The following is a 144,179-nucleotide window of genomic DNA, read 5'->3' on the forward strand; positions in this document are numbered from 1 at the left end:
TGGCCCAAGTATGTGGGGTTTCCAGATACAATACAGGATTCCCACTTAAATTTGAATTTTAGATGACCAGTGAATAGGATATCTAAGTTATGGTACTTTTTCACCTCTGTAGAAATCTTGCCAAATATTGAATGGGATGTATTTATACTGATGTAAATACTTATAGTAAAGTAATACTTATTGTTTATCTGAAATTCAGTTTTAGCCTGGATGTCCTGTATTTTGGTTTGCTAAATCTGGCAACTCTAGAAGGAGAACCAGAGCCTCTCTTGCTTGTTTTTTACTTTTTTTTTTTTTTTTTTTTAATGAACGCTAACAGAATTTCTTCCGTTGGTATGAGGGAGGATTAAATACAAACCCATCTAATAGACACTTTCCCTGATAAATAAGATGAAGGAGTCTTTGGAGGAAAGTAAGCCAAGCAGAGAGAAAGAGATATTTGAGCAGAAGAGATAATGACCTGAGTTCCAGCTCCCATGCGTTGGCCCTGGTTCTTCACCTCTTCCTTTTGTACTATACACTGTCCCCAGCATCCTGTACTATACACTGTCCCTCACATCCAGGTATGTGAGCCAATAAATTGCTTGTTCTTGCATGAGCAGTTATGAGTTGGGTGTTGTCACTTGTCATATCTGTGTCTCTTACACTCTTTTGGAGTGTGTGGCGCTGCTGTGCTGCCCCTGGCCTCCTCAGCTTCCCTGGTAATGTGCACTTGGAGCTGCTCTCATGTGTGCCGGTGGGCGGTTGCTCTTTGTTAACACCACAGAGCCCTTCTCGGACAGTTTGCATGGATAAGAGGAGAAACTGGAACACACTTTCTTTTACCTACTGCATGGAGAAACAATGGTGCCGGTAAGGAAAATGTTCTTTATTCTGGAAAACACTGCAGTCCAAATTTACCAAAGTCTGAACACCAGAAGACAAAAGCTTCCAGAGATATAAGAAACAGAAAAGTAGGTACTTTGCTTCATGAATACATCAAGTAATTTTAAAAATCAAAGATAAACTAAACTTGTCAGTAGGAGTTCTCCAGGCAAGAAAGAAGTCTTCTTAAAAGAAGCCTTTAAAAAAGGAAAGTAAAACATGAACATGAATGAGAAAACTGCAAGCAAATAATGAAGCACATTTTGATTCTTCTAGGTTTTGAGCACATTTTGATTAACTGTTAAGCTGAGTTCCCCATGAGTAAGTGGGTATCCATTGTAAGGGTCTGTCTAACGTATGGGCTTTCCCACTTGTATGGATGTCATGTCAGTTAGTTTCAGCTTCATGGGACATTAGTCAGAAACATGTGAAAGCTGTGTTCTAATATGGCTATAGGTTCCCCGTAAGACTTACGTTAAAATCTTTATCATCCCCTTCTGGAGAAAATTGGAGGCACAACAGGATGAATTACCAGGCTAGGTTAAGGCCAAATATTAAGAATCGTAACATTTAACACAGTTAACCTATTAGGCAGTTTCAGAGTCTGTGTCAAAAGCACAGATCAGTAGCTGAGTCTCAGATAAGACTGGACAGATTCAAGAAATCAACCCCCTGGACCAGAGACTTCGATAGTGTAAAATAAATAACTGCCCTCGAGAGCTAATAAAGAGAGCAGGACCCACTGTTGGGGTTCTGACAAAAGAATAAGAATAAGGTAATTGGGGTGCTTAGATGGCTTAGTGGATAGAGCATGTGACTCTTGATCTTGGAGTTGTGAGTTTGAGCTCCACGTTTGGTGTAGAGATTACTTAAAAAGATAAAATCTTAAAAAAAAAAAAAGAATAAGGTGATTAAAACCAGATTGATCTCTACAGTTTTCCCTGAGCAGAATCTAGCATGAACCTACTTATTTTGTTTGTCTTTTCTATTCCCTGTTATGTATAAGAATATTGTAGTCAAGACGGAGGCAGTGAGAGTGAATGTGGGGTAAAGTAGAGATTGGAGAAGGAAACATGGAGGTGAGGGTAAATAGTATCTGCTGAATGCATTCCAGGAGGGTTCAAGAGCACTATAAATAGTAATTCATAGGATGCATTATTTTTCCTTTAGAAATAATCTGAAGACTTACGAAACATTCTGTATCCAAAATATTCATAAGACTTTTCACAAGAATATGAGAAATAAGGTACATATGATGAAATTGGTCCACAAAAGATTGGTGGCATGTTCAGAGTTACTTGACTAACAAATAGCACAGCCTGGACTCCAGCCCACAGTATCCTGAGTGATCTTTTATAGGAGTCTTCTCATTTTTGTGCCTGCTTAATTTTGATATCCCTTTCATTTAGAAACATGTGATGGGGACTTCTGCTTACTGCCATATATCTGGTCTCTTTAAAATAAAGAGCAGTATAGAGATAGGAACTGGGAGTGTCCAGAATGCCAGACTCAAACTAGGCATCAACAGAGGCAATTGTACAGGTGGTTGAAGAACACACCAGGACTTCAGAAATGACATTTTATTTATTTATTTATTTATTTATTTATTTATTTATTTATTATTTTTTAGAGAGAGACTGGGGGAGGGGCAGAGGAAGAGACAGAGAGAGAATCTTACGCTGCGCATGGAGCCTGATGCAGGGCTCAGTGATCTCACGATCGTGAGATTATGTCCTGACCCAAAATCAAGAGTTGGATGCTAACTGACTGAGCCAGCCAGGTGCCCTAGAAGTGGCATTTTAGATGTCACTTAAAGTAAGACTCCAGAGAGTACCAGAACTAAGAAAGCAGATAGAAGGCCATGAAAATATGGACACTGTTAGTAACAGTTAAGGTAAAGGGGATTGTTCTTGGTAATGACTGTGAACTCTATCTGGTGGGAGTGAAAAATAAGAGGTGGGGTTCTCTGTGAGTTCCACAGATGCATCTGTTAACATGGAAGGCAATCAAAAATAAGGTGACCCTCCTTGATTTCCATCATTTTAGCTCTGTAACATAATATGTGTTCACATATGCAAAGACACAATTAATGGCTAAAATTTTGAAAATGTGAAGATTGTAGCTCATAAAAGTGATCACTCACATTGGGATGTATGTACTTTTGGCAACAAAACAAGAACACATTTGTTAGAAATTAGATTCAGGGGCGCCTGGGTGGCCCAGTCGTTAAACGTCTGCCTTCGGCTCAGGGCGTGATCCCAGGGTCCTGGGATCGAGCCCCACATCAGGCTCCTCCGCTGGGAGCCTGCTTCTTCCTCTCCCACTCCTCCTGCTTGTGTTCCCTCTCTTGCTGGCTGTCTCTCTCTGTCAAATAAATAAATAAAATCTTAAAAAAAAAAAGAAATTATATTCAATTGGGATTGTTTAAAGGAACTCTTTAGGGTGGCACTGTCTTACATAAAAGGAGACTACTGCTTTAGCTTATGGCTTTTATGATATGTTTTCCTACGGACAGGTTGCCACTGATTCTGGCCCATGAGATGTTTGTAGAAGTCTCTTGGCACTCTTCTTCCTACTCTCTTTTTCCAGCTTTGAAGCTAAAAACAGTTGTATTGGAATTACGAGGGAAAGGCCAAAAGAATTTTTGACTGAATCTTGACATGGCTGAGCTACTGAGCTAATAAACAATGTCTTACTTTCAGGTTTTTTTTTTTTTTTTAAATTTGTTGTTTAAATTACTCCTACTTAGGTATCTTATTACTTGCAGCTTACAGCATTTCTAACTGAATCCTGAATTCCTTTCTTGTTTTCTCTCTCTTAGCTTTCTATTGGTCTCTCTGTTTTGGAGATTTCTTAGGTTTTTTTGTCTGCCTGGCATTTGAATCCTCTTCCTGTGTGAGATGAGTCTTCGTGGGAGACAGAGACAACTTTAAACTACAGAAATTAAAAATGCCAGATACCCACCTTCCAAACCTCATTTGAAGCTAGGGCTTAGGCAAATAAGGCTCTCTCCGCTGGATATACCTATACTAGGTTTTTGAGTGGGGACCTAGTGACACAGAGAAACATGAAAAGGGGATTATCTTCTGATAAAGGATGTGTTTAAACAAAGTTGTACTCCTGGTGAATCAGTGACTACGGTAGCTGGGACATTCAGTATTCTCACCCTTATGCAGGCAGGCCAGAGTTTCCTTGTGAGCCCAGTTCTGCAGCCTGGTTTGTAGCACTGTTTCAAGATGCATGGTTCTGAGAGGATGGTCCAGCTTTCCTGGGGATTCTGAGAGCTATCCAATAGGGGTTTGGCTGGTTTTTCTCACTTGCAACTAAAATCCCTGCTTGGTACATTTTCTTCTGTCTCCTCAGCCAAAGGGTAGAGGTCAGAGAAGAGACAGCCTAGCTAGTAGAAACAGCTCACCTTTTCTGCTTGAGTACAACAGTCACCTTCTACAAATGAATTAGCATGTTAAATTAGCTGACAGGAGAAAGGGAAGAGGAGGGCAAGAAGCCCACACACATATTTTTTTAACTAAAAATCAGGAAATTTGTGGCTTTAAGAGTTTGTATTGAATCTATTGATAATGTTTCCAGGATAGCTTTTAAGATGTTAATTTATATGTTTTTTCTATTTCTCTGGTTGTGTTCTCTTTCAAATAGGTAAGCAGGCTCTGTGCGTCTTTGTCTCAAGGAAAAATTGGGTATGAAAAAATGGAAGTTTCACTTCCACCCAGATATTCATTTTCTAACAATCCAGGCCTTTTGATGAAATTATGCTAGATGCCCTTAATGACTCATGAGAGAGATGAAAGAGAAGAGATGAATGTTCGTGCTGAAGAGTTTCCTCTTGAGAAGAGTCAAAGGAGGGGAATTATTGTAAGATACCTCAGAGATCAGAGTAGGGACCCTGCTCGCTGTCAGTGCTGGGGTGGGAAAGTAAGACCTCAGGGAGGAATGTTCTGTAGATCCCAGACTTGTGAGGATTTCTACATCTCCAGTGTGGCACACACAAACTGTAAGCAGGAAGAAGGCTGGACCCAGAGGGACCATGTGGAATATGTCTAGGTGGTAACCACTGGGTAGATGGACAATGAACAGAGAGGTCACCCTCTGTCATTGTGCTACCTAACACCCTCATATATCTTCATTACCTTAATAATGGTGGGGGGGATCATCAGCAATTACTGAAATTGTATTTAGACTATCTTGGCAAAGGTGTGAGCAAGAAATCATTTAGTACATTTATATAAAATAAAGAAATGCACTGTTGTGTTAGTTTGCTGAACTGCCATACAAAGGACCATGGCCTGCCTGGGTGGCTTAGACAACAGAAATTTATTTCTTCACAGTTCTGGAGGCTGGAAGTCTGAGATCAATGTGTCAGCACAGTTGGTTTTTTTCTGCGGCTTCTCTCTCATGTTTTAGATGACTGTCTTCTCCCTGTGTCTTCACGTGGTATTCCTTCTGTGTGTGTCTGTGTCTTAATCTCCTTTTGTTACAAGAACACTAGTCATGGGTTAGGGCTCACCCATATGACTTCATTTTGTCAAATTACCTTTTTAAAGACCCTATCTCTAAATATAATCACATTTTGAGGTACCGGGGGGTTAGGACTTCAACATAAGAATTTTGGGAAGACACAGTTCAGTCTATAACAACTATCTTTTGCCTAACTGAGAGAACTTATGGGAAATAGATTTCCTTATATGATAACGTTACTAACGGTGATGTTACTAACAGTGATATTGTTACTAGTACTAAATAATAATAGCAAATATTTCCCAGTTCGTATAAGGGATTAGGTACTTTCTAAACACTTTATGTGATAACTCAGTTAATCCCTATAGTAGACTAATGTAAGAGATATTATCATTATTCTCATTTTATTAATGAGAAAGCTGAAACATGAAACATTTCTGTAGCATTTATAAGCATTATGTTATGCTGCTTCTCAATAATAAAAATAATATAGTAATTATTAAGCATGGAAATAATGCCATAATTGATCCTCCAGTTGGGCCAAGGCAAGGATTTTTGCTTACAGTGTTCATCCGCATTTTGTCCTTGGTTCATGAAGGCTCTATTCTATCATTTAACATGGGTAACAGTCAGAAATTCCAGAGTTGACTGGCAAGGAACCAGAGGTGAGGTATAACCCTTGGAATTACCTGCATTTTTATTCTGGAAATAGATATGTGTCTCTCTGCTATCAAGGTTATAGACAGAATAGCAATGAAATGCCATCAATCTGTTGCATTAATTTTTATTTAATAGATCTAGAATTGGTTTTGTAATAAAAACATCTCCTGACTTAGATCGTAAGGGTATGATCTTTCTTTTGAAGTCTTATTCCTTGGCTTTAGGATCCATCCTCCTTGCTCAGTTGGTTTGGTTTGTTCTTGTACTCTGCAGGTGTTGGGCTACTTGGCTGAGATCATGTCAATCAGAGTCTATAAGAGATTGATTTAGGATTCATTTTCTCTGTCTAGTCACTACAGGAAAAAGCTCCATCCTACTTTTTGGCCCCTGCGGAGGAAGGACTGGACTGTGTCAGTTTATTTTAGAGCGTGGGACAAACCAAAGAACTGAGCGTAATGGTAAGTCATTTTGATCAGAGACCTAGCCAAGGATGAGCACTCATCAAAGTGCAAAGTGGAAAAGCAATCAAACCTTTCTCAATAGCATTTATTGTTATGTGAAAACATTGTAAGGTATAAATAATAGGCAAATAGTGTTTATTGTTTCTATTATTATTATTTTATTCTACTTCTTTGGTATAATCTGAAGGTGGCAGATTAAGAGTCACTGAAACCAAATATAAAGCTAAGACCAAAAAGGAGAATTATATCTTTGGAATAATCATACAAAAACCTTTAACAAAAAAGGTTAGACCAATTCAGCTTAATCTTGGCTACATGGTAGCTTCGCTAGGAGGCTTCTAAGTAATAATGTCTGGCTCTACCAAGATCAATTAAATCAGTAGTTCTGGAGGTGAGACCAAAGTATTAGTAGTTTTTGAAAGCTTTTCAGGTGATTCTAACACAAATTTAGGATTGAGATCCAATGAGCTATAGGAAGAGATATCAGGATTAGTCAACAACCAGATGATACAAGTAAAATGCCTGAATAATAGTGGATTAAATAAGATAGAAGTTTATTTCTCTCACCCAGGTGCCCCGTAGCACGATTTTAAAAATAAGTAATTTGAAATAGAGATCGTAAGCATGAATTTAAGACAAGAACCTTCATTATGATTTTGTATCTTTTCTGTACTCCAGTTTAGTTGTGTGGATGTAGGTACAGAGCCAGTGAAGCTACGAGTTTCTCAAGGTTATAAGACAATAAGGTGACGTGAGAAAGGAGTCAAAGAGTTGGGAGTACACGAAGGACGATTTGAATGACTGATTGTGGAATAAAAGCTGGTGGCTAAAACTCTAGCCATTAGGGTCAGGCTGGTAATAGAAGGGAATAGGAGACAACAAAATAGCCCCTTCCCTTTAGGCAGGCTTCCTGGAAGTCCCAGACAGTTACGATTTATTGACCAGACATAGTCATGTGCTATACACAGCTATTAAGGGGTTCTAGAAAACCTGTTCTTTAATTCTGAGGGGCAATGTGCCATGCTTAAAAAAACATGCTATTTACTAGGGAAGAAGGGGAGAATGCATGTAGAAAGCAACCACCTTTATCTATCACTGTACGAAATAATGTCCTGTGTAGTGAGTCTTTTTGGGAAAGGACTACAGAGGAAGTTGTTTTAGCCTGGGGAAAGGCAATAGTCTCCTTTACTCAAACCTAGGCACAAGGCCATTTTGGCAAAAATATGAGTGAGACAGCAGCATTTTTTTTCCCTCATCCATTCATCATCTTCTTTCTCAGGCATGCTTATCTTTCAGGTCATAAGAATCTTCATGTATTTCTCATCCCTTTACTTACAGAAGCCTTTTTCAGGAAAAGATCTGATAAGCCGATTTCATTATGGTTTAAATGATTGATAAAGTTTAGAGTCACTCATCTGAGCAGTGTAAACATTTTTAAAGGGGATGAAACCTTAAGCGAAAAGATATGACATCTCATTGGAGTGGGTTCCTAGCTGAGGAAGCAGAAATAATTTAAGGGCTTTGGGGAGCTTCCTGTAGCCTCTGTTAATAACACCATCTTGGCCATTCCTATCTGAATGTTCCTAAGGATATCACTAGCCAGAGCTACATTGTTCAATCTTTCGGACTGTCAGTCTGGCAACAGTTATTAAATTCTGTTTGAGACCAAATAAAAAGGAGCATTTTGCAATTGGATTGAATAAAGGTTAATAGCATAAAAGATGCAGAAATCACGATCAGATAACCGTGGGATTCAGACTTCTCACAACTCAATCAGTGAATGCTAGGAAGTTGAGTTAACCTCATGGCATCCAGCAGAATTGGCCCAGGACGTGATTTTGCTTGTGAAGAAGTACATTTCCGTTTATGCTCATTGAATAGCCAAATAGAATTGACTGATGGTTTGCCACATGCCACCAAGAGATATCTTAGCACATCTGATAGACTACAGAATAGGGATGCTGCTTAACATGAATTTTATTGCATCTCAGCACCTGCTCCAGCCAACAGTCATTACTATCTAGGGGAGGCTGTGCTCAGATTATCATTATTCCTGTATCTTTGCATTTGTATTCTGCCGACTACTGTGCAAGGTAAAATTGATAAATGGAGGGACTGATTGTGAGTGGCAGAAACCTGTGGCTGCATGTCCTTTGCAAGCCTGGAATATTAAGAAAGATTGGGGAGGGGGTTGTTGATGTAATTGGAATCATTGTCTAGGTATACTGGCCTTTCTGTCTCTCTCTCATTCAGCCTCTTTCCTTCCCACCCTCCCTACCCCATCTCTCTCTGTCTCTCTTGTCCATTAATTTTTGTGAGGATTTTTTTTTACTTTAATAAGAGAGGGGAAATACCATATATAACCAGGATGAAAATTATCAGGCAAAAAATCCAAAAATCTGACCAATCAGATAAGTGCCAAAATTGTAGAATCCCATGTATTAGAGTTAGCGATAATATTCACTCAGGATAGCCAGATCAGTCATTGAGATATTAAGATACAACCTTACCAAATGTTGAATATATCCTGGCCACAAAGTCTCTTGGTGGGTTCTTAAGGGTCCTAAGACCCTTAAAATTGCCTCAATATCTAGAAACTAAAGAGTTAGACCTTGGAATGGCAGGGGGCAGGAGGAAGCAGCTCCTTGTCTAATTCTATTGTTCTAAACCTGTGTCCCATCAGTTGTTAACTGCTAGAATTTCTAACTGCTAGGATGCCCTTCAAAGACTCACAGAGAAAAGGTTGCTGTAGGTAGGAAAAATAAAATGAGCTGCTCCTATGTAATACACTTGCTGTTTGTTCTTAGGTACAAAACTGGGCACTTAGCTCTCTTGGGCGTTTGGTGAAAAAGCGAATCAATATTCTTTCGCTTATCAGACTGTCTTTTTTAAGGCAGGGAATAGTGACTCTATCGGAGTGGATAAGAAAAAGCAAAAGGACATGCTCAATCCACCGGTCAAGAACCCCTACAGATCTAAGTGACAGTTCAGCTTATTATATGTGACCTGTTGTAACTCTTGTAGTTTGCTCATTAACCTGTAAAATGGATTTACTACTGCATATCATTATTTGTAGGTGTCCTTTTATTGAGAAGGTCCCTGGAACTCCCAGAGGGATTCAAGCTTTACCTTTTGGATATTTCTTCCCTCCAGAATTCAATAGGTATAAAAACGTTTCATATCTTTAGCAGGATTCATGTCTTTTCAATCATAGTTAACAATAGTATTCTTGACAGAAACTGCATCCTCTGCCACTTTATTATGTGCATTTCTTTGAACCATTTGTACGCTGTGTGTGATTGGGTCTGTACAGATTAAAATAGCACCGAGAGAGCCAATTTAGGGCTTGGGATGAGTGAGCCTGAGCAGTAGAGACATTCTGGCACACACACGTCGTAAATCCTGTTAAGTTTGCAGTGGGTGTGATGAAATGTGCAGCTCAGGCACTTTACCCTCGTTAGTGCAAAAGTAAATTGTTAGGGCTCTCACAGAGCTCCGAGGGCCATAAAGGAGGAGAGGGAATGGAAAAGATTTTCTGAAGTCTGATAGCTGTCCCCCTGGGTATCCCAAGATGCAATACACCAGTCAGAAAGGCTAACATCTTTGCTGATTTTAGCCTTGTATGCTAATTGAATACATGGTATTGTGAAGTAAAAGAAAATCTGAATGGCTTTCAGCACATTCAAAATGAAATAGGAACTAGAAACAAGCCTTCTATAAACAGTTCATTGATGAGATACGGTAAATGATGGAAAATTGCTGTAAAAATTAGGCTCACGATGGCATGTTTAGGAATTAAATATCTATTTTCTCCTAAAATTCATATTGTTAAATAACAAACATACTGACCTTATATGGTCATCTGTTAGAGCAGTGTTTCTCAACTTCACAGGGACATTAGAATCTCCTGGGGAGATTGAAAAAATACTGATACCTTGGTCCTACCCAAAGAGATTCTAATTTTTTGGTCTGAGCATCAGAGTTTTGTAAGTCTCTCTGGTGAATTAAAAAAAATTTTTCCCCATCTTTATTGAGGTGTATTTGGCAAATAAAATTGTAATGTATTTAAAGTATATGACGTGATGATTTGATATATGTATACATTGTGAAGGGATTCACACAGTCAACATTAATTAATACATCCATTGCCTCATGTAGTTACTTTTCGTTGGAATGGGGAAAACCCAACTCTCTCAGCAAATTCCAGTTCTACAGCACATGTCACCATGCTATACATTAGAGCCTTAGAACTAACTCATCTCATGACTGACAGTTTATACCATTTACCAGAGATTTCACCCAACCCCCAGTCCCTGGCAAGTACCATCCTACTCTCTGTTTCTGTGAGTTCAACTTTTATCCACGTATAAGTGATACCATGCAATGTGTCTTTGTCTGGCTCATTTCACTTAGCATAGTGTCCTCCAGGTTCATCCATGTTGTGAAGTCCAGGTTGAGAACCATCAGGTGAGAACCACTTTGGACCATTTATCAGGTACCTTAATGACACAAATGCTTTAAGTAAGACATCATTCATTTATAGCCTGTATATTTTTAATACACATACATTCAAATTATAAGTGATTCAGGAAATCATTGTTTAAAACTTTGATGGCTTAGAAACATTTAAATTAATGGATTGAATTTTTAATGCAATGTGTCTAGAAATATTGTTTCATAGCTTAGTTTAAAATTATAGTGCATAAAGTTTAGAGAAATTCAGAATTGTTTTTGGATTTTATACTGTCCTTAAGAAAACAAAACTTCTGAGTACATACAGTTAATAGCTTTAATGGGAAATGTTTTCCTTCAGGTACTTTTCTTCAGGTACTTGGCAAGATTAAAGGTATTTCTATGTAACAAAGTGGTATTTGTTTCTCATTGGGAGAGAGAGACAATAATCTCTAGATAGAAGATAATAGCAGTTGAATGCTGATGAAGGTTTGACTGATTTGATTGCAGTTAATTAAGAACCTGGGAGTTTCTGAGAATCAAACCTGCTTTATATCAGAGGTGATGGGGATCATTTTGACACTTCAAACAGTCTCTGAGTTGAGTGAAGTCTGTTGGATTTTTGAGGTCAGAGAAAGGCTTTGATGCAATTATTTATCATTGCTTGGCTACTAGCATGAAGAATAAATTCAGTTCATTAGTAACTTAAAGCACTATTAGTGGGGCCTATTTAGGGTGTCCATTAAAAGCATTATGGGACATTTTTTCTTCTTCCAGAAACAAATCACCTTTCTCGCCTGTCTTTGTTAAATCTGACTAGGAAAAAAAAATGTAAATATTTAAATGGATTTTTCATTCTTTAATAAGACAATAAGTTTCCAAGGCTAGACATTCTGAGGTGGCCCTCATCTCCTAGGGATCTACTTCCATTGTAGCATTTATGAGGAAAAAGGTTATTTGGAGAAAACTATGTACCAGTTTACATTGGGGAATAGCCTGATGGTTGATGGACAGCACTGTTTCCATGTTCCCAGCATTGTTTTTTCGAATTAAAAATAGAGCGTTTTTGTGTTTGTTTTTGTTTTGTTATTTTTTTTTTTCGTGAGTTTTCCCTATTTTATTCTCTTCAAAAGTTGAATTAAAATTGACATACAGGGGCGCCTGGGTGGCACAGCGGTTAAGCATCTGCCTTCGGCTCAGGGCGTGATCCCAGCGTTATGGGATCGAGCCCCACATCAGGCTCCTCCGCTATGAGCCTGCTTCTTCCTCTCCCACTCCCCCTGCTTGTGTTCCCTCTCTCGCTGGCTGTCTCTATCTGTGTTAAATAAATAAATAAAATCTTTAAAAAAAAATTGACATACAGTTATCATATTGATTTCAGGCATACAAGATAGTGATTTGATATTTTTACACATTTGGAAATGATCACCATGATAGGTCTAGTTATCATATGTTAAATGTAAAGTTGTTGCACTGTTATTGATTAAATTGCCTGTGAAATACATTATATCTCTATGACTTATTTATTTTATAATTGCAAGTTTGTACTTCCTAATCTTCTTTACCTATTTCGCCTGTCCCCTTACTCCCTGGCAACCACTAGTTTGTTCTCCATGTCTAGGAGTCTGTTTTATTTGTTCATTTATTTTGTGTTTTTAGATTCCTCATGTTAAGTGAAGTCATACAGTATTTATCTTCCTGACTTATTTCACTTAGAATAATACACTTTAGGTCCATCCATGTTGTTGCAAATGATGAGATTTCATTCTTTTTTATGGGCTGAGTAATATTCCATGGTATGTATGTAGGCATGTATGTATACACACACACACACACACACACACATCTTCTTTATCCTTTCATCTATTGGTGGACACTTAGGTTTCTTCCATATCTTCGCTGTTGTAAGTAGTGCTGCAGTGAACATAGGGGTACATATATCTTTTTGAATTGTGTTGCCTTTTCGTTTTGTTGATTGTTTCCTTCACTGTGTAAAAGCTTTTTAATTTGATGTAGTCCTATTTGTCTGCTTTTGTTGATCTTGCTTGAGGAGACATCTCCAAAAAAATTATTGCCAAACCCATGTCAAAGAGCTTATTGCCTGTGTTTTCTCCTAGGAGTTCTATCCTTTCAGGTCTTACATTCTAATATTTTAATGCACTTTGAGTTTTTTTTTTTGTATATAGTGTAAGAAAATGGTCCAGTTTCATACTTTTGCATGCAGCAGTCTAGTTTTCCCAACACCATTTGTTGAAGAGACTGTCTTTTCCCCATTGTACATTCTTGCCTCCTTTGTGGAAAATTAATTGACCATGAAAGTGTGGGTCTATTTTTGGGCTCTCTGTTTCTGTTCCATTGATCTATGTGTCTGTTTCTGTGTTAGTGCCATACTGTTTTGATTATTGTAGCTTAAACCAGTGAGTGAAACCAGTGAGTGAAAAATAGCACAGCTCTTGAGAATGCAGTTCCCTAATACAAGAGGTTTTCGATTTATGAATAGTTATGAAACAAACTCTATTCACTTTACAAGAGACTCAGTAAAAGCTATTGCAAGGCATCTTTTGAGGAGCTGATGTTATTGTCCTCAAATCAATCTCTAAAGGCAAAGTGAATCCCTAAGGATTTTTCCTTCTTTCTCGTAATAAATTCTGTATTTAATTTACTCAACTTCTGTGATGCTTAATTTTATGTGTCAACCAGACTGGGCTAAGAAATGCACAGATAGCTGGTAAAACATTGTTTTTGGTGTGTCTCTCAGGGTGTTTTTGGAAGAGATTAACATTTGGATTAGTAGACTAAATAAAGAAGATTGCCTGTACCATGGCAAGTAGGAATCATCTAATCCATTGAGGGCCAGAATAGAGGGGGAAAAAAAAGATGGAAGAAGGACAAATTTGCCCTATTTTTTTGAAGTGGAATATCCATCTTCTGCCCACAGACATCAGTGCCCTTGATTCTCAGACCTTTGGACTAGAATTGGGACTTAACACTGTCGGCTTCTCTGATTCTCAAGTCTTCAAACTCAGCTGATTACACCACTGGTTTCCTGGTTCTCCAGCTTGTTGACTGTGTAACTTCTTGGTCTCCATAATTTGATTCCTATAATGAGTTTCCTTTTGTATATATCTATATATATCCTATTTGTTCTCTTTCTCTGGAGAACCCTGACTAATATATTAGCTTATACATCAAAGAAATCAGGGACCTTGAAAATCATCCTGGATTTTCTCCTGTTTCTAATCTAATGGGATATAAGGCTTGAATGCTGGAGGTGCTCAACAGAGAACTTTTTGAGTGAAGAGAAGGAGGAATAAGCCAGGGCTTACAGAAATAAAAAGGGGAAAATGGTGATTATCAAGAAGGGGCCTTCACCAATCTACTACCATTTCTTTTTCTTCTAGTGAGATCTAGTCTTCATCGTTCATAACCAGACCATTCCTGAGACCTAACAAGTGGTACTTCTCTGTTTCCCTGTACTTGTAAGCACTGTTCAACATTGATTTCTTTTATTCCTTCTTGTATTCTGATATGAGGATTTTGAATTGCCTTTTCTCCTTAGCAACACAGAATTTTAAAAGCTGGGCTTAGGAAGTCATGAGATATGGATTTAAAGAATGTAGCACAGCACATAGCACCTGGGAAATATTCAGTAAACAGCTGTTATTATCACTTACAGTATCATAGTGCCCACATCTTATCCATTTCTTGTTTTTTTTTTTTTAATATTTTTTTTATTTGTCAGAGAGAGAGAGCGCGCACAAGCAGGGAGAGTGGCAGGCAGAGGGAGAAGCAGGCTTCCCCCTCAGCAAGGAGCCCGATGTGGGTCTCGATCCCAGAACTCTGGGATCATGACCTGAGCCGAAGGCAGACGCTTAATCAGTTGAGCCACCCAGGCGTCCCATCCATTTCTTGTTTTACATCCAAGTAAACTGCAGTCCTGTGAGTTAAGAGATTTGCGTAAAATAAAATTAAGAACTATACCAGAAGTGGGTCAGACACAGGTTCTTCTGAAACTTGATCTAATGCATTTTAAAGCATATTTTGTGAACTTCTTGCTCACATGGTAGCCTACGACAGAGGCAGTATTATGATTCTTACCAAATCTTGTTTCATTTTCCTCTTCCTGGGGACACAATATTGTATTTTCTGGTCTTCTTATGTTGGGAACGTAGGGATTAATTTCTGGACAGTGGGTGTGGGTAGAATTGATTTAAGCTGGTTTCAGGACTTGCACTTAAAAATACCCTACATGATCCTATCCCCCAGCTTCCCTTTCCCTGCTGTGGTGACCTCGTGTTCCAGATGTATAGCTGCATAATGGCAGGAGCACAGATCCTTAAAGTCATAGCTTGCAGCAGAGCCATTGAGGAGAACAATGTAGCTTTCACAGGTAATAAGAGAAAAATAGCGTTTGTTGTGTTAAACCACTAAGATTTCAGTATTTGTTTGTTACTGCAGTGTAGTGTATTCTATCTGCATAGCCTGTGACAGGTTGTGGGCTTCTATCCAAATGTATTTTTATCTACTGTGCAAACCTCATTTGTCCCTTCTGTTTTCAGTGGTTAAACAACCCATGACTACTTTTAATTGTAAGGAACACTGATTAATTTGCCCTGTGTTTTTTATTTCTGTCTTCATTTAACTTACTTGTAGATCAGCTCTGACCATTAGCAAATTTCTGATTCTCTTTCTGATGGATTCCTCAGTTTCCTCAATATGAAATAGAAATAATGTTTCCCTGTTTATTACTCAAGGCTGTCAAAAAGATGAATGAGTTGATAATTATTAGAAAAGTAGTATGTAAGCATTAGAGCATTATATTATTATTGTGTTATTCTCATAAGAGCAGTAAAAAGTGTTCCTTTGCTATAGATCTGGGAAATGTTATGAAGGAAAGATTTATGATTTGTTCAGTGATTTTTTTTTTGGTAGAATTGGAATAATTCCTTTAGGTTATGTAGATAATCTACTAATCTTAAAACTCGTAGGCATCTTAACATGTCTACATGAATATTTAAAATGCTTCAGGCACTGATATTAAGAATGTTATATGAGATGAAGTGATTGATACAAAGAAAAACATGGGTAGTTTTTTGTGCAGTTTCATATTGCAGTACAAGTATGCAGTTGATTCTAGCGTAGCCATGAATAAAAAATAGTTATATACCTAGAGGCTTAGTGAACCTTGTAAAAAAAAATAATAATATGAATAATGGTTGATCCTACAAGGAGACCAGACTTTAAAATTTTAATTCTTAATAAGAAATATGTCATATTTTAAAGGAGTGTTAATATTTAGCCATAATTAGTCTTTAAACTTAGGTGATTTTGTAAAATACTCTTTGTGCTCTTCTTGAACCATAAATTAATTATGCAAGCCATATTTATTTTTAACTTTGAGACAATTGTAAAGTGTCCTCAAATAGATTTAATCTGTAATATATTTAATCATATTAGTCAGGGGTTAAAAATAGAGTAATAGAATTAATCACAAAATAATAGTGTTCTTGCTTCATACATCTACCTGATTTGTAGATGAGCTAACTTCCCTAAAATTCCTTTCAAATGATTTTGTTAATCCTTAGAAGGTGGTCAATATATGCTGCATTGACCCCTGCACTTGGCAATCCGTGACATTGGACTTTTCTCCCCTTCACCATTGGCTCACTGGGTGATATGTCCTATCTTGAAGGTATCTAAAACAGGAGCCAGGCTACCAGTGAGCCTCCAAGTGTCACCTGTTTTGGCACTGATGCCTGCAGACATGCTCTGAGGTTGCTAATGTCTGATGCTTTAGGCTGCTGATGTTTGCACAATGCTCTTTGTGTCCAGGAAGGCTTGGCATGAAGAGGCTTCTGCAGCCAGCATTGCTGAAACTACCATGATGGCAAGAGTTCAGTTACTGTTGGTGACAGCCAGGATCTCCACTTAGGCTGATAATGGCTAATATTGAGGGTGACGCTTTCATGACAGAGATGTGGTGAAACAGCTTGTTCGGGTTTTCCCCTCTTTTGCTGTAGTTTCTTTTACTGGTAATTCAGGTATGAGTCCTTAGAACAGAGCCTGGGCAAAGAACAAACCTCATCAGTAGTGACCATGCTAACTTCAGAATCCCCCCTGCAGTCTGACTCTTGCCTTTGGTCCTGTGACAGACAGCCTCAATTCTGTCTTCCTTTTGGGAATTCGTAATTTACCATTCAACTTCTTTATCTTTGGAAACCTGAAAATGATGTGGACATGTAATGATGACTGGACAGTTGGGAAACTGAATAATCGCTAAACCATTCTGACTTTCTGGAAAACTATGTTGAAGAAATATAAATTGACCGGGTGATGGGTGTTAAGGAGGGCATGTGTTGGGAAGAGCACTGGGTGTTAAATGCAACTAATGAATCGTTGAGCACTACAACAAAAACTTATGAGGTACTATATGCTGGCTAACTGAACATAATAAAAAAAAAAAACAAAATAAAAGGAAAAATAAATAAACTTAATCCCAATCAAAAAAAAAAAAAGAAAGAAAAAGTATAAATTAACTAGAATCTCAAGTGGGGCATTCTGCCTTCTACCCTGTACATGTCTCTTGGATACACTTTCTTGTATAACTAGATTGGGGGCTATTAGAGGAATGGAGGAGTCAGGGAACATTTATTTGTGTGTGTGTTTTAAGGATGGGTGATACTAGACCATATTTAATTGGAATTACTCAGTAGAGTAGTCAAGGCTGAAGGGATAGGAACAGCCTTGGAGTGTTATTGGAAGAAATTCCCAGATATAGGGGAGGCCTCCGCAAGAGCACTGGGCATAACCAGGCTTCAATAGCAGGACGGACTCTTGTACTCTCTTATATTAGGTGATCGCACAGCAAGAGCTTTGTATGTAATTTTTCTACTGCATACTTGCCAAGCTCATTTCCACTCCTTCTAGATGCTATGCAGTAACACCTTTCCTTACATCTCTCCCTCTCCCTTTGGTTCAGGTGCTCCTCATATGTGTTCAGCCCCATACAAAGGCTAGTTCTGTCATAGAGCTTTTCACACTTTATGATAATCAGTAATAATTTGTATCCTTCCCAGTTGCCCCTACTAGGTTGTAAACTCCTTGAGGACTTTTTCTAATTTGTTTTATTTATTTTTTTATTGTGGTGAAATATATGTAACATAAATTTACTGTTTTAACCATTTTTAGGTGTTCACTTATGTGGTAAGTGCATTCATGTTGCTGTGCAGCCATCACCACCATCCATCCCCAGAGCTTTCTGGCTTCCCCAGCTGAAAATCTGTGTCTCTTAAACATTAACGCTCCATTCTCCCATTCTCCCACCCCTTAGCCCGTGGCCAACACCATTTAATTTGTTTTTATAGTCTCAGGGATGAACATAGGGCCTGTCATATAATAGGTGGGCAGTAAGTGTTTGTTCAGTAAATGAGTAAACGTACCCATTAATTTTTGTTAATTTTTCAGCGGAAATATGGGCCAGTGCCTTTAAATTTGGAGTGATTATCTTATCTGTACTTTAGTCAAATGAAATTTAGTATATCAAAATTTATTCTAATCACATTGTGCCCTTTTTTGATGAAAGAACATCATGATTAAAGAAAGGACTGAATAGAAGTGGATGACAATCAACCTCAAAAGATGGATACGTGCAAAACAGAGCATTCAGATCATTAAAAAACGTAAACACAAAGGAATTCAATTATCGGTAACCTTTACAAAGTAAGTACAAGAACAAAAATAATCACCAGTTTCAGAAAAATGCCAAATAAATGACAGTGTCAGCTATCATAATTATGGAATTAGGGCAAAAGAAAAAGATCACACAAGTTGAGCTTTTTTTGTTGTTGCAGTGACATTGTTATTCCGTGATTAGGCTGTAGTCATTGCCTAGAAATGGCAGTAAAAAATAAGGAGGTTGAACCCAATCAAGTTATTTGGTTTTAATGAATAATTAGATTGTTGTTTGGAAAAGTAAGCAGTATTATTTCACAACTCTATAGTACTTTCTTTAATTCATTGTTTGAAAAACATACAGAGCTTGAAAGCAGCTAGCTCTAAAATATTTTTGAACTTAGTGGTGCTTTTGATAGCATCATATTTACTGGAATTAAAAAAATAACTAAAAAGTATGAGCTTTCTGAGTGTCATAGGTGTAGTTGCAATAATAAGTGAATGACAACAGGAAGATCCTTCCAGAACAACAAATTCATGTTGGCATTGGTAGAGGCAGGGTTCCTGTGTTCCTCTGTGCTTGAGATTAATAGGTGCAGATTGACATTAAGGATGCAGTGTCAACTCAGCTTCCTTCAAAATCTAGGTTAATCTCTGGAGTCACAGAGAGAAAAAAAAAATCTAAAGCAAAGTGTCAGTTTCCAGGGGTACAAGTCAATTACGTGAAATTGATACATGTTCCCAACAATGAAAGGAGAAAATCTGGTCAAAGGTTGGAGTGTTGGGGTGCCTGGGTGGCTCAGTCGTTAAGGGTCTGCCTTCGGCTCAGGGCGTGGTCCCGGCGTTATGGGATCGAGTCCCACATCAGGCTCCTCCGCTGTGAGCCTGCTTCTTCCTCTCCCATTCCCCCTGCTTGTGTTCCCTCTCTCGCTGGCTGTCTATCTCTGTCAAATAAATAAATAAAAAATCTTTAAAAAAAAAAAGGTTGGAGTGTTAGGGGGAAAGAGAACATTTACAACAAAGTTATGCAAATGTATGAGTTCAACCAGATTCCTTCCAGTTTCATAGAAGTGGTTTTTTTTAATGTGAAATAATGCCTTAAAATTTAGAAAGCTATGTAACCTTTAATTTGAGAAATGATTTAGACCATTTAATAGATTTAAATAATAGCTTAGAAGTAGCAGGTACTGTAGAGATGCTGGGTTTTAAATGGATGGGTAGATTTTAGTTTGGTTGCTTACCGGCTGTGAGACTTACACTAAGATCTTCAATTTTTCTGAGTTTTAGTATTTTTTTCTGTAAAATGAGAAGATTCAGCTAGATAATCAAAGAAACCCTAAAGCTCTGTGATATTTATAAACAGAACAGACATTACATTGTTATTTCTTTCTTACATCAACTTCATCAAGGTTTGGAAGTAGCATCAGATGTATGAGATTGAATCTACTTAATTGTCTCAGAACTTCCATGTTGCATACGTTACAAATGATTTCAGCTCTGTACATCTGGCCTATAAAGTATTGAGTTATCAACTTTGATTGACATGCTTAAGTTTATTTGAGAGCTCACATCCTAAGACACACAGTAGAATTGGATTCTATTTTTCTCAATTCTGAAGGACAATTTATAGTGCAAAGATTAAACACTTTTCTTCCTGAAGATAATGAGAATTGATTTCTTTACCCCCTATCAAGCTTTCAAGTTCCAGGAGAGGAACTTTTTAAAAAAATCGTAGTCTTTCTGAGCCTCCAAGGTATTGGAGGTATTATGCCATTTAAATGATGGAAAACCGTGTATACCTCATTTTACTCTTTTGTACAAGTAAATACTACTTTAGGGACCTTAAACTTTAAAGTAAAAGCTTCCTCTCAATCTTTACCTTAGTAAAATTTATAAAGATTGAATGTAGGGCTGACTTTGTATCTGAGAACCTTGAACAGTTTGTACACGGGAGGCCAAAGTTTTTTTTTTTTTTAATTAAAGTGAACATTTTCTGTTTTTTGAAATTATATTTTTAAATTGTCTTCATTGTGCACTCAAAATTCCTTATTTTTTAGATCTCTGAGTTAAATGATAGGGAAAAAGTCTGGAGATGAATATGTATGCATTTTGTTTTTAGAAAGTCCTAAAAGACTTCTCTTTTGCCATCCCACTATTGAAACATGTAAAACCAAATTTAGTGTCCACTTGAGTTGATTTGCTCATTTCTGATGATTACTAACTTTTTTTTTTTTTTAAATACCAGTTCTTTAGAAGTATCCTCTTCTCAAAGTTAAGCAATGCCTTTCAGTTTTGGTGACCTTTGAAATTGTTGCCTAGACACCAGTTTCCTGGATGCCCTAAAAATACCATATACCTTTAATGACCTTCCTCATATAAATTTTTTTTTTTTGGTATAAAAGTATAATGAAGGTGTCTAGCTTTACTAAACATGAGAACATAATAGCGAGTATGTGTAACCCTTGGTGCCTGGACCTATGCCTTAGGGGCCTTCTGATTCTAGGAAGATCTGACTTACCCTCATTTATAAGAAACATTTAGTGCCACAAATACGTTTGCCAGTTTTTGGATCATTTCAGTATCAACTACAAAGACCAGCTACTGGCTCTGAGGTCCTCTACCATTTCCTACACATCCATAGTGCTACCTCCCTTTCTTCCCCCTCTCAAACTAATTTTACCAAAAGGGAAAATTAAGGAGATACTTTGGGTGTCTCAGGCAGACGTTCACTGAAAATAGCCCTTGATGACATCTATTGACAAGGTTTAAGTAGTTTGTATTTATTTCCCTTTCTTTCTAAAGACTTATGGCTTAGCTTTTCTAACAACATATGTGGATTTTTTGCTATAGCAAACATCAGATTTTCTTGCCTTACTTTTGTTTCAAAAATTTAAGAAACTGGGTTCTGCTGCTTGAGATTTGCCAACTTGTCATGGCCCAAATGTTTATATTTTCCTCAAATTCGTATGTTGAAACCCTTACCCCCCCCCCCCCCCCAATTTGATGGTATTGGAGGTGGGGACTTTGGGAAATAATTAGGATTAACTGAGATCCTGAGGGTGGAACCCTCTGGAATGTGATTAGTGTACTTATAAGAGTTACCAGAGAGCTTGCTGCTTCTGGTCAGCTCTCTGCTAAGTGATTGGCAGTCTACTGCCTGGGAGAGGGTTGACACCAGAACCCAATCATGCTGGCACCCTGATCTCAGCCTTAGAACTGTGAGAAACAGAGTTTCCATTGTTATAAGCCACCCAATCTATGATACTCTGTTATAGCAGCCTGAACTAAGACAGCACTCAAACTGTCTGGAGTCCATCTCTTTTCATCCCTTTCTCATTTGCCTTCTCCCTCTTGGACTTGCCTATGAACAGACACAGATGATTGGTGCAGGCAAATCCCTACTGCAGTATGTCCTGCTCCCTCCAAGTTCTCATCTGAAAAGGCATAGATGAGTCAAGCCACTCACCTCTGCATCTCTGTCTTCAGTTCAGAAAGGAAAGTATAGCTAGCTCTCTTTCAGCCCTGGGTGTGAGCTGTGCTTTCCAAATCTGCTTTATTGTTAATAAAGGCTGTACTTCGACCTGCGCTAGGCTTTTGGGCTCTGATTTTACAGTTGGCAGGATCCTCACAAGGGAGATCAGGCAATTGATTAGCATGCCACAACTTTGGAATAGTACATATTATTCTATATCAATAAATACTCAGTTTTTGTCTTGGTTTATCCAGAGATGTTCTGGAATTGATCACTGATTCAGTATGTTTTGGGGTTTGTGTCTTGATCTTGGTTTAAGCTCAAAAGATAGAGGAAATATCAACCTGCTTGCTTTATTCTATTCTACAGCAGTGTGGGTGGTCAAGACATGATGGTCAGGGTTTATCTTGTCTGCTTATCAATCTGTCCTTTATCTTTAGCAAAGAGGAAGCTTCCAATTAACATAAAGCCTGCAGGAAAGAAGTTGAAAGCAGCAGGCTATGTTAGTAAGTGAGAGGATGGTCATAATCAGCAGATGAGTGTTGTCCTAACTTTGAGGGGGTCATCTCATCCTTGCCTTTCACTTGACCCACAGCACTAGAGACACATACATAAAGAATCACAGACAAAAATACAGAAAAATGCACACAGAGACATACACATAAACCTTCATTGATAAACACAGTCACTCACAGACACACATACAGGGTTGATTTTCAGCTTAAAACCATTGCTTATACCTATCTCCAAATCACATCACTCATTACCCACACCCACCACCAGATGAACTGTCTAGGTAAAGCCAACCTTTGAATTCAGGAAATTCTGCTAACTCTGAGGTCTTTAATGCCTTAAGCATTGATCTCTTCTTCATCTGTACCATAAAATTCTCACTTAATGATTAAAAAAAAATTGCTTCCAGAGTAATAATTTTCTCTTCACAGCTAAATTGTTTGCTGCATGGAAGAAGGAGACTCTTTTATAGCTAGTTTTATATTGACCATTGGGCCCCAAAAGGCTAAGAATAAAAGATGTGATAGAGTTGAGGTGGTTGTGGGGGTATGGGGAATGACCCAGGAATACCACAGGCATGCAACAGATACTCATTCACCTCTAAGTACATCAGCACCTTCTGTGCCTTAGGCTCTGTGCGAAGTTCCAGGATTATCCTCTGTAACAGGTTAAGACATATGGTGTTTATCCTGTCAGAACTTAGTCTAGTGGGGAATGAGGTAGTTATAAAGCATTAAAAAAAATTAAGCAGAAACTAGTGAAACTAGTACTATGAGGTTTCTGCAATTACTATACACCTTTTCTAACTATTTTCCCTTTTATCCATTTTTTTAAAAAAATTGAGTATAGTTGACATGCTGTGTTACATTAGTTTTCAGGTGTGCAACTCTACTAATCTATTCTTATTACACAAAAAGTAAAACAACATTAGCATCTCCCTAAATATAACCCTTTTTAAACTGCAAAATAACTGGGTCATATGTAACATCACATAGAGCAAAATGTCATTTGTATTGAACCAAACTTTCACAAACAAATAAGATAATATGGCTGCACTATAAACTAATCAGGGTACAATCTATTGCTTGTTTTTCTAAATCGAGTGATATTTACATTTAGCACAAATTAGCATATTAGCACACAAAACAGTTCTCCAAATGAAAGAAGATTTGCTGCCCAGTTTAATCTGCTAAGTGGTTGTAAAACAAATGTTACCTTTAATGTTATAAATAAAAAAGTATAATCACTTGCATTAATCTACCTTATGTTTATGCAAACTGGAGATAATTGACATCTATTTAAGGGATCATAAGGATTACAAAAGATTATACTGACACTTGTAAACTGTAATTATCACCTTCCGTTAATGGCAACATGAGTTTACTGCAAGTGTATTTCTCTGCTAATTGCTTATAATTGAGATAATAATCCATGGGATAAATGGATTTTTTCCTTAAATTTTACCTAACTCCTTAGTACATACATTTTAATTGTATAGTATAAACTCAATCCCTGGTTTATGTACTAACTACAGCAAGAACAGATTTTTTAAAAAACCGGCCACTGCTTCTGGGGGCAGGCAAACAGGAAGCAGAGCTGAGGATCCCAGGGCCTGGGGAGGTCCATCTGTTGAGTCAAAGAGGTGAGATGGCCAGTGGCTCTTCAGGAAAAGCCTGTGGATGCGTTCACAAGCTGGAGAGCTAACTAACCTAATGATGGGTGAGCTCATTAGGGTCAGCATTTCCTTTATGACCAGCAGTTTGATTATAGGCATTTATTTGTCCTTCAGTACTTAAGTCACCAGTGTCTGCAATGTTGCCCACCGGAAGGAATCCATTTTTATGTCATTTCCCCAGCAGCTGGGGTCTTATTTTTTAAAAGCTTGTTTTCCTCAGAAGAATCTAACCATTCAGTAGCGAAGATTAATGAATGAAGGAACGAATGAACTAAATATTTATAATGTGAAGGTGATAAGAATTAATGATGGAGAAATTCTCAGTTCTTTCAGGCAATTATTGTTGAAACGATGAATTCATATGGTCTCTCAGTAAGGGGAAAATCTGGGATGATCATAATGAATAATGATGAATTTCTCAGAATTGGTCGAGAAGAGAAAATTGGCTGAATTAAGGCCAGTTTGCAGTATTGCAGTATTTTCAAAAATTTGGAGAAGCATGCCAGGTTTTCGTGGCTAGAGAATACAGTGTCATCAGGATATTAGTGTAGAGGGGTTAATGTCACAGGATGTAGATGTAGCCCTGAGAGCAGATGATGGCAGAGAGGCTCTTGTTATCTGTGTGGATTGCTATCATTTTCTGAGTCTCTGTTGTGTGCGAGGTTGGTTATTGTTAATGCTCAGAACAGCCCTTTTGTTGAAAGTGTTGTAGATGAAGAAACAGGCTCAGAGAGTTTAAGTTCCTTGTACAAAGTCTCATGTTTAGGATATGGAGAAGGTAAGATTTGGCTCAGCCAGTTTGCTGTAAATTGGTGAGTGCTCTTCTACTATAATACATAGTATCTTTTGATCAGGTCCGCCTAAGGCTCAGCCAACTTTTGTCCTTACTTATGTACTGGGCATTGTTAGGTTTTTGACTGTAGAGTAAATATTCAATCACATATTCTTAATAGCATACTTATCTTACTTCGGGGTCCATTTTTCTTTGTATATAATCTTAGAGGGAGATACAATTCTTTTCATTCCTTGTCCTTGCATGGATGGAGGAAGGGGTCATATTGGGTACATACGTGGGCTTAGCAAATTGAATGCTTCTTTGTAGGACTTTGAATCTTGAGAGGGTGCTGTTAGCAATAGTTGAGGGTGCATTGCCCACAGTGGGGTTCAGATCATACTGCTCCTGCTCATTTGCCTTTGCTGCTCTAGCCTCCAGGGACCCCTTGATTACTGACAGTCGTCCAAGACTAGTTTCTTAGCCTCCCTTTGATTCTTTTGAGATCCTAGCCTTTCAGTAGGATTTCTATGTGAGCCTAGTCAGAGGCAGTCTGATGTAATGACACAGGGACAACTTCTGTTTTCAAAGCAAAAGGCAATAGTAAAATAGAAAAAAAAGATAAAATCTGAAAAATCTAGGGACCATTTCTTTAAGCGAAAGTCATATGTGAATTGCTTTGTCTAAAATTCCTCGGTAATGATAAATGACAGCAAGAAAATAACTGAATTCAGAGACTATAAGTATTAGTGTTACTGAGTTCATCTCTAAGAGTCAGAGCCAAAAGCCACCCAAAGGGAACTTTATACATGAACAATATCATTTATTTTTTTGAGTTTCAAAATCTACAAAGTTTTTTTCTAAAACTCAATTGATATTTGATATTTCATATTTAATCTTCCTATCCTTCCTCTCTTTTCCTAGCTTTCTCTTAGGTTTTCTCCCACTCATTTAAATAGCATTATTGCTTTCTTGATAATACATTTTTTTTCACAGATAACTTGTTTTTAGTAAATAAAAATCTAGACTGTTGAAATAAGTCATATGACTGGAAATATTTTTAATGTACATATGATTTTCTGATTAAACAGTGGATCAGGGTGATGATTTTGGTTTGAGATGAATATATTTTAATAAGGGTTCCAAGATGCTGTCCAGGAAAAACCTGGAGACACAGCTTCTTTCATGACTTTTTCATATATTACTTTTGACCTCAATTTTTTTGTGGAAAGTGATTTCGGTACATGACTTCATTTGGGAACGGTTTCACAACCGGCAGAGGAAAGAGTTGTTGAGAATCTTCTAAAATCTCTGGGAGAAAAATTAAAATGCCTTCTGCCAGAATACAACTTTGAAATGGGGTTAAAGCGTATGTCTTCAGGGCGTGAGTGGATGGTTGAATTAACTGTTTTGCTAATGGGTTTAAAATTTAACTGTCTTCTTGGTGAAATCGTTGTACAGTTGTGGTGTACATTATTCCAGCTTCTTAGGGAGACTGTCCGCCTAAGAGTACCCTTTTCAACATTCAGCTCCAGAAATGTGTTTCTGGAAACTGTGATTTAATGATAGCTGTAGTAGATCTTCAAGGACTGGAAGGCCGTAATGAGATCTCACTCTTCTAGGACTAATTCTCCTTTTACATCCTTTACAGCCTGTTCTAAAGAGAATGACAGTAGAGAGGAGGGCTTGAGTGTACAAGCCCTTGGAGTCAAATTGGCTGTGTTAAAAATCAGTTTTATTATTTAATAGCCATTTGGTCTTGGCCATGTTAGTTGATTTCTCTGTGTTTCAGTTATCTTACCTGCAAATTGGGGATCACAGTACTTCTAACTCATAAGATCATTCATTCACTAGATATTTATTGAGCACATATTAACGAACTGTTCCATACTTGGTACTGGGGATACAGAAATGAAAAAATAAGGTAAAAATCTCTTTTGTCATGGAGCTCACTCCTCCTGAATAATAGCTAAGGCTTATTCAATCCTTACAGAGTTCCAGGACTGTTGTAAATATTATATATATGTGTGTGTGTGTGTGTGTATGTATGTAAATATATAGTTATAAATATAATATTATATATATAATACCATATATATATATAATATCATATATATATATATATATAAAATATTATGTATACATGTTATAGGTAGGCCGGCACAGAGCATAACGTACAGGACCACGCCCATGCTCCAGACGTCCCCCTTCTTGCTGTCGTGGGGAATACCCTGCAGCACCTCGGGGGCGTAGGCTGTGCTGCCGCAGAAGGTCTGGCTCAGCTCTTGGCATGACTTAGGCAGCACCTTAGCGAAGCCATAGTCCGTCAGCTTCAGGTTGAAGCCCTGCAACAAGGAGTTCTCACATTTGAGGTCCCGGTGGGCCACACCACAGCCATGGCAATATGGACCATCTGACCGAAGAGGGCTTTGGCCCGGCTCTTGGGCAGTGGCCCCCCATTCAGCACATATATAACATATATACATACATATATGTATACACACACACACACACACTTAATGTTGACAACCAATTTATGGGACAGATAAAATTGGTGTTTTTACGACTTTACTCATAGGATTATTAAGTAAGGTGCTCAGATCATGCAGGATTAAAAGAACAATATAAAGAGATCAGAGAAGTCCTTATCATAAAGGAAGCACAAGATAAATAGATTAGATAGAGCTGGTAGGTAGATAAGTAGATTAGATAGATCCTAGTTCTTATTTACTATTTTATATATATATATTTATTTTTATATAGTATTTTATATAAAATGTATATATGTGTGTATATATGTTTATTCATCACAAGTGTAGTAGTATTCATATAATACAGAAATATGTGAAGTAAAAATAAGAGTCCCTGTAATATCTTCCCATACTGTTAAGAGTTTGGTTTATAATTTATTTGATGGACTTCTCTTCCTAGGGAATATGTGAAATTAAGTCTCAGAATGTAATAGACCAAAAATTCTGGTTACAATCAGTATACATCTCAGAAACATCAAGTGATTTCTAATATCAAAGAAAATCACCAGTAGGTAAAAAATAGATTGCAGAATGGACAGTATAAGGAATGTCTAAACAATTCCATATTTGCATTTTCTCATTCACTTCATAAGGACAATAATGTAAAATATCTCTTTTCTCTGTAGTGTAAAAAAGAAAGCTCTATTTTAGCCTAATTGGATTGACTGCCAACTAATTATGAACTTTAAATGTAAGTAGTTATTTAGTGTAGCAACATAACTTCAGGGCATACGCTCATTTTTATGTATGAGGAGCCACAACCATAACTCTCCTGGAACCAAGAGAATTATTTTCTGCATCTTTTTACACATTTTAAACCAAAATTGCTTGAAAACCTAGTTCCAGTCTGTGTTTCTTTCTTTCATTCTGTTTCAGTCAACTGAAAGGCTGTAAATCTCATTTTATAGAAACTAGTGTTTTGCTATTGTAATTACCAAGAAAATGCTCTTGGTAATGTGATTAATAAAATTTTCCTTAGTCTTCCAAGTACTGATGGTATATCACTATGTTTTAAGTAAATAGAAACTTATTAAGGAACCATAAATGAAATGAAAATGTGGTCTTTGAAGGTGAGATAATACTTAAGAGGTGTCATATAGACCTACACAGACCTATACACTATACAAATGTGAACTGTTACATTGTCAAAGAGATGGTATGATCTTGGACAAAATAGTGTGTGTCTGTGTGTGTGTCTGTGTGTGTGTGTGTGTGTGTGAAATATACAAAGCAATTGAGGCAAAGAGAAAATTGAAGAACTTCTTTTAGCATTTTTTAGTCTAAAAATTAGAAGACATAAGTCTTTGCTAACGTTTATTATATTAATAAAATTAAGAAGTAGATAAAAAGATTTCTTTGTGCAGATTTGCATGAATATATAAGCATAAACAAAGATAAAATGGAGAAAATGGTGCCTCTTCTATTCCAATGTCCTCTTCATCAGCCACTTTAAGAGGTAGAACAATGATTACCTAATCATATCTGTCATGAAGCTCTTTAAAAAATGAAATTATGTGGAAGATTATTTGAAGTGTGGATTCATACCCACATCACTAAAGATGGACCTCATTCTAAATGCATTGCCTTGAGATATTAACAATATATATGGTATATATTTTGTGTATAACATTCATATATGCATGCACTAAGAGTACTTCTTCACATTTTTTTTCTAAACAAAAAAAAAAGTTTGAAGAACACTGAACCTGTGAAGACAATAGCCCTTCTGTCTCTTTATCGAAGGATGAATTTATCAGAGGGAAGGTACCATATACACTGGAGATTGCAAACACATTTTCTTTGAGCCAATTCTGGTTTGCAGAAATGTTTTATGCTGCTTTCAGAGTTTTTATTTTCTTATTTGATTACTTTTATTTTAACTTTGCATTAATTTTTTGAGTATATTTGACAGACAATATTACATTAGTTTTAGGTGTACAGCATAGCAATATAAGTCTATACATTATTCTCTGCTCACCACAAGTATAGCTACCATCCATCACCAAAAATGCTGTTACAGTAGGATTGACTATATTCCCTATGCTGTGCCTTTTATTTCCATGTCTTATCATTCCATAATTGCATTCCTGTTACTCCCACTCCTGTTCACCTATTTTGCCCATCAGTCCACCCCCTCCCCTTATTATCTTTTAAAACTCATGAGATTACACATTTTAAAAATACAGATTTTTTTTCTCATATAAGAAGCTCTGCTGATGATGTGCATGCTTTTCTGCATAGGAACCATCATCCCTTTTGAGTCAGAGAATATTCTTTCAGATTCCCTATAGTTTCCTACGTTTCTATAGTTCCTAAGTTCCCATAGTTTTATATCTAAACCACTTCATTACTGCTTCTGTTTGCATTCGAGTGTGTGAACTTTGGTATAAATGCTAGCAGTGGAAAAGACAGCCAACTGTCCCATAAAGATTTGAACTCCCCCCATACTAAGGAATATACAAAGTGCTGGGAAGCAGCTGCTGAACNNGGACTGTTCCTTCATTCCTCTCCCATTTTGTGGGGCATTGTATCTAGTTCTCTTAATGAATATGAGTGAAGTGACATATGTCCCAAAGAGCTTCCTTTTTTCCACCTCTGGGTGAGTGAAGAGCAGACCCTGGAAGAGGTAAGGAACATTAGATGGTGGAAGTTGGGTACCTGAATTAACATGTGGAAGGCTTCTTGCAGATCAGTAACATACTTCTACAGTGTTAAGCCAGTAAAATGTGTGGGCTTATTTGTTGCAGCAGTAAGCAACACAATGACTGATACACACTAATATTCATGAAATACTTAATGTATTCTGATTAATTTAGAAAAACTGGCATGTTTACTGATAAATGTCTTGGAAAAATAACTAAATTGAAATTAAGTTTGCAGATAAAGTTTGCATTTTAAAAAATATTTGGAGGGGCGTCTGGGTGGCGCAGTCATTAAGCGTCTGCCTTCAGCTCAGGGCATGATCCCAGCGTTCTGGGATCGAGGCCCACATCAGGCTCCTCCGCTAGGAGCCTGCTTCTTCCTCTCCCACTCCCCCTGCTTGTGTTCCCTCCCTCGCTGGCTGTCTCTGTCAAATAAATAAAATCTTAAAAAAAATAAAAATAAAAAATATTTGGAAAAATATTTGCTGTTAAATCAGTTACTTTTTAATTATTATTTTTTTTTACAAATACTAAATGAAGTCAATGGGGGTGCCTATAAATAATTAGCAAAATGACATTAAATTGGGTCCCTACTTCTCAGTTAGAGTGAAGCATTAAAAAAGAAAACAAAACAAGCTTAAGACAGGTGTTAAATTATGAAATTCATAAAACTATAATTGAGGGGCGCCTGGGTGGCACAGCGGTTAGGCGTCTGCCTTCCGCTAGGGGTGTGATCCCGGCGTTGTGGGATCGAGCCCCACATCAGGCTCCTCCTCTATGAGCCTGCTTCTTCCTCTCTCACTCTCACTGCTTGTGTTCCCTCTCTCGCTGGCTGTCTCTATCTCTGTCAAATAAATAAGTAAAATCTTTAAAAAAAAAAAAACTATAATTGAGGTATTAAAATCATTTAATCTCCTTCTATGCTCAGATTTTTACCCTTATTTTTAGCATCCATGTATGTTGCATATTAGCATACATGGAAGATAAAATAATAGTTCTTTCTAGATTCAGTTGAAAACATATTTGCTAGATGTGGGGCTTAAGAGAAACCCTAAAGCAGCAGATTATTGTCAAATACACTTCATTCCAAAATAAACAGGTGAAATAAAACAAATATCAGTCCCCTAAGGATCCACCTGAAAGGGGAATGCATAGGTTAGAATGGAGCTGTCCCAACACATATCCTCTGTCTTGAGTGGGAGAGATAGCCTGGATTTTATGGAGGGGAGATTTGCCTATGGATGGTTTTTAATCTAGTATGACATGTGTATACTTCTTTGTGCATATGTGTCTGTGTACCCTGAGTGCGAGCAAAGGGGTGTCTATGTCAGTTGGTGACTCCAGAGGCCAGAACAGAGTTGGTCAGTCTTGTAAACTAGATAGACCAAAGAGAAAAGTCAGTTGAGCCAGAGAGAAGGATTGGAATGGGCCCTTAAGGCAGGAATTCTGGAAGGGATTTGCTGCAGATCCGCTCATCTAGTCTTACAGTTGCTTTTAGGGAAGTCATTCAGAGCCTGAGGGGGCACTGCATCTGCAGGTGGAAGTTAGAGGGCTTTCATCTCCAAGATTGGATGCATAGAGTGACAATAGCTAAAGGAAGGCTGTGCTAAATTGGCATTGATATACCTTGAACTTTGCTCACTGTCTCTCTGAACCCCTGATTTTAGTTGTTTCTTCGAAAACACCAAGAATTTCCCAACCCCAACAAGAACAGGGTGATTGCCTGATCTAATAGAAAACCATAGATTGACACAGAAATAGTATTTAACCCAATAACATATAACTTTTTCTTTTTTGTCTTTCTGAGTATAAAATAAGAATTAAAAAATATTGCAAAATCTGTGGTGCTTGGTTCCACAAACTGGAGTCGGTTTCCTACTGGTTGAGCTGTACTTTGGCTAATTTCTGATACTCCTTTGTACTCAGAAAATTCTATTTTTCTACATACAAATTTATTTGGTTGCAGAGGATGGTCTAAATGACTTCAGTATTTTCTTTGTAGCATGCAAATTTAATAAGTCTTTAAAGTCTTAATTTTTTTTCAAATTTTAAAGTTTCCAAAACTTCACCACTTTTTATTTAGTCCTTTCTTTATTTCTTCATTTGTTCATTATTTAGCGGATATTACTGTAGGTATTTGCAGTTCCAAAATGAGAAGATATAGTATTTACCCTGCAAGGACCTACAGGATTAAATCACCTGAAACCTGTGAGTCAGGGTGTACGATGAAACAAATAATAAGAATTGACTTAATCAGGATTTTACTTGGGTTTTAACCTGGATAATATTTCTTAAAATGTTTACTTTTTTTTTTTTTTGTAAGATTTTATTTATTTGACGGAGAGAGAGACAGCCGGCGGGAGAGGGAACGCAGACAGGGGGAGTGGGAGAGGAAGAAGCAGGCTCCCAGCGGAGGAGCCTGATGTGGGGCTTGATGCGGGGCTCGATCCCAGGACCCCGGGATCACGCCCTGAGCCGAAGGCAGGCGCTCAATGACTGAGCCACCCAGGCGCCCCTTAAAATGTTTACTTTTAAACCAGCATCCTGAATTTATTGCTCTTTTCTCTTGTTGGTAAAATAGTCGTTTAAATAGATAGAATCTTGAATTCATATAGGTTGACTTCATTTGCCAGCATTCCAAACATTTAAAAATATTTTCACCTATTATTAATATTAGGCAAGTGATACTCTGTGTCAAGGGTTGTCAGGAACATTGGAGTGGGAAGGATTGTCAAAATATCTCCAAAATATGGTTTAAAAATGTTTGTTCCAACTGGTGATTCCTTGCTAATAAGTGATGAATCATTGATAAAGTTAACATCTCACACTGTATCTTGTAATTACAAAAATCATTAACTCTTCAGTCTTACAATTCCAGAATAGTCTTTAAATAATGCGAGTAACCCTGTTATATGATCACACAGGAATTTCATGTAAATAATTCAGTCATGCTTTCAACATTGCTTAAAAAAAGATTCTACCCCAGATCTCTTTGCTTGCTTGGAAATTTGAATATAATCTAGGAAAGGGTAATAAATGATAATCATGCCTACTAATATACATTAGGAGTAAGGGCAAAAAAGGAGAGGTTTATATTTAACATCCGTCAAAGTAATAAGTGTAGGTAGTTTGAAGGAGAATGTATTTGTATACATCTTAATAAATAGATGATTATAAATGACACTTTAAAAACAGACTACATTTGCATTAAAATAAAATTAGATTTATGTGTGCATCTGAAAGTGTATCTCATAGTAATTTATATTAAAAGAAACAACATATTGTTAAAGATACTAATCATTTCAAACCAAAATTTTACAGATTTTTTTTGTCCTCTAATTGGATTTTATTTTTATAATGTTATACAATGAAGATAAGGAGAAATAAGTGATTGGTTTTACATATTTATTCTAGTAATGCAAATTTTCCTTACGAGAAACTTTACAACATTCTTGTTTCAAAGTGGGCGGAGAAATAACTTAGATCAGCGGACTTAGTAGAAGGAAGGAGGGGAGTAATAAAGCATAGTAGTTAAGACATAGGCTCTGGAGTCACACTGCCTGGGTTCAAATCCCAGCTCTGCCACTTCCTCACTGTGGACCTTCAGGCAAGAAACTTACCCTCTCTGTGCCTCAGTTTTGTTATCTGTACTCTAGAGGAACCCATAGCTCTATTGCAAAATAGAATGAGTTTACTACTTTCACTACTACTACCACCACCACCACCACCACCTTTGCCATTGCTGCTCCTGCCACTACCATAGAATAAGCAAGAATGAGTTGAAATTTGTAGAAGTCAGCTAAGGCAGAAATTGGCACACGGATGCCATATTTTTTAAGGCAATAGTGTACAGAGCCTAATGCAGTTAAAGATTCAGGCATAGTAAAGGTGAGTTAGAGGGCCGAGATATACCGTACACTTACTTGGATGTACTAGATTACATTGTGTCAGACTACTCTAGACTCGGTGGTATTTTAGTTGTGGTTGGAGGGTAAGTGGTTAACTTTGACTGGGGCAGAGTGGAAGTATTGATGTCACCAGGTGGCCTGCATCCAATCCTAATCAAATGATATTCTTTATTCTAAGAAACTAGTTTCTTCATCTTTAAGATTCGGGTGTTGTGGAGGACTTCAAAATCTGTTTGAGTTTTGATATTCAGAGTTCTTAGGAAGTATATGGCCTTGCTCAAGTCTACTTCGTTTGTGAGTGGTAGAGTTAGAACTCAAACCCAGTGCAGGAAAAAACAGTGTTATAATTATATTGAAAAATATCGACCTTATTTCAGTTTAATGTGAAGATGCCTAAAAACTCAAATAAAAACATGAAGTTAAAGTCACAAGCATGTGATAGTCATGAGATGGTCAAGAGTCCACAGTTTAGAATCAATCCTTAGACTGAATTGTGGTGCAAAGTTGGGGCCCTGGATCCGGAAGATTTCTTTGACTTAAAAAAAAAGCAAGAAAAAAAACCTGGAGTATTGTTTTTGCTGGGTTTATTAAATAGCTTTACATAAGTAAACAAAACACCATTTCTTGAGGTTTCCACTTCTGTGTGCCCAGCCTTCTAGGGTAAAAGAGCCCAGAGAAGGTTTTAGCAGAACCTCACCATTAAGAAAACGTATTCATGTGGATGGAAAATTAGCTTGACAAATCACGAGAGAACTTAGGGTTAACAGAGGTAAGTTTGGAGTCTAGCAGAACTGAAGGAGGCTTCATATCAAGCATGCCAAGTCTAACTCAGACCTCAACAGCTGAGAAATGATTAGGCGAAAAATACCGTTTAGGTAGATTTTATCATTGTTCCCATTGGTTGCTGCCTTTCCTTGTGAAATTATTTTTTCCCCAGTTTGTTGACATGAGACTTGACTATTTGTCTTGCTTTGGCTAATGCAATGTGAGTTAATTGATGCTGTGTCCCTTTAGAGCAGAAAGTTTAAAAGCCCTTACATCATTTCACTCCTGTCTTTTTCCCCTTTTCCAAGAGAATAGCATGTCCTTGATAGAGATTTCTCCTATAGTATGGGACTGCAAATGGAGAAAAGCTAAAGCTGACCAGTACTGTAAATAAACAGGAACAAGGTATAAACCTTTTTTGTTTCAAAGTCATTGAGATTTGGGGATTATCTGTTGTTATAGTGTAAGCTAGTAAAGACTAGTTAATGTACTCCTTCCTGCAGCGAAGATACTTTTACCTGCTTTCATTTGGTTATATCGCTCTTGGTGAACGTCTTTCAGTGGGAAATGTCTGTGCCAATTTGAATTCACTATTAAATTTTGCGTAAAATATCACTGTGTAGTCTTAATAAAATCATTTGTCTAACGGAATCAGAAATGAACATTTTTTTCACTATAGCCAAAAGGTTAATTATGAATAGAAGTAATAGTTTCTTTGGCATATTATGGTCTTAGAAATGGAAAAGCATTTTCCTTTTTATTTCCTGAGGAAAAATGAAGTCCTTGTTTTAAAATTAAAATATTTTAAATGCATTGGAACTCATAATGATGCTTACAATGAATTGGCGTGTTATTTTTTTCTATCCACAATGGCTATTCCATCACTTTTTGAGGGGTCAGACTGCTGTTCTTCATGACCTTTGAACACAAAGGGAAAACATTTTCAGTATGTTGAATGACAGCTGGAAATAGAGTGCTTCAGTGAAGGTATATCTAATTTACTTTCTTTTTTCTTTTTAAAGTTAATTTACTTCCTTTGGAAGTACAAATAGTACAAATAACCACAAATTCCACAATTATGGCTGACTAATCTATGATTTTGAGTTATGCTTGCCCACATAACATCTTCATTGAGCCTAGGGCATTATTCCAGGGAAACAATTCCAAAGAATGGATTTGTTCTAAGCAAGATAAGTAACCAAAGACTTCAGAAAAAAAAAACAAGAAAAATTCAGGACTGAAAAACACAAGTGGACAAAGAATTTGCTGTCACAGGTGCTTTTGAAGGTAATTATATACCTTCCTAGGATCCATGTATACTATTTTGTGAGGAAGATAAAAAGAAGCACTCGGCTGTTGTGTCCACAGATTCAACCTTAGAGTTTAGCCTCTTGGGCCTTTCAGGTCTTTTCATGAAGGCAGATTAAAAACTGTTTACTGAGGAAAAAGAGTAGTAAAGCTGTGAGCAATCTGGTTTACCACTGACACTGCCTCTGATCCCAAGACAACAAGGTTATGTCAGTCAGGTTAGGTTAGGCTTATGTTATAGTAAACAATTCCCCAATCTCGATTTCTTACTCCTGCTACTATCCTGTACAGAAGGGGACTTCTGTTTCACATAGTCACTCAGACTGAGATTATTGAGGGTTCTACCATCTATTATATAGCTACATTATCTAGAACACATGATTCCATAGTTTCTCAGCAGAGCAAGAGAAAAAAAATGCTGAAAAGTTTTTCACCAGTAGTTAAAATGCTTTAGTCTGGGTCAGATGCATACTACAAACTAATGGCCAGAACTAGTGACTTGGCTCTCCGTTTCAGGGAGACAAGGAAGTAAAATCACCCTCTCATTTACCTAGCAGGGCAAGAGAATTAGTTATGAATGAACTCAACCACAAAAGTGCTTGACCACAAAAGTGAACAGAGACCAATCTTAAAAAAAAAAAAACCAAAAACAAACAAAAAAACCGCTGGGGACCTTGGAATGAAAAGACACAATTACCAGACAAATATAAAGAAGGGTTTTACTATCATAAGTAGAATTTGGGAAAATCTGTGAGCCAGAATAGAACTTTTCCTTGGCAGAATTGCATTTACACCTGTGTCTTATAAACTTGTCACCCATCCTTTGTTTTGAAACTGTTTTGGTCATAAAATATTTTAAATGATGTTATTAAACTGGGAAACAATTATGATCTTTCAAAAATTAAGGTCTATAACTGTAGTCAAGCTTTTCAAACCAGAAGGGATTGTAATCATAATATTAAAAACGAATAGTTTCCCAATATATGGATTTTGGTCATGGCAGGGAAAGAATAAGGAAAAAGTTGGTGCCAGAAGAGTGTTTACTGAATAAAAGACAGTCATGGAGGTTGAGAGAAACCAGTTACATCATTTCTTTTTCCATTTCTGTTGCAAAACCAGACAGCAACAGAGAGAGGACCATCTCCCCAAATCTCAAGATCTTCTAGTTGATTAAGAATTCTAGTTATATATGCTACTTAGAATAAGAAAATAGTAGCAGAATGGGTTAGTTTAATGGGTAAAAATTAAATCATGGATTTGGGCATCAGTAAATTTTAAAACCTCCTTCAGGAAAGCTAAGGTAGACCCTTAGTAGTGGAACTATTGCTGTAAGTGAAGCAGAGATCATGTCAAGTTTTTTGCACCATTGTACCTCCAGAGTCTAGCATAATCCCTAACATATAGTAGGCACTCAGTAAATATTTGCTGAATAAATGAAGTTGATAGAATGAGTATATGTGAAAAAAAACTTTATAAAATGTAAAGCACTATGTAGACAGAAGCTGGCAAAGACTTGAAATGAGAAGTGTAGTTTTAAAAATGAAAATGAATTAAAGTAAATGGAAGTTTCTTTGACATTGATTGGATACACAGGGTCATGAGAGATATATAGATTAATTTCCTTAGGTAAACACAATTAGGTAATTAAATAGAGGGCTGTTCTCCCTGTCTTTCTGAGAGCCATGATAAAGCAGGCATTAGCACTCATGTAAGGATGAACCACTGTTCATTTAGATGCCTGGATTTCCACAGAACACAGTTACATCTGTCTTGAGAGAGCTATAATTAAATGACATTTTATAAGAGTGATTAAATATAATGACCACCATGACAACATACTCAGTACTCCTTTGGTTTAACTCTCATAATTTCTTGCCACTTGTCAATTTTCTTTCTTTTCAAACACTTCTGACTAACATTTCTGCTGCCTTTGTAAGAGAAAAATAGAAAGAAAAAACGGTGCTATTTTGGATAGATTCTCTCTTCATTCAAGACTATTTTAGAAAAAATCATTTATTCCTACTTCTACTTGATTCAAAATTTCTCTCTATACTTTAAAAGATTTCCTTTTTCTTGTCTTGACTTCCTTTCTCACATTATGTCACTTCTGTTATTTCTTAAATCAGCCTCAGATCTGTGTCTCAGAGGCTTCTTTAAATGCATTGTTTTAGAGTCCATGATTCTATAGACAGTGAGAGAGAGAATTTCTTAACATAGAGAAGGCCCTTCAGGGTTTAGCTTTAACCTGTATTTCTTTTCTTTCACCATTCGTCCTTCCAACTTCTCTCCCTCCAAAATAGGTCCTTGGCTGCACATGACATTTTGACTGTTCTCCAAATACATCATGTGTTTTTATGCTGCATCAATTAGGATGTTTTCAGAAAATATATAAGTGGCTTGGATAAAAGAATATTTATTATTTCACATAAAAAAAAAAACCAAAAAACAACCCAGAGAGAGAAAGAGAGAGAGGGAGAGATTCTACTGTTAGTTGATTCAGTGGCATAATGAAGGCATCAGAAATCTAGGTTCATCCCTTTTTCTTTGTGCCATGTTCAACATGTTGCTTCTTTTCTCTTCATGGTCATAAGTTGGCTGAACCAGCTCCACAAATAGCATTTTCAAACAATAGGGTCTGCAGGCATAGCAAGGAGTTTTTATGTCTTACATCACTTTTTAGAGTGAGAGGAGTTTCCTGAAGTTTTCAGGCATCAACTCTTGTCCCATTGGCCAGAATTGTATCTCTTGCCTTTGCCAATCTCTTGCTGAGAGGAAAATGGGCTTAAACCAGTTGCAGTTCACTCACAGTCATTGGAGGGAAACCTTATCTTCTTGAAAGGACTCATTGGAGAAGGTCGGATGAAACTGGGGTCTTCTTTGTAAGTAAGAATTTGGGAAATAGCTGTTGAATGGGAAACTAACTTTTATAAACACAACTTTACTACTTGCAATATTCTCTACCTATCCTCCTCCCCTTCAAGTAAAATTATATGTCAACCACCAAGATTCTCTTCAAATGCCATGTCATCTGTGAAACTCTATTTGAACTCCCTCCTTTACTTCCCAAACTAGTTGTTTATATTTCTAATAAAATACTTAGCAAACTGTTTTGCATTTATCTAGATACATATCTATCTCTTAAATTAGGTGGGGAAGATCCTTTAAATTAAGGACTTATTTGACACTGAAATCTTAGTACTTGACACTTTACCTGACTCAGAGTAGATGTTGAGTAAATGTTTGAAAGGTTGAATGGTCATAATTAAACTATCAGAATATCTCAGTTAATATGTCTTTGTTATCATTTATATAATTTAACCCATAAGAAGTACTGTTATTCTAAGGATGACTATTGTAATATATAGCTGGACTGGAAATAATGGTAATACATAGCTGGATTAGAAATAATGATTTTCCTATCTTCTTGAAAACTTCTTTGGAATTAGACCTTTAGATGCCAAGCTTACCTTCAAAATTTATGTGTCTGATGCTGTCCTAGGCTCTTGGTATACAAAACAACATAGGAATAGACCCTGCGGTCACAAAGCTCAGAGTCTGGTGGATGAGATAGACTTTTTAGATAAATAACTAAAATCTAGTATGTCCTCAAAGAAATATATCCAAACCCAAAGCAGAAACTCCAAAGAAGAAAGTGGTAGAAGAGTATATTTTTTGGATATCCCCTTGGATAATCCTTATCCATAGTGGAAGTGATATCCAACTTTGGTCTGGGAGGTTATTAAGGACTTTCCCAGATGCACCAGGAAGAAAAGGAATGCCAGGATGAGGCAGAAGAGTATACAAAGATACAGCAACATATAATCATTTGCATCATTAGAAAGTACAAGTAGTTCTATAATCTTGGAAGACATATTTTATGAAGAACAATAGCAGGAGAGGTAACTTTACAGGGTAATAAAGAGTTCAATTATAAAGCGTGTTTTATGTCACAGGAAGGACCTAGAACTATTCTGAAGCCTTTTACTGGGAGTGGGTTAGCTAACTGCATTACGACAAGGGGAACGTGCTCTTCAACTAACAAATGCATTGTGAGTTCTCAATGAGTGGATGATGGTGAAGTCTTTTATTGGCAAATTAGAGAACCTCAGCAGACTAAATTGATATAAAATGACCAACTTTCTGTTTTACTTTTAAAATAATAGGAAATCTGAAATGGATCCTCTCCCCATGAGCATTTTTCATCCTCTTATTGTCACCTGGGGGATGTTAATGCTTTTGGACTGCTGCCTGCAGTCTTGGCCTTGGCCCCTAAGTGGATATTCAGTGATGGCAGCATACCCTCATAAAGATAGACTGCTGATTACATTTCCATTAAAGACCAGAGCCATATCTGTCTGCTAATTTCCCTGCCAATAAGAGTTAGATTTTTACAATGGCCAGTATATTGTGGAAAGAACCACTTTTCTTGTCAGAGTGCAAAGAAATAACATATGAAATATAAGACTGTAGCCTTCATCAACAAATACCCTAAATAGAGTTTCTACAGTAGCCTTTACATGTCATTTTTCTGAAAAATTATATCATATGCCTTTCTTTATGGTAAGTTATATTACTGTTTGTCTTTTCAGATTTTGTTTGTCTACTGCAGGCATAAAAATGAAAGAAAACGGATGTGGAGAGTGTAATTCCAATTATTCATAATCAAACATCTATGAAACACTTAATGTCTCAGGCATTAGTTTAGCTGCCCCCTGGCTTAAAAAAATGAATGTGGCACAGCTGTTGCCCTCAAAAAGTTTACAATCCAGCCCTGCCTACCTTGAGTGTAAAGTATTGTGATAGTAAATACAAAAATAAAACTCTTATAAAGGAAGAAAAACCATCATAGCACTGTGATTAGCAAGAGAAACTATAAGTAAAATTCTAGGATTCAGATTATCATTAGTAGTAGGTTTAATTATAATAGAATCTGTAACAACAGTTTTTACAATTCCATTATTTTTTCTTTTTTGTTGTTTACCTGTTATTATGAATCGAATATTTGTGTCCCTTTCAAAATTCATATGTTGAAGCCCTAACCTCCGATGTGATGTATTTGGAGGTAGGGACTTTGGGAGATAATTAGGGTCAAATGGAGTCATGAGGTTGGGTCATGAAATGTTGTTGTAAGAACAAACATCAGAGACCTAACCTTTCCTACCCCTCTCTATTTCTCACTCTCTTGCTCTAAGTGTATATACAGGGGAAAGGCCGTGTGAGCACAAACAGGCAGCTACTTGTAAGCCAGGAAGAGAGCTTTGGCCAGAATTTGACCATGCTGGCATCCTGATCTCAGAATTCTAGCCTCCAGAACTGTGAGAAAATAAATTTGTTACTTAATTCCCCCAGTCTATAGTACTTTGTTAGGGCAGCCTCAGCTGACTAATACACCCATTCTGTGGTAGGTACTTTTCTTTTACATTTCTTAACGCTCACCATGACCCTTGAAAGCAGCTTTGATAGTCCTTATTTTATAGGCATGTAAAATGAGGCTAGGGGCCTTAAATAATTGGCCTGAGATGATAGAGCTAGTAAATGGCAAGTCAGGATTTGAGCCCATATCTATGTTATGCCCACTACTAAATTACACCACCTCTTGTCATAGATTCATTAATCATTGTTCTCATATGTGGCAAAGTATGCTACTCAAATATTTATATTCTAACTCCCAAATCTCCACTTTTTTCATCTCATAATTTAGTAATCATCAGACAAACAAATTTGTTCTTCTTTCTAATAAGCCTTTAAAATGCTTGGCAATAGTCTGTCATTTCTATAATGATTTCAGGAGACATAGAAGCTGGAGAATATGTTTTTCCCCTGAGATCCGAGTATCCTCTTCTTCAGTAACTATTTAATTTTGTAACGATAAGGGTAAGCAATAAAGCAGTTGTCTGACACAATATGATGGCACATTCATCATAGGATTACTGAGATTCTTTGGCTCTGTTTTTATTTATTGTGAAGAATATGTGATGATGTGAATCAGTGGCAGTGGGACTATCAGGTACATCATTTAGGAGGTCGTATGGGTGTTCCGCTGTGTTTGATAGATTTATTTTTTGTCACTTCTGGCCCAGCTTTTCAAATATCGAGTATATACACATTTGGTAATATTTTCTTTTTCTGATGTGTTTTGAACTTGTGTATTCCTTTGGGTGGCTGGAATAATGCATATTTATTCTTGATATCTTCTGGGGGAGGTCTGAATGTCTTCATGTTACTGCCTCATTTCTCTCTTTCCCCTTAGGGCAAAACTCCTTCAAGAGTGGTTTGTACCCACTGATTCTAATTTCTCTCCTCCCAAACTCTTTAAAGCTAACTTAAGTCAGATTCACTTCAGACTGCCCTGATCAGGATAACTAGTGACCTTCACATTGCTAAATCTAAGGCTTAATTCTCATTATTAGTAGTATTTGACACCATTGATCTTGTCTTGCTCCCTTATTTCTTTAAGTAGTTTTTAATGGTTTGATTTATGTATATTGTGAAATGATGACCACAATAAGTTGAGCTAGCATCCATCTTCTCATATAAATACAATGAAAAAGAAAAAAGAAAGAAGAAAAGAGTAAAAGAAAAAAAAAAGATTTCTCCCCATGATGAGAAAACTTAGGATTTTGTTTTCTTAATAACTTTTCTGTATCATAAAACAGTGTGAGCTGTAGTCATTATGTTCTGCCTTACATCTCTACTACTTATTTATCTTATAACTGGAAGTTTGTGCCTTTTGTCCGCCTTCCCCTAATTTCTCCTTCCCCAAGCCCCTGGCTCTGGTAACCACAAATCTGATCTCCTTTTCTGTGAGTTTGTTTTTTTGTTGTTGTTGATGTTGCTTTTTTTTGTTTAGATTCCACATATAAGTGAGATCATACAGTATTTGTCTTTCTTTATCTGACATTTCTTTAGCATAATGCCTTAAAGGTCCATCTGTGTTGTTGCGAATGGTAGGGTTTCCTCGTTTTTTTATGGCTGCATAATATTCCATTGTGTGTGCATGATACACACACACACACACTACAACTTCTTTATTTGTTGATACACACTTAGGTTGTTTCCATATTTTGGCTATTGTAAATAATGTTACTATGAGCATGGGGGTGCAGGATCATTTTGAGTTCGTGTTTTAATTTTCTTTTGATATATTCCCAGAAGTGGAATTGTTGGATCATTTGGTAGTTCTAATCATTTTAACTGGTATGAGGCAGTATCTCATCGTGGTTTAAATTTGCATTTTCCTAATGACTAGTGCTTTTGAACATCTTTTCATGTACCTGTCGACCTTTTATGTTATTTTCTCTGGAGAAATATCTATTCAGGTCCTGTCCATTTTTAAATTGGGTTTGTTTGTTTGTTTTGTTTTGTTTTTTGTGTTTTGCTGTTGAGTTGTATGAGTTCTTTCTGTGTTTTGGATGTTAATTCCTTATTAGATATAGAGTTTGCAAATATTTTTTTTCCCATTCCTCAGGCTGTCTTTTCACTTTGTTGATGGTTTCTTTTGCTGTGCAGAAGCTTTATAGTTTGATGTAGTCCCTGTGTTTATTTTTTATTTTGTTGCTTGTGCTTTAGGTGTCATATCCAAAATATCATTACTAAGTCCCATCTCAAAGAGCTTTGTTCCTATCTTTTTTTCTAGGAGTTTCATGGTTTCAGGTTTTACATTTAAGTCTTTAATTCATTTCGAGTGAGTTTTTTTTTTTTTATAATTAATGATTTTTTATTATATTATGTTAGTCACCATACAGTACATCCCCGGTTTCCGATGTAAAGCTCGATGATTCATTAGTTGCATATAACACCCAGTGCACCATGCAATACGTGCCCTCCTTACTACCCATCACCGGTCTATCTTTGGGGTAAATACCCAGTAGTGCAATGGCTGGATCATAGGGTAGCTCAATTTTTAACTTTTTAAGGGACCTCCACACTGTTTTCCAGAGTAGCTGTACCAACTTGCATTCCCACCAACAATGTAGGAGGGATCCCCTTTCTCCACATCCTCTCCAACAATTGTTGTTTCTTGCCTTGTCTATTTTTGCCATTCTAACTGGCGTAAGGTGGTATCTCAGTGTGGTTTTGATTTGAATTTCCTTGATGGCTAATGATTTTGAACATTTTTTCATGTGTCTGTTAGCCATTTGTATGTCTTCATTGGAAAAGTGTCTGTTCATATCTTCTGCCCATTTTTTGATTTGTTTATTTGTTTCTCGTGTATTGAGTTTGAGAAGTTCTTTGTAGATCTTGGATACCAGTCCTTTATCTGTAGTGTCATTTGCAAATATCTTCTCCCATTCCGTGGGCTGCCTCTTAGTTTTTCTGACTGTTTCCTTGGATGTGCAGAAACTTTTAATCTTGATGAAGTCCCATAAATTCATTTTATCTTTTGTTTCTCTTGCCTTTGGGGATGTGTCATGAAAAAGGTTGCTTTGGCCGATGTCGTAGAGGTTGCTGCCTATGTTCTCCTCTAGAATTTTGATGGATTCCTGTCTCACATCGAGGTCTTTCATCCATTTGGAGTTTATTTTTGTGTATGGTGTGAGAGAGTGGTCAAGTTTCATTCTTTTGCATGTAGCTGTCCAATTTTCCCAGCACCATTTATTGAAGAGACTGTCTTTTTCCCACCGGATGTTTTTTCCTGCTTTATCAAATATTAGTTGCCCAAAGAGCCGAGGGTCCATTTCTGGGCTCTCTATTCTGTTCCATTGGTCTATGTGTCTGTTTTTGTGCCAGTACCATGCTGTCTTTGTGATCACAGCTTTGTAGTACAGCTCGAAATCCGGCATTGTGATGCCCCCAGCTTTGTTTTTCCTTTTCAACAGTTCCTTGGAGATTCGGGGCCTTTTCTGTTTCCATACAAATTTAAGGACTGTTTGTTCCAGTTCTTTGAAAAATGTCCTTGGTATTTTGATCGGGATAGCATTGAAAGTGTAGATTGCTCTGGGTAGCATGGACATTTTAACTATGTTAATTCTTCCGATCCATGAGCATGGAATATCTTTCCATCTTTTTATGTCTTCCTCAATGTCTTTCAAGAGTGATTTATAGTTTCTAGAATATAGGTCCTTTACGTCTCTGGTTAAGTTAATTCCAAGGTAACGTATGGTTTTTGGTGCTATTGTAAATGGGATGGATTCCCTAATTTCTCTTTCTTCGGTCTCGTTATTCGTGTATAGAAATGCAACTGATTTCTGAGCATTGATTTTGTATCCCGCCACGTTACTGAATTGCTCTATAACTTCTAATAGTTTGGGAGTGGCTTCTTTTGGGTTTTCCATATAGAGTATCATGTCATCTGCAAAGAGAGACATTTTGACTTCTTCTTTGCCAATTTGAATACCTTTGATCCCTTTTTGTCGTCTGATTGCTGTTGCAAGGACTTCTAGTACTATGTTGAATAATAGTGGCGAGAGTGGGCATCCTTGTCGAGTTCCTGATCTTAAGGGAAAGGCTTCCAGCTTTTCCCCATTGAGAATAATATTTGCAGTAGGCTTTTCATAGATGGCTTTTATGAGATTGAGAAATGTACCTTCTATTCCTACACTCTGAAGGGTTTTAATCAGGAAAGGATGCTGTATTTTGTCAAATGCTTTTTCGGCATCGATTGAGAGGATCATATGGTTCCTGAGTCTTTTCTTGTTGATATGATGTATCACGCTGATTGATTTGCGAATATTGAACCACGCTTGCATCCCAGGTATGAATCCCACTTGATCGTGATGGATAATCCTTTTAATGTACTGTTGGATTCTATTAGCAAGTATCTTGTTGAGGATTTTGGCGTCCATATTCATTAGGGAAATCGGTCTGTAATTCTCCTTTTTGATGGGGTCTTTGCCTGGTTTGGGGATCAAGGTAATATTGGCCTCATAGAATGAGTTTGGTAGCTTTCCTTCTGTTTCTATTTTTTGAAATAGCTTTAGGAGAATAGGTATTATTTCTTCTTTGAATGTTTGGTAGAATTCCCCAGGAAAACCGTCCGGGCCTGGAGTTTTGTTATTTGGAAGGTTGTTTATCACTGACTCAATTTCTTCATAATTAATTGGCCTGTTTAAGGAATCAATTTCTTCCGGTTTCAATCTTGGTAGTTTATAGGTTTCCAGGAAGGATTCCATCTCTTCCAGATTGCTTAGTTTATTGGCATATAGCTGTTGATAAAAATTTCTAATAATCCTTCCAATTTCAATGGTGTTCGTCGTGACCTCTCCTTTTTCATTCATAATTTTAATAATCTGGGTCCTTTCTCTTTTCTTTTGGATAAGTCTTGCCAGTGGTCTGTCAATTTTATTGATTCTCTCAAAGAACCAGCTTCTAGTCCTGTTGATCTGCTCTACTGTACTTCTGGTTTCTGCTTGATTGATTTCAGCTCTAATTTTGGTCAACTGCTTCCTCGTGCGTGGATTAGGCCTGTCCCTCTGTTGCTGTTCCAGCTTCTTGAGGTGAGAATATAAAAACTGCATTTTAGATTTTTCTATTCTTTTGAGTGAGGCTTGGATGGCTATGTATTTCCCCCTTAGGACTGCCTTTGCAGTATCCCATAGGTTTTGGACTGTTGTATTTTCATTCTCATTGGTCTCCATAAATTGTTTAATTTGATTTTTGATTTCCTGGTTTATCGAGTCATTCCTGAGCAGGATGGTTCTTAGTCTCCAAGTGTTTGAGTTTCTTCCAAATTTTTCCTTGTGGTTGAGTTCCAATTTCAGAGCGTTGTGGTCTGAGAATATGCAGGGGATAATTTCAATCTTTTGGTATCGGTTGAGACCTGTTTTGTGTCCCAGAACATGGTCTATTCTTGAGAATGTTCCATGGGCATTAGAATAGAATGAGTATTCTTTGGTTCTGGGGTGTAGTGTTCTATATATATCTATGAGGTCCAACTCGTCGAGTATGGCATTCAAAGCCTTTGATTCTTTGCTTAGTTTTTGCCAGGGTGTTCTGTCTATTTCTGATAGTGGAGTGTTGAGGTCCCCTACTATTAATGTATTTTTATTTATATGTCTCTTTATTCTGGTTAAGAGTTGGCTTGTGTATCTTGCTGCTCCCCTGTTGGGGGCATATATATTTATAATTGTCATATCCACTTGTTGAATACTTCCCTTAAGAATAATATAGTGCCCTTCTGCATCTCTAACTATAGTCTGTAGTTTAAAATCCAATTTATCTGATATGAGAATTGCTACCCCAGCTTTCTTTTGAGGTCCATTTGTGTGAAAGATGGTACTCCATCCCCTTACTCTCAGTCTGAATGCATCTTTGGGTTCGAAATGAGTCTCTTGTAGACAGCAAATGGATGGGTCATTTCTTTTTATCCAGTCTGCAACCCTGTGGTGTTTATGGGAGCATTTAAGCCATTTACATTGACACTAAGAACTGAGAGATAGAATTTTAATGATGCCATGTTGCCAGTAAAGTCTTTGTTTGTATTGGTTGTGACTTTCTGTTCTGTATCACTCTTGGGGCCTTTTTACCTTTATAGAACCCCCCGTAATATCTCCTGTAGGGCTGGTTTCGTGGTTACGAAATTGGTTAGTGACTGGCGATTCTGAAATGTCTTTATTTCTCCATCAATTCTGAATGACAGCCTTGCTGGATAAAGGATCCTTGGCTGCATGTTTTTCTCTGAAAGAGCTTTAAATATGCTCCCCCAACCCTTTCTCTCATTCCAGATCTGTGTAGACAGGTCTGACGTAATTCTGATGCTTTTGCCTTGGTACGTGAGAAATTTCTTTGCCCTGGCCGCTTTCAATACTGTATCCTTGCATCTAATATTTGCGAATTGCACTAAGACGTGACGTGGTGTAGGTTTGTCGTGGTTGAGCTTGGGAGGGGTCCTCTCTGCTTCTTGGACACGAATGTTTGTTTCCCTTGCTAGATTAGGGAAGTTTTCAGCTACAATTTGTTCAAATATCTCTTCTAGACCTCTGTTTTTCTCCACCCCCTCGGGGATGCCGATGATTCTAACATTGGATCGTTTCACTGAGTCAGTAATCTCCCGTAACCTACATTCGTGGGCGTGGATTTTTTTAAGACCATCTTCTATTTTCATTTTTTCCTCTATTAACCCATCCTCCAATTCACTAACCCTTTCCTCTGCTTCTGCGACCCTGGTTGTCAGAGCCTCTAGTTTTGCCTGCATTTGGCCCATAGAATTTTTAATTTCTGTCAGATTCGCTCTCATTTCTGTCCTTAGGGATTCTATATTCTCAGTAACCTTTTCGTTAATAGTTTTTTCAATTCTACTCATCATTTTGACCATCGTTACTCTGAATTCCATTTCTGATAATTTGGTTACATCCATATCCATTATTTCTGTGGCAGAGGCCACAGACTCACTGTCTTTTCTTTGCTGGGGGGGGAGGGGCTTCTCCTTCTTGTCATTCTGATGAGGAGAGGTTGCGGGGTTGTCCAGAGCCCCAATTATTGACTGGGTCCCAGGCCGTGCCCCTTGTTTTATAGGGATCTTAGGGATGTGGGCTTCTTCTTTAAAGATTTTATTTATTTATTTATGTGGCAGCCAACCAGCGAGAGAGGGAACAGAAGCAGGGGAGTGGGAGAGGAAGAAGCAGGCTCCCAGCGGAGGAGCCCGATGAGGGACTCCTTTCCGGAACGCCGGGATCACGCCCTAAGCCCAAGACAGGCGCTCAAATGACTGCGCAACCGGCGCCCGGGTTGTGGGCTTCTTGATTTTTCAGCCTGCCTTCTGGGGGAGGGGCCTGCCGCGCCGATACTCAGGCAACCCTGTTTGGGTAGCGTCTCCGTGTCCCCTGAGAGGGGGGATCGGGATGGGCATGCTGTGAGCCGGTATTTCCAGGCTTTTGTTCTCTGGCGGCTTTCCCTGGCGGTCTGCTATGCCTCTTCTGAGAGTCAGAGCAGCAGCGGCCGAATTTCAGCCTCCGTCACAGAACAGAGGGATTGCGGCCCATTCTCCACTGATGTTCTGGCCACTTTAACTCCGTTACTGTTGGTGCTGCTCAACCCTGCAGCGTCCCGGGATGTGCGCCCCACACCCGGCGTCCCTGCCCTCACTTCCAGGGCCGGCGCGTCTCTGTCCTTTGTGTTTCTAACGCCGCCAGCCGCCAGCCGCCCCACGCGCGCTCCCGGAGCTCCCGGTCTCAGACTATTTCCGCTGAGCACACCGGGATTCCGGGGTTCTGTGAGAAGCCTGGTGTCGAGTTAGTTTTTGTTGGTTGTGTAAGATATGGATTCAGTTTCATTCTTTTACATGTGAATATTCAATTATCCCAGCACCACTGAAGACATTGTTTTCTCTTCACCGAGTATTTTTGGCTCTTTTCAAATATTAGTTGACTGTGTATGTTTGTGTTTCTTTCTGGTTGATTATTATGCTGTTGATTCTGTTCCATTGGTCTTATCTGTTTTTATGCCAGTACTGTACTGTTTTTGATGATCGTAGCTTTATAGTATAGCTTGAAATCAAGAAGTATGATACCTCCTGCTTTGTTCTTCTTTTTCAGGATTTCTTTGGCTCTCTGGCTTTGTGGTCTTATGTGTTTTCATATAAATTTTAGGAGTGTTTTTTCTATCTCTGTAAAAAATGCCATTGGTATCTTTATAGAGATTGCATTGAATCTTAGTGGTTTTTGGTAATACTGACCTTTTAATAATATTAATTCTTCCAGTTCATGAACATGGGATACTTTTACATTTATTTGTATCTTTTTCATTGTCTTTCATCAGTGTTTTGTTGTTTTCAGCGTAGGACTCTTTCACCTCCTTAAATTTATTTTTAAGTATTTTATTGTTCTTGATGCTATTGTCAACAGAATAGATTTTTTTTTCCATTTAGATTTTTTTTGTTTTTAGTGTATATAAACACTACTGATTTTTGTATGTTAATTTGTATCCTGCAACTTTATTGAATTCATCGATTAGAAACAAGTTTATTTTGTTGATTTTCTATATGTAAAATCCTGTTGTCTGAAAATAAAGACAATTTTATGTCTTTCTTTCCAATTATGGTACCTTTTATTTCTTGTTCTTGCCTGATTGCTCTGTCTTGGACTTCATACCATTCAGTAGTTGTGGTGAGAGTGAACACCCTTGTCTTATTTCTGATTTTAGGGAAATGGCTATCAGCCTTTTACCATTGAGTATGATGTTGGTTGCAAGCTTGTCATATATGGCTTTTATTATATTGATGTTTCTTCTATGCCAGATTTGTTGAGTTTTATCATGAATGGATGTTCAGTTCTGTTGAGTGCATTTTCTGCATTTATTGAGATGATCATATGCCTCTTTCTGATTATTTTATTAATGTGATGTATGACCTTGCTTGATTTGTGTATGTTGAACCATCCTTGCATTTCAAGATTAAATTCCAGTGGATCATGATGAATGATCCTTTTAATGTGCTGCTGAATTTGGTTTGGTAGTATTTTATTGAGAATGTTTGCATCCATCTATATTCATGAGGGATATTGGCCCATAGTTTTCTAGTAGTGTCTTTCTGGTTCAGGATATTGATGGCCTTGTGAAATGAGTTTGGGAGTGTTTCTGGTACTTTGATTTTTTGGAAGAGTTTGAGAAAGTTTGATGTTAATTCTTCTCTAAATGTTTGGTAAAATTCCCCAGTGAAGCCATCTGGTCCTGAGGTTTTTGTTATTTTGGGGAGATTTTTGATTACTGATCCAATCTTCTTACTCATAATTGATCTATTCATATTTTCTATTTCCTCCTGATTCAGTCTCAGTAAGTTGCATGTTTCTAAGAATTTTCCATTTCTTCTAGGATGTAAAGTTTGTTGTTCAAGGTATTTGTTCCTAGCAACCTCTTAGAATCTGGTATTGAATTTCTGAGGTATCAGTTGTAAGGGCTCCTTTTTCATTGATAATTTTGTTGATTTGGGTCTTTTATCTTTTTTCCTTGGTTAGCGTAGTTAAGTGCTTGCCAATTTTGTTTCTTTTTGAAGAAACAACTTTTAGTTTGGTTACTCTTTTCTCTTGTTTTTCTGTTATTTATTTCACTTATTTTTGCTCTAATCTTTACTATTTCCTTTCTTCTGCTAATTTTGGGCTCATTTTGTTCTTTTCATAGCTTCTTAAAATGTAGAGTTAGGTTTTTTATTTGGGATCTTCATTGTCTCTTAATGTAGGTATTTATTGCTTTGAACTTTCCTATTAGGATTGCTTTTGCTGCATTCCATAATTTCTGGTATGTATTTTTTTCATTTTGTTTGTCTAAAGGAACATTTTTTTATTTCCTCCTTAATTTCTTTGATCCATTGGTTGTTCGGGAAAGTTTTGTGTAATTTTTGTGTGTTTGTGAACTTTCTGGTTTTCCTCTAGTTATTGATTTCTAGTTTTATGCCATGGTGGTCAAAGATACTTGGTATGATTTCAGTCTTCTTCAATTTGCTAAGACTTGTTTTGTAACATAACATATTGTCAATCCTAGAAAGTATTCATGTGCACTTGGGAAGAATGTGTAATCTGCTGTTTTGGATAGAATGTTCTATATATGTCTGTTAGGTCCATTTGGTCTATATGTTGTTCACATATTCTGTTTCCTTATTATTTCTCTGTCTGGGTGATATATCCATTGTTGAGAGTGTGGTACTAATGTCCCCAGCTGTTACTGTACTATGTGTATTTCTCCTTTTTGCTACATTAGTTTTTGCTTTATATATTAAGGTGCTCTGATATTGGGCCCATAAATATTTATAATTGTTACATCTTCTTGATGAATTGACCCCTTCATCAGTATATAATAACCTTCTTAGCCTCTTTTTATCATTTTCAGTTTAAAGGTTATTTTGTCTGTTATAGGTATAGTTAGCCCTTGGTGGTTTTTTTTTTTTTTTCCTTGTTGTTGTTTTTCCATTTGTTTGAAATGTCTTTTTCCATTCCTTCACTCTTAGTCTATGTGTGTCTTTGAGGCTAAAGTGAGTCTCTTGAGGGCAGTATAGTGTTTGGAACTTGTTTTGTATCCATGCAGCCATTCTTTATTTTTTGATTGGAGAATTTGATCTGTTTCTGTTTAAGGTAATTATTGATAGGTAAGGATTTACTATTGATGTTTTGTTACTTGTTTTCTGTTTTGTAGATTTATTATTCCTTGGTTCTTTTCTTGCTGTCTTTGTGTGTGTGTGTGTGTGTGTGTGTGTGTGTGTGTGTTGATGTCTTTTAGTATTTATATGCTTTGACTTCTTTGTCGTGTTCTTTTTTGTAATTTACTACTAGATTTTCCCTTGTGGGTACCATGAGGCTTACATAAAATATCTGATAACACTCTATTTTAAAATGATTGCAGCTTAACTTCAATAGAATTTGTATACTTCACACTTTTGCTTTTTCTTTCCCTCGCATTTCAGGTTATTACTCTTACAGTTTACATGTTTTTTATATTGTGTAACTAGTAACAGATTATTATATTATGGATTATTTTTGCTATGTTCTTTTTTTCACAACTTTTAAACTGGAGATGTGGGTTATACGGCACTATTATCATACTGCAAAATCTAACTATGACTATATGTTTACCATTGCCAGTGAGATTTATGCTTTTTGTGTTTTTATGTTAATTACTATTCTTTTACTTCCATTGAAAGAACTCCTTTAACATCTTTTGTAAGGCAGGTCTCTTGTTTGGGAAAAGTCCTTATCCCTCCTTTGTTTCTGAAGGACAGCTGGAGGCTACCCCCAGCCTTGACTATGAATTTATCTCTTTTCCTGTGTGTACCATGGGAAGCCTCCACAGCTGGTACTGGCTTTGCTCTGGGGGTGGTCTGTTCTGCCTGCCTGCCTCTTGGCTTGAGCTGTGTCGCTTCTAGGAGTTGGCAGCAGCCCTTTTGGTCAGGTGGGACTAGAAGGCATTCTCCACAGCAGGCGGGGCTGTGACTCAATACCTTGCCTGAGTGTGGGCAAACCAGGCCCTGAGGGTGGCAAAACTGCTCATTTCAGATTCTTAGTCAGACAGATCTGCACCCCACCAAGTTCCATGGTCAGTGTGTGCCCTCGAACTTGGTTTTGCAGATGAGCAAAGCTGCTAGTTGAGATTGTACTTGGGCACTGAATTTATGAACTTGTTCTACCAAGATCTATGTGCTGGTTGTTGCAAGCCCTTCCCCACTTCTTCATCACAGTGAGAGTCCCAGTGGCTATGCCCTACAGATTTCCCTGCCATCCCTGTGGTGTGTGATTAGAGTCGGGGCTCCTGCAACGTGACCCACAGTGCTGAGGTGTGGGGGGCTGGTTGTCCCCTCTAGGCTTTCTTTTCCCACTGAAGGATCTAGAAGCTCAGGGGAGATCTCTATGCATGGTGCTATGTTGTCTTGAGAGAAGGACTTTCTTTGTTTACTTTTGTATTTCCAGTACCTGAAAAACAGGACCTGACATGTGGTTAAATTAAGATGGCCCCCAGTGTTTTCTTACTGCACATCAAGTGAGGGAGTTTATTTCCCCATCCCTTAAATCTGTGCAGGCTTTGTGACTGCTTTAACCAGTATAAGATGGCAGATGTGACATCCTTCCACTTCTGTGCATAGTCTCTAAGAGTGCTGGAAGCTTTTGCTTCTCGACCAGTTAAAACATCTTATAATATTTCCTCTTGGAATACAGCTAATGTGCTGTGAGAAAAACAAGGAAAAGGAGAGACAATATGTAGGCATTCTGGTTGACTGTCCCAAGATGAACTTTTAGCCGAGAGCCAGCATAAACTACCAGCTGTGTGAATAAACTGTCTTGGGTGTTCAAGCCCAGTCAAGCTTATAGATGATTTAACTTACCTAAATTCAGTGAAATAAACTTGTCTGGTTGAGTCAAATCAGTCTATACACCATGAAAAAATGTTGGTTTTTTTCCCCCCACTTTTATTGAGATATAATTGGCATAAATAATGTTTTAAACCACTGAATTTTGGGGTGCTTTTTATGCCTCAGTAGCTAACAAGAACAGAATTTGGTACCAGAAGTAGGGTGATGCTTTAAGGAAAACCTAAAATATGTGATGTTGGCTCTGAATTTGGTTAAGGCTGAATCTGCAGTGGTCTCAAGGAGGTTGCTAGTGGAAGGACAGGAAAGAAAACTTTTATCAGAGGCTGGAGAAAAGGTGAACTGTGTTATGTAGTGGAAGAAAGTTTGGCAGTAACTTTGGACCACAATTTGTGGTAATGTGGAAAATAGAAAAAAAATACATGTGGATTTGAGCAATGAAGTTTTGAGAGGGAATTTTCAGAAAGAATGTTGAAAGTACCACCTTGTTATTTAAGCTGCATGTGATAAGTTATTGATATATATATATCAATATATATATAAAACTAAAGAAGAAATTGCTTAGTTTTCAAATAGAATTTGAATAGAGAAACATTTTTGAGTCAAGTTTTGCTGGGTTCAGAAATGACAGTGTTTCTTGTTACTAGTCTCTCATGGAGAAAGATTTTCAAAGAATGAAATAGCCTCAGGGAAAATGTCAAATCCAGGCTTTTGCCAGTAAAACATGATTTTAGGGTCGAGATCTTAAGGGTGCTGCTAAAAGATCCTTTGTTAAGATTTCGGAAATATTTGAGGCAGGTCCATATAGACTCTCTGTCAGGCAAAGAAGCTTCTAAGAACCATGACACTATAGCCATCTTTTTATTCAGTGTGTATCCAAATAAAATGTGAAGAATTAATTCACAAGTTTTATATCTGAGTCAAGGATGGGATATACCAGATGTTCACCTCAAGCGCTGCAGAGTTACGAGAGACAGAGAGATAGAGACAGAGTGTGTGGGGTGGGGATGGGGCATGGAGAAAGAAATCTCTTTTTTTATTGAAATGTCACTGACTTACAGTAAATATTCTATTAGTTTCAGATACACAGCATAGAGATTCAGTATTTTTATACATTATGAAATGATCCCCATGATAAGTCTAGTTACTGTTACCATACAAAGTTATCATTTTATTGACTGTATTCCCTATGCTGTACATTATATCCCTGTGACTTATTTATTTTAAAACTTGATATTTTATCACCCATTTCACTCACTCCTGTAACCCCTGTCGTCTCTGATAACCTACAGTTGTTTTCCTGTGTCTGTGGGTCTGTTTCTGTTCTGTTCTGCATTGTTTGTTTTCCTTTGTAGATTCCGTGTAGAAGTGAAATCATGCAGTATTTGTCTTTGTCTTATTTCACTTAGCGTAATATGCTCTAGGTCCATCCATGTTGTCACAAAAGGCAAGATTTTATTCTTTTTTATGGCTGAGTAATATTCTGTCGTGTGTGTGTCTTTGTGTGTGTGTACCTCATTTTTAAGAAAGAAATCTTTGCAGCTAAGTACTCCACCAAAATTTAGAATATACTTTCTACATTGGGATATTATTCTTCCTTTCTCTCAATTTTATTTCCTGCTCTGCTCTTATACTTAATCATAACTGCCTTAGCTTCTTGTGGATGTTTCTTGAGATTGATACTTCGCAGTAAGTTCATCTTCACATTCTTCAAAAATCAAATATGTATTTAAACAATGAAAGCAACGGCCATTGTTTGGTTGTATATTTTAGAATAGGAATTAGTAGACTAGAGAAATGGGCCAGCTGCCTGCCGCTTGTTTTTGCAAGTGAGGTTTAACTGAAACACAGGCATGCCCATTTGTTTATGTTATTAATGGCCACCGCTGTCACTCTAAGAGTGGAGCTGTGAAGTTGCCACAGGGACTGTATGGTCCACAAGCCTAAACTATTTACCATCTAGCCCTTTTAGAAAAGTTTGCTGACCCCTGTACTGGAGCATAAATTCTTTGAGCACAGGGACCATCGTCTGTTCCATTTTAAATGTTCATCAGTGCCTAAAATGGGACCGAATTCAGTGCCGAAGAAGTCTCTGAATGATGGGATGAGTGTGTAAGCTGATTCATTCTAATAGGAAAGAAATCAGTACTCATACTGAAAGTACACAGAAAAGATCTATAAGGGTAGTCTGTATACAGAAAACATTATTCTTTCAACAAATTTTAAAGATATGCTTCTTAGACTCCTAGAAAAGAAGACGTTTTAAGAACCTTACTTCCATTGCTCCAGAACACTCTGACCCTTAGTCCAAGGGAGAGAGGGTGTAAGCTCAAAGAAAGGTGAAAGAGTGATGACTCTCTAATGGAATGGATTAGAACTTGTCCTCGCATTTTTTTAAATGGAATTATTATAACTTGGACTGAAAGAGACAGAGATACTCAGCATGAAAAGAGGCACAGTGCTGGTTCAGAATGAGTAAGTATTCACTGGATATTTACTTTATTCTGGGAAAATTGCAAGGATTTTTCAAATATTCTCATTTAACTTCAGTCATGTCAAACAAATATTATCTCTAGTTTGGATGTCAGAAAGCAGGGACTTAAAAATTGAATAATTTTACAAATTTTTTATCATTAGCAAGTGGCAGAGTTACGAGTTAAACCCAAGTGTTCTGAACTAAACTTAATATTTTTTTGATGATGTGCCAGCTGTTTTACATATTGACATGTGTGAATAAAAACAAACACAGTTTTGTCTTATTGAAACACAGTTTAACATAAGATCAAAACACTTCTCAAATAGTGGACAATGGAGAACAAATTATATTAGGAAGATGGGGAGGAGGATCTTGGGACATAGAAGAATAATAAAGATAATACGGAGTCCATATAGAAAGACTTAATGGTGGAGGAACATCTGGGTAGCTCAGTTGGTTAAGTTTCCGACTCTTGATTTTGGCTCAGGTCACAAGATTGAGCCACGTCAGGCTCCATGCTGGGCTTGAAGTCTGCTTAAGATTCCCCCTCTCCCTCAGCCCTTCCCCCCACAAAAAGAAAGAAAGACTTATTTGGTGGAATCAGATGTAGGGTTGGTTGGCAGAGGACAAGAGTGGAATATGGGAAGAGAACAATGTGAGGAAAGGAGCGGAAGCAGAGTGACTTTCCAGGCTTTTGTTCCAACTTGAGGGGAGGGTTGCAACAGAACTTTCAGGTCTTGATTGAAAGCTGAAGAAAGTAGAACATTGGAAATAGGAAGGGAGGCTTTTTTTTTTTTTTTTGACATTTGCTAAATTTTTTATATTTTAGCATTTCTAAAAAAATGTATGAGAAAAGTGTGAAATGCAATTAAGACAGCTTGTCCACATGCCACATTGAATAGAGAATCATTTTGTCCATTTTGGAAAGAGTGTGCAGAATGCAAAAAGGTACACAAGATTGAAAGATGATGAGCTCATTGTACAGAAAGTCTTTTTTCCAGTAGCTTGGCTGCCTCAGTTGAGGGCTCTTCAGAATCCCTTCCAACAAGTCAATCAAGTAGTAAAGAGGAGTGCATTTCAGCAACATTAAGAAAAGCTCATATCCTCATTACCCAACATAAACAAGAAAAATAACAGCAAAAGTTGAGGAGCCAAGTATAGTTAACTACAGATACTTTTATAGTCTGTAAAAGCGAAGTATGGTGTGTAAGGAGGAGAGTTTCCTTGGGGAACTGGGGAATTGACTGAGTGCTGGTACATTAATGCTACTTAGAAACACTTATCACTGTAAATAATTAAAAACTTTTGAGTTGGGGAGACAGTCTGTGCTAAAGGAAGTTCCAGGAAGCAAAACCAAATAAAATAATGGTCTCTCTGAAATAATCTGAGCATGGAGAAGTAGAGAAATCATTCCGATACTATTGCTCTTGGAAAAACAATGTCCCAATCTCTCTAACTTAGACCTTCAGAAAAATGAATGAGGACATTTCTTCATTAGACACTCAATGAATTGAACAGGGTGGAACTTGAAAGGATACTGAATTACAACAAAGAGGTGGAGGGGAGCAAGAATGTAGTTGCAGATGAGCCTCAAGCAAAAGTGACCTTCTATTAGCACAGAGGCTATGAACAACCTGGAATAAAAGAAAGCCAGGATGGGTTTAATCGTGCATATCCTTTAGCACATCTACCACAAATCCCTCAAGTGATATTTGGGAAAACCAGTTTATAAAACTAGATGTCAACATGCATATTATTCTGTTCACTGAGAATGTGAAAACAAGTTAAAGTTTATAAATAGCCCAGTTTTTTATTGGGGAAAATGCTGGATCATATCATCTCTTTAAGTGTAGTCTTTTTCCTAGAGCCAGATAACCAGTGAACAGATTTGTGCACTGGTTGATGCATGTGGTCAAAAAAAGGAATTGAGTTATAATAATAAAGGAATGTAAGAGAGAGGAAAAAACTCGATTTGGATACCACACCTTTTTATGCCAGGGCATTTGTAAAGTCTTTCTATAGGAAACTACCTTTTTTTAAAAATTGAAGTTTTAATTGAAGTTGACGTACAATGTTACATCAGTTTCAGGTACACAACATAGTGATTCAACATCTCTGTATGTTATGCTTTGTCACCCCAAGTGTAACTACCATCTGTCACTGTACAACCCTATTATAATACCCTTGACTATATTTATATTCCCTTACGTTGTGCCTTTTATTCTTGTGATTTATTCATTCCATAACTGGAAGCCTGTGTGTCCCACTCCCCTTCATCCATTTGCCTATCTCCCTTCCCCTCTCCTCTGGCAGTTGCAAAATATTTTATTATTTTATTTTATTATTGAAGATTTTGTTTATTTATTTGACAGAGAGAGAGACAGCTAGCGAGAGAGGGAACACAAGCAGGGGGAGTGGGAGAGGGAGAGGGAGAAGCAGGCTCCCAGTGGGGCAGGCAGCCCTATGCGGGGCTGGATCCCAGGAATCTGGGATCATACCCTGGGCCGAAGGCAGACGCTTAACAACTGAGCCACCCAGGTGCCCCAATTGCAAAATATTTTATCAAAAATATTTTAAAAGGTTTCCTTGTTTCCTTAAAAAAAAAAAATCAACTTTGCGTTCTAAAATGAAAGTGAACTTTTTTTTTTTTTTAACGTCAGTACCGTAGCGTTGTTTCAAATTGTCAAAGCTTAGGTAGACAAAGTGCTTCTAAAACACCATTTAAAATATTTATACATATACATGTGTGTACACATATACATATGTGTGTATATATATGTACATATATGTGTTTATTATCTTGCACAGACTTCACTGGATGAGCAAACTCCAGAGACCTTTAAATGTCCACATTAAAAAAAAAAACAAAAACCCTCATGTAAGAATAGGTAATTAATGATAAAAACTTGAATGAAAAGGTACCCCTAATATTTAGATTGTTCTCTGTATTTATAAGTCTGATTCTGCTTTTTGTTTATCCATTTGTTTTTTATATTCCGCATTTCAGTGAAATCATGGTATTTGTACTTCTCTGCCTGGCTTATTTCACTTAGCCTAACACCCTCTAGGTCCAATCGTGTTGTCACAAATGGCCAAGATCTCGTTCTTTTTTGTTTCTGAGTAATAACCTCTTGTAACAAAATTACCTCTTAATTGTAAGATCTTTAGCATCTGAAAAATCAAGTGTGAAAGTTAACAGTCATGTCCTTTATGTCACTCTGATGGAAGAGACAATGTAACAGATTCCCTAGTATGAAGCTTTAGAAGAAAGTCACAGTAAAAAAACCCCAGTATCTGTTGTCCCTTAGTTGGCAGTTCTTCATTGATTTAGGAAGAGCTCAGATGACAAACGATTTTAGGTACTTTTTTTGAACTATTATATGTGATTCTTTAAAACCTGATCTATGATGAGTAGTTGTTCATAAACCTCTAATTCATGAGTGGCACTGAAATTTAAAATCTGAGTAGTTTCTAATGATTTCTCAAGAAAGGAATTGCTGTTTGTGCCTTGGATTGTATTTAGGTTTAGTAATGACAGTGAAAACGTTCACATTAATTATTTTTACTTGCTCATTCTAAACTATGTAAAAGATTGTAGGAGATCCTAGATAAGAGTGTATTTATTTCCAGCTCATAACAACCTTGAGTGGTTGCTTTTGTTATCTGCATCTGCAAATGAAGAAACTGAAGTCAAGAGCAGTGCTATCTTTGAAGCATTTTCTATCGAGATATTCTTAATTCCACAAGGTAAAGTTGTATTTCAAATACCTGTTTCCCATAAAAAATAACACTTCCTATGAGGACAAGATATCCACGTACTTAACACCAGCTAGCTTTGAAGCTTCTTTTACAATTGAAACTACCATGAAAGTTACTCCCTGTTGAAGCTTGGTTTCTTCCCTTTGCGTGACATTGAGTAGATAAATGAGGAGTATAGGGCCTCCTGGGTGGCTCAGTCAGTTAAGCCTCAGACTCTTGATTTCAGCTCAGGTCACGATCTCAGGGTTGTGAGATATCGCCCCACATCAGGCTCTGCGCTCAGCTTGGAGTCTGCTTGTCCCTCTCCCTCCTCCCACTTGCACTCTCTTGTGTACTCTCTCTCAAATAAATAAAATCTTAAAAAAAAAAAAAAAGAGGAGGTCTCATATATCTTGCATTCTACATAATCACTGTGGCTAGAGGGAGAGACTACTGGTGGCACCTCAAAGTAAGGTATTTGGGCATTTCTGGGGTGGGCATTTCTGGGCTTATTCAGGCTTTATGTTTGGTCAAAGATGACAGTTTCTGGTTTTACTAAGTACCCCTCCTCTGAACCTGGTCCAGGTGACAATAATAATGTTGAAAGAAAGAATGACAACATCTAGACCTCCAGTAAGTTACTAGTGTTTTTGACCCTTGAGTTTTAAAAGGTTTTGTTATTCAAAGCTCTCATTCAACACATTAATGATGTTAAAGCATTTTTGAGGTTCTGCCTTTTGTAATGCTTAAGCAAAATTATACTTTTTTTTTAAAACTATTTAAGAGATGTTAGGGACTGTTTTTATATGTTTCTTATTAAACTCTTTATTATAGAATTGATTCATTTGCTTGGTTAAAAATTTCACACTATATAGTGGATTAAATAAAATTTAAATGTAGTTGACTTCTTTGCTCCCCAATATCCATCCCTAGCCACCTCACTCTCCAAAGAAAACCACTGTTAACTGATTTTTCTTTAAGTTGCTCTTCAAATTTCAAGTAATATATTCATTTGATATATGATTTATAGACTTGTCAAATTAATACAGTGCCTTATGAAAAAATAAGAAATTGTGCAGTTTTCCTTTCAATTCTTAATTCTTTCTCAATTTTTGTTAGTTATATTACCATTTTTGTGTTGCCAAACTTTATAGCATTTTATTCTGTTCCTTAACATTAAGTCTTTTATGCTATGTCTAGACTGATTCCAAAAAAAATCATATGCTAGGAGGCAGCATTTACAATATTGTTTTCTAAATATTTTGTGCTATGTCAAGAATCTGAATGGACTCATAGAAAATATGATCCTAAGGAATTAAAAATTCACATTTGGGGAAAGACCCTTCTAAATGTTAATGAAAGACCCTTCTAAATGTTAATGTTGAATGAACTCTCTTATTTTCTGTTCAGTTTCCTGCAAACCTTCTGGGTTATATATGGTGCAAGAATGGTAATTTTCTGAATTCTGGCATAAAACTAAAATCTAAAACTAATTCTTTATCGTTCTCACATTGTTTGGCAGTTTGGTAGAGAATAATATTCCAGACATTTTTCACCAAGAATTTGAAGATATTTTTTTCACCCTCTTTTTGTTGAGAAAATATCATTACATGATTTTCACTCAAGTGGTTTGGATGTAGTTAGTGAACACCTCCTCTCATGTAGGGAAATTTCATTTCTTTGTAGAAGCTTTCAGAATTTTCTGTTTTTCCTTAGAATTCACAGTGTCATGTCTAGGAGTTAGTCTTTTTTCTCACAAATCCACCAGGTGTTTTCAGTCTGAAACTTCTTCAAATTAGGGGAATATTTTGTTGTATTTCTGATTGGTCCCTTCATTGTTTCTACTTTCTTCTTTGACAGTATTTTTAAGTGACTGTCAGATTTTCTGGATCCTTTGTAATTTTTTTCTCAATTTTTCTGTGTCTGTTTTTACTTTATCATCTTCTCATTTATCTTTAAAATCACATACCTGAGTTTCAGCCATGTTCCCTTTCTATCACTACTCCATATTTGTAAAATCTCATAAATTGCAGATAATTCTCTGAATATTCTTTTTTTGTCACGTGATAATATTTAAAGATATTATTCAAAGTGATTAAAATTTTTCTGTTGGGATCCATTATTTTATATGTCCTTTGAAACTATTGATACCCTTTAAAGATCTTATAAGTTTTATTGTTTGTGTGTATATTTGTATGTATTTATGACTGAAGAAACTATGATGGAGTTAAGTAGGTGTTTCCTCTAACTTTGTGTAAATCTTTTCTCAACAGATTTTTCTTTTAAATAGGGGTTGGGGAAAGGTAGCCTGTTTAAGTTAGGGGAGCACATAGGCAAGCCAGCTTCCCTATTGGATGTATGGAGAGAATTTATTTGATGACATTGCAGATCAATGTAATTTAGGAGAAAAATGACTTAAGATAATTATTCATTGGTGATCCAGCTGGAACCTTATGGTAAGTGAAACTTGGCTTATCCATGGTCTTTAACAGATCATTTTCTAGTGACTGTTGTTAAACTCCTAAATCCTTGTGTCTCATCTCCAAACTTCTTTTTCATATGCATTTTGAGTGAAATTCTGATAACCTTTAACAAGAAGGATTTTTGTTTTTCTGCTCTTTAATAAATATCATGTTATTAAATAGGAATCTTATTTTATATGCTACATGAAGTTCTTAGTGATATTTCAAATATTCACCATGGGAAAGAGGCGGACCAAGAATAAAACAGAAATGACTCTGGGAAACAAACTGAGGGCTTCAGAGGGGAGGGGGGTGGGGGATTGGGATAGGCCGATGATGGGTAGTAAGGAGGGCACGTATTGCACAGTGCACTGGGTGGTATACGCAACTAATGAATCATGGAACTTTACATCAAAAACTAGGGATGTACTGTATGGTGACTAACATAACATAATAAAAAATATAAAAAAAAAAAGAATAAAACAGAAATGATAGAGAAGTGATACGTCTTAGAAGATGAACATCGTCTCACAGTGAAATGTTTTGGAGCTTGTTGAAAAGCATTTGAGAAAACTAAAGGAAGTTTATAAGCGTATGAAATATAGATGAGGTAGAATAATGCTTCCTGGATGGATAGATGAAGAAGTTCTTAACAGTAAATTGAAAAGCATGTTTAAAAATCCTCAACACTTGGTTTTATTCCTTCTAGATCTGTTGTAATGAATGGGTACTAAATAAGGGTGGTGTTTGTCCTTCACTAGGAAAGTCTGAAGAGAAATCCTGATGAACTCTTCAGAAATACACCACATATCCATCTAGTGCACTGATTTGAAGGCTAGTCTTGCTTCAGTTTAATGTCAGAATGTCAGTGCTTACGTGAGTAGAAGGGGACTTCCATTTATTTTCATTTTATTCTTCTTTAAAAACCAAATCATATACTACCTAGCTTGTGTTAATATATGCTTAGAAAAATTAATTTTCATTTTATTTATTTATTTTTTTTTAAAGATTTTTATTTTTATTTATTTGACAGAGATAGAGACAGCCAGCGAGAGAGGGAACACAAGCAGGGGGAGTGGGAGAGGAAGAAGCAGGCTCATAGCGGAGGAGCCTGACGTGGGGCTCGATCCCAGAACGCCGGGATCACGCCCTGAACCGAAGGCAGACGCTTAACCGCTGTGCCACCCAGGCGCCCCTAATTTTCATTTTAAAAAAACAAAAACTGAGTTCCAGTATATGGGATGGGATTAATATAAACAATATTTTCTAGCTTCTAAATTAACTCAAATATTACTTTATTACAATTGCATTGTTTTCCCTTTTTTTTATAATTGTGCTTGACTACAAAAGCAATAGTTGGCCTGTTTACTAAATCGAAATTATTTCACTATTAGAAAAACTAGTTGACACATCCTGAGAGCTTGTGGTTTTTTTTTAATTTATTTTTTTTTTTGAAGATTTTATTTAGTCACTTGAGAGAAAGAGAGAGAGAGCAGGCAAGCATGAGCTGGGGGAGAGACAGAGGGAGAGAGAAGAAGCAGACTCCCAGGTGAGCAGGGAGCCCAATGCGGGACTTGATCCCAGGACCTGGAGATCATTACCTGAGCTGAAGGCTGATGCTTAACCATCTGAGCCACCCAGGCACTCCAGAGCTTGTGTTTTTAATAACAAATAGAAGGTACAACCTAAGGTAAAAATGTCAACACGACTGAGCTGGATTTAATTCACTTTATCTTCAAAGGTCCAATATGTTGTTTTGATGTTCTGTAGCTCCTGTTGCTCAAAAATATAGATTTTCATTGGTTTAAGGTCAATGGTTTTTTATGGACATGGAGTCAGAAAAATATTGAAGAAAACTACTGACCTGCTATAATGTGTGTGTGTGTGTGTGTGTGTGTGTGTGTGTAGTGAGGGTGTGTCTTTATGTGAAGTGTTTTGGGGAGAAATCTGTCAACCTTTGTTAGGTTGGTCTAGGCTGTCATTGATGCTTTATCTTGTAAGGTGCATGCCAGTATGCAAGAATGCAAAACTTAGCCAATAGAGGGCTGACAGGCCTTACTACCACTGCGCTGATAAACTTAGTGAATCTGCCACAGAATGAAAACCATGACTAAATGTTTGTTTTTGTTGGGCTGTGCTAAATATAGATAAATATATAAGTATATACATATATAAAATAAATATATGTACATATTGTATATACATATAAAGTGGTGCTATATATATCTTCCTAGATGATACCTTTTGGCCTAAGGATCCAGTTATTTTGTGATGTTTATTGTATAGCTATAAGAAAACAATTATCGAAATTGCCATTAAAAGGAAAAAAGGGAAATTTCATGGTATTCACTTGGCTGATGTCAGTTGCAGTTAAGTTGTGCCTCAGAAGGATGGTGTTTGCTCAAAATACAGTATTAACAACTGACATGATGCTGAGGACATTTTATGACTGTAATGCTGCTCTTTTTGTTACTGATCATAGGAGCTTTGAGTCATTTTTTAAAAAATTCAGTAAACCCTGTTATATAAGTGGTCCTGTGTCCTGGGAATATATCTAATCCACTCACAGTAGTTTATTTTGTATGTAATACAGACACTTAAAGAGACCATGGCTCCCTGACCTTTTTCTTGGTCTAAAAATCTCTGTGTGGACCTAGAGCCTCTTTCTGGTGTCTAGCAAAGCCTCTGAAGATAACTTTTTTTAAAAAGTACAATAAATGTTAATGACTTTGGAATTAAGTTTTATTTGTCTTGTGTACATCGGTTCCCCTGTCTTTGAAATCCACCATTTTGTTCTTGCACTGGCTTATTCAAAACACATCATTATTTTAGGTTAACCTCAAATATGAAATGTAATAGAACATTAACTCCACAAGAACTCGGGAAACATTCTTGCACAGATTACTGCCAAATTCCATGAAATTATGGCATACAGATATGGCTTGTGTCTGCTTTCCAGTCTGTAAGTTTATCTGTACAATTCCAATCAATATTCTACTCAACCTACTCTTGGATTTTTAAAGTTCCTGTTCAGTACCAATGACTATAAACATGATTGGAAGATCTAACACATAAATATAAAATATTTATCTAGTAGTAATAATTAGAGATGGCCCATGCATGCATTTTGAACCAAACGTTTATGAAATATCTATGTGTAAAATGTATGTATAACAATAAAAAATGAATTTGGTTCATTTCAGCATGGGAATATAGAGACCTTTGGCTCTCCTTGCAGCTATAGGGACATATCCATGACAAAACATTCTGCATCAAAACTATAGTTTTTAAGCTATAGCTGAGTGAAAATCTTTTAATAAATTCTTTTCATACTGTAGTTTCCAGTGTCCTTTTTTTTTTTTTTTAAATATTTTATTTATTTATTTGACAGAGAGAGACAGCCAGCGAGAGAGGGAACACAAGCAGGGGGAGTGGGAGAGGAAGAAGCAGGCTCCCAGCAGAGGAGCCTGATGTGGGGCTCGATCCCAGAACGCTGGGATCACGCCCTGAGCCGAAGGCAGACGCTTAACGACTGAGCCACCCGGGCGCCGCAGTTTCCAGTGTCCTTAACTCAGTTGCACTTGAATTTTAGTACCTTTAAGGAAGTTCATTCAGCTGCCCTGAAATTGAAAAAGACGCCCACACATAAATATCATTAATATAGACATTTAAATGAACCTTTTCAAAGAGACTGAGAGAGATTGTGGAATTGGAAAGCATACAAGCCTTCTGCTGAGTACCTTATTTTCAAGGTGTTTTACCTCCTTGATGTGTATAGTTACTGAAGTTGATAAGAAAAGAGTTTGTATGGAGAGACAAATGAATTTTCCTGGTGTGATAAGCGCGACTAGCAACAAGGTTAGCTGTGAAACAAAGAAGATGTTTTTGAAAAGCATATTGTACATGTTGAATATACAATCATATACATTGTGATAAATGTTTTTAAATGTATTTTCAAAACCCACAGAATAAGTTAAATGGATACCATGACTCTTTGCCACAGAACTCTGTATGTGCCTATGCTATTATTTTGAACCTTAAAAAAAAGAAAAATTTTCCAGTTGCCTATTGCATAGAAGGGTAGAACACAACTCCTACCTTGAATGTCTTTATAAGAAGAAAAACAGTGTATTTCTCAAAAATAATTTCACATTGCAGGTTCAGGAAGTCTTGTTCAATAAAACACTAGATTTTGCCTTCCCATAAACTGTTAGCATATCAAGAATCTATAGATAAAATAAGAAAAATTAAGCTCTCATGAAGGGAGTGAAGTAAATAAATAAATAAGTACCCCACAGTGTGCTATGCACCTGAGAGGAGTTTTAATAAATGCCGTGGTAAGAGATTCTAGGAATTTGTAGGTACAGCCTCTAAAGCGTCATGTAGCTAGGCACGTACATCATGTGCTACGTACGGGTCAAAGAAAAACACTGAAATTGAGGGCAGTGGAGAAACTGAAAAGAAGCAATAGGAGGAATTTTTTTAGGATGTGTTATAGAAACACAAAAATTAAAAAAGAAATTAAATTTTCTGCTTTGCCCAGAGAATGTGACCAAGAGAGTCATGGATTTAAAGGAAAGGAATGAACTGAAAGGATAATTATTTCAAATGATATATCAGAATAAAACCTATTATATGCACTAAAGGCCATGTATTTATATTCCTGTTATACTTGAATAATAAAAACATATTTAACATTTGTATACTTGTTTCGGAGGAAAAGGTGAAGAATCAGCTGCTAGTGGATGCATTCTGTGTTCTAGGAACCTTGCCTGATGCTTCTTGTTTCGTTCAATAATCATGAAACTCTAAGAGGAAACCATTTAAGCCACTCTTTTCATAGATGAGGCTCAAATGGGTTGGAAGCTTGTCCCAGTTTGTTCCATCCCCCTAACCTGGGGCAGAGTGTCACTATAAACCTTAGTCTTTCAGACCTGAAGTTTGAGGATTCTCCCTCTTTACCATGGTGGCATCTTAAGTTTTCAAGCCTTATTATTTTTTATGTTACTTCATTTGATTACAATGAGAACTCTGTAAAATTGATCCAAAAGAAATGGATATTCTTAATTTAGAGATAAGGAAATGAAGACCACAATAAAAAAAATGGACTTATCCTAATTCTAATTTGTGATGGAGATGATTTTTTAAAATCTAAGTTTCAAAGACCAGATGAGTATTTTCTGCCTGTCATAGTCTGCTTCTAATTGAACCAGAAGACAAAAATACTTCTATAGAGAGAATTTAGAGTCTAAACTGTATTCTCATTCAGAATTTGTGCATATCCAGGATTGTCTGGGCGATGTTGACTCCAGTGTTTTGCCAGAGGGCTCCTGGTGCTGAATAGGACACATCCTGATTAGATGGTCTCTGGCAGTAAGGTGGGCCTTGGGCTGAGACCATCTAATACTTCAAGACAGTGGCCTCCCATTTTTCCCAGGCAGGATTTAAGAAGAACTCAGGGAAATAAGTTAGGTGTGGGGAATCCAATTTGGAAATGAGGGGAGGACTAATATTTGAAGGCAGGGTCACCAGTCTCAATTATGTTTTGACCAAAATTCCTTTTATGTATTACCCCCCTCTCAGAATTGATAGGTCAAGAGTGACAAAAATATATTAAAGCATGTTAAATAAAAAACAGTGTCACTAGAGGCACAACAGACATTGGGAAGTGTGAAACCACTATTTTGTGGCTTAACAGAGTTTAACTCAGATTAGAAGAAGGTATTTCTTCAGACTTTAGTATTGTAATTTACAGAGCAAGCTCAAGAAATAGAGCTCACGTGGATGATGGCTAAAGGTGAGCACAGGAACAGCTCTGAGAGCCCTGAGGAGGAGGTATTAGTTTTTTATTACTGTGTCTAAGGCCATTAAAAGAAATAGCTGATTTTATAAAGCTAATTACCAGATATTGAAATATTAAAAGGTTTTTTTTTTTTAACTTAAGCTCTAGCATAGTTAAATAAAGTGAATTTTGAGAAGGTATCTACTTTGATTCTGGTAATGATTATATTGTTCATTCATGCATTCCTTTGTTCTGTTTCTACTCATTTTTAAAATTCCTGTACAGATCCTTAACTCTGTGTTGATTGCCAGGTGTGCAAAATGTGAAAGGTGATAGAGCCTGCCTTCAAGTAGTTAACAGTTTAATGAGAAAATAGGTGATATGTTAAGTGCTGTGGCCAAGGGGAAGAAACTTCTCAGAGAGAGCAGTGAGGAGCTGAGCTCACCCCTGCTGAGAAGGCAGCACCTAACCCCGGAGATCCTGGCCCACTGGGTGCCTAGGAAGAAACAGTATTTCAGGTAGAGGAAATAATGATGATGAGATTTGTCCTCAGCGGTCCTCATAAAGAGGCTTTCATTTATGCAGAACATTATAAAAAATCTTGATCCTCATTGAGAGGTTTCCAGAAGTTACCCTTTATTTTTAGACTTACAGAGTGTCTTCTTGACCTGTTCCTTGATCAGGTTTCAAATAACATGCTTTTATTATGCTTTTTTCTCCTTGTTATTAGGCTCTAGGTTGCTAATGACTTTGTTGTTCATTTCAGTTGCATCAAATTGAAGTGATTCTGTCTTCCAGAACTGATGTTATTTGCAAATATAGTCTATGGACACGTGGTCTTAAGTTATCTGACTATTCTGACTATTCCCTAAAGTCATACCTCTCAACTTTTGCTTTAGCTTGACTGCTAAAATCGAGTACTCAGTTATACCAGTATTCCTCATTTTATTATTCCTTGTAGAGTGGTCAAAACAACCTGGGCAAAGAATTTTCGTACCATGCTGTGAACTGTTTCTACTGTCCCTTTGTCGCACACACATTTCTCTTTAATTTTACTGATCTCTAAGTTTCTCCTGACATTTGAAACTTAACATCTTGCTCAATTTCTCTTCATTGTATTAATTTTCAGTTTCCCAGGCTGAATCACATTTTAAAGTCCTCTTTAGACTCTCTGGTAGAGCCTTCCTGTCTTTTACAATTTTGTCTCACTTCTTCATTTTGTATTATTTTAAAGCTTATTACACTTATTTAGGAACTGATGTAAAGAGAATTGGATTCTTGGAGTAAAGGCCATTCTGATTCCCACACACTTCAGAGGTCTGGCAAGGTCAGAATTTGGGGGCCATCAGCTAGGCTGTTGAGTTAAAGTTGAAGTTGGAGAGAAAAGAAAGGTTAAGAGTAAAGCAGTAGCATCCATGTACCCCTTCTCCACACTTAGGCCAAACCTAAACATGAAAGTGGGAAAGCATCCTCTCTTAGGCGATTATGTGTCTCAAGCCCATATTTCCAGAGAATACTTTTAGCAAGTCTAATAATTTGGTGGGGACTCTCTCAGAACTTCCTTCCACTTTCATCGCAAGGAAGTTCATCTATTTTATTATTCTACTAGACAGTATGAATATTGAATATTCCCTTAAGTAGATTCTCCAAAACACTTTTCTGGTTTATTATGAAAAAGTAGCCAGTATTTAAATAAATTTGGAAAATACCAAATGTTATATCCCCTTGCATATTCACTGTAGATGTTCCCATAATAAAAGATGGGAAAAATTCCAGACTAACAATTTCTGTTCAACTCTTTTTTAAGTCAAGATTTCCAAAATGTATTCGATTAAGGAACATTTCTGATGTGGTGCAGCTACTGTCTTCTTGTGCAAAAGCATCCGGCAAATAGAATTCAAGTGAATCACTAGTTTCCTTCTGGGTCTAAGTTATCGATCTTTCACCTATTACAGGTAGAGTATGGAAGGTTAAGTATAGAGAGATGATCCCAAGGAGAAGCTGATATTCCATATTCATTTCTTTTCTTTTCCTTTTTTTTTTTTTTTAAAGATTTCATTTATTTATTTGAGAGAGAGAGTGAGTGAGAGAGAGAGCACATGAGCAGGGGCCGAGGGAGAGGGAGAAGCAGATTCCCCTGCTGAACAGGGAGCCTGACTCAGGGCTCAATCCCAGTACCCTGGGATCATGACCTGAGCCAAAGGTAGACACTTAACCAACTGAGCCACCCAGGCACCCTTCCACATCCATTTCTTTTGAAACCCTGAAAACTGTTCCTTGGCCCAACTCTGACATCAGCTGTGGCTCTTGTGGACAGCTCTTTTGCACACTGACAACTTTGCATTCTGTTCCTGCCTGCCTTCTCCACTTCTCTACCTCAGGAATTTTTGTGAAGTGTGGTAAGTCACTTATCCCAAATAGAAGGCATCCTAAAAATGCTGAGGCAGAGGGTCTGGAAGGGGCGTTAACCTCTGAGTGACAACTCCCAGTCAGTAAGGGGACAGATGGATGTCCCAGATTCTGTCCTTCGGGTGGATAATCCTGAGGTGCAGTCTGCTCGGTTCCTCAGAGGGTCCTCAGAGAGTTGAGTTAATTAACTCCACTGGTGTAACCAGCTCAGATACTTTACACTTTATTGGGCTTCTTTTCCATTCCTTTCTGCATTTCACTGCTGTGCACGGAGATGCCCCCAAAAGCTGAGTCTCATCTTAGGGTCTTCTTTTAGGAAACCAAGTGCTATCTTTTTCTTTATCAAGTAGCGAAATAGGAAAGGGTTAACTGAAGTAACTACAGGAAAGCATGTATAATCATGGGTTCCCTGATTCCCCTCATGTAGTCCATGTTACGTTTGAGTTGATTCCTGCCTGTGGCTCAGGGTTGTTTAAAGGGTGATATAGTCCTGAGGCCTCTAGTTCAATTACTCTTTACAGTACCAGATCTTACCACTGAGCTTCTGCTTTGTTTTCTAAGAGGCATCTCCAACCTATAAAACAACAACAACAATACCAGTTACTATTTATAAAGCAGTTTTGGCAAAAACTGTACAATATGCTTAAAGTTATTTTATTCTCACAATTAGTAGATATCATTGTCCTCATTTTTTAAGTATAAGAAAACTGAGAACTAGAAAAGTTAAATAATTTGCAGAAGATCCTACTACTGGTGATCTGAAGAGCCAGGATTGGAACTCATGTCTCTGTGACTCTGTGGTTCACACTCCTAGCCACTGTGCTCCACTGCTTAAACTCCATGTCTAACGATTGGCTATCTCAGAGATTTTCACCTGGAGATAATTGTATCTATAGAATGGGGATAATGTTGCACTTTCCTCATAGTGCGCTCAGAAATATCAGATGACTTGATCTATCTGAACATAAAACAATGCCTGACAGCTTTTGTAAAAAACGTTTACTATATTATCATTATTAGTATTACCAGAATTGGAGAGAGTCCATCTCCTTCTCTTGGAGTCCTTCAATCAATCCTTTGTAACCTCTGGCAGATGAGGAAAGAGTGCCAGCCTATGGAAGACTACATGGGGGCTGCTTTAGGAGCTTAGGCTAGAATACTGTGTATCAGTTTTATCTTTATTCCATTGGCCATTGTCCAGTGACATGACCCCACCTAACTGCAAGTCACACAGGGGATTACACCGGGGATTGTAGTCTAGCCGTGTGCCCAGGAAGAGAAAGAAATGAAGTAAAGTGATTGTATAGCAATATCTCACATGTTATAATCATCATTGTTAATAGCATTCTAATTTAACATAGTCAGAAATGAATTCGACCTCCAAGATACATTCACAATCCCACCATGTCTCACCATAGCTCCATCACTACCTTTCCAGTTCCAGCCATTATTTCTCTTTCTGTTTTCTGCAATAGCTATCTAACTAGTTTACCTCCTCCACTCTTGTCATTCTAAAAATGCATTCTCCAGTCAGAAAACACATCAGTCTTATCATGATCAAATCATGTCTCCCTCTGCTCAAAACTCTCCGTGCATCACACTTACAGTAAATGACGGATGCCTCCTTTATCTGTCCCCGTCTACATCTTTGACATCATCTCCTACACTCCTTCTTGCCTTAGGGGTATAGATTTGCTCTTTTTGTTTTGGAAGTGCTCTTTCCCTGCATCTTTGCAAGGTCCCTTCATTTCATTTACATCTATCTCCAATATCATTTCCTTAAAGAGACCTTTTTTTAATCACTTCACTTAGAATATGCCTAGAGTAGTTACTCCTCTAACTTCTTATTCTTTTTTTCTTCATAATATTTTAAATGACTAATAATATATGTGTATATTTTAAAAGATTTTATTTATTTATTTATTTATTTATTTATTTATTTATTTTTATTGAGAGCGAGAGAGAGGGCACATAAGCAAGCATGAGCAGGGGAGGGGCAGAGGGAGAGGGAGAAAGAGAATCTCAAGCAGGCTCCACACTGAGCATGGAGGCCAATGTGGGACCCGATCTCATGACCCTGAGATCATGACACTTGCTGAAACCAAGAGTTGGACGCATAACTGACTGAGCCACCCAGGTGCCCCAAAATGACTATTAACTTATTGTATATTTATTTATTTACCTGGTTTACATTGGGCTTTCCCCTTTAGATTTCGTTTCTGAGAACAATGACTTTGTGGAGTACACTTCTGTATTCCTAACGTTAGAATAGTCTCTGGCATGTAGGAACTGTTTAATACATATTTATTAAAGAAATAAATGTCTGCTTGACTCCCTGTGATGACAGTTTTAGCTCTTGCCAGTTCTCACAGGGTTCATTCTCCTCTTCCAGGGATTACAGTGCTTTGTCTCTACCTCACACTTTTTATTTTCATTTCTGGGGCTCTAGAAACTGGTGACAATTTGCATGGTCCTCACAGCCCAACTGTCTGTATGTCTGAATATGTTTGTTTTGTTCATACTGGATATAAAGAGAAATGCCATCCAGGATTTCTATTCTGGTTTCTTCATAATAACCAATTCTGCTTATTTCTTACGATAACAGTTTAAAATATTGATGCAATTTTACAAGGTTGGCCTTCTTTCTTTCTTTTCTTCTTTCCTTCCTTCCTTTCTCCCCTCCCTCCCTTCCCACCTTTCTTCCTTTCTCTTTTCTTTTGGAATAGCTGTTCATTCAGAAAATACAATCTGAAATAATCTGTAAGAAATAGCTGGTATATGGATACTCAACATATTTGAATTTTTACGTATGTTCCCTTACGTTTTCACATAGGAAGGCTGCACAGTGGGTGACATTGTTCATGTGAGTGTTACTAATACTGTTGCAGTGATACACACCTATAACAACAGCAGCTGGTGTCTGGAGGACTTTGTCACTCTGCCCCTTAGATTCTAGAGTACCATAAAGAATCATCCACTGCCTGTCACCCTCTCACTCATCTACACCAAAGATGCTCTTCAGAGACATCTATATTTGGAGAAGACGTGACCATTACTCTAAGGATGTTTCTTTTAACAGTGTCTTTTGCTTCTGAAGAAGCACATTCCCACTAAATTCCCCAAAACGAAGAAAGAATAAAAGTTTGATGCATTATATTTTCTGGTTCCAGGAATGACAGGTTATGTGGCTGCCACTGTAATTTAACTCATCAGTTTTAGTTTTATTACTTATAAAACATAAAAATGCAAATTTTTTTTCTTATTTGTGTTTTAGTTCTCGGCCATAAATAACCCAAGTACTCCTAAACGTTACTTGAAAAAATAACATCTATAAAGGACTGTATGTTTCAGTTATATTTTTATATTCATTTTTGGCCAATTTTTAAAAAGAAGCATTGAGCCAGAGTTGTGATATGACCTACAGTGGAAGATTTTGAAACAGGAATCATAATTTACAGTTACAGATTTGTTTCAGTTCATAACAGCTAACACTCCTTTCCAAATTCAGATAACTTCCTCCGTGTACTCCCAAGTGTTTTTTGCATTATCTCATAAGAAACATTAGTTTTAGGTGTTCTGTTTCAATAAACATCAATAGAGGTTTTCTTAGCTTAAAACAAGTCTATTCCAATTTGAGAAATAAAACTTTGATTGCCATGCAGAAGTGATTCCAAGTAATGTTATTTGCTTTGTGCTGTCTCTCTCTTTCTGTTATTTAGTTCCTAATGCAAACAAAGATCTGTATGCTAAAAACAAAGGTAATGTTAACATTTCCCTAAGTACCATCGTGAAAATGTCTCAAAACTTATACTGGTATTATTTCTTCAACAAAAAAGTCATTTGCATCATAGTCAATGACAGCCAGTTGTCTACCAGGTTGAATATAGGTACATCCTTCTATTTTAGAACTGGAATTTAAGCCCAGAGCAGATTTTTAACTCCTCAAACCAAGCAAAACTATTTTTATATAAAGAAATTTCATTAGGAAAAAAATATAATATACCATATCAGCAGGTATTTAGATCAGTACCATATTATTCTATTTTATGCAACATTGGACTTTTAGGAGCTAGAAAGGGAAAATGTACATTAAGAAGCCTTGAAAGTTACAAAACATTGTTTAAATGTAAAGTATCAAGCAAATCTAAGGCACATATAGGGAAGATGGCATGTGGGCTCATTTTCAGTAGTGCTTGGGTTCTCTTCTTTATCCCCTCTGAAAACCTCACCTATCACTTCTCTCCCTTCTCACATCTCCGCTCGGCTCACAAGAGTTAACAGTCTCTCTTTACTGTCCTCTGTACTCTTTTTCATTCTATAAGGAAATACCAGAACAAAAAAGCAGTAGCGATACATTTCCTCCACCCTAAAATATAGGCTGTTGTCCACTGAATGCAAGTTATCTTAAGAATTACTATAACTTCTAAAATATTTATGAAGTCTTTATGTAAGAAGACAGTGTCAAAAAGCTAGGATTAGAAAATTGATTGGGTACAGAGACCGACCCTTGGATGAGTAGTAAGGATGTTGATGAACAAGGAAAACAATACAGAAAGAAGAAAGAGCTTTCACAGAGATTGGGAGAAAATAAAACAAATATTCCCTTTTCCCTAATAAAATTGGGTCACATTTTTGGTAGATTGCATATATTTCTGAGACCAGGGAAGACAGCTCCCCAACTGCATAACTGACAAAATCCTGGAGTACAGCAAGAGAGCCTCAGTCAAGTCTTTTTTCAGCAAGTGCTTCTCCAGGTTATGAAGCAATACTTAAGTAAACCATGAATGATCAATATTTGAATTAGTATGACAGCTCATTTGAGGGATAAAAATACTATAAATACCGTGAAAAAATTATAAAACTTGGAACCTGGATCTTATAAGCCAAAAGTAAGATAGAGGAAACACTGTCCCTGAAAATAATTCAGTAATAACGTCAGCTGGTGGAGTGTCTGTCATTTACAAAACAGTGTCAGACACTAAGTGGGGGTGACAAACATAAATGGTGTATGAACTTGGAATTCAGTAAAAAATCTAACTTAGCAAACTTTGGAATCTACACACTAGAAGTTGTCATAAATTTTAACAAATGACCCATTCCCTTACCTATTAATATTTATGTTCAAAAATCCAAAAAAATATTGATGAAAATATTTATAAAAATATGAATGTTTTGTCTGCAGATTATTGCCAGTAAAAAAGTTCTGTGACCTTGTAATGTTTCCAGAGCTCACCTAGGAGATGGCATGCACATCTCCCTCAGACTAATTTTCTGTAGACGTAGACTGTGCCATGGTTAGATTGGATCAGCACTTAGTAAATATTTAATAACTTACACTTAGCAGTGAAAGAACCATCCACACACTTTGCATAATGACTGTAATGCCTGAGAAAGATGTTGAGTTCATTGGAGAGCAACAAAAATCACAGAATCTGTGCTTGAAGAACAGCTATTGGATTCTTCATGGAGAAATGCCATGGGAATCAGCTTAGCACAAATAAATCTCCATCATTTAACTTGCGTTTCCTACAATTCCTTGTATCTAGCATTACAGCACATAGTCTATTGACTTGCATTTAAAAATATATCGGCGTAGAGGGTGAAGAACAAGCAAGGGAGGAAAAGTATTATTGATCATCTTGTGAATGTAAAAATAAAGTTAAAAACCACTTCCTGTTCTCTAACAGTTGCTCTTTCGCCTCTTTCTAGTCTGTTCTTTTTCTAGATGTCCCATAAATTTTGGTGTTCCATGTTTCTGTCTTTACACTTCTCATATGACATATTTATTCTGTAGAATTTCATTTATTCTTCTGTTATTCCCCCTAAAATGAAAATAAATATGATGTTTTTCCCCCTGAGGCCAAAAGCAACCAGGATAATGAATAAAAAGAAACAATGCAGATCTTACCTATAAAGTAGAAAATTAAATTCTTTCTGAAATTCTATCCCTTGAATTTTATGTTTATCCATCATTTATATAGCTAGCACTGACTCTTGCCTGAATTTTAGCCATGAATTAAAATGTGGAACCAGATTACTGACAGGTTGCATGAAAGTCAAAATATCCAAGACTAAACTTGGCATGTTTTGCCCCCATCATCCTAACAAAACACCAATACAACCTGGTTCTTTTTCTGGATTCTTTGTCTCAGTTAATTATGTGGATACTAAATAGTCATTTAACCTGAAAATCTGTAGCAATCCTTAACTTTTTCAGGTTTCCATGTCCTACTACTAGTAAGATCCATGGATTTTACCTCTTAAATATTTCCTGGATGCATTCCTGTTCTCAGTCCTCACTGCCATTACTACTACTTTAGTGTCAGCTCTCTTCTCTTAGCTAATTAATTTGCTCTTATTTTGCCCCTCTAATTCATCCTGTACCTTTGCCGAAGTGATATATTTATCTCAGAGGTTACAGTTTAAGTTTCTTAAACTGGCATATGAAACCCTACATGATCGTATGCTTCCACTTCCTGACTCAAAACTTCAAGAACATTAAACCGCTTGTAGTTCTCCCTGCTGTATGCATCCATCCTCCCCTACATAAATCCTCAATGTTTTATACTTTGTGCTTCATTGTTTCCTCTTCCTGGGCAGCCCTGCTCCCATGCATTCAATAACCTTATTCATAACTCTTCCTCAGGACTCTTATTCCTCCCTTAAAGTTCAACTTGCCTTCACTTCCTCCGGAAAGCCTTTCCTGAGCCTTTTCTGCTGGACTTGGTGTTGTGTGTCTGGGGTTCCATTAGCGATGACCTGCTTATGTTTGTCTTCTTCACTCTGCAAGAAATTCTTTGAAGTCTAAGACCATTCCTATTTCACCAGTGATTTTCCAGTGCTCCATAGCATCTAACTGATCAGTTAATGTTTAAAAAATGAACAACAAAGAGGGTAAATGGAAGTGACCAAGAAAGGAACAAAACTAGTCAGTTATGGAACCCACTCTTTAATCTCCGCTTTTCTCTTTATATTCACCACCTTAATGAGTGTGGATTCTCATTTCTCACTGGTAGGCAGGTGATCTCCCATTATAGATATGGCTGTAATCTTTCTCCAACATCTACTTGGGTGCTGGGCATCTCCCACTTGGATGTTGGACTTTAACCTTTCCTGTAATGGCATCATTCTTCTGTCTTCACGCATTACTCTGACTTTTCCCATGTTATCCAGCAATCCAATCCATTAAAAATCTGATATATTCTTTTCTTGTAGTATTTCTCTTTCCGAAATTATTCCTTCCTTTAAAATTCCTCTACTGTCATTCCACTTTAAATCCTTATAGCCTTGTTCTTAAATTGTGTACCACTAGATACCCTACCTGTCTGATATGGCTCCAATCAGCTTTTCTTAATTTTTTTTTTTTTTTACTTAATAATAAAACTCTTTCTTTTCCCTTGGACAGGATCGTCTTTCACTAAATTGTCTAAAACTGTTGTTACTAAACTTCCTTTTTTTTTTTTTAAGGATTTTATTTATTTATTTGATAGAAAGAGACACAGCGAGAGAGGGAACACCAGCAAGGGGAGTGGGAGAGGGAGAAGCAGGGAGCCTGATGTGGGGGCTCGATCCCAGGACCCTGGGATCATGACCTAAGCTGAAGGCAGACGCTTAACGACTGAACCATCCAGGCACCCCTGTTGTTGCTAAACTTTCACTACGTAATGAGTACTATATAATTCATTTTTTCTGTCCCCTCCCCCTTCTCTTTTATTCATTCTTCATCTCTCCAGAACTCAGCAACTTGAGGATAAATAATCATTATTGAATTGATGGGAAGAAAGGTACCACATTCTTGGTTCTCTCTTGGGGTCATTACCCCTTGGCTCTCTGATCTGTATCATCCTCATTCATGCCCCCTGCCTCTACTTCTGTACCTTAGCACATCACAATACTTGCTAATTTACCAAAGGTTAATTTGTGCTCTTTTACACTTAACCTATTGAGTCAGGTAGCTGAATGGTGAATAGTAGAGGACTGCCATTAAAGAAATTGAAATACAGTTTTAGAAAGCCTTAGATAATAATGTCTGAAAAATTTATCCAGAATAACCCTGATATTTTTCTGTATAATAAACCATAACTATTCCCATTGTACTCTTGTACATATCATTAACATTCAATATCGGAAAAAATTTTGACCTTGCTTTGGTAGAAGGATTTATTATAAATCTTACGGAGATGACTTAATGCCTATCAAGTTAAAATAAAACTACTTGGGATAGCTTCACAGGAGAGAGAAAATTCACATTTGAAAGTATTAAAACTCCTCAAAGAGCTTTAGTTAAATTCAAGACTAAGCCAGAAGTCCAAAATAGAAGGCCTCTCAGCCCAGTTATTACCATTAGTTGATGCTTTCTCTGTGGTTATGCTGTCTAAGGGAGGAGATTCTAAAGCTAGGAAGACTATTTGTTTTTTAATAGCTAGTTGGCCAGACCACCAATTACTTTGTGATACTGTGGCTCTGAATACAGTGCAGAATATTAGATTAATGGCTTTTTCTTTGACCAGCAAGAACAGGAGAGTTAGGGAATAAAAAGCAGGACCCCTGTTTTCCCTATTGCAGAATTCTTTGTTCCCTGAACCACAGGGAGGATTAGTTTGAATAGTGGTGTGTAAAATGGATTCAGTCTTATAGATCCTATCATTTTTTATCATTCTGGTAAGGGAGGGTTCAATTTAATAAGACATAGTGTTAACTGTATTTGGCTTATTTAGGACTTTTTATAGATTAACAACCCTGGACTCTTTCTGATTTCCTTTTCTTTCTTTCTCTCTTTCTCTCTCTCTTTCTTTCTTTCTTTCTTTTTCTTTTTCTTTTTCTTTTTCTTTGATGATAGTGTGACTAGCAGTAACAGGAGATAATGGTGGCAGGAGTGAAGGGAATTTTGAAGGTGCAGCTTTGATAAATATCGGGGATTTGGAACTCACAGGAAGACACTGCACCCCACATCCTTTGTTCGGGAATCTCCGTGATCAGTATCTGTCAGGAAAGTCTCAGTGGTTTTTAATTTCTGCCTAATGTAATAAGCGAAAAAGATCTCTCTTTGGTTGCACTCTGCTCCTGAGTTGTCTATCAGTCGATCTTCCGTCTCACAATTAGAAATTGAATGAACACAAAAGCAGTTTTCCTAGTTGGTATTCTGGGCCCCATCCTTAGTTGCAACAACCACCATGTCTCCTCTCCATTCTCACAATCTCAATCTCTGTTTAGTATTTAATTTCCTTTCAACAAACATTTATGTAATGCCAGGCATTGTATTAGGTGTTGGAGGGGGATAGGAGATGAATATAAAACCTAGCCTCTGTCCTTGTTTTCATCACCTTGAAAATTCAATTGTATCTCATAGAGTGCTTTATTTGTGTAGTAATCTAGATGAGAAACTAGCCACACAAAATACACCTGGAGGTATAACTAAGTTCAGATACTAAATACAGCAAGTCACGGGATCCAGGGTCAGGTTACAGCAGAAGGTAGGTAGACAGGGTCCTGAGCAACACCTGGATTCCAAAGAACTCTAGTGAAGATGATATCATGTGGATCCTCCCAGATGACTTTATTTCTTTGTGCCACTTAGGATTAAAGCGTGTGTGCGCGCATGCACACATACACACGCGCACACGCACAAACTGCTTCTGTCTGCAACCAGACATACACGCAAGAAGATATCCAAATGAATTGATTGGCATCTGACATTTAATAATTAGTGGCTTTAGAACATCTTTTCTTTTTAATTTAAAATTAGATAAACTGAATATCAAAATGAAAATGAATTCAACCTGTTTTATTCTTTTGTCTAATAATGTTGATGATGATGATTTGCATAAGTCATCCTTTTATCCTAAAGAGATTTAGGAAATGCATTAAACAGATACTGCTTTTCTGCTCTTATGTAAGTTATAGAATACACAAATATTACCATCTTTATTTTAGAGATAGAGAAACTGAGACACTGAACTGTGTAATGACTTTAAAAAGGCAGAAAACCAGGATTAGAGTTCCTAATTTTAGAACCACATTTTAAATTGGAGGAAGTAGATTGTCCAAAAGAAATTTTTCTACTGTTCTTTGGTCTTAATCAGCTTACTTGCTTTCCAGCTAGATTTTAACACACTCAGGAAATCAAAAGAGCAAAGTGACTGTACTGAGCCAGGAAGGGAGGGTGACAGTGCCCTTCCTTCTTTGTTTGTCAGAGCTGGTTTGATAAGAAGAAAGTTTGGGAGGGGTGCCTGGCATGGTCTTGAGTTCAAGCCCACATTAAGCTTGGAGCCTACTTAAAAAAATAAATTAAAAAAAAAAGAAGAAGAAGGTTTGGGAGTAAGAGGAAATCTTTTTGAATGTAAACTGGTACTATTGCTTTTTTGGGGGGGGGGCTGAACCAAAACTAAATTGTTCTGAGGAAGCAAAGTTTCTAAATGGAAGAATGATTGTCATGATCTTTGCTTTCTTCCCAAGTTCACTGCAATGGAAGACAACATAAAATAGTTACCCCTGACTTCAAGCCCAGCTTTAACCTTCTGATGATTTTGAATCTAGGTACTTTAAATTAAGCATTTTTATTGTGTTTTAATTTTAAAAGACACATGAGTTTAAAAATAGCTGTATTTCTAAGATGCTGAAACAGTTTTGTAAATTTCATGAATTGTTTACACTTTTCCCTTTCATACTTCCAAACAGTTTGCAAATAGCTAAGAAATTCTTTGTGACAGTTTAAGCAGCCTGCTGTTGATGTGGTGTCTAACATGTTTTGACAGACATGGGAGCTTTCCAACACATAAATTGCTATTGTATTTCAGCACAGCTCAAGTTTCAACCACCTGCATTAGAAATAAATGCAAGATAGTTTTTTGGCAACTGGTACTGCTTTTGGCTTTTCAGAAGGAACTTTGCGGGGGTGCTTGGGTGGCTTAGTTGGTTAAGAGTCTGCCTTTGGCTCAGGTCATACTCCTGGGATCCTGGGACGCAGCCCTGTATGTTGGGCTCCCTGCTCAGTGGGGAGTCTGCTTCTCCCTCTCTCTCTGCCCCCCCCACTTGTACTCACTCTCTTTCAAATAAATAAATGAAATCCTAAAAAAAAAAAAAAGGAACTTTACAGTAGGTGAGAGAAGTGGTTTTATATATATAAAAATATAAATAAATAAATAACCACACCGACACATAGAGTCTTAGGTCTGAGGAAGACTTAAATATCCAGTCGGTTCCCTTCTTCCCAAGAAGTTTCACCTACTTCTGGTAGACATTCATTTGCATGTCATGATCTTATCCATTCCAGCAATAGAGCCTCATCTCTTGGGTTATGTATTATCTGTAGAGGTATTCTTCTAAAATCTAAATAGCCATGAGATAAGGCAAGGTTTAGTGGAAAGAGAATAGGATCTGGGATCAGAAGGACTTATTTTCATGTCCTAACTTCATCTCTGACCCTGTGTACAACTTGTAATTTTTCTTAAATCATTGCAAACCTCTTTTTCCTTATCTGCAAAATGGGGATAATAACAGCTTCATAAATGATTGTAAGAAATAAATGATAAAAGCTATGTAAAGTTTCTAGCATTGTACTTGCTACCAGATATCGATGTTTTATTTTATTTGTCCTTGTATAAGCAGTATGAGAAAGAAATTATCTATATTTTATAGAAGAAGAATCTGAAGTTCGGAGTGGTATGTTAAGTAATAAATAATCACCAGGACAGCCAAATAACCTCTTACTTGTTAGAGCAAGTAAACATTGGAATTTTCATACATTTTCCAGCATTTCAGATCCATCTCTCAGTCACCCCCTAGGGTAGATGTGGTGCCCATTTTTTCACAGTGCATACACCAAAGGTAAATGAATTAAATAAAAATAGAATCAAGATTGCCACCTTAACAAATAGTTCTTTATCATTCAACACAGAGACTTCAATGGTAAGTGTTAATTGAATTTTAAACTTTGATTAACAGTTTTCATAAGTATGTATTAAACACCTATCTCTCCTTCTAGACTGAAAGTTTCAGGAAAGCAGGGAACACATATATATGCTGTATACCCAGTGCCTGGCACATAGTAGTTATCTCTAAATATTTAAATGAATACTGTTAATTGAGTAATATTTTTACAGTGGTAAAAAATTCCACTTTTTTCAGTATACACTTATTTCTATTTCTGGAATTTTTCTTCATAATCTACATTTTCTTTCTTTCCTACATAAAATACATTTTCATTGTTAAGGAAGATTTAGAAAATGTAGACAAGATAAAGGAACAACTATTCAGCATGTCATAGTTTGCTGTTTTGCTTTTTTAAAGAATTGAAAATCAATTTTAGTTGGACTTCAGAAAGTATAGATGTTTCCCTGGGGATTTCTTGGTCTAACCACAGGGTTTTTCCCATTAAAAGAGATAAAGCTTAATAATGGCATTGTTTGCTTTTAAGTTTCAGCCAGATGTCCCAAGGAAAGATGGCAGAAACTCCTCCACACTGTTTGTTTTGTTATCATTTTGGTAAAATTTGTTTAGGGAGCCACTCCCCTCAGGAATCTTAAAATTAATATTCTATTTTGCCTATTGATTTTCCCACAGTGAAGCAGGAATATTTTTTATTAATATATATTATAATACTTCTGTTCAGGTTGATTTTAAGTCATCTTTGGACTCTCTGAAAACTTCAAGCAATTTCTTTTAAGAATGCTTACATAGGTAACTAATATTTCAGCTCTGAACACTTTAAAATTTGACTAAGAATATGTATCACTTGCTTTTATGAATGGAACAAGAATTTGTCTCAATACTAAATTACTGGATCATAGCCTTTAACTTCAAAAAGTTCCATAATGCCTGGAGACTTAGCATTCTTTTAATACTTGTTAATTAAAAAAAAATTTCCGTGATGATTTAAGGGTGAACTTACTTTAACTTTGCTTTGCTCTCTATACCCATTTTTTTAAGCATACAACTTTTTTCCAATTATGTTGATTATATCTTTTGATTCACTTCTGTTACTTTCATTTCTTTCTTAGAACATCTAAACATCTTTTTATAATGTTGATCTTTAAAAAGTGAAGTGGTACAAGAGTACGATTAATTACTCAAATAGAACCACAAGACCCTAAAAGATTAGCAGTTCCCTGCCTCTCACCTCTCTCCCTCCTTTTCTATACATAGTTCTACTCTCATTTAACTCTTTTTGCTATAAATTCTATTACTTAACTCTATGTGTTAAAGTAGTATTTTTATACTGCTATATATTGACATATCCATTTGAAATATGACCTATTGAGGAGCTGGGTTTGAGGCTCTTAGCATCATCCTTTCCATTCTCTGTCTTCCAAAAACTTGGTTGTATCAACAGTGTTTACATCATTATGATTATATAAATATCAGTCATTACTGAGCCAAAGAATATCCTATTATTTCAGTAGTATACTACCTTTAGTTTGTCTTGGAGTTGGTAATTGCTTTTTGTTTTGCATGGTTTTCTATGTGCCTAGAACAATCATTTACTAAATGGCTCAACAGAGCTGGGGAATGCCTAGTAATAAAATTTCCCCACACATTCAGAGATAGTCTGTAGTTCAATTTGTTATTCTTCTGGAAACTGCCCGCTCCCAACTCTCTAACCTCATGCTCTGCTATGGGCTCTTGCTCTCCAGGCATGCTGCACAGCTGCTGCCCTGGGGCTTCTTAGTAAATCTCCCACATTGAACCCCCAGTTTCCTATGACACGTCTACCTCTCTCTTTCATTTACTCTGCTGAAATGTGACCTCCAGTAACCTCCGAAGAAGGGGGAAGGGAAATAGTAAATTTCTGAATTATTAGCTGTGTGAAAATACCTTAATTTTACCCTTCCCACTTGACTGGTAGTTTGGGTGAGAATAGAGTACAAAGCTAAAAATCATTTTCCCTGGGAAGTTGGAAGGCATCATACCTTGGTCTTTTAGTGTCCAGTCTGGCTGATGAAAATTCCAAAAGCTGTTATGATTCCCTTTCCTTTTATTGTGTTTTGCTATTTGTTTTTGCATAATTTTCTGGAAGCTTTTAGAGTCCCTTTTATGCCTCTTGTTTTGAAATTTTTATTTAAGTCATTAGCCTAGTCATTCTGAGAAGTTTTCATATGCATAATTAATTTATCTCTAGTTTTTCAGTTCTTTATTTTGGAGGGAGTAGCAGGGTGAAATTTTATAATTGTTGGATTTTGAACCTTTCAGATAGATTTTCAAAGACTATCATAGTAGTTTATCTTATCTTTTCCATGTTCTTTTCTGAGGTTTACTTGGCTTTATGTAGCAGTATTTCTGATTTTAATTTCAGTTATATTTTAATTTAAAAGTCGATTTCTTATAATCTTTCTTTCCTAATAGTGAATATTGTCTTCCTAATAGTGAATATCTGTCTTTTAATATTTATTATTCATTAATTTTCTTCTGTCATTTTTGGCTGAATACAATTTTTTAATCTTTCTTTTAAAAAAATTTTAAATTCAGTTAATTAACATATAATGCATTATTTGTCTCAGGGATACAGGTCTGTGATTCATCAGTCTTATATAATATACAGTGTTCATTATAACATATACCCTCCCCAATGTCCATCATCCACTTACCGCATCCCTCCACCCCCCCTACCCTCCAGCAACCCTCAATTTGTTTCCTATGATTAAGATTCTCTTATGGTTTGTCTCCCTCTCTGGTTTCATCTTGTTTCATTATTTTTTTTCTCTCTTCCCCTATGATCCTCTGCCTTGTTTCTTAAATTCCACATATCAGTGAGATCATATGATAATTGTCTTTCTCTGATTGACTTAATTCACTTAGCATAAAACACTCTAGCTCCATCCACATCATTACAAATGGCAAGATTTCGTTCTTTTTGATAGCTGAGTAATATTCCATATTCCATATGTATATGTATGTATGGGTGTGTGTGTGTGTGTGTGTGTGTGTGTGTGTGTGTGTGTATACACACACCACCTCTTTTTTATTCATTCATCCTTCGGACATCTGGGCTCTTTCAGTGTTTTGGCTATTGTAGACATTGCTGCAATAAACATGGGGGTACATGTGCCCCTTTGAATCACTATTTTTATATCCTTTGGATAAATACCTAGTAGTGCAATTGTTGAATTGTAGGGTAGTTCTATTTTTAACCTTTTGAGGAACTTCCATACTGTTTTCCAGAGTGGCTGCACCAGTTGCATTCCTACCAACAGTGTAAGAGAGTTCCTTTTTCTTCACATCCTCTTCAACATCTGTTGCTTCTTGTGTTGTTAATTGTAGCCATTCTGACTGGTGTGAGGTGGTATCTCATTGTAGTTCTGATGAGTTTTCTTCTTTTTCTTCTCTTCTTCTTTTCTCCCTTTCCTACTTTTCTGCTGGGATCATATACAGCACTACCAGCCCCCCACTACTTCCTGCCAGATAGTTTTCAGCAATTCACTGTCTCTTTCTGGCTAGAACTGAAGCATTTATTGGTCTGTTTAAGTGTATCAGACTGACCCCAGAGGACTGTTAGAACAGTGTTCACATAATATCACAGATGGTTCACCTTTTCCAGTGTTTGGGTTTGTACAGGTATTACTGTGCTGTGTGCTGGGAGGGAAGAGATAAATGGTAAAGGTGTTCCTGCTTTCCTAGTACTGAGCATAGCACTAGTGGACCAATGATTAAATTTCAGTGAATGTAAAACTTTATTAGGGGATTTCCAGTGAATGCTGGCAATGGTGACTTTCTGTTAATTTTCAGTGTTATTTCAAATACTGGTCATCTTTATGTCTTAACTAAATACTTTCAGTAGGGAAGTTGAGATATTTTTAAGTGTTTTGCAAGACACCATTTTAAATGGTCACTTCATATAGTTTTATTTAAATTTAAAACAGTAATGTTATGTACAACATTTCCATTTCTTCACCAAATATGATAAGCTCTGTTCAGTAAGAGTGAAGTCACATTTTGGAGATAGTTGCTAAAATAATACAAAAATAACTGGTTGGTCATGCTTACTATGTGTAGGTTCACAACCCTTTCAGGAGCCTTCCTGTGTAATCCAAAATCAGCCCTATTCACAGAGAGCAGGGAGAGACCAGAGAGGTAGGCCGCTCCAGGTTGGTAGGTGGCAATTTTAATACTAGCAAAGGGAGCTTACATATGATATTTGTCCTGCACAGCAGCAAGAAACATGGATCCCTGCACTGCCCTCCAAATCTTTAAAGCTTATAAAGAGGCCCTACCTGGACTCCATCATATATACCGTGCAGGTATTTTCAACATCACATCACCATCTCAAGATTATGTTGTTGGAGCAGCCTCTAGGAGGGGTAAAGGCAAGCAGAACCCAATTCTGAAGACAGTGGAGTGAGTAAAGAGTCTCCTAGTGTCAGGGTCTAGTTCACAGGTCAATTGGCGGTCATGTCTTTTTGATCATGTTCCCCAATGCTATGTTTCAGGAAGGACCAAAACAATTACTTCCTGACATTTTGCCTTCTAAATATTTAATGTCATGCAAAAGTCCTACAGCAAAATATCAGTTGCAATGTTTTGTAAAAAGAAAACTCAGTATCTATGAAATTAGGTGGTTAGAAGGAGAAAAGGGACAGATATGGAGAAAACATATTAAAGTTTTATTTTTAAATTCCACTAGGGTCTATTTGAGTATAGTTTTTAGCTAGCTAAGGTTGTAACTGCTATTACAGGCAAAAAAGAAAATTAAAATGGAGAGCAGATTATGCCTCATAAAGATGTAAACAAGAAATGCCTAATAGGAAAGCTTTAACAGATAAGGTATCTCTAAATGTTGTTTTCACTGACCCTGTAAGAGTAATAGTACCACTATTATGGTACACTAGCTAAGAGCAGACAACACCTTAGTGTAATACAGGGTAAGTTATTTAGCATATCTGATTATCAGTTTTATCCTTTGCAAAATGCACAATCATAGGTTTGTAATAAGGATTAAATAAGGCAATGTTACAGCATGTGGTAGCGCTTGGTGCCCAGTAAACACTAAAAAAGGGGGTAGGTTTTTGTAAAAAAAAATACTCTGAGTTTTAATATTCTGGGTGTTTTAATATTCTGAGAAATTTTTCTTTTTCTTTTTTTTAAAGATTTTATTTATTTGAGAGAGAGAGAGAGAGCACGAGTGGGGGTATGGGTAGAGGGAGAAGCAGACTCCTCACTGAGTGGGGAACCTGATGCAGGACTCAATCCCAGGGCTCTGGGATCATGACCTGAGCCAAACGGAGAGGCTTAACCTATTGAGCCGCCCAGCGCCCCCTGAGAAAGTTTTCTTTTCATGGATTTCAGTTTGTAGATTTAAATGTGTCTTCCTTTCTTTACCTTGCTAGCTCATGCTATGTAGATTACCTGTTCTTACTTCATCACTAGAACTAATAAAAGAAATGATGTGTCGATTAGATGGCAATGAGCTTTATATCCATAATTCCAAGAATACTGTGAGTGCATTATAAATATTTGTTGAATTAATACCAAAAATTAAGCCAGCCCTTCTTTATTTATTAAAATCACATGAGTTTAACCTGTAGAATGTCTGGATAATGCTTAAGGACTACCAGTTATCTCTAAACCTCGCTCTTCAATATTAAATATAGATGAAAGCTATTGATGTAGATAATTTATCCATGTAATTATGGGTTGGGAATGTTTCCCTTGTTCCATAGGTAGGAAACAATTTAGACATTCTTTATGAAAAGATTGCCTTCATTTTTCTTTAAATATTTGCAGTGGAGAGTATTACGCTCCTTGTACCTCTGTTCAGTAGGTGATGTTTAAGGCTCTGGGCTCATTGAGAAGTTTGAAGAATTATAACACATACTCCCCTGTCTAAAAGCTTATGAGACATTTGGAGGCATAAACTATAGGGCTGAAAAACTTCAATGTATTAATTGAATAATACACCCAAACTCTACAGATGGAAGAAATAGGGTTGAACAAAGAGGATTTTATAAAGAAATTGACACTCAAGTTGGGCTTTGAGGGAAGGGTAGCCATTGTCTGTAGAGGAAAAGGTAAATGAGAAGAGGAGAGAGAGTGAACAAAATAGAGGAAGCAGGAATAGGAATGGTACATTCAGAGTTCTTGAAGTTATTATAAATCTCTTTTCTGTTTAAAAATGAGCATTGTTTATTCTTACATGAAGTTTGTTAGCAGTGAACATATTTTAATTTGATGGTGTTTCTGGGAGTGATATGGATATATTGCCACTAAAAAATGTTAGGGAGGAAAAACATGATAATGCATGTGAAATAGCCAAAACTAGAATTCAGGCATGACCAGAGGCTCAGTATAATTTTTTCCCTTCAGGTTTTCCTTGGTTTGGGCTGTATTTATGACTTTTATCCTCCCTGTAGTCTTTCAGTGGATATCCATGTATTTAAACCATACCAGAAAAATAAAACTAGAGGTGATTCCCATTGGGGGGAGTTAGAGGTTGGGTTCTCTTGGAAGCAGATTTTGATGTGAAAGGAAGACTGGAAAAAGTTTGTTAGGAAATGCTCTTAGAATCAACATCTGTGGAAGAGAAGGCAAAGAAGCAGGGTTCAGCTGAGGGAGAACTTCAGTCTTGATGCAGGCTTACTGAATGTCCCAGCCAACCCCGGAGGTTGTTCTAAGGGGGGTGACATTTCTTAGTTAACACACGCGGTGATGTGGTGAGGGGCCAGGAAGGAGAGGGATTGGGGTTGAGACAGCTTTCTATAGCTGAGGGCAATTTCTTGAGAGGGCCGAGACCTCCGAGCTGTTAGTACTGTTGCCGTTTTTGGAGGAGTAAGTCATTAGTCCTGAGGAGGGTCTGGCCAGCACATCAGAGCATCTCCTGCAGGAGGCAAAGCCATTTTGTGGGGATCTGGATGCCAAAAGCGTTGTTTTGTCTGGATGCAGATTGAGATAATGGTGTGGATCATCCAGGTGATGTCGCCAGTGCTGTCTCCAAGGGCTACTACCACTTCACTGGAATAAAGAGGAGCTGCAGGGCCTGTGTTAGTTGGGCTAACCACAACCCACCTGCCACAATCCGATGAAGTGGCCCAACAACGGAATTTTATTTTCTCACAGTTCTGGAGGCAAGATCGGGTTTTTTCTGGTGAGAGCTCTCTCTCTGGCTTGCAGATGGTGGCCACTTTCTCACTATGTCCTCATCTGCCTTTCCTTATGACCTCATTTAAACTTAATCACTTCCTTAGAGGCCCCCTCTCCAAATAAAGCCACACTGGGAGTTAGAGTTTCAACGTATAAACTTAGTAATGATGGGAAGGGGGCACAAACATCCATAACAGGGCAAGTTCACTCAGATTTTCATATATATTTCCTTATGACACTGGAGAAGTATAAATTACAAATGATTTTTGCTCCCCTGAAGAAGTGGGTTTTTTGTTTATTTTTTTAACCTTGAGTGAGAAACAAATAGTTAAGCAAGAAAAAACACAGTACTCCCCCACTTTCATCAATCTCTTATAAGTTTCTCCTATATTGCCCTTTGCAAACTGCCTAGAGTGGTTTGTTATTAATATTAAATATTAAAAATATTAGTTATCATTCATTTACTCAATAAGTATATTTTAAGTGACTACTGTGGACTCCATGCAATTTATATTTAATTTACCACCCATCCTCATTCAAAATTACTGACATACCTTATGAAAATTAGAACAGTCTCAAGTAGTTATTATGTTTAATTTTTAATTTAAAGTGAACTTTTATTAGTGCCAGCATTAAAAAGTTTTTTTGTTATGTATAACATGAAAATTCCTAGAGTTATAGTTAGAAATAACAGTAATTTGATTTGCTTTTCAGAGATGGGGGATAGGTTACAAAACACTTAGTTGAATTGATTGATGATTGTGGAAAACAAATTTTTGTGATTAAACTGATTGGGTTAAATGGAATCTTTTATAAAGATACGGATCACAGTATGCCTTCATAATATTTGACCTTTTAATTATCAAGCCTATGCTCTGCTCAACTCTTGATGGACTGAGGGGAATTCACTACTTAAAATAGAGCTTTCTCTTTTCATTTTGAGTGTTTATATGACAGTGCAATATAGAAAGACACCAATTCCTTTGATATTTGGACATAAGAGAAAGAGGGATTGGAAATCTTACCCTGTCAATAGTGGAGAAACATTTTGTAGTTTGGGGGAGTTCAGGGGGAGCATTTAGATAGTGGATGGGGAACTGAGATGAGGAAGTAGAACAAAAATTTTTACACTACAAAAGTCTGAGTATATACTGAGCCTTCCATGTCCTATTTGACTTTACTTCCTCTTTTGTGTTTAGCGATTTATAGATAATGGTAGATAAGATTTTGAGACTCTCCTCTAAACCTGACCCTACTGGCAAGTTGTTCATAAAATCCATAGCACAGTTTCTCCCAGACATTGCATTGGGGATCAAATCACATTTTAATCTTTTGTTTCTGGAATATTTCCGCTGGAGGGTAGAGAACAATTCCATTGTTCTCTTCTGTGACAGCTTTATGTGTTCTGTAGAGGCTGACGAGCGGTAGAATTTCTTTTCTTCTCTTTTCTTCATTTCTTCATATGCCAACTTTTAAAAATTCATGGTTGAAATATGTGACTTGTCACGTCCAGGCACTGACATTATCCTCCTACTGAATGTGGGACGCATCTTGTCATACTTCTTAAATGGATTCTGACCCGAAGGATAAAACAGTCACTTAAGTTCATCTTTTGTGAAGTTCATATGAACTAGTTGGAATTCAGTCCTGCTGAGGGCGTTTGACATACATCATCAATTATAGGCACTCATCTTTGTTTATGGTGTAAATGGATATTTGGAAAACGATGTTATGCGGTGATATTTATATATCAATATATTTATATATATTCTTTCAAGTAATGTGTCAGTGGCACATTGTCTGGTCAAGGGCTAAAATCTGTGAAACAACTACAACACAAAGAGCCGGAATAATAAGGAAGATTCACGGAAGACATAGATTATGAGTAAATCCTTAAACGATAGAAATATTTATCCTGAAATTGAAGCCACAAACAAGTGTGGGAGCAGGACTAATTAGACTATATTTTGAAAACTATGGGAAGGTGGGTCTAATTCTAAATTGTCCAAGGGCAGTGCATAGAAAGTAGACTTATCTTTTACTGGTTCATCATTTTACCTCCAATACCTAGCATAAAGTAGGTTCCCAAGAGGTATTTGTTGAAAGAATGAAAGAATGTAAATTCAAGTAAGTGAAAAAGCCAGAGGTAAGGCTGGGTGGGTCAGGATTATCTTCTGACCACCTTTAGGTAAATATTTGACTTTGTTAATAAGGGAGTTTTGTATGTCATTTCATTCAACTGACCACTTGCCCTTTTCTGCCTGACAGCCAGATATACTAGTGACTTGATGTTCAATCCCCTTTTCATCTACAATCTTACAGCCTCAAGCAGATAATGCCATTTTTCCATGATGAGAATCATGTACAAACTAGTGTTTTCTTCAGCTGAACTTCTGAGTGTGAGAGGTTACTGATATCTATAGCTTAGAGCAAAATCCAAAAAAGAAGCTGAAAAGACATGAGGGAAAAAAAGTTCCCACCAAACAAGACATTTTCTATTGGCCTGTGCTTTACACATCTTCTTAGCACACACATGCTTAGAAGGCAAATTGTTGCTTCATTAGGAGAGAGTTTTGTTAGCTAGGAAGACACCCAAGCAGGTCAATAGAAATATATTGTGAGCTGACTGGTACTTTCACCCCGTCTGACTTTCATACCCAAACCAAGTGTGGAAGTAGATTTGACATTGTGTGATTCAGGTGAAACAGTCAGAAGATATTACACCTGCCTTAATCTTTGTTAAAAGTTTAGAACATACCAGAGGAAGATTACACTAATAGATTTTTAACTGTTCCCTACCTATATGTGTGACCTACTCTAATTCTTTCCCCATAGTGTTGTCAGATGCACGGTTGGAAAAGAGGAACCTTGATCACATTGGCCCTACTTGAAATCCTTCGACATACCCTGTGGCCTTCAGTGTAACATTTAGTCATTAAGATTGAGTACAAAATTCATCAGGCACCCCACATTCCCCTACCCTCCTTTCCTTTAATGAGCATTTATTGAGTGCCTACTGTGTATCTGGACCTGGGCTCATTGCCAGGATCCGACCACAAGTAAGGAATGTAGACCTATGGGATCATTTTTCCCCACTTCTTAGCCCTAATGTCAAGGATATTTAAACAGGCCCTTTTGCCTTTTTGAATAATAATCTTTGTTTCCACCTCTCCTCCTTCCTACTTTTTGCTTGATTCATACTTGTTCTTAAAAATCTGACCAGGCCCCTGCCCACCTGTCCCTCTCTGGGACCTGCAGGCCGGATGCACAAGCCCTGCATTGCCACAGACATTGTGTTTTGCGCTTTAATAGCTCTTGTGTGATGTGCTTTTCTTTGAGAGGAAAGCCTGTTTTTCATCTTATCCCCAGCAACTTGCACAATGCCTGCCACACAGTAGGTACTTAATAAACTTTAGTTTCCCTCTTCTTTTATCTTAGAGGTTATCCCTTTTATGATCAAATCTTGTTTTTCAGAGGATTACTTTGATGATGTAGATTTTAATCATTCCTGTGGCAAACATTTCTTGAGAATCTGCTATGTGTCAGTCATTACGTTAGGCACATTTCACTCTCCATTTCTTCAGCAACAATGGTGTTGAAGAAACACCAGCTCAGCTGTGATATTGTCAGTCTTACATCTTGGCAGAAATACTTCTCAGATTCAGATCCACATGACTCCAAAACCCATGCTCTTTTTTTATGCCCTGCATTTTCATCTGGGATACAGAATAATATCCTGTACATTTTATGTAGCAACTAAGAATATCCTGCAGCTTAAATTCTGTCATAATCAACTCCGTAAGACCTCCAAGTTCACTTGTCACTTGATGAGCGTATTGTTAAAAATCCCTTTTACAGTCAGGATCTGAACATATGAAAACAGGCACTTAGGACTTCTTTTGTTTGTTTGTTAATTAATAATCAGATGGAAAAACAAAATCAGGCTTTGCAGTGGATGGATGAAGGAGAAAGGGGCAGTGTGCTCTCAGCCCTTCTCTAAGCTCCTGGATCGAATGCACCAGGAGCTGGTTTGTTGAGAGAAGCTGTTTCGTTTTCTCGTCAATCACTCTACTAATGGGGGATGAGGGGCTGAGACAAACATAGAACAGAGTTAAGCTATGGCTAATTTTTGCCGATGTCTGTGCAGCAGATTAAAGATGGCTACAAATTCTTTGACATTCTTCCCATAGAGAAATGAGGTTTATTTCTCCTTCCCCTGAATTTGAGCAGACTCTGGTTGCTTTGACTGATATGATATAGTAGAAGGGATACATTGCTAATTTCCTGGCCCTTAATACATTGACAATTGCTACTTTCTGGGTCTTCACTTTGGAACTCCGATTTATCATGTGAGTAGTACAGCATGGTGACCACGTAAAGAGTGTGCCAACATGGAGGGGAAAGGGGCCCACTGAGCCTAATCTTCTAGATTTCCTTTCAAGGAGCCACCTCCAAGACCAGACCAGCCACTAGCTGAATAACACTGAGTGATAGCAAGTGATGCTACATTCTTCCGGGAGCAAAAGAATCTTCCAGATGAAACTTTCCTGAATTCTTCAACTATATTAATCCACTAAAGTTTGAGGTAATTTATTGACAGTAATAGGCTACTGGAACAGTTTGTACTAGTCATCATTTAACAATTACTTCAAGGGATTCCACATCTACTGCAGGACTCATTGAGGCTGACTGGATATACTGTGCTTTTCTTTTCTTTGATGGTTACCATGCTAGCTAAAGAGGAAGATAATGGGTTACTCTTGTGTTAAAAAAAAAAAAAGAAAAAGAAAAAGAAAGTCTCTAACTGATGGTAATCATCCATATCTATTTACCACATGGAATTTTCCGAACCACATTTACATGTATTGTCTCTGGTTATTCTTATGAGATGTATCATGGTCATTTTTCAAGTATGGTTTATGCCATCTTGCAGATGGGGAAGCTGAGGCACAGAGGTGTTGGTTACCTCTCTGGTCACACAGTTAAGATTCTCAGAGCACACTGCATTTTCCCTTTGAAATTATAATTCTAAATTTAATTACTTTTAAGATAATTATTTTAAGATCCATCATACCAACTAGACTCTGAGCTCCAAGCGGTCAGCGAACTTTTTTCATTCACCAGTCTATACTTAGAACTTAGTCCAGTGCCTGACAGAGAGAATGCTCACATAGTATTAGTTGAATGAATAAGTTAAAGGAGAATGTCAGAGCTTTGACTAAAACCTAGGTTTCCTGATTCAGAAGTGCAGTCTCTTTCCATTATGCCAATGAGTGATGAAAGGGCATGAGCCCTCCCCTCCCCATGTTCCCTTTTACAGCAGAGCATGTCTTTATGCAGGAAATATAGATTTTGAAAAATTTTCCTAGTAATTATGATATGCCTCCTGTTGAGAACTAAAACACAACCCTATTATTTTTCCTCTTAATCACATTTGTTATATATGAAGGACATGCTCTGGGAAAATACAGTGGTTTTATCTTTGGAAAGAAAACACCTGAAAGCTAAGGGCTCTATCTTCCTGATTAGATGAATGGAAGATTGAGGGCATAGAGAGAATCTGAGTTAACCAGTCATCAATGACACGAGAAGACAGTGAACTTGTAGGAACTTCAGCACTTCTTAGCTAGTGGGTACTGGAGCTCTCATAAAGGTAACTCATTAAGTTGTTTCCACCATTGCTTTTCTAAATGTTTCTGAACTCTAAAAGGCCCTTAAACTAAATATCAAGTCCTAACAATTGATAGTGAGTGATCCTCAGGAGCTGCCTGCAGGCCAGTACACTGGGGGAGTAAGGAGCTACTTCCTAAGATCCCTTTTCTTGCCTGTGTGCTTCTCAGGGTTCCCAGACAATTGAGCAGTGGGAACAGCTGGCCAGGAATTCAGGGACAGAGTGCTATGAACCTTGTGTTTCTGGCTAGCCCAGTTCGCACGTGGATTTCCTGGATATGAGTGTCTGGGATGGATATGGTCCCATATATCTATATCCTATAGATATGGTTCATTAGTCTGGAGTAGGTTAAAGGAATACTGATAACATAATTGGAATAATTTTTCTCTAATGTCTTGCACTAGAAGCAGCTGCTTCTTTCTGGAGTCAAAAGTAGCCCCTCCAATGAAAAGAAGAGAAAGGAGGGAGGGTGGGAGAGAGAGAGAGGGAAAGAGGGAGCAGGAAGGGAGGGAAGAAGTAGAAAAGAGGGAAAGGAGAAAGAAGGGAAATAGGAGAGAGGAAAGGGAGAGAGAGATCAAGAGGGAGACTGACCTTAGCTCTAAGAAAAATAACTTCCTGACAATGTATGTGTATATATTCACACACCTCAGTGAAAACACTATTGGATTATAGTAACATGTAAAATAAGGTGCTTTAAGAAGCTTGACTAGTTCCAGTAGACAACGGATGGTATATCAGATACCAAAAACCAGATTACAAGATAGGAGTTGTCATGTAGATTATCTCAGTTGTAACTAAGGAAGAAGAATCATAGCCTCCTGAAGTTGTTTGTGAACTGTGTTCTACACCTGTTAGTCCTAAGGGAAGTGCCACTCCTCCAGAGAAGTTGTACTAAGAATCATAAAGATGGTTCCTAGACATGAAGGGGTGGTTTAAATATATGTTATATAACTTCCTTACTAAGTTTGGAAAGTGTGCAACCTTTTAAAGATGTTCACTTTTCATTCCAAAGTTATCTATTAGAAGTATTTGGGGAAAAGCAATAATTATACTAAAAATACGCAAAAGCTCATCTTTCAGTAACAAATTCTATTAACACTTTGGATTATCTCCTATTTTTTGTTGTATTCAACAAAAATAAATCTTATTAGAGCAACGTTCCATAAAAGGTAAGCTTAACTGTTTTGTCCCATTCTAGGCAAAATGCTCTTGTTTGCAGTCGTCCTATGGAGTCTAGCAAGCCAATAACTCTATACCAATTTTAAAGGCTGCTTCAATGTGGAACTTTAAAAAAAGAACAAAAGAATCTACTGCAAATGATTGGACACAGACCCTGTAATAATCTATGTATGGTTTATTATGAAGATTACATTGGTACAAATGTATTTTATAAATTATGAGTGTGTAAAAGAGTCTGCTATAAACTTTTTATTCCTCACCACCAAAGAACATATAAAAAACCCTATGAGCTGTGGCTAAGAAAGTAATCATTGTTATAATCCATCTGGATTTTTATTCCTCTAAATTTTACCAACTCTCCTTGATATGCTTTACACCATTTGTGTACTATGCTGGTTTATGATGTGATGTACACTTTTATTTGAAAAAAATTAAGATTCTTAATTAATCTTTGAGCACTTTATGATCGAAGTTACTCAAAGGAGTCTTTATTTAATTAAATAGTGTGCTTCCACTTCTCCTAATTAGTGTGCTTCCTCTTCTACATTTTGTAGATGCTGTATATTGCTTTACACGCCCTGGCAACATCTGCTCTACCCATTAAATGCTGTAGCTTCCCCTCTCACCTCTGTGCTCTCTGACTGTTGCCATTTTATTTTCTTCTCAATCAGCATTTCTTTTGTATATCAGGGAAAGTGGATATTTTAGGTATTTTATAGCAGGATGAATAATTTCCTCTTTAGGATTTGAAATGCTTAGCGGGTGGATGATGTAACATGTGTAGTCTGTTGCCCCACTCCAGCCTGTCCTGTCCCTGTCTGCAGCAGCTTAGTGAAGTGATACAGCTTGAGTTTTTATATGGTATAATTTTTAAAGGATTGCTTTGTATTTTTAACATAATAATGTAATTATGGCCATATAACATATTTTATTCTTCATCTTTACACTTAACATTTTATTATACCCTAAACATTTTCGTACTTCCCATAAACTTAGAATGAACCAAAGGTGTATTATATTAACTTTTTTCCTTATAAAATTAACATAAATCCATTAAAAATTATAAAGTAGAGCAAAGAACAAAATTCCAACACTGTTTTTTTTTATAAAGACTTTATTTACTTATTTATTTATTTGTTTGAGAGAGAGTAAGAGAAAGGTCGAGCAGGGGGAAGGAGAGAGGGAGAGAACCCTAAGTGGACTCTGCACTGAGTGTGGAACCTGATGCAGGGCTTGGTCCCATGTCCCCGAGATCATGACCTGAGCCAAAATCAAGAGTTGGATGCTCAACCGACTGAGCCACCCAGGCCCCCGAACACTGTCTTTTTTAATGCAATATAGATATCTTTGTGTCCATTTACTTTGCATCAGAAATTGTAAGTATATGGATAAGTATCGATAGTTTTTATTTAATTCTTATTTAAATATTTCTTAAATATTTAATATACTTAAATATCAAATATTTAATATACTTAATTAAATTAAATATATTAATTAATATACTATATTTAATTAAAATATTTAATATACTTAAATATTTAAATAATTCTTATTTAAATATTTTTAAAAGATAATTTTGTGTTTACAGAACAATTAATAACAATGTATTACACACTTTAAGGCATATGCAGCAGTAAAATATATGATAACAATAATACTAGAGTAAGGAGATGAAAGAATACTGTCGTAAACTTGTTACACTAGATGTAATGGGGCGTTATGTCATTTGAAGGTAGACTGTTAAAGATAAGTTAAAGATGTATATTATATACTCGAAAGCGAGCATTAAAGTAACACAAGTTATTATAGCTAATAACCCAACTAAGGAAAGAAAATTGAATCCTTAAATATAATCAATTAATCCAAAAGGAAGAAAAAGAGGGAAAAGGGAACAAAGAATAAATGAGTCAAATAAAAAACAAATGATGAGCTTATAGATTTAAACCTAACCATATCAAAAATTACATTAAGTATGCATGGTTTAAATATCCCAATTTAAAAGGGAGAGTCAAACTGGATAAAGAAGGAATAACACACACAAACACACACACACACACACACACACACACACACACACACACATGAATATTATGCAGCCATAAAAAAGGGTGAGATTAGGGGCACCTGAGTGGCTCAGTCAGTTAAGCATCTTCCTTTAGCTCAGGTCCTGGGATGAGCTCCACATCAGGCTTCCTGCTCAGTGGGGGGTCTGCTTCTCCCTCTCCCTCTAAACCTCAAGCCCCCCTCCCCCACTCATGCTCTCTCTTGCTCGCTGTTTCTCAAATAAATAAATAAAAATCTTTAAAAAAAAGAAAAGGATGAAGTTATGTCATTTGGGACAGTATGGATGGACTTAGAGGGTATCATGCTGAGTGAAATAAGTTAGACTGAGACAGACAGATATCATATGATTTTACTTATATGTGGAATAAAAAACCCCAGATGAATAAACAAACAAAAAGCAGAAATAAACCTATAAATACAGTAGTGTTGTATGGTGTTGATGGTAGCTACATTTGTTTTGAGCATAGCATAACTTACAAACTTGTTCAGTCTCTATTTGTACATCTGAAAGTAATGTAACAATGTATATCAATTATACTCAAATAAAAATTTTATAAAAAAGGAAGAGCCAACTGCATGTTGCTTGTAAGAAACTTCCAGAAAATAGAAGAAAAATCACTCATTCATAATAGAAGAAAAATCACTCACTCAAACTTCCAGAAAATAGAAGAAAAATCACTCACTCATAATGCTACTCCATCATTGCTGTTCTCTAGTTTGTATTTATTCCTTTCTAGTCTTCTTTCATAGGTATAGTTTACTTTGTTGCTGTTATGGTGTGTGTACAGTTTTCTTTCTGTTTTTTGCATTTAAAATATGTGGTTGTATGGAAATGGGTTAAAATTCACTGTTTCACAATAGTCCATTCTCTAGAAGTTATAAATTCAGAACCAAGTTTCAAATATTAGGCAAAAAAAACCTTTTCAAAGTTGGCTGACTCAATCAGCAATAAGGTGGATACAAAATGAGGGGGATTCTTGTTCTCAAGAAATTAAAAATATCATTCCTTACAAGGACTAGTCCTTGGGTAAATGACTTATAACAGTATTCAGCAATAAATGTTGATGACTCAGTGGTCCAGTTAGATCATACAGTCTTAAGTATATAACTATTTTGAACTAACTGTAATATTTCTTTGATGACTTAGAAAGTTCTTTTGAATTGCCTTCATAATGTTTAAGATTATCCTATAGCATCATTTATCTCTGAACTATGAAAACACAAAATTGCCTAGTAATAAAACCCCGGTTCGTAACTGTTGAATCAACCACCTTTGGATGAGCATCTGTATGTATAGCTTCTAGGTCAGCACTTAACATAGAGTACTCACTTGTGAAAAACTATTCTTTTTATTCATTGTGCTGTCTTTATATTTTTATTTCAGTATAAATATAAAACATTCAAAATAAACTTTCAGAGGTTCAGCTACACATTCTTAAAAACATCGCTTGCACAGTTGAAGTGGAAATGTTTATTATTTCAAAGGAGACATTTCCAGAAGTGAGATTAGTAGGTCTGAGGCTGTGAATGATTTTATAGCTTTTGATGCATTTTGCCAATTTTATTTTTCAAAGTGGTTGAACTGACTTGCCCTGCCACCAACAATATTTGAGTATAGAAGTTCCATTTAAACTTTGTCAGCATTTGATATCGCCATCAATTTCAGTTTTGTCCCAGCTATCAAGTTTCTTTTATTTAATTAGAAATCATTGGTAGAGAGTTGAATGTTTGAAGGCCTTATACCTTTAAACACTTTGTTAGAAAGTTATGCTTGTGATATGGTGAGATCTGTTTATTATAACACACTCCTGTTTAGCTTAGTTCAGGATTATAATAGAACAGTATTTTCCCTTTTGAATGAAAATCACTAAACATATTACCTCCAGTATTAAAATTAAAAAGTAATCCAAGATTTTAGCAGAAAGAAGTTTGGAAGGCAATTGTCCAGGCTGGAGGTTGAGGCTAAGTGCTGACATTTCTTCACACGCACCTCTGCAGGACTGTTGTCACTCTTGCATGAGCTCTGCCTTCATTGTGGCAGGCCCCCAACATATTAACACAACCCTTAAGTTCAGGGGAGCATGGACCCCAAATCCCTTCTCTTGGATTGTTTTAGTACAACTAAGAAGAACAGAAAGGAATGAGTTTAGCATTTTTGTTAAAATTTTTTGAAAAGTTGTACATGAAGAGGTCATAGCACTCAAATATGTAAAAAAGTATAGAATATAAAGCTTGCCCCCATTGCAGTTTTCCTTCTCAAAAATAGGCAGTGTTACTTCTTTGTGCATTCGCAAGCAGTTTCTGCCCCCGCTTCTCTCACTATACACAGATGATGGTATTCTGTCTGGCTACTTGGAAATGATCAAAAGCTTTGGCCTTGGGGCGCCTGGGTTAAGCATCTGCCTTCGGCTCTGGGCGTGATCCCGGCGTTCTGGGATCAAGCCCCACATCAGGCTCCTCCACTGGGAGCCTGCTTCTTCCTCTCGCACTCCCCCTGCTTGTGTTCCCTCTCTCGCTGGCTGTCTCTCTCTCCGTCAAATAAATAAATAAAATCTTTAAAAAAAAAAAAAAAAAAAGCTTTGGCCTTAGCAGGGACTTAATAAATGGCAGAGCCAGACTCAAAACTATGTGACCTTCAGAAAAAACATTTCATCTCTATGAAGTTTAGTTTTTTTTTCATTTGTGGAAATGGAGGAAATGATGATTACCTCAGAGTATTGCTTACCTCAAAAAAAAAAAAGATCACTTAGTACAATGACTGGAACATAGATGATTCAATAAATGATAATTGTATATATCATTATTAAATGTATTATTGCTTTTTTATTGATTTTATTATTGAGAGATTGAAAACAAATGATTAGAGAAAATTCTAAAAGCATAAATAAAAAGAAGTATCCTCAGTGAGGAATCTGGTTCTAAATGTCAGAGGAATCTGGGAAGAGCTTTAGTTGACTCTGAATCCTACAATGTTGGGAAATTCTCTTTGGTTCTTATCCAGGTCTCTTTCCTCTCATAATAAGGACATCCCACAGCATCTCCTCCTGGGATGAAATTTAAAAAACCCCTCGTTTAAAATCCCCAGTCTCTTAGCTTCTTTTCTCTCAGGTTATGTTAGAGAAACTTGCTCAGTTTATTGGACTTAATTGAGGTCTTTCTGATCTAAGATGTTAACTGTGCTTATCACTCTGGGCATTAGTTATGAAAACTTGCTAGTGGGAAATTCCTCAGGAAGAGAAGTGATTATGAGAATGGTAACCATATTTTGTTCATGCAAGGTGCATGAGAAAAAGCTCCATGAGGGCAGGAAATGTGGGTTGTGTGACCAAGCCATGTCTGGTGATTAGCAAAGTGCTTACATAGACTGTGTACTTAGTAAGTGATTACATATTAATGCATTTCTAGATCACAAAGCAGTGGACACCTTCACTACATCAACTTGACTGTGCCTGGTCTGTGTCCTAATTCTTCTGCCTACTAAGCACCCATGGTCCTTTAAGTGTTCTTAGGACATGTTTATCTCCTATCTTTTTAGTCCCTCTCGTCTAGATGTTTGTTACCTAGACTCATTAAGGGACAAAGGTAAAGAACATCGCACCCAACAACAACAACAAACCAAACAAGTCAAATGAAACTCCGAAAGTCTTGCATCCTGTCCAGACAGGATCATTAGTTTTCTCCCTTGTGCGCACTGTTTGTACTGCATTCACTATTTACATTAGCTTTTTTCAGGTGTAGGACACTTTCTTCAGGTAAAGAAATCAGATCTAGAAATCTTCTCTTTTAGTATTGACCCATTTGTTTTTCAACATCACTAGTTGCCTGCTTTCCCCTGCACTCCCTGCCACTCCCTTACCCCCATCCCCCCAAAAGAACCCAGAGACAAAACTGAAGAATGTTCATTCTCCTCTGGAAATCTCATTTGTTTTTCTTTTGTTTATTTTGTTTTCTCAGTAGGAGAAAAATTGGGGGCAAACATAAATACCACCTTTAAGAAGTTAAACTGCTTTTAAAAAATTAATATATATAAGCTGTAACAGCAGAGTGATGAATCTATGCATATTAAGCTGATAAAATCCCTTTCTCTCTCCCCTCTTTTTTCTTCTAAGTTACTTCTTATTGTACCATTCTCTTATTTTTAAATCCTATCATGGGCAGAACATTCTTATTCCAATTGCTGACCATGACACTAGTCTTTCTACCTTTTGTGCATAAAAATGTAATTACCATTCATAAGGACATGTCAGAATAAAACGTGTAATGTATATTATATAGGTAAAGACTAAAGTTGGAATACTATTCATAAAGAAGAAGTAACTCTCAGCAAATTAATCAGTTAGGATCATCCTGGTGTTTCTATTGGTGATGGATAATGAAGGATAGCAATTTAGCTTTTGTTTTTACCTTGTGTCTTTACTCTGTTTCTACCTTGTGTCTTAGCTTCTGTTTTTACCCTGATTGTCATTAATGGAGTGATTGATACACAGTGATACCAGGAATGTTGCGATTGATTTTTATTTACATTTTTTTCAAGAATATTATCTCACATAAGTAGTAATTACTGGAAGAAACTCTTTACTACAAGAAGCTAAGTAGTACTGTTGCTAATGGGAGGATGCTTCTAATTAATGCACTAATTTCTCTCTTTCCAAGCTTAAAACTCAGCTCCTCTCTAGTTTTTTTTTTTTTTTATTGCTACTTTTTTTTTTTTTAAAGATTTTATTTACTTATTTGACAGAGAGAGAGGCAGTGAGAGAGGGATCACAAGCACGGGGAGTGGGAGAGGGAGAAGCAGGCTTCCCGCCAAGCAGGGAGCCCGATGCGGGGCTCGATCCCAGGACCCTGGGATCATGACCTGAGCCGAAGGCAGATGCTTAACGACTGAGTTGCCCAGGTGCCCCCGCTTTTTTAACATCAAAAATAAAAGTAATTCTATTGTATGAAAATAAATGTGTATATTACAAAACATCTAAATCCAAGATTATCCCTCCTGTGGAGTGAGTCTGAATTCTGTAGACGATGTTCTGGAACATACTGAAACCTCCTTTGTCTTTCCGCCACCTTTCTACACTGTTAGGGCGGGGGTGTGGGGGAGGGAGAGGTGAAGGAGGCAGTGGTAAGAAAGCCATAGAGCACCTGTTTTAGCATCCACTTATAAGCACGTATTTTCAGATGAGTAAACATGAACGTATGTGGGACAGAATATTTGAAATTATGCGATTGAAAATTTGAAACCTGTCATATAAGTTTTCTTCTTTAGCTTATGATTTTCTGTAACAAATTTGAAGCCATTGAACGTAAAAAATTCCACATTAAATAATTAAATAATTATTTTAATGCTGAACGTGTCAGCTTAATGAGTATCCCTTTACCAATCAAAATGTTACATATGCTAAAGAAGAAAAGGTAGTTGTATACCAGCTGGTGGGGAGGAATATTGCTCAATTTTATGTCTTGTTTATTCAGTAATTACTAAATCCCAAAGCCTTATCTATTTTAAATGTGCTTTGGAATGATGTGGGACATACAGAGAAATATAGCTTAGGCCATATATCAGGCTACTGGGGGCAATAAGACAGATTAATAGAAAGGATCTTGGTCAGAAGGAGTAGCGATTTCCTCAGTGACTTAGAGTGCATTTCATAGCAATAAGTGTGCATTTCATATTCAATATTTGAATTAAAAACAAGTCTCCACTTTTACTTACTATCAGTTTGTTTTATTAAAATAGAGACAAAATAAGGAATATCCTAGCACTGACACAGTAGTCCTAAGGGACAGAATGAAACAGCCATTTGTGTTTCAGACAAATTCCTTGGTCTTGAGTGGCTGTGAAGACTGATCGTGTTAACACTTAGTCTGGTGTTCAGCATATAGTAGTGAATCAGTGTCACCTAAAGGAGTGGATGTTTGAGCAGCTGACAGAATGAGCAAGGGGATTTAAGTGAGGCCTCGGAGAGCAGTATTTGATGTTAGGGAGAAAGTGCTGTGATTCTTCTCTGATGATTGTGAACCTGCTTTGCCTCTCAGTTTCTGAATAGTTGCAGACAATCCTAAAGAACCTCAATCACATTTATTTTTTGCCTTCATTCACATTCTGTGTAGTAGCTGATACATTTTAAAAATGGTGCAGAAAAATAAATAAGTACTCATGAACCCAAGGATCTAAGAACCTAAGGACAAGAACTTGACCTCTAAATGTTGAAACTACTTTTGCTTGTTGTTCCTTAATCCCATCCTTCTGCCATTTTTATATGAGTAACTATTACGTCTTTTCCCACAAATTTTTACCAGATATTTATAGTTTTACCACATATTTATGTTTTTGTGTTTGTCTTATTTTGATTTCTTGAGCGTTATAAAAATTCTGTCATACTACAATCGATATTTTTGACTTAAATTGTTGCCTGTATCTGAGTATATTTATTTTTAGCACTCTATAATATTTATAAAGGATGACCTATTCGTTTTGTACAGACATTTGAGTAGGCTATGGTTATTTTCATTTATTGATTGATTGCTATTACCATGCTGCTATAAATATGCTCCTAAAGTGTAAACTGTGCCCAAGCAGGGATGTTTGTCTATTGATTTGTTTTTTAACCTAGAAAGGTGCTTGGTTTATAATGAGTGCTCAATAAATGCTTGTCATTGTTGGGCAGAAAAAAAGAACAAAAAATACTGTATGTGATGTCTAAAGGCGCCCATGCAAGAGGTTTTCTGTTTGTAATTTTGCTCACTTTTCCCTCAGTAGAATTTTGAAAACCTGTGTCTCTTCATACATTTTTAAGTTGATATCTAATTTTTTTAACAACTATTTAAGTGATAAGCTACAAATTACAAATTATAAATTCCGTAATTTCTGGTATAGTTGTATATTGGCATTTTAAATTTAGACTGTAGTATCATTATTTTAAATAGGTCCAGTGGAATCTAAATGCCATTGTGATGTTTTACCCACCATCATTTACTTATAAAATGCAGATAAAAAAGTTTTTTTAAAGAAAAAAGAGAGAAATTTTATACTTTTCTCCCAAACTCGTATTTCTATTTCACTATTCCCACATAATTTATTGTAGTGCAATATATATTTGCACTTAGATTTTTTTATTGGCTACCCTATCATACTTTGCAGCAAAGTTATGTATATAAACCTGATTTTTAGCAAATTTCGTGTTCTTTTAAGACTTTTAAGTGTGAATTTTTTTTCTGAATGTAGTTTTCATAGCAAGTATTATTAGTACACAGTTGGTTAAATCCATTTCAAAAAACAGTTACTGAACATAAAGCAAAACTTTGGAAATGCATCTCTTTAGATGAATGGGACTGTCATTTTTCTATTTGTTCTGGTTCTTGGATGACTATCACTGACTACTAAAATGAGGCAGGATTCATTGGAAATCCACAGTAAGAGAAGATATTTATTAGGCCACCAGTATGTGCAGTATTTAAAGTGTTGCAGGGATCATTGCTAAGTACACATTATGTATAGTAAAATCTGCTTTCTATTCTCATAGGAAGGAATCAATAAGTACAGAAGTTGTTGATAAGGGCCAGAAAGGATATTTATTACTAAGTAAAAAAACCAAAAAAACAAATACCATTTGTAAGTGTCTAGTGATTTTTTTTAAATGCAAGGAAATGTTTTTCCTATGAGTAATAAGTATTCCAGAAAATATAAAACACTTTTTAACTCCTCTATATGTTCCATTTTCTCAGAGATGGAATTCTGAGACGTCAGAAATAACTTAGACATTTTCATTTTTATTCTTTGAAATCATGTAAAATATTCTCAGTTGAAACACAGCCCTAGACAAAGTTAGGCATGAGATTTGGAGCACATTGTTTTAGTTCTACGGTGCTTTTAAAAATATTATGGATATATTAATTCTGTGATAGACTGGTAAGGCATGTAGCCTTATCTCATGCTTATTGCTATCATTTGTATTTCTTACCCTCACCCTGTTTTATTTTCCTGTCATGGATGAGGGGTTTCTCTCTCAGGTGCAGTGTCTTCTTCCACAATTGCAAGGCATGGGAAGGTGAGGCTACTAAATGACAGTTGTCATTTCCCATAATCCCACCCTATAATATAAAAGTATTCACTTCACCCTAATATGGTGTGTGTGGGGGGGATATTTCTAATGCCCACTTTGTCCTTAATAGAAACATTTCTACAGAAGATTAGGAAGATACAAAGCCATAAACCCACAAAGCTGATGTTAGCATCATTAAAGGAGAATTCTCTGTCACTAATATTTTGGATTGTTCCCATTATTTGGCTTCCTTCAGCTTTGCTCTGTTTAGGATATTGCATCATTATGAAATTGAAGGTGAATGAGAGGTATTTTTTTTTTAACAAAATGGAAGAAAGGATGATTTTGAGAAAGTGATTGTCATGACGTGAAGCCTCTCCTCAAGATATATTCTCAGACAGATAGCTTCAGAATATATACATTGCATAGGGAACCTGAGGGTCTACAGTCTATTCCCTTAAATGTGTCTGTGCCTAGGAGAGACTCCTCATGTACCCCAGGGTTATGCATGCCCAATTTGAAGACCGTTGATAAATACCTGGAAATAGATTGCTCAGTCATGGGATATGCCGTTTTCCCCTTTACAAGATAACTCCCAATTTGTTTACCTAAATAATTGTCCAAATTAACACCAACCAGATGGTATAAGAATTCTCATTTTCTCCATATCTTTGGCAATACTTATTACCAGATTTATTAATTTTAGGCAGCTAGTAGATATTTTATATTACACCTTTTTATTAAATAGCATTTCTGTGATTACTAATGTACTAAAGAGATTGAACATTTTCCCTTATATTTATTTGCCATTCATTATTCCTCTTCTATGCAAAGACAATATATGTCTTTTTGCCTATTTTTCTAGTGGAATGTTTGTCTTTTGTTATTATTTCATAGAATTTATTTATATATTCTGGATTTTAATAATGTATTTGTTAAATATGTTGCCAATATCTTACCCTAGTTTTTGGCTAGGTTTTTTCACGTTCTTTATGGAATCTTTTGATGAACTGAAATTCTCAAATGCAGTCTAATTTTTTCTTTTATGATTAAAGCTTCTTGAATTTGTTGAAAAATTCTTTTCTACCTAAAGTTTATAACTATATATTCCTCTTACAATTTTTGTAATAGTTTTAAAGTTTCTGGTTTCACCTTTAAGTCTTTAATCCACCTGGAGTTTTTGTCTGTGGTTTGAAGTAGAAGTTCGAAATTAGCTTTTTCCATCAGTAACCAGAACTATTTATTTTTAGTGCACTTCTTGCCTAATGAACTGCCGTGCTGTCTCTGTTATATATCAGGTTTCATGTATGCACAAATTTGTGCCTGGACTTTCTTGGTTTTTTATTATTAAAATATAATGTGTTATTTGTTTCAGAGATACAGGTCTGTGATTCATCAGTCTTAAACAATACACAGCACTCACCACAACACGTACCCTCCCCAATGTCCATCACTCAGCCACCCCATCCCCACCACCCTCCTCCACTCCAGCAACCCTTGGTTTCTTTCCTGAGATTAAGAGTCTGTTATGGTTTGTCTCCCTCTCTGGTTTCTTCTCGGTTCATTTTTTCCTCTCCCATATGATCTTCTGCCTTGTTTCTCAAATTCTACATATCAGTGACATCATATGATAATTGTCTTTCTCTGATGGGCTTATTTTGCTTAGCATAATACCCTCTACTTCCATCCGCGTCATTGCAAATGGCAAGATTTCATTTTTTTGATGGCTGCATAATATTCTATTGTATATGTATACCACATCTTCTTTATCTATTCATTTGTCAGTGAACATCTGGGCTCTTTCCACAGTTTGGCTATTGTGGACATTACTGCTATAAACATTGGGGTGCAGGTGCCCCTTCAGATCACTACATTTGTATCTTTGGGGTAAATACCCAATAGTGCAATTGCTGGGTCCATAGGGTAGCTCTATTTTTAACTTTTTGAGGCACGTCCATACTGTTTTCCAGAGTGGCTGCACCAGCTTGCATTCCCACCAACAGTGTAGGAGGGTTCCCCCTTCTCCGCATCCTTGCCAACATCTGTCATTTCCTGACTTGTTAATTTTAGCCATTCTGACTGGTGTGAGGTGGTATCTCATTGTGGTTTTAATTTGTATTTCCCTGATGCCGAGTGATGCTGAGCACTTTTTCATGTGTCTGTTGGCCATTTGGATGTCTTCTTTGCAGAAATGTCTGTTCATGTCTTCTGCCCATTTCTTGATTGGATTATTTGTTCTTTGGGTGTTGAGTTTGATAAGTTCTTTATAGATTTTGGATACTAGCCCTTTATCTGATATGTCATTTGCAAATATCTTCTCCCATTCTGTCTGTTGTCTTTTGGTTTTGTTGACTGTTTTCATTGCTGTGCAAAACCTTTTTAACTTGGACTTTCTTGTTTTTTGTTTGTTTTGTTTTAGTCACTTTCCATCCCTATGCAGATACCACACTCCCTTTAGTACTATAGTATAATAAGTTTAGATATCTGTGGCAGATTAGAGATGGCAGCACACTTTTGACACATTTCCCATCAGACACAGAGTCTGTTCTCTACTAGAAATTGTTCTGCTCTTTGCTTTGACCAGTGGAATATAGCTCCAGAACTAGAGAGATAACTGACAGTTTTCAGTGTGGTTCAAGGGATGGTTGTGCTGCCAAGAAGGAAGTCTAACTGCCCTTTTGGAGAAGCCAGATGGGTGAGAACGTTGCGAGTACATGGAGAGGGCAAGGAGAGCAGCTAAAATCCACTCTGCTGGCTATTCCTGACAAGGAACCAGGCATTTGAGTGAAGCTGTTTTGGACTATCAAGACCAATTAGTATCCAGCTGAGTACCATTGAATGATCCCAGTAGACACCACATGAAGTAACAAATAAATAAATAAAATAATAACCTAGCTGTGTTAGCTTCTTGATATGTCCAATTGGACTGGGCTACCATCCCCCTTTATTCAGACAAGCACTAATTTAGGTGCTGCTGTGAAAGGATTTTGCAGATGCAGTTAAAGCCACTAATCAGTTGATTTTAAGTAAGGGTAGTTATCCTGGTAGGCCGAACTTAATTTGTTGGATTGCCTTAAATGCAGGCCTTTATGTTTCTCAAGGGAGAGAAGAAATTCTGCCTTCAGACAGCAGTTTCTGCCTATGTCTACAGAATTCAGACCTCCATATAATCTTTTCTCCCATACAGACTTACTTAGGCAACGCCCAGAATTAAGTAGGCCAATTCCTTGAAATAAAAAAATTTTTGTAATAAATTTTACTGGTTTTACTTCCTGATTGAACTTTTACTGATATACTAGCCAAGTCCTGCCCACATTACTGATCCAAAAAATCATGAAACTAATTAAATACTTGTTTCAAGCCACTAAAATTTGGGATAGTTTGCTACAAAGCAGTAGATAGCCAAAACAATGTTAAAAAGGGCAACTAATTTCTACCTTCCCTCCCTCTTCCTTCCTTCTTTACTTCCTTCTTCTCTCTTCCTTTCCTTTCCTTTCCTTTCCTTTCCTTTCCTTTCCTTTCCTTTCCTTTCCTTTCTTTATCTTAGCTATTCTTGGTCTTTGCTTTTCCATACAAATTTTAAAATCAACTTTTGCAGTGTCTTTACTAACTGTCTTGATATCATGATGGGAATTGTATTATATCTAAAGACCAATTTTAGGGCAATTACATCATTATGGTATTGTATCTTTCTATTGATTTATTTATTTTTTTCATTTATTTCTTCAATGTTTTTCAATAATGTTTTAAATTTCCTCCAATAGGTCTTACATTTTTTGCCATATTTTTCTAGGTACTTTAAATTTCTAATGTTATTATATGTAAGTATTTTTTGAAATGAAAATTCTGTTGTGGGTGGGGAATGCTTTTTATATAGTTATCTTATATTTCTGCAATCATTTTAAACTCTCTTTCTAATTTGAATACTTTGCCTGAAGAATCTTTTAAACATTCTGTCTTATTTGTACCCCCTTCTCTTAACCCATATCTTCTCTTTAGAAACTCTTTAATGGAAGGTAGATGGTAACAAAAAGCTGATTTTAAGTTTATTCATGGCCTAATTTGTACATGTTGCTGTTAGTGGCGTGTGTACTTTTAGAATACTGATGATATCCTCCTGTTGGACCTTAGGAACTTAATCATGTGCAAGAATACATATTGGAAAAGTTATAGTGCACTCAGAGGCTAAGATCCCAGCTTTGCCACGGACGAGTTGTATGACATTGGATAAATTATTTAACTTGTTTTTTCCCCCCTCTAAGATGGAGATTAAAATAAGCCTATATCATGGGGTTGTCTTAAGGACAAAATTTAGTGACTGTGTGCATTCAAAAAAGCACTCCGTAAATGGTGATTATTGTGATTGTAGGCAAATAAACATCAGTATTTAATTAAAAGTGTTTATTAACTATTAGTAACTTCTATATGATTGAGATCATACTTTACGGTAAAATTTTAACTTTTGAATAGTATTTTTTCACCCACATGCTTTGGAAAGGCTGGCAAAGAGCAGGTGAAGTTGGTCTTTCATATTGCCCTTTCCTTTGTGGATTCCCTGTGCTTCTGTTCAGTCATTTTCCTTTTGTGTGCTCAGTGTTTTCATATGGTGACAGTCTTAGGGGAATGAAACTCATAAAATAGATACAAAGGAATTTGTGATTTATGTGATGTCCATGGCAGATTGTTTCTTCAAAGATTACTCTGTGTGTGTGTGTCTGTGTGTGTGTATCTGATCCAATATGCTCTTCTTAAAATTCAATGTTGATGTACCTTCATCAAGACGTAAAGCGTCTTTATTACCTCCCCTTGAAATTGGGTGGGCTTTTGTAAATGACCAGTAGAATATAGTGAAGTGATGCAGTTTGACTTCTGCAGCTAGGTCATGAAAGGCATTATGACTTCTGCTTGGCTATTCTCTGGACATTTACCCTGGGAACCATGTTGTAAGGAAGTTCAGGTCACATAGAAAAGGTTTAACCGTTTCTTCACTTCTTCATTTCCTTATAAAAATCCTGTTCTGTGAAACTTAAATAAATTTGTATGCCTTTCTGTTATTAATTTGTCTTCTGTTACAGGGCTCTCAGCAGAGAACTTAAAAGGATAGAAGAAAATGACATTTTTCTTTTTCTATACCTTTTTATTTCTTGGTGTTGTTTTTTTGGTGAGCAGAATCTTTCATTTTGATTAAGAACAATTCATCACTCAATTTTATAAAGATAGTAAGCAGTAGGAAAGAAGGAGGCTAGGTAAATTTGTCAGCCTAATTTACAAAGATATCATTGCATAAAAGACCAAAGATAAGATCTTTGTGTTTACTTTCTATTATTTAATGTTTCCAAGAATAACACATATATAATGTAATTAATTTTTCAAAAACTATATTTGCAGTGGCAATGCAACTCTGTTTTGCTGGTTAGCTTTGATGAAAAGTTTTTGTAAATTAAACTAGTATTTCTTTTCAAATGTAGATTTTCCAAATTATACCCTTAATGACTTTTTAAAAAATAAGACTATGCCAGCTAAGAGAACAAAACCACCTCAAGAAAAGCAACATTTTGGAATTGAACTAAAAAATACATCTGTAAAGTGAAATCAAAGTGAAAATCTAGGATTAGGGGCACTTGGGTGGCTCAGTTGGTTAAATGTTTGGCTTCGGCTCAGGTCATGATCCCAGGGTCCTGGGATTGAGCCCCAAGTTCGGCTCCTCACTCAATGGGGGTCTGCTTCTCCCTCTGCAACCCCCACTCGTGCTCTCTCTCTCTCTCTCTCTCAAATAAAATCTTTAAAAAAAAAAAGAAAATCTCAGATCATAAGAAGTTCCTCCTTAGGGCAATGTGTGTGTGTGTGTGTGTGTGAGAGAGAGAGAGACAGACAGACAGACAGAGACAGAGAGAGAGAGTGCATTTATGCATGTGTGTTTGCATTTAAACAGAAATTATCCTGTCACTGTCCTTCCTTCCGAATTGTCTTGACCCTCAGACAACAGAGAACAAACATAATATGCCTGCATGACTCATTCTAACACCAAATCTTAAAGGGAGACATTGAAGAAAAAAAATCAGTCTCCATTTGGATTTGTTTCTTTTCACCATTATGCACGTGTCTTTTAATCAGACCAATACCTCCTGTGGTTTTATTTCATGAATAAGAGTGCACAAATGGGGGCGCCTGGGTGGCACAGCGGTTAAGCGTCTGCCTTTGGCTCAGGGCGTGATCCTGGTGTTACGGGATCGAGCCCCACATCAGGCTCCTCCGCTGTGAGCCTGCTTCTTCCTCTCCCACTCCCCCTGCTTGTTTCCCTCTCTCGCTGGCTGTCTCTATCTCTGTCGAATAAATAAATAAAATCTTTCAAAAAAGAAAAAGAGTGCACGAATGATTATGTATGGACTTTGTGTTAAAGAAAAGATTATTACCCTGGAGCAAAACTCCAATAGCCTGACTCTAGTAATGTCAAATTAGGCTTATAATTCAAAAATGAATATTTAAATGATGTTTTGGATGTTTTCTCTTTTGATTGCTTTATAGGATTAAAAGCCTGAAACCGGTATCTGTATTTTAGTAATAAGGTTTGGCCAGAGGTAAGGGAAAAAATACAAGACGCAAGCAAGGAGCTAATAGCAGATAAAACTGGCATATTTAGTTGGAATATTCAAATTTGATCTTACTTATAAATGCATTAAATGGTTCATCTGCATTTTCTATTGAGTGTCAGAGCAACATATAATTAAGAGAAATTTTTTGTAATTGTAGAGTACCCTATCATAGCTTAATAATCTTCTTATGCTTTGTTTAATGTTGTTTAAAATGTTTCATTTTATGGAAAGGGTCATGCTCCCTTTCAGGGGGCTAGCTGTGTCTAAGGACAGGTTTCAAAATTATAAGGGGCAGCTTTATGTAGATGCTATAAATTAGCAAATAACTACTAGCTGGTTATCTAATAAAAAGGGTAGATTACAATAATTTATGCAGTTGAAGAAAGGTAAAACTGCTGAGAGGAAAAAACACTTAATTTTTTTTTCCATCTGTACCAATTCTATCTATTGCTGTGAGTACTTTTCCATCTGTATTTGGCCTTAAAATTAGAGAAAAATCTTGAAACAGTTACAAAGGAGATTTAAACAGAAAGATAAGAGGATGTCTGTTATGGACTGAATTGCATCCCTCCAAAAATCCATGGTTCAATCCCTAACCCCCAGTGTAACTGTATTGGAGATAGAGCCTTTAAAGGGGGTAATTAAGGTTAAAGGAGGTCATAAGGGTGGGGCCCTAATCTAATAGGACTGGTGTCACAGTAAGAAGGGGAAGAGACACCAGAAATACATGCACACAGAGGAAGAGCCATGCTAGGATATAATGAAAAGACAACTATCTGGAAACCAGGAAGAAAGGTCTCACCAGAAATCAACCCTGCCAGCACCCTGATACTAGACTTCCAGTTTGCAGAACTGGGGGACATATACATTTCTGTTGTTTAACCCACCCAACCTGTGGTATTTTGTGATGACAACTCAAGCCAGCTGACACAAGAAGTGAGTAGATCTGCCCCCGGAGTTTTAATATCAAATCTCTAAGTTAGTATCAGTGAAACCTGCATCATTTGTTTTACCTTTATATTTATGACTATTATGCTACTCAGCTATGTATCAACATTTAAAACAATTATGTATAATAATTATTAGTTTATGAAATATTTCACATTCATTTGATTCTTAGGGAATGTGATATTCTTGGAAAGTCATATTCCAATCACCCTGCTATTTATCCTAATGAAATCAGTTAATATAAACACCAAGAGAAATCTATGGATAAGGAGGTAACATGTTAGCATCTTGCTTTGCAGTCAATGAAGCAATGGAAAGAAGAGGGTTTATAAAGAGATTAGAGCCTTGCTACTCAGTGTGTTGCCCCACATATCAGTGGCATCAGCATCACTTTGAAGTTAAATAGAAAGGCAGAATCTTGGGGTGCCTGGATGGCTCAGTCAGTTGAGTGTCCAACTCTTGATTCTGACTCAGGTCGTGATCTCAGGATCCTGGGATAGAGCCCTGTGTCAGGCTCTGCACTCAGTGTGGAATCTGCTGGAGATTCTTTCTTCTTTCTCTCTCTCCCCTGGCTTTCTCTTTCAAAGAAAGAAAGAGAGAGAGAGAAAGAGGAAAGAAAGAAAAGAAAGAAAGAAAGAAAGAAAAAGAAAGGAAGGAAGGAAGAAAGAAAAAAGAAAGGAAGAATCTTAGTCTGTATTCCAGACCTATTGAATCATGATAATGAGTTACCACTTCACATCTGTTAGTATGGCTATTATAAAAAAGATAAGAGATAACAAGTGTTGGTGAGGATGTGGAAAAAAGGGAACCATTGTGCACTGTTGGTGGCAATATTAATTGGTACTGCCACTAGAGAAAACAGTGTAAAGGTTCTTCAGAAAATTAAGAATAGAGCTATCATATGATCCAGCAATTCCGTTTCTGGGTATATATCTGTAGTAAATGAAATCACAGTAGCCAAAATATGGAAACAACCTAAGTGTCCATCAACAGATGAATGGATAAAAAAAGATGTGTACACACACACACACACGCACAAACACAAATGGAATATCATTCAGCTGTTAAAAAAGGAAATACTGGGGTGCCTGGGTGGCACAGCGCTTAAGTGTCTGCCTTCGGCTCAGGGCGTGATCCCGGCGTTATGGGATCGAGCCCCACATCAGGCTCCTCCGCTATGAGCCTGCTTCTTCCTCTCCCACTCCCCCTGCTTGTGTTCCCTCTCTCGCTGGCTGTCTCTATCTCTGTCGAATAAATAAAAATAAAAAATCTAAAAAAAAAAAAAGGCAATACTCACATTTGGAACAACGTGGGTCGATCTTGTGGGCATTATGCTAAGTGAAATAAAAGAGAGAAAGAAAAATATTGCATGATTACATTTATATGTTTAATCTTAAAAAATGCGAGACTCATAGAAACAATGTAGAATGGTGGTTGTCAGTGATTGGGGGTGGGGTAATGGGAAGATGTTGGTCAAAAGGTATAAACTTCTAGTTTTAAGACGAATAGTTCTAGGGATCAGTTATACAGCATGGTGACCAGAGTTAATGATACTATATTATATCCTTAAAAGTTGTCAAGATAATAAATTTTAAATGTTCTCATCACAGAAAAAATATAATTATGTGAGGTGATCTATGTGTTAACTAATATATTATTGTGGTAATTGTTTTACAGTATATATGTATATCAAATTATGACATTGTACACTTTAAGTGTATGCAGTGTTGTATGTCAATGATTATTGACATAAATCCTCAATAAATCTGGGGGAAAAAAACTTACTGCAAAGCTACCATAATTAAGATAACAGTGGCACTGATCAAGGATAGACATATAGTCAATGAAATAGAATTGAGAGTCCAAAAGGAACCTATAGATTTATGATCAATTTGGAGAGGGGTGCCAAGGCAATTCAATAAAGAAAAACATTGTCTTTTCAGTAAATGACCTGAGATAATTACTACCTGCATGCAAAAGAATGAAGTTAGATCCCTTCCTCACACCATATCCAAAAATAACTCAAAATGAATTATAGAGATATGTATGAGTTAAAACTATAAAATTCTTAGAAGAAAATACAGGGATAACCATGTGACTTTGGTTTAGGCAAATCTTTTTTAGATATGACACTAAAGTGCAAGTGGCATTAGAAAAAAATAAATAAATTGGACTTCATCACATTTAAAGTTTTGTGCTTCAAACGATACCATCAAGAAAGTGAAACTATAACTTGTGTAATGGAGGAAATATTTCCTCATAACATCTGATAAGAGATTTGTAGATCTGGACTATATAATGATCTCTTAAAAGTCAAAAAGACAAATAATCCTTTGTAGAAATGGTCAAGGATCCAAATAGGCATTTATCCCAAGAAGGTATACGATGCCTAATATGCACATGAAAAGATGCTCAGTATTAACCCATAAGGAAATTCACCACTGGGGCTCCTGGGTGGCTCAGTGGGTTAAATGTCTCCCTTTGGCTCAGGTTATGATCTCTGGGTCCTGGGATTGAGCCCTGTATTGGGCTCCCTGCTCATCAGAGAGTCTGCTTGTCACTCTCTCTCTGCCCCCCCCCAACTCGTGCTCTGTCTCTCAAATAAATAAATAAAATCTTTAAAAAATAAAAAGGAAATGCACCAAAGCTATACTGAGATCTCATCATCACACTCACTATGATGGCTATAGTAATAATAATAATAAAAAGCATAGATAAGTGTTGACAAGGATGTAGTTAGAGAAATTGGAAGCCTTAAACAGTGTATGTAGGGATGTAAAATGGTGTAGCCACTTTGGAAAACAATCTTTCAGTTCCTCAAAAGGTTAAACATAGATTTACCATACAACCCAGCAATTCTGTTCCTAGGACAAATACTCCAAAGAAATGAAAATCTATGTTTATTCAAAAACTGAATATAAATACTCATAGCAGCATTATTTATAGGTAAAAAGTAGAAACAACCCACATGTCCATCAACTGATGAATAGATAAATAAAATGGGGTATATTCATACAATAGAATATTATTCAGCAACATAAAGGAATGAAATACTTATACATGCCACAACATAGGTGGACCTTGAAAACATTATGCTAAACAAAAGAAGCCTCTCACAAAATACCATTACAGTATATGACATGCCCTTCATAGGCAAACCTATAGGGTCAGAAAGTAGATTCATTGTGGTCATACATCGAGGGTTTCTGGGAGGAAATGGGAAGTGACTATTAACTGGTACAAGATTTATTTTTGGAGGGATGAAGATACTCTAAAAATAATTGTGGTTGTGGTTTCACAAACCTGTGAATATAGTTAAAAAAAATTGAAATGCACACTTTAAATGGGTGAATTATATGCTATGTTAATCATATTTCAATAAAGATATTATGTTAAATAATTTTGCAGTTTTGTCTTTCTTGATTCCAGACCAACAAAAAATTCTACTCAGGGACTTTAAGGCCATGATTTTATAACTAAAAATTTGTGATCTGTCAAGTGTATTTTGTTTACTTTTATTTTACTTTTGTTTTTGCTGTAAACTTTTCAGCTGTATGCTAAACATGAAATTGTTCCTATTGTGTCCATAGTTTATTATTTAAAATATTATTGTTTTAGGGCAATTACATTAACTGTTGGCTATGAAAAGCTAAAATTAAAAGCCAGAATATTTTCTAGAACCATCATTAAAACTCTTATTGGAAAGTGGAAAATAATGAGAAAAATATAATTTGACAAACTCAAAGAGGAAAATTGTATAGAATCTATAAATTGGGGTTAAAGAAAGCACAGGAGCATCTTGAAACTGAAATAGCAATGTTACGTCATAAAATCATAGAATTTTATAGATAACTTTAGCTCTAATTTAGGTGCATCTATGAAGTATAAAAAAATCCCATCTATATCTTCCAAATTAATTGACCTCCTAAAAGGAATAACAAAGACGAGGTCACTCAGAAGTGCAGGTCTTTTGATTCCCTTCTTTAAGTAATGCCTTTGTTATCCCTTAGTATGTCATTGTATCTGAAGAATACAGTTCTTTGTCAGGTATGGCAGGCTGAATCATTTGGAATTTCAAATCCATCAATGCTGTCTAATTTTAACTAGTTCTTTTTGAATTATTTTAAACGACACTATGCCACCTGAATGATAGGGTTCCAAGTTTATGTTTCAAATTTTTCAGTATGTTGGACCTGTTCAGAATCCAAAGCAAGACACTAAGAATAAGACTTCAGCCATTGGCCTAGTTCCAGATGGCATAAATCAGTCACTTGAATTAGCAAAAAGAAATCAGACAAACAAACCAATAAATAAATAAATAAGACATACTGTGCTAGCAAATATACTACCCTTGTCCAAAATGCTAGAGCTTTGGCACCCTGGCATTTGTTATATTCCATTTATAGGATACTGTTTTTCTTCAGCATGAAGGTTTCACACTGCTCAGTTGTTGAGTGGGTACTAATTTTTCCAGGTGGGTTGGATGGAGCATACCGTGATTGATAATCTAGGTCCCTGGGTACCATTGCTCCATTGTGTTACAGTATGCTTATTGACCAGTGGTGTCTAGCTAGCTAGTGGATTGCTTGTCTGTTGTTATCACCTAGCAAATTCCAAGTATCTCAGTAACAAGATGTGTGTCTCTGTTTACATCGATGTTCAACATCTAATTACCATTAGCTTTGTGAAAACAATATTCAGATCTGAATTTTTAATTCATCTGGGGAGAATTCTAAATTACAAAATGTCATTTGGACATGTGTTGCTCCTTTATCCACAGATGACCGAGGCATTATCTAGGTTTCATTATCTCCGTTTCCTTTCAGGTATATTTATATGCAAGCAGTTCTAGGCTGCTAGCATATTAGAACCCCCTCCCCCAGACCTCATAGGAGTGGGTAAACTCATCTCATCTCAGACCTCATAGGAGTGGGTAAACTCTCGCATGTATGTAGCTATTCTAGCTTATCTTTAGGAAAGATAATTTTATCTCGCTGAGGGTAAGACTATTTTATAAGGATTTTTTTTTTTAATGAAAGGAAGTAAAAAATCAGTGACACTAACTTACAAGGCTAATCAAGTGCTAGGCTGGGGCTGGGGAAGGAGATAGGCAAATACTGCAGTTTACACTTGTTTAACCCTTCATTGCTATTTTAGCTCCTGCCCAAGGGCTCTGGAATTTATGTCATTGAGATAAGGCTGTGAAGAGAAGGACATTTATTAAGACAGAGAGACTTGGGTTTGAATTACAGCTCTGCCTTTAACTGGTTTTGTTGTTCATTTCGAAGAACCTCTCTAAACTCAATTTCCTCCTCTCATCCTAGTTACTGCACAGTATGGTAGTGGGGATGAAATGGCACAACCCAGCTTTAGCACACAGCAACTGTAAAAAGTGCTCCACGAGTGTTCATTCCCTCTGTGTTTCTGTACAATCTACAAGACATCCTCTGACTTCACTTTTTCCTCCATACACAAAAGTGGAGACAGCAACGGAATTTCACTCTTGCTCCAGGGAAGACGGTCCAAGGCAGTGTTTGCAAAGCGAATTTGAGTGCCATGGTTGAAGAACACTCTGTTTCCTGGCTCCCACTAGCAGCAGCTTCTTCTGACTCTTCTCAAAGTGAAGTTTTAGCTAAGTCATAGTGAGCTATTTCTCTGATAAGTTTATGCAATAAATATTTGTATTGGTGGTCGAGGGATGTGGCTGGCTCATTGAGTTCTGAAGCCTTCTGGTTAGCAAGTAAGGTGCACAACATTTTTGTAGTGTTATCTTATTTTCTCTGCTCTTAAGATTCCTGGAAAGATAATGTGTGCCCATACGTAAGAATGTACACATATTCACATGTATATATGCCGTTTTATTATAATCAAACACATAGAAACTGATGTAAACTGTTGTAAATTATCATGATTTTGCACACTTTTTTTGTGTCCATCAGAGGCTGACTTAAACCAACTTACACTTTTCCGTAGTTTCTAATGCTGTTGCCAGCCCACTGCCATCCACCTCCTGGTCTCCAGCTCCCTGAAACACTAACACTCTAGTCCTTCTTCTCTCGGACATATTTCTGTAACACTTGCTGGCGCTTTCTACTCTTGGTCCCTGGATGTAGACATCTTATCACTACAAAGTTTTAGCATACTTTTCCCCTAAAAATCCTACCTTATAAATCTCTCATGACTTGTCCACTTACTTGAGCCTTAAGTTATACCCATAGTCCTAATTGTTATCCTTATAACGCTAGCTGCATGCCAGGCATTTCACATTTTTCAAATATAAAACCAAGTAGTATGGCGACTACTTTAGTTAGATATTTTATGCATCTTACATTCTAGTAAATTTTAAACATTTTTTCATATTTCATATCTCTTACATGCTATTCAATAAGAATTGAATGTTATACTTAGTTTATCTTATTTGTCATGTGTAGTTTATCTTTCTGACATGTTTAGCAGAGAAATGGTCCTGCAACCTGACATAAAAGTGTCAAAGCAATATTTTGCCAGTTTGTCTGTTTGAGAGTTGGATTTTTGCTCAATTCCTAATGAGAATTTATATAACTTGCTCCTGCTGCTGCTGCTGCTGCTGCTTCTTTTAATCACTAACGTTTTTCTCAAGGCCTGACATACAATAGGAACTCAATCAAAGTTTGTTGAATAAATGAGTAAATGAATGAAGAAACTCAAATTCAATTCAGAGATTCAGAGTAAGCATAACTGATGTTCTTCAACAAATTACTTTAACAATATGGTAATTTTCCCACTTGTGGTTGAGTTTCTGGAGTTTAATTCAGTCAGAAAGAGAGATACATATTCCCTTGAGAATAAATGAACCTTTCTCATCTATGTTAGTAGGAAATTTCACTGTCCTTAGTTTCACAAAAACATCCAACGGTAACGTCCCTAATATTTTAAGGATTGTGTTGTCTTCATAGCACTGGATGTTAGGATCAACTACATAGCCTCTATTGGGTGGTTATAATGTTGGCTTTTAAACTACAACAGTCATCTTTGTGGAGGAATTTTCTTCTAACCTGCAATGGTAATCCTCACTGTTACTAATTCCAGTGCTGAGAATTACAGGCAGCTTAGTCCTGAGCCATGGGTTGTACTGTATGCAATATTCTTTCTTAATTGTCCAGCTGAATTACAAAGTACATCTTGATCAAGACAGCAGTTATTTCAAGTGGTAGTTGTATCTGTAGATTTCATTTTGTACATATCCCTAGTACCTGAAGTGTGTCAATTCAAATCTCACTCACTGATATCTGCATTAGACACACTCATTTTTTTGCTCCAAACACCTATCTTAAATTATAAAACACAAATGAGAAGAAATGAGTTACCATTTTTCATATAACTATAGAATTAATTTCATTTCCTTAATAGTTGGAACCAATGTATGAGGTAAAGTTATGGGAAGTATGTAACACCTGTGCCTATACTTGGGAAGTTAATTTGAATTGGGGTTATTGTCCAATTTTTCTGGGACAGTAAGTTGCTCTGAATTCTATTTTTTCAAGTCCTGTTCCCCTTGTCCCCCACCTGGAGCTGATTTGTGTCATTTTAATTTTATTTTTATTCTCATCTAATATGTACTTGTAATTATGGTCTCCCTCATGGTCTCCCTCTGTAAGTGGTTGGGTTTTTTTTTTTTCAGTTTAGGATTTTTTTTTTTTTTTTGAGGCGGGTGCTTTCTTCAGTGATCATAAGTAAAGGGCTTCCAAATTTAAGATTCTCCAATAGTTTAGTAGTCTAGTTCATCCATTCTTAAAGGAACAAATTCTTCATCTTTGTTGTCAATAAAGGTACCATTTTGTCAAGGGCCTACTGTTTGCCCTTTGATTTATATGCACTGTTCCATTTAACCTGAAGTTATCTAATTTAATAAATGAGTAAAATCAAGGCCAGAATTATTATATAACCTGTCTTAGGTAAGGCGGCCAGATTCTCTCCAGGTTTGGTTCCAAAATCTCCTGCCCTTTATATTATCCTAGCATCTCTTAATGCTTACAGATATATGTAGTTGTTCTTAAATGATTCTTTGCCAAGTTTAGTAAGTTTGACTTATTGTTACTATATATTAACTCTTGTGAAAGATAAATGTTTAAAAGATATATTGAGTTTATTTAGTAGTTTCAATCTTTTGATGTGTTTTACCATGTAGTTGAAATATGGTGGCCATTAGCTCTGAATAGTTGATCTTGGTCATGTAGAATGTCTGGGAAATGAACAGAATTAGCTATCAGAACGTCATCAGTGAATCCAGATCTTAGGAAATGGCAATACTGTTATATTAAAAAGTCAAAATTGTTATTTATAGCATGAGTTTGTCATTGGGCAGGATGCCTTGTTATTACATCCTCATAAAGGGTAGCACTGGTAGGATACAGTTTTGGGGAATTATAGATACTACAGAGACCCACCACGCTGAAAAAGGTCCTTAAAGCTCTTACATGTCATCCCTGTCTTCTGAAAGAACACACCTTACCTCAAATGTAAAAATGAGAATTTCATTTGTCTTCTAAAGGTAATCAGCAAATGACTGGAGGGGAAACTTCTGGCAGATGAATAAACAAATCCTTGGTACTGGGTTCTGGTTAGGAGCATCCAAGTACCATTTACATTTAGTAATCTTGACCAAAAAATAAAATAAAATAAAATTGTCATAGTCCAAGTGAAGATTCTCATTTTCTCATTATTTATAGAATGTTTTGGCCCATCAGGATTCCTGAAGTATTCTAATTGCTGCTGAGAAAGTATGTGAACTGATTCTGTGCTGTTACTCAGTGAGTAAATACAAAGCAATTATTTTTATTCCAAGTGAGATTGACTTGTACTATGTGGTCATGAATCTTTCTCAGACAATAAAATAAGAACCTTACTAACCTTTACACTTTTGTCTGGAAGCTCAGTTGAGCTCTAGAGATCCCTTTTCAGACTTAGTAAGCTGTTGTACCTTATGCTTCTGTGAATGAAAATGAGAAGATTGATGTGTTTCAAAGAATGTTGTCAGAGCATAAAGATATATGTGCATCTACACACCTGTGCACGTAGGTGCGTGTATGTGTGCATATAATGTGCCCTCTCTTCTTTAAAACATGGCAGGAAATATTAGTCATTTTTGAGTATATGCAAGAACAATAATAAAAAAAAACCCTAGCTGAAAGGAATAGTTTTCTTTTTTTCCAGAAAGGTAAAGCAAGTGTCTGAAAACTGAGCCTGTAATAAAATTGCTTTTTTCAACAGAATTATAGCGTAATTACTGAAGGGCTTTAATATATTTTATACTGTTCTGTTAGAACTTTCTAATATTTTTTATCCTTCAGAAGATTTTACTACAATCAACTCAGAACAGGGGTCACAGTCCACACATTTGACAAATAAGTACAAAAGTAATAATACTGAATGGAAAATGCTTGCAACTACATTCCACAGAATAATGCAGTACCACCCTTAACCCTTACTTTACTTATGCTGATTTATCACCTAACCCATCCAAGATTCGATTAGATAAAGAATTCAGTAATGTACACCACAAAACTATCTACTCCCATGAAAAAGTGTTTATTTTTAGTTACAGGTTCATAGAATCTTTTGGATCTTTTTATTCCCTAGCCTTTTTAGTAGAAGTGAAGTGAATAAACATACCTATCCTGTCTAAGAATTTGTAGTTGAATATTTGCATGGTTAGTATTAAAATACAGTTGATTATACATCTCAAGTAAAATGTACTTCAAAGAGCTCTTTGCCATCCACCAAAAAGAGGAACTGACATTATAAGGAATTAATTATATTTAAGTAAAAGCTTTCAGGAAAAATTTAAAATACTAATGATGAAAAAATTAAATATCTGTATTTCAACATTCCGTTTCTTTTCTAAAAAGTCAATCTCTGCTGTCCTATACGTCTAATTTGGACTAGTTCTATTTGGACTATTTATGCTGAGAATTTTAAACTTAAGTGCAGGTAAAAGGCTGTATCAATATTTATTATGCCAGAAAATTTATGACTCAAACTTGTAGAGATGATTGAACTTGGGGCTGTCATTTTCTGCTTTTGGAAATTCTAGGCCTCTTTTGTTTTGTAGTGACTACACAACTGTGTGACATAAATTCCAATTGCCAAACAAGTTAATAGGAAAATCATTCTCATACTCTAAAAGCTTTCTGTTCATTAACTATTTAATAATGGACACATCTCTCATCTATGTTCCCATAACTAGTGTTCAGCTTATATTGTTTTGATAATTTCTATGGAACAAGGAGTAGTTTGAAATTATTTTCCAGTTATATGTGAAGACAAACATTCTACCATTCTAACACAACTAATTTTATACTGTTAAAACTATATGTAACTATTGCTCATATCTTCACATCTGTCCATATAACTGTTATTCCTTTACAATACTGTTTTTATGAAATATCATAAATAATTGTACATTCAGTTTATAAGGGATAATAAATAACATCTGAGGTGTCACTAATTACCTTCAATATCGGTAACCACTTACCTTCAATATCAGTGTAACCATTGGTGATGCCCCACCTTTCATTCTAGAATTGGTTACTGTGCTGAAATTTCTTATTATCCTTCCCTCATATTTCTTTATAATTTTGGATGGCTGTATTAGGTATTTACAAATTTAGAAAGGTATAATTCTTTGTACAGTAACCTGTTTTTAAATCTCCAATTATGCATTTTTTTCATAAAGCTCATCCTTAAGGTTTTTATGTAGCTGTACCAGCTTAAGCTTGCTCTAGGAATTTTCCTTTGTAGAGTTACCTTTTTTTCTCATCTCTCTTTGACCTTGTTATAAGTATACCTCTCATGTATGGCATGTGACTGGATTTTGTTTTAATAAGACCTTTGCGATATTATTTTAAACTGGAAATTTAAATTTATTTACTTTGTTTACTGATACACTTGGATTTGTTCTGTCATCTTAGCATCCTATTTTGTTCTATCCTTCCTTCCCTCCCTCTTTTCTTTCCTTCTCTTTCTTTTTTCTTTCTTTCCCTTCCTTCTTCCCTTCCTTCCTTCCTTCCTTCCTTCCTTCCTTCCTTCCTTCCTTCATTCCACCCAGCTTTTTCAATATTCATTACCCCCTTACTGTTTTGCCTTGTTTTGGATTGACTTTTGAATTCTATTTAATTTTGCTTTCTTGTTCCTCCAATGCTTTGGAAGTTACATAGTTGATGTCTATTCTTTTAGTGGTTACTTTAGAAATTTCAACATTTTTATTTAAGTTAGCATTAGAAGTAGTTAATTTATATTTATAAAATAAGATTCCCAAAGTAAGATTCTGGAGTCAAGGGATATGAGTGATTTCATGGCTATAAAAAATATACTGCTAAATTGTCATCCAAAGAGTTGTATGAGGGGCGCCTGGGTGGCACAGAGGTTAAGTGTCTGCCTTCGGCTCAGGGCGTGATCCTGGCGTTATGGGATCGAGCCCCACATCAGGCTCCTTCGCTATGAGCCTGCTTCCTCCTCTCCCACTCCCCCTGCTTGTGTTCCCTCTCTCGCTGGCTGTCTCTATCCTGTCGAATAAATAAATAAAATCTTTAAAAAAAAAAACAAAAAAACAAAGAGTTGAATGAATGTATTCTGCCATTGGCAATCCATAAATATACATTTTTCACATTTGTGGCAAATGTTGAGTATTGTGATTATTTGTGTATTTATTTTTATGTTAATTCGGTTGTGTAAAGTTGTTCTTTATTGTTGATATCTTTTATACATTGCCTAACATCTTGATGAGTGAGTTCTTTTTTTTCCAGTTTAGCTATTTAATTACCAAATTTTATGTGCTCATTGTAAAAGGAGCCATTTATTTGAGGCTGTAGTTTTTAATGTCTATGCAACAGTCTTGAGTTTGTTGATTAGTTTATCTCAAAAATTTTCTGTTACCATGATCACACTTTTATTACAAAGTCTACTGTTTAAACATATATTTGTTTATGTGTCCTCTCCCCCAGACTGGGGCAATATTGTAGTCAAATCTCTACTTACATTACCTAAAAGGATGTTCCTGAGGGTAATCCTAAATTCCAGATATAGTAATCTTTTTTTCTGAGCTGCCAACACTATCTTTGAGTGCTATAAATTATGCCAGATTTTTATTATATTCCAGTGATGGTTCCAAAGAGGACAAAAGTGAATATGTTTAGTCAATTTGCTCTACTTAACTTGAAGTCGACTGCTTCAATTTAAATGTTTTATTGTTACATGTTACTTTATTAAATGAACTTGAATGAAGATAGAGGAACATTGTTCATACTCCTCCCATCCCCTGATTTTTTCTATAATACGATAGCTTCTTCTTAAATGTTCATTTCCATTAAATTAAATCATTTATAAAAGGAGTTCATACCAAAAAGCTACTATACTAAATATTAAGAATTAAAATTTAATTAAGATATTGTCTTATATCTCATCATAGTTTTTGTAGTTGATTCTGAAAATGTCTGTTTCCATTTAGTTACTTCGTTGATTTATTAGGATGTGACTATATAATGGTACTGGGGTGGACCCACTTTTGATATTTATTTATTTATTTGTATTTGTAAGTAGTTATTTTCTCTTTCCATCCTTTTTATTTTATTTTATATTAGTTTAGTTTTGTTTTATTGAGTATTCATTGACATATAAAATTATGAAATCTGTAAAGTGTACATCATGGTTATTTGATTATGTATACATTGTGAAAAAATTTCCCCCATTTAGCTAATGAACACATCCATCACCTCACATATTTATCTTTTTTGTTGAGAATATTTAAATTCTCTCTTAAATTTAATGATACAATGTAACCAACTATTGTCACCATGTTTTACATTAGATCCTCAGACCTTATTTGTCTTATAGCTGTTAAGTTTTACTCTTTTGCCACCTTCTTCTTATTTTCTCCACATCTCCAGCTCCTGAAAATAACTACTTTCAACTCTCTGTTTCTATGAGTGTGGCTTTTTTTTTCTTAAGATTCCACATATAAGTAATACCATACACTATTTGTCTTGTATTTGTCTTTCTGTTTGTTTTATTTCACTTGATATAATGCCCTCAAGGTCCATCCATGTTGTCGCAAATGGCAGTATTTCCTTCTTTCTCATAGTTGAATAATATTCTGTTGTATACATATATCACATCATCTTTATCCATTCATCTGTTTCCAGACACTTTGATTGTTTCCATATCTTGACGATTGTAAATGATGTTGTAATGAACATAGGAGTAGAGATATCTCTTGGAGATCCTGTTTTCATTTCCTTTGGGTATATAGTCAGAAATAGGAATGCTGGATCAAATGGTAGTTTTAGTTTTAATTCTTTGAGGAACCTGCATACTGTTTTTCATTGTGGCTGCACCATTTTACATTCCCGCCAAAGTGCACAAGGGCTCCGTTTTCTCCACCTTCTTGCCAGCATTTGTTATCTCATCTTTTTGTTGATAGCCATTCTAATAGGTGATCTCTCATTGTGATTTTAACTTAATAATTATTTTTGGTAATATAGTAAGCACCCATGAAATCACCACCCCAAACAAAAACTAAGATATTGACAATAATCTATTTCTAAACACCTGGTTTTGCCCTTCTATCAACCCATCCCTTTACCTCTCATTAGCCAAGTTACCCATCATCCCGAATTCTCTGTTCTTTATTCTTTGTTTAAATTTTATAGTTTTATTTCATCACTGTGTGTTACTAAAATGTGTGTGTGTGTGTGTGCATGTGAATTTGGATGTTAAATTAAAAGGGCTCAGAGGTAGAATAAAGGACTAGATAGTCAAATCAAACTCAAACAAATCTAAAAACTTACTGAGTACCAAACTTTGCTAATAATTTCAACACTACAAGCAATCAAATAGAATAGGAACAATAAAAAAAAAAAAGTCTGGTATATATTGCAGGGCTCCCCAGTTCTTGTTTTCTGCATCAGACACACACTTTTTAGCCCAGAATACAATATGAGGAGGACTCTAATGAGGTTCAAGGCTCACCTCAGGGTATGTGATGTTCTCCAGAGAGACATGGCTTATAAACCTATATAGATTTTTAAGTGTGTTTACATTAGGCAATCCCAAATCATGGGCATTCTACTCAAAGCATTCCAAAGGTAAAGATTCTTTTCCTAAAATACACTATTAGTCTCTTTGCCTGGAGATCCAGTTTTGTTTACAAGGAAATTATACTGGATCATCTGCCCTATTTTCCCCCAGGAACATCGCTTCTTTACCCCACTGGTAATTGGGGAAGAAATAATATTTCATACCTGTTTTACCTCTTCACTTCATGTGATGAGAAAACAGCTATTTCGATTGGTGCTTGGTATTTTACAGTATGACAACACTGATCAGACCGAGTCTGGACATTCGGATAAGGACCTGAGCTTGGGATTCCTGCCACAAGTTGCTGCTTTGCTTTTCCTGGGTCACCTTTTAAAATAACCACTTAGAGTTGAGCCCATGTAAAGTTAGTGACTCCTGCCCCAACCACCTTAAAAGTAACAGGGGCTTGCTACCCTGCTCCCTCTCACCCCCTCATGACCTGGGATAGAGGACTGTCCCTCCCCCAGCTCACTGAGCCTCATAACCCCCCCTTATTTCTAGGATTTGTAAGTAACTGTGACTGTATTTCCTTTGCATGGGGGTACTGACACTGTGCCTTCAATTAAATCAACCTCGAGGTTTTCCCTTCCTCAAAATGTGAGTTCAGATGCTGAGGGAGCTACCTGCTGATTCTGTGTAGGTGGCTCTGTGTCCTCATTCAGCAGTTTAGAATCTGCATTCTCTTAATTTAATACACAAGTTACAGGACTCCAGCTCACTTTTCAGACACTTTCTATGGTGTATGCAGCTAAGCTTGATCAAAGAAGACACCTCCACAGAGATGACAAGATAATAAGGGATCCATGCATTCTGCAGCTTCTGGGTGTATAAGTTGCTCCAAATGGTACTTTCCTGGTGTATTATTCTTAGTGGTCAGTGTATCAGTGTTCTATTGCACAACTTGATTACATTTATGCTGTCCATTTATACTGGAATAGTTACTTTTGGAGGAATTTAATTTTACTGGTTTACTGACTAACTGGCTGCCTGACGAAAATGATTACATAAATATTACAACTTGGAATACTATTATAAAAGGTCATATGTTCGGTGTTGCAGTGTAAATACAGAAGATGAATTTTTATGTGCGGGGACAAATAAATCTGTATGCATAAAGTAAAAGGAAAGTGGATCTAGGAAAACCTTATGAATAACTGAAAACTGAAATGTATTTGGCTTCTAATCTTTTTGATTTTGTTCATCAGTGTCTAAAATAAAATGCTGTCAATTAGTGGCATGTCTTTTTCAAATGTAGCAGAGTAACCTCTTTGGCAAAATAATCAAATTTTCCAAAAACAATGGAAATTAATTATTGGATGTAAAAGGCAGAGAAAAGATCAAAAATACAAATGCATCATTCTAAGATATGCTCCTGAGGGCAAAAAGATGGTCACAAGTCACATAACTGCTGAGAATATTAAAAAGTGGAATATAGTTAATATGATAAAAAAAAAAAGCAGTCCTTTTTTCAGATGATAATGTTGGAAATTATGTAATATCAATATATGATATAAAATATAAAAGGATAAAATTATTATATATATTTTACTTAAATTTGAATAGAACTATTGACTTACTGAAAATGAATCAGCTCATTATATCTGTTTACAGGAGTGAGAATTGCTTGACCACTTTTTCTTCTGTTTATCACTGAAAATCTATGATACAAGAAAAAGGTTTTCTCTTAATTCATCCATTTAGTGATTATTTTGTGAGCCTTCGAGTGGACTAGAACAGGTGCAGTGGCATCACACTAATAGAGCACCAGCTATCTATGCAGCAAGAATTGAGAGTAATGACACATTTTTGAAAGATTAAAGCTAAATGATAATTCACATATTCCTTTATTTATGTATGGAAAAGGCTGGCTGTCATCAATAGATCTCCATTCAGAGTTGAAGGATACCGTGAACAATGTGAATACTTTTCCATCACAGGTATTTTAGTGTGCACATTTTTAAGTGTGTTCTATGAACTCTGCATGAGCAGGTGACCAAGACTTGGTGACGCAAACCCGCTGATTATAGGGTAATAGCAATTGCTTAAAATATGAGCATGGTATTGAATATATCCCTGGATCTATTGGGAAGAAAAAGGTACCCCCCCCATCTCTGAGAGGTATTTTGAGAGGATAAAATCACAGACATTACCAGCTCAAGGAGAGTTTGCTTAAGAGTGGAGTCAAAACAGAAATAAGTGTGAGATATGGAGAAGGCTTGATCAAGTCACAAGGATATTGTTTGAACCAATGGATTTATTTGTGATTAAAGCCACATTTGCCATAAAGTTTTTATTCTTCATTTAAATGTGGTATTTTGCCACTTGAAAAGGAAGGAATCCTAAGCACAAAGTATAAAGTTGCAATTAAGACCCCAGATTCTTGAGTCATGCTAGATAGATTTAAATCCTGGCCCCATCATTAACTTACTATGTGGTCTACTAGTTTCTTAACTTCTTTATGCCTCAGTTTCATTATTTATAAAAAATGAGGACAATAATTGTACTTACCTCAAAGAGTTCTTGTGATGGCAAAAAGAGAGAAATATGTAAATTACAATATTTGTAAATTAAACATATGTAAAAGAACTCATCTGGCATATGTGAAAGGCTTAATGTTAATTTACATTATTTTTATCTTTATTACCATTTATATATGAATTGTCAGCCATTAAAAACTGCATCCAAATCTGCATAAGAACCCACAAACACAAAAATACTTCCTAGAGCTGAATAAAACAAAAGAATGGAATGGGAATTCATTCTCTAAAATTCCAAATTGAAACTATAAAGAAAGATTTCAGGGGGATGTAGGACAGGACAAACAGGGCTGGCAGAATAGATGGAAAGTGTCCAAACTAGCGCCCACCAGCATCAAGCCAGCTAGGCTGAAGGGACACAAGCAAAATGGCACCTGCCTCCATTCCCAGAGAAAGTTTCTACAGATCCTTGTCCCTCTAGCATACGCTCTAAAATTAGTCAGTAGATCTTCATGTATGACCCAGGCACTTTTTAAACTGCTGCATCTGCACTGGGTCTTAGGATGAGTAATATTGTGCACAGGGCAGGAGGGGTGGATGTGGGCGTTGAACCTTTCACTGCTCAGGGAGGGCCTCTTTTGCTGCGACATCCCTCCAGCATGTGGATTGTTGTGCTGGGGAGTTGATTCCTGTTTCTCTGTTCCTACCACCCTTCTCAATATGGCCTTTTTCTTTATATCTTTAGGTGTGGAAGTGCTGTTCTGCTACTTGTTCTCAGAGTGAGTTGTACTATATATGTAATTGCAACCTTTCTGTGTCCATGGAAGAGAGTGGGTGCAGTATCCTTCTACTCCTCCATCTTCCCCTCCATCTTCAGCCAGGGCCTTTATTTAAAAAAGATTTCACAGTATCGATCTCCAAAGTGAATTCTCCAGCAACATGTGTATACTTTCTATTATTTAAAAATATTTTCACTTTTAAAAATTAGTTCTTAAATGTCTCAAGAAGAGAAATACAATTTTGGTTTACAAATTATATGGGAAATAGTATCTACCAGTTTGTTCACATGCACATACTGATTTGTTCAGAGCCTATATCCAATTTTAAATTTTCATATAGTGAATCCTTTATGTGTAATTCCTCTCAGTGCTAAATATATCCATTCTCCACTTATGGGTACTTAGGAAGGAATTGTTATCAATTCAACAAGTAGCTCAAAGTAGGAAGAGTACCCCAAAGAAGTAGATTTCCCAGGGTGTACATAGAAACTCTGTTTGTTTGCTGACCCAGGCGATTGTGGGATCTTAAGGTAACTTTCTGGCCTTTTTAGGTTTATCTTTCTTTATCTTAAAATTCTGGCAGGTAAAATACTCTTCATCCCAGGATTGAACTCACAGGTCATCAAAATGAGAGGTGGATAAAAATAATACAATAGTATATGCCAATTGTATCTCATTTTTAAAAAAAGATGAAATAGGTACGTTCATAAATCAAACATATGTAGTGATAAAAAAGAACGAACTACATGCAAAGAAAGAAAGCAAGAAAGTGCTATTAACACACACACACACACAGTGGAGGTGAAAATTTTTCTTGGGAGATTCTGTAGAAGCCAAAATATAGGGAGAATAAGAGTCTTCCCCCAAGTCACACAGCTAGTTAGTAATGGAGGTTAGATTATAAAATTTACCTAGGAAATACCATTTGATAACAACATGAAGATTTTGTAAAAATGAGGTCTGAGGAAGTCTCTCATTTTTATGTTTCTTTGGCCTTTACTACGTGGGGTGCATTATTAGTGGCATTAATAACCCTCGCTATTTTAATAACATTGTAAAAGCATTATTTATTGAATATTGATTTTTTGTGTGTGCCAAACTAAAGATTGTATTTAAAGAATCATGTGTAATTTCCCCAAATAACTGTATGGCTAGAATAAAATTCTAGCTTTGAATATTTAAATCAGGAAATAAGAAAGGACCAAGGACACCGAGGACTATCTTTGAGCCATTTTTCATAAGAAAAAATCATTTTTCAATTTCATAAAAATTCCATAATGAATGGAATTTTTCATTTTTCATTTAATTTTAATATGCTTTGGTTTCATAAAAAATATTCCATGTCACTTCATACAACCATTAAAATGTTATTTAAAAAAAACAAGTGTTGGAGAGGATTTAGAGAAATTGGAATACTTGTACACTGTTGGGAAAGATATAAAATGGTGTAGTTACTACGGAAAACAATATAGTGGTTTCTCAAAAAATTAAAAATAGAATTACCAGATGACCCAGTTTTTTCCATTTCAAAAGAGTTGAAAGCAAGCCCTCAAAGATACTGTACACCCATGTTTTTAGCAGCTTTAGTCACAATAGCCAAAAGTGGAAGCAAACCATGTGTCTGTCAGTGGATAAGTGGATAAACAGAATGTGTTATATATGTCCAATGGCATATTATGTAGCTTTAATAAGGAAGAAAATCCTGACACATGCTACAACATAGATGAACCTAGAGAACTTTATGCTAAGTGAAATAAGCCAGTCACAAAAGATAAATACTGTATGGTTCTACTTACATGAAAAGTCTATAGAGTAGTTAAATTCATAGAGACAGAAAGTAGAATGGTGGTTGCCAGGGGCTGGGGGTAGAGGAGAATGGGGAGTTGTTTATTGGGTGCAGTTTCAGTTTTGCAAGATGAAAAAAAACTCTTCTGGAGATTAGCACAATAATTTGAATATACTTAACACCACTGAATTGCACACTTAAAAATGGTTAAGGAGATAAATTTTATGTTATATATATTTTGCCACAATTATAAATGAATACAAATCCAAGGGAAAAAGTCATCCCAGATGATTGTAGTGTTGCAACCAGAGTTTAGAACAATTGCGCCTGTCTATACCAATGATTCTCAAGGTGTGTCCTTGAGTTAGCAGTATCATTATAATTTGGAAACTTCAAAAAAATTCTCGTGTAGTGTTTTATTCACCTTACTTAATAGGAAAAACCAGAATCTGGATTAATATTGGGTAATCTCTGGTCCCCACTAAAAATAAAATTCGTAGTGTAGTGATCTTTTTTTTGTAAAATGAATAAAATTAGTATAACTAGGAATTCAAAAAGTGCTCAATACTGTTTTACATTTACCCTTATAAGATACTCATCTTTTAAAAGATACCCAATAGTAATGCAAATAAAATTAGAAGATAGTGATCACTGTAAATAATGTGAAAAAGTTATATAGATTGTTTTATGTGGACAAATGGACATTCCCGTAGGTTACTATTCAAAATATTTTTTCTCCTATCTCTTATTGAGATACAGTGATACAGTTGATACATAGCATTGTATGTTTAAGGTGTATGACATAATGATTTGGTATATGTATGTACTTTGAAGTGATTTCCAAATAAGCTTAGCATCTGTTACCTCACATAGTTACATTACATTTTTCTTGAGATGAAAACTCATAAGGTCTACTCTTTTAGCAGCTTTCACATATACAATATGGTATTGTTACACATGGGCAAGGCTTTGGAGACACTGGCCATGGTGCTGAAACTAAATTCTAAATGCTCTCTGGTTTTCCAGGTATTGCCTTTTTGGTTTCTAGATGATGAGAGACGAGAGGAGGGACAGTATTGTGGTAGCACTGGGTGGCAAAGACCACAATGAGATACTTGAAGGTTTCAGAGCACCCAGTGAATATCATTTGGAATAGTAATATCTCAGTATTTCAACAACTAGCCTGGATGTACTGCTGTGTACAGATGAAGATCAGTTCTGACTATGTTTTATTGGCTTTGAAAAGTTCATGATCACATGCATCTGCCAACTTTAATTAGTTTGAATACATTACATTGGAAATATAACAATGTCATAAAATGTGACATCTGGATTTGAATTAGATCAAGGTTCTGGAAAGTTGGAGGGATTAATACAATTATAGGGACTGAATTGTAAAATTTCAGAATAAAAATCAGAGTCAAGTGATCCAAGACAAGCATGTAATCTCACAAGATAGTAATAGTTCAGTGGTTTTCACAACCTACTGTTTAACCTGTTAAATTGGTCTGGAGAAGGGGGTGAAAACTGCTTAAGTACTTTGTGGAAGTGACTAAATTTAAAAAACCGGCTAAATGTAACCTAAGAAAATAATAATTCACAATGATTACTTTCAATTACGAGTTTTGAACATCCTGGTGAATAAGGTTTCAATAACTATTTCTGCGTAGTATATATGTCGTATTATCTTCCCAATCATGGTTGATAATTACTATTAGTTTTATATTGACACACATAAATTACTTTCCTGTGCATTTGTAAGGATAACTCTATGCTATATCTAGTAAAAATAGAAATATATTTTTCTTGTATCTAGTAAAATAGAAATATGTTTTTTTCTCAGTGTGGAAAAATATTAGTTTATTTTATGGCTCTAATGAACCCTCTAGGAAGCTAGTAAAATATAACCAAAATAGTACTGAGAGGTTTTTTTTTTTCTTTTATCTTGAATCCCTTGAATCCCTACTGACAATGTATCTCAACATTTTAGAATACTCTAGAATATATCTCCGACAAACAGGATCTCTTACATAACTAGACTACAGCTATCAGAATCAGGAAATTAACAGTGATACTTGATAATCATCTAATAAGCAGAACCCCCTCAAGTTTTGCCAGTTTTCCCAATAGTATCCTTTATAGCAAAGTATCCAGTTCATGATCACATCTTGCGTGTTACTTTTGATTCATTTCTCCAGTAGTTTTGTAAAATTTGCATTTGTTTTATGTTTCCTCATGATTAGATTCATGGTATGCACTTTTGCCAGGAGCATCCCAGAAATGATGCTTTGTTTTTATTGTATCTTATCAGGTACTACACAATTTGTTAACCTTAATCACTTTATTAAGGTAGTGTTTGTCAGGTTTCTCCATTTTAAATCACTCTTTCTTTCCTAGGTATTCAATACATATTTTATTTTGAGGTATTGGAAGCCATATAAATATCACATTGGTCAGCAAATATTTACATACTAAACTTGACATCTGTTGATGTTTTTTGGCAGAATTAATTATTTCAAATAAAATTTCCAAATGGTGTTTTTCTTTTTTTTTTTATTTAAGATTTTATTTATTTATTTGAGAGAGAGAGAGAGAACACAAGTGGCAGGGAGGGCCAGAGGGAGAGGGAGAAGCAGGCTCCCCACTGAACAGGGAGCCCGATGTGCGGCTCGATCCCAGGACCCTGAGATCATGACCTGAGCCGAAGGCAGATCTTAACCAACTGAGCCACCCAGGCACTCCCAAATGGTGATTTTCTGAATGAATTGTTCCTTCTGTATTTAGACACTGACATTCTACTGTAAGAGACAGTTTCACTAGTCTCAATTAATTATCAGTGTGGACTTTGGATATCTATTTTCTTTAGTGAGAATTAGTGACTACTGTTACTGTTATTTATTTAACTACATGCTTTGATTAAAATCAACTTTTTTGGAATATAACATGCCTATATGAAATGAAACTATTTTAAGTGTATTGTTCTGAGTTTTGATAATATATATATACCCATGTAACTACCAAACCAATCAATATATAGATCATTTCTTTCACATTATTTATTTTTTGGTAATCTCTACAAGTAACATGGGGCTCAAACTCATGACCCTGAGATCAGGAGTTATACGCCAGGCACCCCCATTTCTTTCCCCTTAAAACATTCCGTCTTGTTCCTTTCCAGTCCACCTCTCCACCCACATAACATGACTGCTGACAACTTCTTTTGTTTTCAGTCACTAAAGTACAGTTTTGCCTGTTGTTTAATTTTATATACATGAAACCACACTATATGTACCCTTTAGTGTGGCTGGATTGTTTTTCTCATTACAATGATTTTGATGCTTATCTGTGAAGTTCAGTGTATCAGTTTGTTCCTTTTTACTGTTGTAAATTTTGCCATTTGTATACCAAAATTTATTTATCTATTAACCAGATGATGGACATTTTCATTATCTTTAGTTGGGAATAAAGCTGCCATGAACATTCATTTATAAGTCTTTTTGTAGACTGGATATATGCTCTTTCTTTTGGGCAAGTATTGTGGTTAGAATTGCCAAGTCTTATGATTATATTTAACTTTATTTATATATATATATATTTAAGTTTATAATAAACTGCCCAACTATTTTCCAAAGTGGACATACCATTTAATATTCCTACCTGCAACCATTGAGAGTTCTAGATGTTTCAAATCCTCATCAATAGTTGATAATTTTAGCCTTCTTAATTTTTACTACTCTAGATTGTGTGCAGTGATATCTCATTATGGTTTTAATTTGTACTTCCCTGATGACTCAAGCATGCTTTTATGTGTTTATTAGCTATACATATATCTTCTTTTGTGATGTGTCCATTTAAATATTTTGTTCATTTTGTATCATGTTGTTCATTCTCTTTTTACTGAGTTGTAAGAATTCTTAATATTTGGGAAAAAATTCCTTCATCGTATATATATAAGTATTTTCTCCTGTTTCTTCATTTGTCTTTAATTTTCTTGAATGTGTTTTTGGAAAAGCAAAAGCTTTTTATTTGATGAAGTCCAATTCAATTTTTTTTTAATGTTTTTTGTTTGTTGGTTGGTTGGTTGATTGGTTTTTTCCCCTGTGTGTTTCTTACTGAAAGATTCTGTGTATTCAACAACAGCCTTAGTGGGAATCGTAGGCAGAATTCTGGAGCTTTTTCTCTATGATGTTCTGTGCTCTGTAGGGCTGTGCCTTCCAGAACTCCAGTCTTTAGCTCTTCAAGAGTTTTTCTTATTTTTAAGTTCCTAAATCACTTGAGTTAAGTTATTGACATGGTGCCTCTACCACTTCTGAACACTCTAGTGTATTCACTGTGAGTCTTTAATGCTCTGCTTAGAGTCCAGTCCAGGAGGTGTCTCCACATAGAAAGTCTGGGTGTGTTTTGGGCTCACTTAATTGATTTTCCTTCTTTCAGGGATTGCAGGTGTGTGCTGCATGTTGCCCAATGTATCAGAACAGTGGCTCTATTTATTTTGCCCAGTTTGTGGTTATGGTGAGAGGGCAAGTCAGGGTTCAGGTGGAAGTTCTGTAATAGACTATCAATTCAGTTTTGAAATAGATATTTAAAAAGCAAAATGTAAGCTGCAACACCATTCTTTCTTAGTGATTGCGTCTTATAAAATTAAATCCCCGAATGCCTGAAACTCTAAAGTATACTCTTAAAAATCCTACCAAGCACTGCACAGCTCTAGTTAGAGCTCTGTGTGAGGTCTTTCTCCAGTCAAAATAGAGTCTCTCGACATATAGTGTCCAGAATACAAGCAGATGGAATAAACATACCTTCAGACATCATGATATTAAATACACATATACAAAATATATGGGAGGGCCTCCATGACAAATAGAAGTACGTACACACCCTTAAAGGATCTAGTAAATGACTGAGTGCCTTAGCCTATAATGCTGAGCAAACCTCATGTTAATAAAAATTTGAAGATGTGTTGAGGTGTAATAATTAAGTGCAAGGAATAAGCTCATCTTCAGAAGATGAACTTTTGCTTCTATGAAACTTTTTTGACTTACATTTTCCCCCACACTTTTTAAACAGCTTTTTTTAAAGGTTATAAGTCACACTATTTTTGAACCATAAAAATTGTTCGCTGCGAATTTCTTAAACTCTGACTATGGTGGTGAAGGGTTTTTTTTTATATAACATATAATCATTATTACAAAAATTACATAGATTGCTAAGAATTTTGAATGAAAAATTCACCTGTCACACAAAAATTGATGTCACTTCTAGATTCTCACTAGATACTCTCACAAGATTATTGGTCAAGTTGTCGCCATCCAGTATTATTACAGCTAGACACACAAGAAAGCGTTTGAAGGAAGTTTAAGGTTATTTAACTTTTACTTTATATAACAGTATAAATACATTTAGATGGACTCCAGTTCACTGCCCTTTTTGTCCCCATTCCTTTCTCTTTTCCTTGGCCAGCTTAATGGGGTTTATGCAAAAAAGGAGGGATGGTGGGATATTGGCTGCAAGCAAGGTTAATGCCCAGTACATAGAAGTTACCTGCACATATTTTTTTTCACTGAACTATTGACTGTTGTTTAACAGTTAAAAACACGTGTTGTAATGAGCATTGGGTGTTTTACACAAACAATGAATCATGGAACACTGCATCAAAAACTGATGATGTACTGTATGGTGACTAACCTACCATAATAAAAAAAAAAGCTTCCTAATCATCTGATGACTTAGGTTATACAATAATAAAACATAATAATCTAAAGAAGTATCTTTATTTGTATAGCAATATCAGAATTTTTTGAAGGTTCTTCAGAAATGGTAAGTATGAAATCCAATATGTAGTGGTTTCATGATGACAGAAGAGTTACTTTCCAATTTCTCTACCGTATCACTAAGCTAGTGCTTTCAAATTTTCATGCACACGAGAATCACCTAGAAGGTGGGCTTTCACTCAGATTTTCTGATTCAGTTGGTCTGGGTTAGGGCTGGGGAATTTGCATTTCTAAGACGTTCCCAGGTGGTTAAGATGGTGTTTGGAGCAGCCCTGCTTCAGGAAACCATATTATCAGAACAGAGCTGGTTCTTTAGGCAACTAGTTCATAAGTGGTAAATATATTTGTTAGCTTGGCTGACTGCCTGCCCTTGAAAAATGAATTGTAAATACTGCTTTTCTATTATGTTTAAGTGTTTTAATTTCTGTACTTGTAACAGTGATGTTTGTTGGGATGATGCAGTTTACATCTATTATAATTCTTCCACAAGAGGTTCTTTATTCTAGGAAAGCCTAGGCCTTTATATTCGAATACAAGTTTTATGTCTGTTTGTTTTCCTTGTCAGACTGGGTCTGATTTATGAATTTGCCCCGAATACATGCCTGCACTGTGATATGTAAATAGATGTACTATTTTCTACTGCTAAATGGAAGTAAATTTAAATGCAGATTATTAATTAAAGCCTTTTCATCAAGAAACACAACTTTATAAAAGATTACTTTCTTTAACAGATTCAATTACTGTTATATGCTAATTTAGACTTCCTACCGTTCCTTTATTTCTTTCTTTGTCGTTTTCTTTTTCCTACACACAATCACATGTATGTGGGCACACACACACAATATACACATGTGTACATACACCATATTTAATCATAATAATATCAGTGTATTTATGTAGTACTTGGAGATATAAATATAATATACTATAAAATGCCCTGGATTCACATAAAGTAGAGTGATAAGGCATGTGATTTCCTCTATATCACTTATAGGAAATAAGCATGGCTTAATTTTATGAGACATTTGATGTTTCTCTGAGTTCAATTGTTAGGCATGAAAAATATCAATCATACAATGACAGCCCCTTTCACATCCCATAAATACACAATAACATGTATTCAAACCTTTGTTTTCCAAAGGCAATCTTAATGATCATGATTTTATGACTTTTTTGTCTTTCCAAAAATGACTGTTTTACTATCCATTATTGATAAAGTGAATTTTAGAATTATTGAGATAGCAAGTTAGATAACTGTCACATACTAAGTGTCGGTTATAAAATGATGTTTTTTGTTTTGGTTCATAGAAACTTAGGTTCAAGAATTTGGAAAAGGGATTGAAGCTAATTATAGGATAATAAATAAATGAAATCTAAAAATTGTAGAATGAATCATCTAATTTACAGAAAAGGACATTGAATTTGAATGACATGTTCCACACATCCAATTTGGCAGAAAGCCTGAATTAGAACCCAGGAATTGTGATTTCTAGAACTATGTTCTTTTCACTCCCCATTTCAGAAGCATAAATTCAAAAGAATGGTGCCAAGTAAAAATGATATGAGTCTTATATTGGAAAACAACATAGAAGATGTTCTCTTCTTTTTATCTGTAGGTTCCACTCTTTAACCTTCTCATTGTTATACTTGGACAATGAATAGTTAAAAGCTTTAAAAGGAGCTATTAGCATTGCTGACTTTCAGAAGGATGGTAACAATATGTAGCAATGGTTTATTAAGTTATCACAATATGTCCAACATGAATAATCACCAAATCATAGTAATAAATAAAGACACCCATATATTATAGTTTTCATCAATGCAAGAAATCACATATTAATTACATTTATTTTGTCAGTATTTTTAGTGCATTCATCACATTATACTAGGTACTGGACTCTCAAAAATATGATATTCTTGCAGAATAATTCATGTATGGAATTTCTGTGTTATTCTAAAAATCAGCCCATGAAATAGCACCAAGATACACTTTCCTGAGAGTAGAAAGTGAAATCAGAAACCAGACAATCAAATCAGGCAACATGAGTAGCATGATTTGAGGCAGCATCACAAACATTTAATCAAGGTAAAATTATGTCTAGAGTCTGACACATATCCTCTTATTAGCAACACCAGCCTGCTCGGGGGGAAAATAAATCTTTAAAGGACTTCACATCTGAGGTTGAATGCTTCCAGCCTCCATGGTATTTGTTTTTTCCACCTTATTTAATCACTACTGAGATCTTCTTAAATCATTCTCTTTATAAGCATTTGGGATCTTACAAGGAGGTACATTTGAGTACATATAGATCAACTTTCACTTCACAGATGAGGGAAGCCAACACCCAGAGGAAAACATGACTTTGAAAGGTTGCATAGTGATTTGTAGGAGAACTGGCAGTAGAACCTCTGCAGATGACTTCCAGACTATTATGTACCAATTACTTGGTTAAGACAAATGGAATTGCTGGTGTTCTGGGCTCCATGGTTACCCATTCTTTGTGTCACTCTGACACTATTCACAGTAAGTTAAGTCTTGAGCACAGGGGGTTTATATTGTTCTATAACTTTCAAGTCAGTGGAAGCATTACCTTATTTATTATAGCAGCAGATCAAAAAGAAACTTCTTTTAATAATAATAATAAAAAAACCCATGAAAGTGATTGTTCAGTTTGGAGTGTTAAAGAAAGTTGAATAAATTGGTATCTATAAAAAGCTCCTTCCTATTGGGTTAGTACAAAGAGTGAACTTTGCAGAAGTCTATAATTAAAATCTAAATCCTCACTTAGTTTTCATATAAGGGGACCAGGATTCCCACTTTTAAAAAGATGACTTTTAAAACAATGACTAAATGTCTTATCTTGTTCAGTCCAACTTCTCTTTATTCTTTCTTCCATAAACCTGCTAACATTACATTTTCAGGTCACTAACTCAAACCTTGGGGCTTTGCCACGTTGTGAAGCAAAGGATGGGGAAGGAACTATGATCTAAATGTTAACATTTGAGTTCAAAGAAAAGTGGACACAGCCAGTAGCTAAGGCGATTTATTTCTTTAATTGAAAAAATACCAATGGGCAGAATCATGCATTTTAGAAAGGCAAAGACAAATTCACATGTGATTATTTATTATCAACATCACAACAGATGGGAGGGTAGAAAGTAGAGGAGGGAGTTGTAGACTTGGGGTGAGAAAATCTTAAATTATCAGTCTGTCTCTGACTGATGGGGTGACTTTAGGTAAATCACTAACCCTTCCTGAACCTCAGTTTACTCATCCATAATATGGAGGCAGTTATATCCATCTTCTCTTCTTACTCAAATATGCACACATATGGAGTTTTAAGATTATTAAAGATGATAATAAATTTTAAAATGCCTAGAATATCATGTGACATGTAGTTGTTAAAATGTACGTGAAATTCAATAGGTAAGACACATGAATAATGTAAACTCATATCTGGATATTACAGACTAAGTATTCTGATTATCTTGATCCTGTAATCTGAATATCAATATTTTAACTCACTTGGAATGTACATTTGAGATTATGGCCAAGCAGTAGAATACATTTTAGTCAGATAGGTGAATGTAGTTCTTTCAGCAGTTGATATAGGTGCTTTATGAAGTGGGTGTATCCTAAAAAGAAAGGCTAAAAAGAGAATATCTATCGTTTGAAACATTTTCTCTTTGCCTTCTACCAATTTTTAAAATGGAGTTCCAAAAGGAAAAAATGGCTCTGGGATCTAATAAAAATCAGACAAAGAGAAAAAGTATTATGAAAGAAGCATCAAATTTTCTCTGTTTTGCAGTGTGCTGTGTCCGTTCTAGGGCAGATAGTATACTCTTTGGGTGAGGGAAGAAGTACTGTGGTTGGTTCTCATAGCATCCCCTGGCAGAGCTGAATCATCAGGAACAAAGTGCAGGTAATTGTGTCATTCTGGGACTGGAAGTTCCTTCTTTGGGCCTAGCTACAGGCTTGTGACTTCATGGCAAATGAAGGGGTGAGATGAAACCAGCTCATGCTATTTGCTCTGACACTCATGGTTAAACAATGTCAGGAAACAACAGATGGGGAGTGAATATCATGTTTCCAGAATATTCTAGTCTGTCAACAAAGGTATCTACTGATAGTGTGATTATGAATTTTTCAAAAACATTCAACTGATTTTCTTCTCAGTTTTCTCTTGTGACTATAGTGAATTTCCACAAGTGTATTTTGAAAGGTGGGGCCCAATTTTATAGTAAACATTGCATGTTATGACTCCAATGTTAAAAGGAGCCCCAGATACTTCTAGGAGGACCAGATTCAGGATCATAGTTAAGATGAATGCCTGTCTGAACAAAACTGTCTTTCCCACTGATCCTTCTCGAATGATTGGAAGGGTCTTACAAGTGACATGGGTCAAAGTCAGAAGAGAGCTTTGGAGCATATGTTGTTATTCTACTTCCCTAGAATGCTGAACCAACATTGAATATCTCCTGTTCTTATATCATTTGCAAACTGATTTTCTTCACTCTAAGATTAAAAAGGATGATCCAAACCAGGCATCTTAGAACTCTCTGTATCAGTGAAGAGATCTGTAACATTCTATGGAGTGATGGAGATAGCTTTTCAACTTAAGACATAAACAATGGTTCCCAAACATTGCTCCATAGGCCAATGCCAGCTGGCACTTAGTGATCATTTGAGGAAGCTTTTAGAAAGCATAGTGTCCCAGGGGCGCCTGGGTGGCTCAGTTAGTTGAGCGATGGACTCCTGATTTCGTCTCAGGTCATGATCTCGGGGTCGTGGGATTGAGTTCTGTGTGGAGACCCATGTGGAGCCCCGCAGGGGGCTCCCAACTCAGCGGGGAGTCTGCCTCCTCCTTCTCCTTCTCCCTGTGCCCCTCCCCCGACTTGCATGCTCACTGTCTCTCTTTCTCTCTCTAAAATCAAT

This window comes from Ursus maritimus, unplaced genomic scaffold, assembly GCF_017311325.1.
Source record: "Ursus maritimus isolate PB19 unplaced genomic scaffold, ASM1731132v1 scaffold_4, whole genome shotgun sequence".
In the NCBI taxonomy this organism is placed as follows: domain Eukaryota; kingdom Metazoa; phylum Chordata; class Mammalia; order Carnivora; family Ursidae; genus Ursus; species Ursus maritimus.